Below are 121896 nucleotides of genomic sequence, written 5' to 3'. Positions count from 1 at the left end.
GGCTGTGTACCTTTAACAATGTTATTATGGAGTTTCTCTGGATTATGGTAGTCCCATGAGCTGGTCCCAGTGTTTTAATCAAGTTTTCTGTAAACACAAAGCAGCCTGAGTCAAGTTTCCTGCTCCATCTCCACCTCATTTCTATTAACTTGGCTTAAAGTTTGGTTCAACCTGCTTCTCCAGCTTCATGTGCCACCTCTTTCACGATTTCCCTGCACACTGTGGCTCAGTCACATTTTGTTCTATTTGTCCACCACATACACAGTCTCTGTTCATGAATGAGATGTCATTGTACAAAAGTTAATTTCCCTCAAATTAATTCATAAATTCAACAAAGTTCCAATTAACATTTGTCATGAGGAACTTGAAAAATATCCTGAAAACTTATATGGGGCAATAAAGATTCATGAATAGCCAGTGCAATTTTGACAGAGCAGGGAGGCGTGTTCTGTCTTTTAACTATGATGACTGGCTACAAAATCATAGTAATAAAACATTGTGGTGCTGACACAGGAATAAACTGGAGAGTTCAGAACAGACCCATCTATATTTGGGGAAGATGCTGAAAAATGGACTCATTCCATTGAGGAAAATAAAACTGGATCCTTATCTCACACCATATATGGATGGATTAAAGAACTAAATGTGTAAAAGGAAAATTACTAAGCTAATTGGGCTTCCCTGATAGCTCAGCTGGTAAAGAATTTACCTGCAATGCAGAAGACCCTGGTTTGATCCCTGGGTCGGGAAGGTCCACTGGAGAAGGGATAGACTACCCACTCCAGTATTCTTGGGTTTTCCTTGTGACTCAGCTAGTAAAGAATGCACCTGCAATGTAGGAGACCCTGGTTTGATCCCTGGGTTGGGAAGGTCCACTGGAGAAGGGATAGGCTACCCACTCCAGTATTCTTGGGTTTTCCTTGTGACTCAGCTGGCAAAGAATCCGCCTGCAATGTAGGAGACCTGGGTTTGATCCCTGGGTTGGGAAAATCCCCTGGAGAAGGGAAAGGCTCCAGATGGATTAAACTAGACATGTAAAAGTAAAATTAGTAAGCTAATAGAAGAGTATGATAGAGAATATATTTATAACCTTGGGATTGAGAAGGACTTATTAAATTATACTAAAAAGCATAAAGAGGATGAAGGGCTATAAAATTAAAGATTATTCTTCTACAAAGGATATCACAAGCAACATGGCCAGTCTTTGAAAGTAGATTAATGTCTAGATATTACAAAGACCTCTTGGAAATCAAAAAGAGCAATAGAAAAATAGGCAAAGGCTATAAATAGGCAATTCACAGAAGGGGACCCCAAGTGGCTTATAAATGTACGAAGAACTGCTCAATTTCACTCATAGAGAAATGCAAATTAAAACAATGTGCTGACATGAATTCCATGATACTGACACAAATTAGGAAACTGGCTAATTAGATGAATCAGTATTTGTAAGGCCCTGAGAATAGTATCTGACACTTAGTAAACACTATATGACTATTTATGAATAAATAAACCACTGCATGCTGGTAAGGGTGGGAGTAGGGGACACCCTGGAATGTGGCATAGGGCAGCAGTTCTGGTGTGCCATCTAGCAGTACTTGGTGAAGTCAAGTACCCAGGGCTTCTGCCAGGCTACTAGGCACCTTTGTGCCTTTGGAAAATACTGTCCACCACAGTATGAATTTGAAGAGGGCATACCCTCTGGATAATCATAGCCTGTAGGTTCACGGCTTGACTAAGGAACAAAACTTTGGTGGAAAGGAAAGGACATATCTTCCTCCAGCAGAGCATGGGCATGACATGGGCAAGAAGGAGGGGTCTGTTTTTCAGCCCCCACTGGCTGTCTGGCTGGATGCATCTGTGCAGGACAAGTTGAACATGATGGCCTCGTGTATCCCCTTTGGTTTTAACAATTTCATTCCTAGGCATATATTTCAGAGGAGTTTGTTCATAGGTCCATAAAAGACCACTGACAAGGATGACCATAGCTGCATTGTTTATGATATTGGAGAGGTGGAGCCAGCCTTGGTATCCAGCACTGTGGGGCTGAAAGTAAAAGGTAAGGATGTCTAACACAGAAAGCAGTGCCACAATAAGAAGCAATGAACTGGGACTACAACACCTACAAAACAGGAACAGAACCTTAAAAAGATTGCTGAGTGAAAACTAGAAAACAGGATGATCATTAAAGTCCAATACCACTGTTACAATTAAAAACGTGCAGTAATGAAAATGCTATACATTTTTTCAAAAATATATACCCAGGCATGTGTGTGCCGGCTGTCCCTTCAGTCCTGTCCCAACTCTTTGTGACCCTATGGACTGTAGCCTGCTGGGCTCCTCTGTCCATGGGATTCTCCAGGCAAAAATACTGGAGTGGGTTGCCATGGTCTTACCCAGGTGATCTTTCCCACCCAGGGATCCAACCAGCGTCTCCTAGGTCTCCTGGATTGCAGGTGGGAGCCCCCGGGGAAGCCCATATACCCAAGCACAGTAGCATGAATTCCTATGGAGGCTGAAGTTGAGGTGTGGGGAAAATGAGAAAAAGGAAACAAGAGAGAGGTCTTTAATTAAAGAGTTTTAAGACTCCAACCCTGCACCTGAAGTCTAAAGGAGTGGAGGAGGAGGGACAGGGAGGAAGAGAGAAATCAGATACTAGGCAGATTTTCAGGACGTGGCTCCACGTATTTTTTCAAGGTGCCTCCACCTCTGCACCCTATTTTCCTCACCACTAGTGACTACAGCCTTTGGGGGCAGGGTCTGTGTTTCCTCTACCTTGGTTCTCTTCCCCCCCACCCCCTCCACCCTATGTCCTGCACACAGCAGCTGCTTCACAAGGGCTGGAATTGACGCGAACCGAGAATATTTCCTGCTCCCGTGACCGAGTCACTTTGTGACAGACGGTAGAGAGAGACTGCCGGGCTTTCCTTCATTCAAACCCTCTGAGCCACATCTAAGCGTCAGTCCTTGGTTCTCCATTACCGGCTCCCAGGTCTAATCCCGGGTCTCAACCCGAGTGTCCTTGGCCTTGGGTACTGCTCACTTCCGCACACGCCGGGACTCCTCCCAGCCGCTCCGAGACTCCGCGGCTCCTTGCCCGGGTCCCGCCCCATTCAGGATGCCCCCGCGGCTCTGCGGGGCACGGCCCAGGCGCCCGCCTCGGAGGCGCCGCCCCTTGCGAACCTTCGCTAGCGCCCCCAGCGGGCGAGGCGGTTGCCAGGAGACCGGGGGACGCGCGGAGCGCCGGGTTTCGGCCCCCCTTCTCAGCCTGCGGCCCAGTTTCCGCGATCTCCACAGCTGCCTCTGAGGCCACCCGCAGAGCGCGCCAGGATGGCCGAGGTCAGAAGTCAGCGCCCCCTTCTCTGTCGCCTCTCCCTCAACCCCTCCCCGTCGTCTCTCTTCTGCTATCCCGTGTCACATCCACCGATTCCGAATAGTCCCTCAGTCAGCATCCTATCCCCACCCACAACCTCACTCCCTACCGCCTCCCCTCCGGTTCCCGTTGGCGCTGGGTCCATTATTCCTTGCCCCTCCTTCCATTGGGTGGACACCCTCCCCCACGCCATCCCACCCTGTTAGACTGGCGTGGTGCAAGGTGCGGTAGGACTTTCATAAGTTCCCCCCTCACACACGACAGGCCTCCACTCCTAGATTTTGAGTCGAAAGGTGAAACCACAGGAGAGATACACACAGAAATATTGATGTCTTGCTGAATGGGGAAACCTGGAAGAAGGCCTCATAAATATACAGTGTCACCCTTGTTTACTGACCAGGTCACACCATGATTCCCTATCAACTGATCACCCATGACTCATTTCAGCCCATCGCTACGGCCCTGTGCTGTCACTGACCACTGTGTTAATATCTTATGGCCTCCTTTCACTCCCCCACTTTGTAACACACTCCAACTTCAGCCTCACTGATGTGAGGTTATTTCTGCAACTGTTTAGTGACCCCTTGCCTGTCCATTGTTGTTGTTCAGTAGCTAAGTCGTGCCGGACTCTTTATGGCCCTATGGGCTGCAGCACACCCTGCTCCCCTATCCATCGGCCTGTTATTTAGCACCCTCATTTATAACCTGGACAACCTCAGATCCCTGTCCTCACTTGCCAGTCACAGTCCTCATCCATTATGGCCCTAATTCAAATCCTTCATCACTCCATCAGAGACCTTTCCAATCTCTCTCATCGCATGGTCAGTCCCAGCCAGGATCAGTTACATAGTCTGTGGGGTTCAAGGAAAAATGAAAATGCAGAGTCTCATGTTAAAAAAAGAAAATTAACAGGTTTGAGCAGAACAGTAAACCAAGGGTGGAGCACATCTTAGTAAGGAGGCTCCTGCAACTGAATAGTTGACATACCCATGAAGCCAGGCCTGGTCCCAGCTTCTCTCACTACCATCATACCCCTGTTCTAATTCCTTCTTTGGTCTCCTTTACACCTTTCACATCCCCTCATCATGCCATCTCCTCCACACCTAGTCTGCCCTTGCAAATTCCATCTTCCTGTGGTCAATAGCTCTCTCTCCTTATCATACAATCCCTCTCATACGCTCCATCTGCTTCCCTCTCTAGTCTCCATCACTCTCATCCATCCTGCCAAATGTCTTTCTTTTTTTAAAAATTTACTTTTAATTGGAGGATAATTGCTTTTCAGTGTTGTGTTGGTTTCTGCTGTACACCAATGTGAATCAATCAGAAGTATACATGTATCCCCTCCGTCTAGAGCCTCCCTCCCTCCCACCCCCTGCCCCTATCGTCACAGAGCACTGGGCTGAGCTCCCTGTGTTATACGGCAACTTCCCACTAGCTGTCTGTTTTACACATGGTAGTGTATATGTGACATTGATACTCTCTCAATTTGTCCCACCCTCTTCTTTTCCTCTGCTGTGTCTATAAGTCCATTCTCTACATCTGTGTCTCTATTTTTGCCCTGCAAATAGGTTCATCAGTACCATTTTCCTAGATTCCATGTTTATGCGTTAATACACAATACTTGTTTTTCTCTTTCTGACTTACTTTACTCTGTATAACAGGCTCTATGTTCATCTGCCTCAGTTCAGTTGACTCAAATTTGCTCCTTTTTTGTGGTTGAGTAATATTCCATTGTATATGTGTACCACAGCTTCTTTATTCATCTGTTAATGGACATCTAGGTTGCTTCCATGTCCTAGCTATTGTAAATAGTGCTGCAATGAACATAGAGGAACATGGATCTTTTTGAGTTATGGTTTTCCAGAGTATATGCCCAGTCATGGGATTGCTGGGTCATATGGTAGTTTTATTCCTAGTTTTTTAAGGAATTTCTATACTGTTCTCCACAGTAGCTCTCTCAATTTACATTCCTACTAACAGTGTGAGAGGGCTCCCTTTTCTCCACATCCTTTCAGCATTTGTTGTTTGTAGATTTCTTGATGATGGCCATTTTGACTGGTGTGAGGTAATACCTCACTGTATTAGATTTGCATTTCTCTAATAATGAGTGATGTTGAGCTTTTTTTCATGTGTTTGTTGTCCATCCAAGGCCAAATTTCTTACCTTCAGTACCCACACTCATTCATACCTCTTTTCTTCTCATTTCCTCCTCCTGTTCTTTCTAGTTCTTTAATTTTTTCTTTATTTCCTTTTCTCCCCCCAGTAGTCCTCTTGGTTTATTTCATTCTTCTTCATTTTCACTAGGTAAGCCCCAGATATCAATACTATAAACTGATTATTTTCCAGTCTCTCTTTCCTTTCATAATCTACTGTCATTTTTTTCATCTATTTTTCTTTTCACCTGACCTCAGTCAAATTTTCCTCACCTTTGCTTTTATACCCTGGAGAAGGAAATGGAAACCCACTCCAGTACCCTTGCCTGGAAAATCCCATGGACAGAGGAGCCTGGTAGGCTACAGTCTACAGGGTCGCAGAGTCCGACACGACTGAGCAACTTCACTTTTTGCTTTCATAAGTCTTCATGTCCATGCAGCCTCATTTTTCACTGCAATCTTTTCTTCTTTTCCCTTTTCCCCACTACTCTCAGCACCTGGAACAGTGCCTGGCTAATAATACACACCCAAATCAGTGTTGTGTGAAGGAACATCACAGCTCCTTTCTGATCAGTTCATGTTGAAATCCTGCTTCTGAAGTGGATACCATTATATGCTAAAACAGTGTAGATACCAACTGGTTATTGGTCACAGCTAAAAGATTACTTTCACTTTGCTTTGAATTGCAATATATTTTAAAATGACAATACAAACAAATTTCTTTTGTTCATAAAAGTTTCTTTTCTTTTCTTTTTTTTTTAAAGTTTCTTTACAACTTTTCTTCTTTGATATTTTTCCATGCCTGTGCTAAGTGCCAGGTACACAGGGAAAACCTTTCTTATGAACAAATCTTTAGGCTAGTGATCAAGTGTTGATGTTAATACTGTTTCAGTTCAGTTCAGTTGCTCAATCGTGTCCAACTCTTTGTGACCCCATGGACTGCAGCATGCCAGGCTTCCCCTATCTGTTACCAACTCCCGGAGCTTGCTCAAACTCATGTCTATCGAGTCGGTGATGCTATCCAACCATCTCATTCTCTGTCATCCCCTTCTCCTCCTACCTTCAATCTTTCCCAGCATTAGGGTCTTTTCAAATGAGTCAGTTCTTCGCATCAGGTGGTCAAAGTATTGGAGTTTCAATATCAATCCTTCCAATGAATATTCACGACTGATTTCCTTTAGGACTGACTGATTTGATCTCCTTGCAGTCCAAGGGACTCTCAAGAGTCTTCTCCAACAACACAGTTCAAAAGCATCAATTCTTTGGTGCTCAACTTTCTTTATAGTCCAATTCTCACATCCATACATGACTACTGGAAAAACCATAGCTTTGACTAGATGGACCTTTGTTGGCAAAGTAATGTCTCTGTTTTTAATATACTGTCTAGGTTGGTCATAGCTTTTCTTCTAAGGAGCAAGCGCCTTTTAATTTCATGGTGGCACTCACCATCTGCAGTGATTTTTGGAGTTCAAAGCAATAAAGTCTGTCATTGTTTCCATTGTTTCTCGATCTATTTGCCATGAAGTGATGGGACCAGATGCCATGATCTTCGTTTTTTGAATGCTGAGTTTTAAGCCAGCTTTTTCACTCTCCTCTGTAACCTTCATCAAGAGGCTCTTTAGTTCTTCACTTTCTGCCATAAGGGTGGTGTGTCATCTGCATATCTGAGGTTATTGATATTTCTCTTGGCAATCTTGATTCCAGCTTGTGCTTCATGCAGTCCAGCATTTCGCATGATGTACTCTGCAGATAAGTTAAATAAGCAGGGTGACAATATACAGCCTTGATGTAGTCCCTTCCCAGTTTGGAACCAGTCTGTTGTTCCATGTCTGGTAAATACCATTTACAGGGAGGAAACGAAGAACATTGATGGGATAAATGTTTGTTGTGTGTTCATGTTTAGCATCAACAAGGGGAAAGCATCGAGCAGCAGCAGCACCATTCCTTGGAGAAGGAAATGACAACCCACTCCAGTATTTTTGCCTAGAGAATCTTGTGGACAGAGGAGCCTGGTGGGCTGCTGTCTATGGGGTCGCACAGAGTTGGACATGACTGAAGCGACTTAGCAGCAGTAGCAGCAGTAACACCATTCCTTAAGACGAGTTTTTCGTCTTTGTGGAACTGCTGTATTGTGATCTTTGCAATAATCTGCTTTTTAAGTCAGGAAGAAAACCTCTGCTGAGTTTAATGTTAGTATTAATACTAATGTTATACAAAATGTTCTATAAATATGCTTGTGACTCCATATCTGGTTTAAGATATAGACTCTGTTTTGCTTGCATGTCATATTTAGAAGTGTAGTCAACAGTACAGGTGTTTTTGAAGACTTTTTCTTTGTTGGAAAAGACAGGTTTGTCAGGGCAGAAGGTAAACTAGACAACTTACCCAAAGTCTGCAGGGTGAATTTGAATTTTACTTTATTTTTGGGATTAGAGATTGTGTCAGTTAATTTCTTTGACTGGCAATAGAGGTTTTTGTTAAAAAAAAGTATTGGAATACAGTTGATTTACAATGTTGTGTTATTTTTGGGTGTACAGCAGAGTGAATCAGGTAAACATTTACATATAACCACTATTTTTAAGATTCTTTTCCCATTTAGGTCATTACACTGTGTACTGAACACAGTTCCCTGTGCTGTACAATAGAGGGTTATTAGTTATCTCTTTTGTATATGGTAGTATGTATATGTCAATCCTAATCTCCCAATTTATCCCTCCCCTGCATCTTTTCCCCCTGATAACCATAAGTTTGTTTTCAAACTTATGTAGTTCTATTTCTGTTTTATAAATAGGTTCATTTGTACCTTTTTTTTAGATTCCACATATAAGAGATAACATATGATATTTGTCTTTCTCTGTCTGACTGACTTCACTCAGTACAGCAGTCTCTAGGTACATCCATGTTGCTGCACATGGCATTATTTCATTCTTTTTATGGCTGAGTAATATTCCATTGTATATATGTACCACATCTTTTTAGAATTTTTATTATTGGAGTTTAATTGCTTTGCAGTGTTAGTTTCTGGTGTACAACAAAGTGAAATAGCGGTATGTATGTATACATATATCCTCTCCCTCTTGAGTCTCCCTTCCCCCCAAGTCTCTCTTCCCCCATCCCACCTTGTACCACATCTTCTTTATCCATTTCTCTGTTGATGGACATTTAGGTTGCTTCCATATCCTAGCTATTGTTAACAGTGCTGCAATGAACTTTGGGATACATGAATCTATTTGAATGAGTTATGGTTTTCTCCAGATATATGCCCAGGAGTAGGATTGCTGGGTCATATGGTAGCTCTATTTGTAGTTTTTTTAAGAAGCCCCTGTACTGTTCTCCATAGTGACTGTAGCAATTTACATTCCCATCAACAGTGTTAGCAATAGTTTTGATTTTAAAGCCTGTTTTAGTGGAGATATCAAAGCTTAATGTTACAAACATAAATAAGGCCTTTCAAAACTTATCAGCTCTTTGCTCAAAAGGTTAAGTGGTCACCTGTGGCTTCCAGAATAATTTGCTCTATATTCCTTAGAATGCTCTTCAAGGTGTCCAGTCTGTCCCTAACTCCCTGTCTAGTCTCCGTCCCTCTCCACATCATACTTCTTTAGCTAACTTGAGCTTCTTAACCAATTTCAAATCACGGATACCTGCTTGGCCCTGAGTCTTTGATCAAGTTTTGCCATGGGCCAGGAATGCCCTTTGTCTTCACCTCTACCTGTGAAAACTCCAATCTCCCTTTTATGCCTGCTCAAATGCCACTTCCTTTATGAAATTGGCTTTAATTCTTGCTGCTGGGAGCAATTCCATCTTCCTATAGGTCCTCATAGAATTTTGAATCCATTTTATGGCAGGTATCAAACTCCATGCTTCTATTTTCTGCATACCGCATACATACTGCATCAGCTCTTAATGTACACATTTTCTACGGGAAGGCTGTTTCTTCCTTACTTTGGTATCTCCTCTAGCCTCTTCATTCCAACTTATATACCAAAGATGTTCAATCAATATTTTCTGAATAAATATGCTAACCATACTCATTCTTTTTTTTTTTATTATTATGCCATTTGTAGTAAGGAATATGTGTATTCGTTGGCTAGGGCATCTGTAACATAGTACCACAAACTGGGTAGTTTACAGCAGAAATTTATTATTTCACAGTTCTGGAGACTAAAAAGTCTGAAATCAAGATGTCTTCAGAGCCATGCTCCCTCTGAGACTATGAATAAAATACTTCCTTGCCTTTTCCTAGCTTTTGGTGGTGGCCAGCCATCCTGAGTTTTCCTTGGCATGCAGCTTTATCAGTCTAATCTCTGCCTCCATCTGTCACATGGGTTCTTGTGTGTATGTGTATATCTGTGTCCAAATCCCCCCCTTACTTTTTTACTGAGATATGATTGACATGTAGCATTGTATTAGTTTTAGGTGTATAACATAATGATTTGATATATGTGTGTGTGTGCTAAGTCGCTTCAGTCGTGTCCGACTCTTTTTGATCCCATGGACTGTGGCCCACCAGGCTCTTCTCTCCATGGGATTCTCCAGGAAACAATACTAGAGTGAGTTGCCATGCCCTCCTCCAAGGGAACTTCCCAATCCAGAGATCGAACCCCTGTCTCCTGCGCTCCTGCGTTACTGGTGATTCTTTACCCCTGAGCTACCAGGGAAGTCCAAGAATACTGGAATGGGTTGATATTCCCTTCTCCAGGGAATCTTCCTAACCCAGGTGTTGAATCTGGGTCTCCCACATTGTAGACAGATTCTTTACCCTCTGTGCCACCAGAGAAGCCCCCTTGATTTATGTATACAGTTTGAAGTCATTACCACAATAAGTTTAGTTAACATCGATCACCCCACATAATTATAAAAATTCCTCCCTTATTATAAGGACACTGGTCGTATGGTATTAGGACCCACCCTACTCCAGTATGACCTCAACCTAATTGTATATGCAATTTCCAAATAAAGTCACATTCACAGTTACTGGGGGTTAGAACTTCATCATACCTTTCTCTGCTGCTGCTGCTGCTAAGTCGCTTCAGTCGTGTCCTTTCTCTACGGTACACAATTATGCCCATAACACTAGGGAAATATGAATTCTTATATAACTAAATCCTGGTTCTCATCTGAGTCAGACTTGCTTGAGTTACATCTATATGCTTTCATTTTAAATAATTTGCTGCCCAGCTAATCATGGAAAGCAAATGTGGAGAAAGCCCATGACCGTTGCCCAGGGGGCATTTCAAAATTGTTGTGGAGATGAACTAGGCTAATTTTTGAAGGGGTAAAAATGATGGAGTATTTTAAAATAGAATACTCTACATTCTGGACAGGTTTCATTGTAAGTGTGATTTCATGGTATCTATGTTATGTCTGACCTCAGCATGCTGTGGCTTCTCTCTGCAGTCCTGGGGATGGTAAGAAGCAGGCTTGGAATAATCATCAATAGCTCTGAAATTTTTGAGTATCTACCATTTGCCAGGCACTTGGTTAAGTGTTTAACGTGAATTATCCCATCGAATCTAATCCTTAACACTATGTGGGAGGAAATATTAAGAAATATTATTATCCTTATGCTTATGTGTACATATATGCAGAATGCTTATGCTCATTCAGTCGTGTCCGACTCTTTGCAACCCTATGGACTGTAGCCTGCCAGGCTCCTCCATCCATGGGATTCTCCAGGCAAGAATACTGAAGTGGGTTTCCATGTCCTCCGCCAGGTTATCTTCCCGACCCAGGGAACAAACCAGTGTCTCCTGAGTCTCCTGCTTTGGCAGGTGGATTCTTTACCACTGGAGAAGCCCACGTATATGCAGACCTTCATATAAATCACCTGCTTATCAGTACCTTTTATTTTGCTTGTTCGAAGGTCTTATTCATAGGTAATAACAGTCATTCCTGAATAGTGATGAGGTAAATATTGCAATCTTCATTCTCATCTTTGACTTTTTGAACAGGAAAAGGCTGAAAAGCTAGTGCTGGAGGAAACTGCATATGAAGAAATCGAAAGGGATTTTCAGGAGGTTCTCAATGAACTCTCAGGGGACAAAAGTTTGGAGAAATTTAAGGTTGAATATGAGAAGCTTCATGCTGTCATGAAAAAGTCTTATGACAATGAAAAGCGTCTGATGGCCAAGTGCAGAGAGCTGAACGCGGAGATCGTGGTTAATTCCGCTAAGGTCGCCACTGCCCTGAAGCTCTCTCAGGATGATCAGACCACCATCGCATCCCTGAAGAAGGTCAGTCATCTTCTAGAAAAGGAACCATGGCGAGCTGCCATAAATGCATCTTTAAATCCCATCTTTAAAACATCATCCTTTCATTATATTGGCAGCTCTGGGCTGTAGTAAAAGAGTTATTAAGTAAAAATTTACATGATTTATGTATTCATTAAACCTAGGGAATAATGAAAAATTTGAAAATTTTATGAAATATTATGAAAAAAAATGCAAATTTTCATTTTCGAAGGAAATAGCTTGCTTGAGTGAATTTCACTCTGTAGAAAATAATGTAGAGCCTTACTGACTTGGTTCTAGAAAATACTGGGTTAGCAGAAGCATTTGGCCGTAAGTAAGTGCAATATTAGGAATGTCAGTATCTCTTGTTTGAAGAAAGATAAGTATTTAAATACCTTATGATGATAGCTTGTTAAAGATATTTTCATATTCTTATTTTTTCCAATATTTTGGGAGAGATTACCTTGAGAATTTCCATATGGTAGTTTTTATGATTTTTTCTCTTATTACCCTTTTGCTTATGCAATGATTGTCCCAGTTTCTCATAATGGGAGAATAGGGACTCAGTCTGGAGGAGTGGTTATTGAGGAAGTATGGCTTTATTTTACACTTTATTTTTTCATCCTTAAGTATGTTACATTGTTTTGAAGGTGAAACGCAAACGTTCCTTGTAGATTGTAGGGTGATAAGAAGTTAAGATATTTTATTTTATAATTGAAACCCTAGTGCTGAAAAATAATCACAAAATGTTTAGATAATTCCCTTGATATCATACAGTTAAACGTACCCCAATTTTTTCAGTGTCTTTCTCTCTCTATTGTTATTTTCTTCTAATCTTTGCAGGAATACCAATATAAGAAGGCTTTAAATCATTTTATGATGAGAATTCCCTTCCACTCTTTAGTGTAAATTAAAAAACTGGAAATTAAAGTCATGAATTGACTAAAATATAATTGGTGAAATTGCTTCAGACAGAACTTCATAAATCATATTTTCATTTAAATATCTTTCTTTTGTTTTGCTGAAAATAGTACATATGGTTGCTACAGAAAAAAATATCCCATGAACTGACATTTTGTTTTGAATCACTTAAATTATGTGCTGCAGTTACCCAAGAATCATCTCTTTTCAATGTAATGGGATGAATTTATTTAATTAAATACTTTCTTCCACTCATTTTATTCCTTGTCACATAAAAGTAAAATATCTTCGCCTTAAACAGATAGATTCTTATTTGTGTGAAAGGGCTCATATTCCACTTGATGAAATTTGCAAGAAAATTAAGTGGCAGGGCAAAACTCAAGTCTGTTGCAACATTTAATGTCCTTCATCCATGTACTCTAAAGCCTGTGATTCTCTTTTAAGTATTTCTGTTAGTATTCCACAATGCATTCAGAATAGTATTGCTTTTCCCCTATAAGCATTTGACGAGAAGGCCTAGGCTTGGGTTTCTGGAAATGGGAATTATCAAGGCTGTTGTGTACAATTAGGTGACAGTCAGGGCCTCATTTCTACAGATGGCTCTAAAGTTCACTTTGCCATCACTTAGGGCCTGAGGGCAAAACATATTCTTAATATGGAATCTATGAAGAGCTTCACATTTAGGAGTTGGATCCAAGACCGTTCCTTTTTTTCTATAAAATATCTGGACTTGGAAAGCACATAAACTTTCATTTTAGATTTTGTAAACATCTCTTAACATCTTTATTAGAAATAATCCCACTAATTCTAGCAACTCTTGCAGTATGTGAACCCTGTAACTACATTCACCTACACAAGAGAAAATATCCTTTGCCAGTTTCCATCTTTAAAACAGCTTCTCAGTATTGACTAACTCATGCCAAACAATGCAGTAAGTCAATATACATTTAATACATAGTGTATAAGGTATAATCTTCTGTTCTTATAAATAACTTATATATTGTACTTATTATTCTAAATACTCAATTTATGTTGCATCTGGAACCTAGTTTGTTTTTTCTCACTGATATCCCGTGGCTCATCTAGGAAATTGAAAAGGCCTGGAAGATGGTTGATTCAGCCTATGATAAAGAGCAGAAGGCAAAGGAGACGATTCTTGCCCTGAAAGAGGAAATAGTGAACCTAACCAAACTAGTCGAGCAAGGGTCTGGACTGTCCATGGACCAAGATAGCAAGTAGGTCATTTTACTTTTGCAGAGGCCCCCTTCTTCAACAGGCAGCCTGGGGTTTGCTGGTTCTTTGTGAACATAAGACACTTGCTTGTTGGGTTCCCAGAGATAGTTTCTTGTTTATTACTGCATTTTTTTTTCTTTTTAATACTCCCTTCTTCCACACCTAAGAACTTCATTTTTTTCTTTTTTAAATAAAAATATTCTTTTTTAAAAACATTTATTTATTTATTTGGCTGCTCTGGGTCTTAGTTGCAACATGTGAACTCTTTAGCTGTGGCATGTGGGAATTAGTTCACTGACCAGGGATCAAACCTGGACTCCCTGCATTGGGAGTGCAGAGTCTTAGCTATTGGACCACCAGGGAAGTCCCCTCAGGACTAATTTGTGGTTATATCAAACTTCTGGCTCTATCAAATCAGCGATACAGTTTGAAAATGAGTAAAGATTTTAAGTTTATTTCCATGAAACTTGTATGGAATGGAAATGGCTGACTTTCTACTCAGATTCCCAGCCCCTCCAAAACATCCTTTGACCCATGACTAGCCGTATCACCATCCTTCCTACTTCCTCAGGGTCTAGGCCAGAAAACAGTTTGCTCTTCACACCTGTTACCCCTCCATCCCTTAAAGTTTTGTCTTTTTGACTCAGTCTTCTAAGCATCACTTCATTCTTCCCCTCCTCACCATCACCACTGGGTCCCCCATTCTCTGCAGGATTTGGCAGCAGACTCCTAACTGTTCTCTCTGCCTTCAAGGAGACATCTCCCCTCTTTACCATCTTTCATACTAGACTTATGCTTCTCAAACATGTACTACTACATGCTTCTATTGCCAACACGTTGCACCCTCGACAACCACCCATTTCCAAAGGATAAAGACCAAAGTCTTGAATATACAAAGCCCTTCGTAGATCTGCCCCAGTCAGCCTTGTAGACTTGCATCCAGCAGCACCATGCTTGCCCACATCTCTGTGCATTTGGCCGTAGTGTTTTCCATGCCACGGATCTCTTTTCTTCGCTTCTCCACACAGTAAACAACTATTCATCCTTCAAGACCCATCTTAAACAGCATCTTAACTTTATCACCATCAGCTTCTCTATTCCAGCCTCGTCCCTAGCCCCAGACCTAATGACCAGGCAGAGGAATCATTGTGTTCCCTGTTTTCCATCGGACCCAATAGTTCATGTTTTGTGCTCAGTCATGCCTGACTCTTTGTGACCCCATGGACTGTAGCCTGTCAGGCTCCTCTGTCCATGGGTTTATCCTGGCAAGAATACTAGAGTGGGCTGCCATTTCCTCCTCCAGGGGATCTTCCCGATCCAGGAATTGAATCCATGTCTCCTGTGGCTCCTGCATGGGCAGGCAGATTCTTTACCACCTGAGCCAGGTGGGAACCCTGTCGTAGGACCCAGTGTTTCCCTCAAAGATGGCACTTATCATGTTGTACTTAAATGATTTGCACTTCTCTTTCCATTAAGCTGTAAACTCCGTGAAGGAAAAAAGCTATCTTGACCTTCCCTCTATGAACCTAACACTCTGCAGGGCATGCAAAACCTTGCATTAATTAATGAACGAGGAGTGAGCATGCACTTCCTTAGGCATCCTTGACAATGTTTACCTGCTGCCGAGGTTTCCTATGCTTTCTAGATACATTTATCCTATGTTGATAGATCTAAATGCAGGAGGGACTAGGAAAAATAAACAGAAGATGTGGTGTTCATAATGACTCCGTTTTCTTGGTAAAGAAGTCACATACAATCAGAGTAGCTATTGAAGAGCAACATGAAGGAGCTGATTTCGTTAGGAGGATTTTTAATGAAAATTAGAACATGATGAGTAGGAGGGCTGATGAAAGAATTCAGCTTGCATTTTATCTTCCACAGTGTACTTAGATGTAGCGGTCTATCTTTGCAGTAACCTTAGAATTCCAGATCGTCTTTTTGGAGAAGAGTTTGTGATTTTGAGGGTTCCTTATTAAACAATCATATCAAAGGATGGTCAATACATATTATCCAGTCACTGTGCTTCCAATAGTCATTTGATGACTGTCAGCTACAAGCATCTTAAATGCAAGTTCTCTGGTTCCTTAGCTCTAAAGTAGCTGCCTTGTTCTAGATGAATTCTGCTGTAGAGGTCTTATCAGACACAGTTTTTCTACTTTCAAAATGCTAATTCTGAAGAAAGTCATGCCAAATCATATGTAATTGTTTTTGAAATGCTGAGGTAACTGGTTTACAATTTATATCAACGAATGTTACCGCGTACCCTCCCAAAGGGTTTCCCAGGTGGTAAAGAACCTGCCTGCCAGTGCAGGAGACATAAGAGACGCTGGTTCAATCTCTGGGTCGGGAAGATCCCCTGGAGGAGGGCATGGCAGTCCACTCCAGTATTCTTGCCTGGAGAATCCCATGAACAGAGGAACCTGGCAGGCTGCAGTCCATGGCGTTGCACAGAGTCGGACACAACTCTAGTGACCTAGCAGGCATGCACGCACCCTCCCAAAGCTGGCATCACTAGTCATTTCCCAAATTTTGTTCTTGGGAATGTTTTATTTGGTGTGTCCCTTCGGGAGAAATGAATCTCATGAGTGAATGAATAAAAAACTGACAATGTGTATTGTTTGCTTAAGTTTTTGCTTCATTTTAGACTTTATAGCTGTGGTTATAGCTTTCCAGTGAATATATTAAGCAAATAATTTCCTAAATTGACATCTCCTTAGGGTTAATTACAAGAGCTAACAATAGCTCTTGTTAACTATAGTTTTATTGTAACAAATTCAAATACAACAGGAATATGGGAAGTCAGAAGTAAAAATCAGCCTGTCAACTCTTCCACTTTAAACTTCATCCCTCAGAGATAACTGGTTATCAGTTCGGTGCCTAATCTTGATTTCTATAAAAATGCCTATAGCACACACACATGGACTGAAATTGCTTAAAAAACAAGAAAAGGAATCATATTATGCATATTATTACTGGAACGTCTTCTTTTTCCAGTTAACAACTGACAAATAGCTCCCATGTCAGAGATAAAGATCTCTCTTTCACACTTGAATAGTGTTGATCCTTGACCGGAAGTCTTTCCCGTGAAAAGGAGTTCAGAGGATGATAAACAGGAGCTCTGAGCAGATGGCTGTGGCTGGTAAGTCTGACTCCCATGTTCTTCTCTCGTAGTATCCGGGACTTGCTGAAGTTCAAAGAAGAGGTGACAAAGGAGCGAGACCAGCTGTTGTCAGAAGTGGTGAAGTTACGAGAGTGCTTAGCTCAGACCATTGAGCAGCAGCAGGAAACGGAGCGGTCCAGGGAAGAGGCGGAGCAGACCCTCAGTCAGGTCTGCTCTGAACACAGGGAGAAAGATGAAGAAACATCACCTTCCAGAAGGAGCTTTTGTCCTTCCCCAGTCTCCCTTCCCGTCTTGTTCCTCTCTCTGACTTACCCCGCTGTGCCCCAGATGAAGCATCCATGGTTCTGCTTGTTTCTCTGGTTTGTTTTTGCAAGAGCAGTTTTAATTTGAGTCATTCTCCTCAATAGTCTTTGCCTGAGAAGTCACCAAGACAGGGCACTGCTTACATTTCTGGCCCAAGAAGATGTCCCCTGTGACAGCCAGGATGCCCTGCCTCTGGGGATGGTGGAAGCAGTTCCCCTGGCCTTTCTCCTTTGTGAGGAAGCCATCTAGCTGAATCTTTCTGTACACTTTGCTATAAAGCCAGGGGTCAAATAGATAGTACACAAATGCAAGCTTCAGGAGAATAACAGGAGACTCCTCCTGTTATAATCCTCCTGAGATAAGATCATGACTTTTCATAGAACGTGGCCATCATGATAAAACTATACAGTACTGTGTTTAGCAATATTCAGGACTCATGGAAAACACATTTTCATATTTAGGGTAGCTGGCTACATTTTATTTTGTTTTGATGGAGAGTTGGATGAATTCTTTCCATGTTTGACCTCCCTAGAACTCTGGGCTTCCATGTTTAACTGGACTTTATACCTTTCTTTGTGGATTTATTCCCACCATCAGGGTATACATTTGGTCCCGAGGCTCTGAAAAACAATACAGAATATTCTTGAAAACTTTGACCATTGGGGTTCAAAGATGACTCTCCTCCAGGAGAAATACTACTAAAAAAATCACTGCCCTGAAAATATCCGAGAGAGGGAGAAGCTCAGCTTGTTGACACTCATCCTGGAGAGGGGCTCATCTCTTCCCCGCCTGTCCTTTCTGTGCCCATAGTTCCAACAAGAAATCCAGCAACGTCAGAATGAAGCTTCACGGGAGACCCGGAAGAAAGAAAAACTAGAGAAGGAGCTCAGGCAGATTCAGACGGACATGGACAGCAGGCAGACGGAAATCAAGGCGCTGCAGCAGTACGTGCAGAAGAGCAAGGAGGAGCTTCAGAGGCTGGAGCAGCAGCTGAAAGAGCAGAAGGTGGGCTGGGCAGGGCTGCCCCGTGGGGCCTGGCCAAAGGTGATGCTTGAATTTCCTCTGGAAAGCAGCAAGTCCCTTCTCTATGGATGTTGATGGATGTTGGTAACACAACACGCCGCACTGTGTTTGGTCTTTGAATGAGTCTGATGGTAGATATGTCCTCCCCTGTCCTCTGCCCTCTCCCCGCCCGCCCCCCACCCCCACCCCCGTACTCCAACAGGTTAATCTCTGTTTACCATTTTATTGATGTATGACATAACACATAGAAAAGTGTATAAGTCACAGGTGTACAGCTTGATGAATTTTCTGCCCTTGAACACATCTTGGACACCGGTATCCAGCCTGGGAGAAACAGCATTGCAGGAGCCTCCTCGTTTTGTGCCCCCTCCCAGTACAAAGGTCAGCTCTCTTCCGAGTTCTGAGCAGGCGTTAGTTTTGCCTGCTTCTGTACTTTACAGAAAGGAGATCATACAGGACGTACCCTTTGGTGTCTGATGTCTTTCTCCTCATATCGTGTTTGTGAGATTCATTTATGTTATTGCCACAGTTTTAGAACCACACTGTCTAATGTGGTAGCTAACCTCATACAGCTATTTACATGTCAATTATTTAAAATCAAGTAAAATAAAAAATTCGGTTCCTCAGTCGCACCATTTCAAGTGCTCATAGCCACATGGGACTAGTAGATACGCAGAATAGAGAACATTTAGTTCATTGCAGAAAGTTCTATTGGACAGAGCATTCCAGCTTGTAAATATAACATGATCTATTTTTAACATGCTTATTTTTAAGTTTCAAGTTTGGAAAACCACACACAGTCTTTATGCTAAATATGATACACTCTAACATTTCCTCTCTAATAATAGTTTAAGGTAACACAAATACTAATCTGGCTTTTCTAATTTCTTAAAGAACCAATTCATGTAATTGAAAAAAATCATTTCTTGAAAGTATGTTCTTTTCAGAAGTTTCCAAACTATTTTTCAAGCCATCCAGCATTTTTCTACTTAAAAAATTAGATATTAGAGCACATTCATTTGTCAGTTGCTTTATTAATTTTACATAAAGCCAGATATCAAGTAGATAATATGTGATGTGCAATATCCATGAGAACAACATGAGGCTTTCTTTGATTATGAAAACCTTTCTTTGAGAGGTTTTCGGTCACCATAAAACAATAGTCAGGACCCACAGAAAAGCTTATTTAGTCCTTATTGATGGGAAATTGGATGGATTCTTTCTGTGTTTTAACTTTTGCTTGAATGGAAGTTATTGGAATAAGTGTTTTCTAAACTATCTCCTCCCCCCTTTCCCCCCTTTAACCTTTTTGATATCCCTTCATCTCCCCAGTATTTTCCCAATAGAAATGACCTCCCAAAATATGTGTGTTTATAAATATGTATTTATGAAACCATATCTTCTCAGGATAGTCAAGGTAAGGAAGAGGAAAATCAAACTGACTCTGAAGTCAGGCAGTTATAAATCATTCCACTACTGTTCCACAGTTTTGACTTTAAGTTGGATTAAGGAGAATCGTCTCTTGTGTTGGTGTTTAGTGAAAGGTTCTGTTCACGAAAATATCATAGGCATGTTAATGCAGGATTTGCTTCTGAAGATGTAGCTTCTGAGCCCCATAGCCGATAAAGCCTGCTTGAATCTCTAGCTCATTTGCAATGATTATAGCAATTGTTGCGTATGCGAAGCCTGCCAAATGGCAAACAGGCATTAAAATATTTATCCACCACCTGTGAACAAGACTTCCCAAGGCTCCCAGAAAAAAAAAAAAATTATGCTCTCTGTGTTATTCATTACAAGGCATCATTTCCCTCAGCCGTTCAGCAGTCATCATATTTGAATGCATTTGTGCTTTCACTGGGGAGCGAGAACCATTTCTGCAAAGATGAAAAAATGGGTGGTTACCTTGCCTGTCCCAGGAGGTCTGCATGGCCTCCTGTGTGGGTATGCAGCCCCTGTAAAAGCATTAACCAGCTTGTTCTGCATCTTTCAGATACTTAATGAGAGAGCCGCAAAGGAGCTGGAGCAGTTTCAGATGAGAAATGCTAAACTTCAGCAAGAGAACGAACAGCACAGTTTGGTTTGTGAGCAGCTATCCCAAGAAAACCAGCAGAAGGCGTTGGAGCTCAAAGTAAACTCTCAGTGACATATCTATTCCTTGGCGTGCCCTTTTTCATTCCCTATTAGTGTAAATACAGGTTGATCGCTGCTGTTGGGAGCCCTTGGTTGCATAACCTGCATTAGCCTTGGTCCATCAGAGGCAGGTGTAAACCTACAGTGATTACTTTATGCCCAGAAGCAGTTTAATATAATAGTGTCCATTCTTAAGACATTGCAAAGCTGATTCTTGGTCATATGATTATGCAGATATTTTCCAAAGCGAGCTCAGATGTTCATCTCTCTAGTTCAGCCTTGCAAGTAACCAGTTGCCCAGAGCAAGAAACCATTTACACATGTGAGTGACAAAGAAGTCAGATTATATTTCACTGCTTGTATGGAATGGGAGGGGTGGGGGATGGACTGCTACTGTTTGGTGTCTACTCTTAGGACTGCAGAATCATGATTTTCACTTCTGTCCAGAGTAAATTTCAAGAATGGTCTCTCTTTACTGAACAGTGCTTGCAAATTAAGTTTGGATAACCATTTTATACTTGGATACATATTGTCTGCCTACATGCTTAGCAAAGTGGCTTTATGTTTATCAGCAGTTCTGAAAAATCCATAAACCTTATTCTAGTATTGTTAGAATACTCGGCAATGACTAATCACAAAAAAACATTGATTCAAGTAGTAAATCTTAACAGTTTTTGTGTCACAGCCCCTTTTGGGAATCTGATAAAAGCATGTGTGTGCGTGCACACACGCATACATACATACACACCCTTACTAATATTTGTACATCTTATACATTATTTTGCATGCTGTCTTAGAAATTTACAGAATTTTTCTGAAGTATCATTATCAGGTCTAGATTAATAACTACTGAATTAGAACATTTTATTTTTTAATTGAAAGAGATCTTAGATTAACTAATTTGGACCCCGCAGGATCTGAGGCTGAGGAACATTTAAGCAGTCCAGAAAGGCTTGACTCACTGTTCTTTATGAGAATGCTCCAAGTTAAAGCAGAAATGAATGTATTAGCCCCTAAGGTGAAATCAAAGTAAAAATACTTAAGTCAATAATTCTCTCCTTTGGTAACATGCATGGGGCACCTTGAAAGATGGAATATTTTGTTATCAGATTCCAAACCTCTGGGATTCTGTTTCTAGCAGTGATCTGAGCATAATATGACCAGCTAAGTGCTGTCTCTTCATTGTCACAACTGGGGATAATTGCTACTCTTTATTTGCAGAAAATCAACTAGTTTCTAAGAATGACAAATTAAAAAAAATTCATAAAACTTGAAGTCCAGAGACAAAAATCTGGTGCTTTACTTTGCTAGAATTGTCGTTCTGATACCTTTTGATATCGTGTAGACTTGCTCATTAATGCCACCCTGTCCTCCTGTCCATATGGACAGTCATAGACTAACGTTCTCTGCAGAAGTAGATGTTTTTCTGGAATTCTCTTGATTTTTTTTATGATCCAACAGATGTTGACAATTTGATTTCTGGTTCCTCTGCCTTTTCTGAATCCAGCTTGTACATTTGGAAGTTCTCAATTCACATACTGTTGAAGCCTAACTTGAAGGATTTTGAGCATTACTTTGCTAGCAGGTGAAATGAGTGCAATTGTGTAGTAGTTTGAGCATTCTTTGGCATTGCCCCTCTTTGGGATTGGAATGAAAACTGACCTTTTCCAGTCCTGTGGCCACTGCTGAGTTTTCCAAATTTGCTGGCATATTGAGTGCAGCACTTTCACAGCATCATCTTCTAGGATTTGAAATAGCTCAACTGGAATTCCATTGCCTCCACTAGCTTTGTTTGTAGTGATGCTTCCTAATGCCCACTTGACTTCATACTCTAGGCTGTCTGGTTCTAGGTGAGTATCATACTATCGTGATTATCTGGGTCGTGAAGACTTTTTTGCATAGTTCTTCTGTGTATTCTTGCCACCTCTTCTTAATATCTTCTGCTTCTGTTAGGCCCATACCATTTGTCATTTATTGTGTCCATCTTTGCATGAAATATTCCCTTGGTATCTCTAATTTTCTTGAGGAGATCTCTAGTCTTTCCCATTCTATTGTTTTCCTCTATTCCTTTGAAATTTTTCACTTAAAAAGACCTTTTTAATCCTCCTTGCTGTTCTTTGGAATTCTATATTTAGGGTGTATCTTTCCTTTTCTCCTTTGCCTTTCATTTCTCTTCTTTTCACAGCTATTTGTAAGGCCTCCTCAGACAGCCATTTTGCCTTTCTGCATTTCTTTTTCTTGGGGATGGTTTTGATCTCTGCCTCCTGTACTGTGTTACAAACCTCTGTCCATAGTTCTACAGGCACTCTGTCTATCAGTTCTAATTCCTTGAATCTATTTGTCACTTCCACTGTACAATCATAAGGGATTTGATTTAGATCATATCTGAATGGCCTAATGGTTTTCCCTACTTTCTTCAGTAAGTCTGAATTTTGCTCTATGAAATGAATGAGCTGAGCCACAGTCAGCTCCTGGTCTTGTTTTTGCTGACTGTATAGAGCTTCTCCATCTTTGGCTACAAAGAATAAAATCAGTCTGATTTTGGTATTTACCATCTGGTGATGTCCATGTGTAGAGTTGTCTTGTGTTGTTGGAAGAGAGTGTTTGCTATGACCAGTGCATTCTCTTGGCAAAACTGTTAGCCTCTGACCTGCTTCATTCTGTACTCCAAGGCCAAACTTGCCTGTTACTCCAGGTATCTCTTGACTTCCTACTTTTGCATTCCAGTCCCCTATGATGAAAAGAACATCTTTTTATTGGTGTTAGCTCTGGAAGGTCTTGTAGGTCATCATATAATTGTTCAACTTCAGCTTCTTCAGCATTAGTGGTAAGGATATAGACTTGGGTTCCTGTGATGTTGAATGGTTTGCCTTGGAAAGGAACCGAGATTATCCTGTCGTTTTTGAGATTGCACTCAAGTACTGCATTTTGGACTCTTTTGTTGACTATAAGGGCTACTCCATTTCTTCTAAGGGATTTTTGCCTACAGTAGTAGATATAATGATCATCTGAATCATATTGCCAAAATCCACTGGATCATAGAAAAAGCACAAGAATTCCAGAAAAACATCTACTTCTGTTTCACTGATTATGCTAAAGCCTTTGACTGTATGGATCACAACAAACTGTGGAAAATTCTTAAAGACATCTTACCTGCTTCCTGAGAAACCTGTATGTAGGTCAAGAAGCAACAGTTAGAACCAGATATGGAACAATGGACTGGTTCCAATTGGAAAAGGATTACATCAAGGCTGTATATTGTCACTCTGCTTATTTAACTTATATGCAGACTACATCATACGAAATGCCAGGCTGAATGAAGCACAAGCTGGAATCAAGATTGCCAGGAGAAATACCAATAACCTCAGATATGCAGATGACACCACCCTTACGGCAGAAAGCGAAGATGAACTAAAGAGCCTCTTGATGAAGGTTGAAGAGGAGAGTGAAAAAGCTGGCTTAAAACTCAACGTTCAAAAAATGAAGATCATGACATCCAGTCCCATCACTTCATGGCAATAGATGGGGACACAATGGAAACAGTGACAAACTTTATTTTCTTGGGCTCCAAAATCACTGCAGATAGGGACTGCAGCCATGAAATTAAAAGATGCTTGCTCCTTGGAAGAAAAGCTATGATAAACCTAGATAGCGTATTAAAAAGCAGAGACATTACTTTGCTAACAAAGGTCCATCTAGTCAAAGCTATGATTTTTCCAGCAGTCATGTATGGATGTGAGAGCTGGACAATAAAAAAGCCTGAATGCTGAAGAATTGATGCTTTTAGACTGTGATGCTGAAGAGTCCTTTGGAGAGCAAGATGATCAAACCAGTGAAAATCAACCCTGAATACTCATTGGAAAGACTGATACTGAAGATGAAGCTCCAGTACTTCACCAAGTATTCATCTGATGCAAAGAGCTGACTCATTGGAAAATACCCTGATGCTGGGAAAGGGTATTGAAGGCAGGAGAAGGGGACGACGGAGGATGAGATGGTTGGATGGCATCACTGACTCAATGGACATGAGTTTGAGCAAACTCTGGGAAATAGTGAAGGACAGGGAAGCCTGGCATGCTGCAGTCCATGAGGTTGCAAAGTGTCAGACATGACTGAGCTACTGAAGAACAACAAGACTAATGTACTTTGAGGAAGGGGAGAGTGCTTTTCTATTGTGTATAGTTGTTCCACAGTGGCAATGTGGATCCAAAAGAGTGAATATTTTACAGCATGTTAATAACCTCCAAGAGAGATTACTTTATGAGTCTAAAAGTTGGTAATCAATACCACATTTGTACACAAATTTCACACATTTATGATGCATACAACTCAGCATTCTTATATTGTTTGATTCAATGATTCAGTGGTATCTTGAGACATCAGTTGTCTTTTTCATTGTTTTTAGCTCATTTAACCATATATTTTATTCAGAGACTAGAGTTTTTCAATTCTCTGAAAAACTACACAGTATGTGTTTTGATTTAACCCCACAGAATAATTCTGCACTGACCTAGAAAGAATGTTCTTCTATTGATTCTGAGTTTACCATCATCAATCACCGATCCTTTACTGACAAAGTATCCCTAGTAATCCTCTCTTACTAATTACAGGCCAAAGAAGAAGAAGTCCATCAGATGCGCCTTGACATTGGGAAGCTCAACAAAATCAGAGAACAAATCCATAAGAAATTGCACCAGATTGAAGATCAAAAGGGAGAAGTGGAGCAGCACAAGGAAACCCTGAAAAATCAGATCTTGGGACTAGAGAGAGGTAAACCAAGAATTATTTTGTGTTTTGTTTTTATTAGATTATAAGCATTTCATTGGTGACTTATGTCTTTTGACAACTCCATGCGTGTAAGCACAAACCATGCGAAATGAATTCAGTGAAACAACATTGAAACTAATAAGTAAATAATATGGAGGAGACAGCATTTTGTATACCTTGAACTTTCTTACCTTAAGAAACTCTTCAACAGATTATGTTGAGCCCAAAGTATTGCTCAGTATTTGTCAATGAAGTAAGTAACAGCAGGAGACGTAAGAGATGCTGGTTTGATCCCTGGGTTGGGAAGATCCCCTGCACGAGCCAGTGGCAACACACTTCAGTATTCTTCCCTGGAGAATCCCATGGACAGAGGAGCCTGGCCGGCTATGGTCCATAGGGTCACAAAGAGTCAGACACCACTGAAGTGACTTGGCACGCACGTATACTCTTAAGTCTGGGTTCTACATGATCTTTCCTTCAGTTTTCTTTTTCACAGAAGATACAGGAGAAATGAAACTTGAATATTCCCCATGAGCAGTATATGACACAATAGTGTACCCAGAATCAGCAAGACAAAAATAAATGGCTTCCAACTCCTTTCCTCTTACCATATGGCAAATCCCTATTCTACCGAACTATGACTTTGACCTGTGGAGGGAAAATTTAAGTGCCACAGGAGGCCAGGTAGTATAGAAACATCATTAAGGATACAGACTCTGAAGTCAGATGTGCCTCGGTTCAGATCCCACCTTCTCATTTAGCTTTTGGGGATGAAATGGCTAATATCTAGAAAGGACAGGGCCTAGCACGTAGTAAGTGCTTACTAAATGTCATCTATTATTATCCAGATATATTACTGCTTATAAAAGTAAGGAGAGAATGCTATCCCCTTCTGGAAAAGAATATATTAAAAATATGGTATATACTAGTTAAATATGGTATGGTAGAAATAGCTCAGAGACTTGGAGACAGAGGGATTGGGACTTGAATTCTGACTGCCCCAGAAAATGTGAGGCAGGAACACCTCACTGAACTCAGCCATAACTCACTGACTGAGATGACATACCCAGAAGCATAAACATATACATTGCCTCCCTAAAAGTTAAGTAAAATCTAGATCTCTAGATAAGATTATTAGAAATATTTGTCACTAAAGTCTCTGAGAAGTGCCAACATATTTCCTTCTAAGACATCGGAAACAATCTTTTACTGAGGCACGGTTGCAGTTGATATTGATCATTTCTCCACTTATGTACTCATTCAATAAATTGAGTCCATACTGTGTGCAGGCATTATGTTAGGCATTGGGTGCATGGAGGTTCCTGCCCTCAGGATGCTTAAAGTGTAGCATGAGTCTACAATCTAGTACCTTCAATGACAGATACACACACACACACACACACACACACACACACACACAAAGGTAGAACTGGTAGAGCACATTTTGTAATTGGCTTCAGTCAGTCAGTCAGTTCAGTCGCTCAGTCGTGTCCAACTCTTTGTGACCCCATGAATCGCAGCACGCCAGGCCTCCCTGTCCATCACCAACTCCCAGAGTTTACTCAAACTCATGTCCATCGAGTTGGTGATTCCATCCAGCCATCTCATCCTCTGTTGTCCCCGTCTCCTCCTGCCCCCAATCCCTCCCAGCATCAAGGTCTTGTCCAATGAGCCAACTCTTTGCATGAGGTGGCCAAAGTATTTCAGCTTCAGCATCAGTCCTTCCAATGAACACCCAGGACTGAGCTCCTTTAGGATGGACTGGTTGGATCTCCTTGCAGTCCAAGGGACTCTCAAGAGTCTTCTCCAACACCACAGTTCAAAAGCATCAATTCTTCGGCACTCAGCTTTCTTCACAGTCCAACTCTCACATCCATACATGACCACTGGAAAAACCATAGCCTTGCCTAGACAGACCTTTGTTGGCAAAGTAATGTCTCTGCTTTTTAAAATGCTATCTAGGTTGGTCATAACTTTCCTCCCAAGGAGTAAGCGTCTTTTAATTTCATGGCTGCAATCACCATCTGCAGTGATTTTGGAGCCCAAAAAAATAAAGTCTGACACTGTTTCCACTGTTTCCCCATCTATTTCCCATGAAGTGATGGCACCAGATGCCATGATCTTAGTTTTCTGAATGTTGAGCTTTAATTGGCTTAGTGAATTTCAAAAGCACTCCTATATTAAAATTTCTGTATTTTTGCAGGCAGTAGTTCTAAGCTGTGCAGAAAAAATTTCTCCATTAAGTATTGACCCCAATTCTTCATTCTTAAATCATGTTTAAAGAAGTCATCGTGCTTTCTCTTCTGGTTATTTTGTAGATCTCGTTAGCATCGTCATTTCTTCTTAGGGAGCACTTCCTTTTGATGTGCCCTATCAGACAGTGGCATTGCACATAATGGTTAGGAGCACGAGGCCCCCATATGTTATGATTTCCTGCCACAAAATCCAAGAAGCGAACTGAAAAATTGCCAGAACTAACAGGAGTTCAACAGGGTGGCAGGTTATAAAAGAAATATATAGATATCAATGGCTTTCTTTCCTACAAAGAATCAGTTACAATGTATGATGGAAGACCCCCCTTTCACAATAGCAACTAAAGTAATAAAATATCTATGAATAAAGTTACCAAAATATCTGTAAGAACTATATATATAAAACATTACAGAATTCTTTTGAGGGGTATAAAGGAAGACTTGAAAAATGGACCAATACACCAAGTTCCTGGATGAGAAAACTCAATATGATATAAATATAAATCTGTCCAAATTAATCTGCACATTTAGTATTTCCAATAAAAATTTCAGTGAGTTATGTTGCTTGGGACTTGAAAACTGGTTCTAGGGTTCCTCCAGAAGAATAAACAGGTGACAATAGCCATAAAAATTCTGGAAAAGAAGAGTGAGAAGGGAGCATTAGCCTTACCTGGTGTTTAAATGTATTATAAAGCTTTAGTAATCAAATAGTTTAGTGAAGATGCGTGAATAAACAGATCAATGGAAAAGATTGGAAAGGCTACAAAAAGACCCGTGATTATCATCTAAGATAAAGGTGTTGTTTCATAGCAGTGTGCAGTATGGATTATTTAAAAAATGATAGTAAGACAATAAACTACTTTTTGGGAAAAAAGTTAAGGTCAAATGTAGGAATAGTAAAGCCAAGATGGAGAGATTTAATGAAATTAAAGCTATTTATTTATTTATTTTTTTAGCGACAAAAGACTCTATTGCTATTTAGTTGCTAAGTCGTGCCCAACTCTTTTGTGACTCCATGGACTGTAGCCTGCGAGGCTCCTCTGTCCATGGGATTTCTCAGGCAAGAATACTTGAGTGGGTTGCCATTTCCTTCTCCAAGGGATCCTCTTGACCCAGGGATTGAACCCGTGTCTCCTGCATTGGCGGTAGATTCTTTACCACTGAGCCACCAGAGAAGCCCCCAAAGACTCTGTATAAGAAGACAAATTGACTGAAATATTGCCAAAGAGTTAGTATCCTCATTATTAATATATATAAGGTGCTCTTTCAAATTCACAAAAAGGTAAATAATTCATGAGAAAAATGGGCGGAAGGCTAGTGTGGGCAATTGGAAAAACAGAAAACAAATAACTGATCACGAAACATGAGAAAGTAGTCAACTTCACTACCAATCAAAGGTATGTGAATTAAATATAGACATACTGGTTTAGGAAAAGCTATCAGGTTGTCAGAGATCAAGGAGAATGGTAGTAACAGTTCTAGTTTGGGTGTGGATTTAAACTGCTATTAATTTTTGGAGAGAAAATTGGCAGCTGGAGAAAAAGGTCTTTAAAAAGAAAATCACTTTTGATTCAAGGACTTCCTCTCCTAGATGACCAAATGAGCAGGAACTTTCATAAGATTATTGCTTATAATTGCAAAACAAAAAATAAAAAGCAATTTAAATGTTACGATAAGGAGTGGCTTAATAAATTAAACATTTTTATACAGTGAAATGTGAAGTCTTTAAACGTTCTGATGTAGATACACATTTATATTATAGAGAGGTATTTATTTATATTGGTTACTTATAAAAGCAAATTACAAGACTGTGTGTGTGTTATGGCTCCCTCTTGGTGTATGTGGTGTATAAATGTATTTGTATACACACATGTATTTGCATAGGAAAATGTCAGGAAAGAGACACATCAAAATCTTAAGTAGACTCTGATTTTTTAAAATAAATTTGTTCATTTTAATTGAAGGATAATTGCTTTACAGTATTGTGTTGTGTTGGTTTCTGCCAAATATTAACACGAATCAGCCATAGGTATACATATGTCCCCTCCTAGATTCTGATTTTTAAAAAAAATTTTCCCTTTAGTTTATTTTTTGGAATTGCTTATTTTCCAATTTATTCCTGTGTTTCTAATTACTTGTATAATAAAAAATATTTCAAGACAGCAAGGACTTGGGGGGCTTCCCTAGCATCATAGTGGTAAAGAATCTGCCTGCCAGTGAAGGAGACATGAGTTTGATCCCTGAGTCAGGAAGATCCCCTGGAGAAGGAAGTGGCAACCTACTCTAGTATTCTTGCCTAGGAAATCCTATGTCTGGAGGAGCCTGGAGGGCTACAGTCCATGGGATCACAAAAGAGTCGGACACAACTTAGGGACTAAATAGCTAGGACTTTTTGGAGTCAGAGAGACCCAACTCCCAACCTTAGCCCTGTCACCTCTTGACTGCAGACCCTTGGTGTATGGGTCTCTAAGCCTCAGTTTCCATCTCTTTAGTGGGATGGGAAGACTTACCTCACTGAGTTATAATGAAGATCACGTACCACTCAACAGAAAGCAGTTTTATAGCTACAGATAAATATATAAAGCAGTTTTCATGTCACTTTGGCAGATTCTTTCTTGGCAGGCTCTCTTTATATTTATTATTGTTTTTCTCTCTGGTGATTTAGAGGTGGAAGCCTCAAAGAAACAAGCAGAACTTGATAAGAAAGCAATGGATGAGCTTCTGAGAGAAAGGGACATATTGAATAAGGTGCGTTTGTTACAGTAACACTGGTGAATAAATATCTTTCTTTAGTGCTATAATATCTGCCTATAACCGGTTGCAGGGGAAAGAAAACTCTGAGCCAAACAAAAGTTGATTAGAACTAATAATAGTGCTCAATTGTGAATTGAAACCACAATATCACCTGTGAGCACAAAGGGACTTTGAAGAATTATCGTATAAACTAGCAGGAGATTTCAGAGCGCCTTGTGGTTTCTGTTCCTATTGCTGGTGTCTTATTTGGCATCTAAGCAGTTGATAAAGATTTCTGATTTTAATATCTATAATTTGCAATTTTGTGCCAATCCAGAAAATACAAGTGAGTTCTAATAAACTTTAACTTTTAGGTGTTTAAAGGATGGCCGGTTGGCCATTCCAAGAGTCTCTAACCTTTCCTCCATCTTTTCTGGAGTGTTGGAGGCCTTGGTTTCTGCTTCTGGAGCTTACTCCTCCTAGTCTTTGAGCCCAGTATGGTCCAAAGCTGGGGCAGAGGCTGGGGGGAGCTTGAGGCTTAGAAATTGTCCAGTCAAGGCAGACCCCGCCCCCACCCCTGTTTCCTCTCCTGGCCCCTTCCAGAGGGTTACCTCCATTGACAGTCACTCTGAGGAGATTGACTGCATTCAAAGATCCAGAGTACGTGTTCCTGCTCAAGAATTCCCTCCAGGGAGAATGAAGCATGAAGCGATGGGCCAGGTGTAGAGTGGGGAGGCTGCTTCCACAGCAGACAGCCTACTGGCTTTTGGTCAAGAGAGCTTCATCTTATCAAAGTAGATACAGGCTATATTCATTCATTTCAATTTTTTTATTACTTTAATATTTATTATTTTAATAGTTATTTAGGTTTCCCAGAAATGAATAAATGTTAACGAAGTAGATTATCCTGTGGCTTAGAGCAGACTATTAAGGGAATCTCAGAAAAGAGTAGAAGATTAAGTACCTTTACATGCTGAGCACTCCTTCAGAAAGTCATTAATTTTTTTTTTGCATAATCCTAGAACTGTGCCTTTATTCTATAAATTTATAAATAACATAAATATATAAATAATGTAATATAAATAATATAAATACTATTGTTAGATTTAGATTTTAAAAACTTTTTGTAACATATACACCATTTAATCCATTTGTATTTTGTATGTTCTGGTAAACCGCCTTTTGATTTTCTGCCACAATAGGACACCTAACACTTTAATTTTACACTTCTTTGTTTGATTTGACTGCATCAGCTTCGTCTTGAGGGCAGGTACTTTTTAAACTTTTTTTTCTTTCACAGCCATTGCATCCTTAGTGCCTGACAGAGCGCCTGCTCCTTTGCAGGTGCTCAGTCAACCATTATTGATAATACATCCTTTCCTCACTGACTTGAAATGCCACCTTCATTGAATGAATGAGTGACATAGTTTTGATAGGCAGCAATGTTCATATATTTGGTTCTCTCAGTGTCATGTTGAAGGGACTTTAGCTTTCATAGAGCAAATGTTTAATTCAGTACTTGAAAGTAAAGTTGACCTTTTCCATTTTTCTACGTCGTCATCCGACCAAGGTTTCATGTCTTTTTTTTTTAAACCAATTTATATTCCAGTGGTTTTCAGTCCTGACTGCAGGTCTATATTGGTTAGAGATTTGGGAAGGGATTATGAAGTGCCTCTTGGAACCCAGGGGGCTTTCCAGGTGGCTCAGTGGTAAGGAACCTGCCTGCCAGTGTAGGAGATATGGGTTTGATCCCTGGGTTGGGAGGATCCCCTGGAGAAGGAAATGGCAACCCACTCCAGCATTCTTGCCTGGAAAATCCCCTGGATAGAAGAACCTGGCAGGCTACAGTCCATGAGTTCACAAAGAGTCAGACACGACTTAGCAACTAAACAGCAACATAGAACCTAAGGATACAGGTGGGCCTCAGGAACGAGGAAAACCTGGCCTTGCATTCTTGGGATGCACAGAAAGCCCTCTCCCTCCACCACTAGACTTCCAGCTGAGTCATAGCTTCATTTCTGTCTTTCAGTGAAATCATCTCTCTTCCTCTGTGTCCCTGTCCAAATGGCAGAAAAAAGCTATCTCCAACAAACAGCTCCTGAGTTTACATCTTCTACTGAGTTACAAAAATCTAGAGGCTCTATTTCGGAAGTCGCTGGGTCCATTCAGCTGTGGCTAGAGAAGCAGATGTGCTGTGGTCCATCATGAGCATGGCTGCAGAGTTGCACTGTATTAATTCTGTGTTCCAGAGGAACAACCTGACTTCTTGCGCAGCCAAACCAAGGCACGTCCATTGTAGTAGCATCAGAAACCACCAGGGCAGCTTTCCAAAAAGAAAAAAAAATGTAGGTGCCAGAGTCTCATCCCAGATCCACAGAATCAGACTCTCTGGAGTTGGGATGTGAGCATCTGTGTTTTTTTTTTTAAGACCAGGTTATAATTCTTTTTTAATGTAGTAAAATGCACAGAAAACAAAATTTGCCATTAGTGACATTTTGTATATTCACAATGTTGTGTAAAACATCATGAATCTAGTTCTAGAACATTTTCATCACCCAAAAGGAAACCCTGTACCTGTCAGGCAGTCACACCCCACTTTCCCCTCCTCCCATCCTTGGAAGTTACTCATCTGCTTTCTGTTTCTGTGGATTTGACCCTTCCGGATATTTATATAACTGGAATCATACCATGTGTGACTTCTTATGTCTGACATCTTTCACTCAGGATAATATTTTCAAGCTTCAACCATGTCGTAGTGTCTACTTCATTCCTTTTTGTGGATGAGTAGTATTCCACTGCATGGATATAGCACATTTTGTTTATTTATGCTTCAGCTGATGAACATTTGGGTTGTTTTCCCCTTTTGGCTTTTATGAATAGTGCTGCTCTGAATGTTCATGTACAAGTTTTTGTTTGGCCACCTGTTTCAGTTCTTTTGAGTAGATGGCCAGAAGTGATGTTGTTGGATCATATGTTAATTCTGGCTATCTGCATTTTTAATAAGAAGGTTTTTATTTTGTAGTCAAAGCCTGTGATACATGATTAGGTTCAGCTGTTCTGACTTCACAAGTGAAAGGCTAGAGTTGGAATAGAGATTGGCTTTGGGGTCAGCCAGCTTGGGATTCAAATCCTAGCTCTGTCACTCCCCTGTTGTGTGAACTTGTGTGTGTGTATGTACGTGCTCAGTCATGTCTGTCTCTTCGTGAGCCTATGGTCGGTTGCCTACCAGGCTCCTCTGTTTATGGGATTCTCCAGGAAAGAACACTAGAGTGGGTTAACATGCCCTCCTCCAGGGGATGTGCCCAACCCAGGGATCGAACCTGTGTCTCCTGCTCCTCCTATAATGCAGGTAGATTCTTTACTGCTGAGCCACTGGGGAAGCCCGTGAACTTTTAGGCAAGTAGCTTATCTTCTTATTCTCAGTTTCCTACCCCTAATATGAGAGCAATATAGGCCCACTTCCTAGGGATGTTGTCTCTTAGTGCCTTTTTATGTGTGTTTATTGGAGAAGGAAATGGCAACCCACTGCAGTGTTCTTGCCTGGAGAATCCCAGGGATGGGGGAGCCTGGGCTGCCGTCTATGGGGTCGCACAGAGTCGGACACGACTGAAGTGACTTAGCGGCAGCAGCAGCAGCAGCATGTGTGTTTATAGTGCTCTGAGCAAAATTAACATAATAAGCTCTTAGTACTCTGTAGAAAATATGATTATTTTTATTCATCTCCCAAACAATGAACCTAATTATTTTAGGATTAAGGCAACAAGTAAATTTAACCAAATTCACAAACATTTTTCGGTGCTGTCCTTATTTCAGAATATGCTTAAGGCGGTCAGTGCAACCCAGAAACAGATAGACCTGGTAAAGCTCCATGAACAAGCCAAGAGGAATCTGGAGGAAGAAATCCAAAACTACAAAGAGGAGGCTCAGAAGCAGAGAAAGATCATCTTTCAACTGGAAAGGGAGCGAGATCGGTACATCAATGAAGCCAGTGACCTTACCCAAAAGGTAAGCTAGTCCTCCATGGTATGGGTCGAGCATCACTGCATTATTTCTGATTGCCACACACTGTTGCAAAGACAGATTTTTCAGATTGCCGCTTGTGGTTCACATGCAAATTTAAGATAGTGGGCAATAAGCTCTGCTATCAAATCAGCTACTGCCCATTTAGAGTAAACAAATGCTGATTAGATATTTGCAGAATGTAAGTTTGGAGGAACACAAATGCATGTGATCAGTCCATCCCTGGCAGGACATGTCTTCCTTGTAAAAGATGGCCCGTGATCCTCATACCCCTGGTTGGAAGCCATTGTAAAACAGCATATTCCTCTTGCAACTTGACCATGTAAGAAGCTCCACTAATTGATTTACTGATTCTGAGAGGACTAGTTGTCATTTCAGGCACTCATGTTCTCTAGCGTGGCTAAGCTTGTTGGCCCCTGTATCCATCAGATTAAGTTGTAGCAAATAACCCTCAGGTCTCAGTCGTTTATAGCAACAGAGATCTATGTTCTGTTCACATTAATGACCTTTGAGGGTCAGCCACAGCTCTGCTTCACGTCCTCTTCATTGCAGATCGACTCTGTTGGAATGTGTTGGCCTCTTATAGAGGGAAATCTGTGTAATAGTAAACCTTTGATATGCTCTCAGAGCTTCTGCTGGCAAAGGAAGGGTAAAGGGCCAGTCCACTCATATTTCATTGATCAAAGGAAGTTACGTGGTCAATCCTGATATCCTCGGGCAGCAGTGTGATCCTACTAAGGGAGGGGCCCTACCTGGTGAGACAGAGACTATATCTGAACATATAATCTGTTGTAACCTCCTATGTCTTCCTTCCTGGCAGTCAGTCTCCCGCCACTCCTGGCTGCCATCACACTGTCAGAGTTGTTAAAAATTCCAGTGAAATCTTATTATTACTCCCAGCCTTACAAACCCCAGTCATCTCTCAGCAACCTGGGGCAGTGCTTCCTAACATTCTTTGCATCACAGCATTGTAGAAGATAGTGTGTCTACAGTATGTGGGAATGAGGGGGATGCGCCTGTGCAGGGCTGGAGGGGCTTACCTAGGGATGCTAGCTGCCCAGGTCCCACCTGGCCCACCTATGAGTAGAGCGAATCAGTATTTTGTTACATACCTGTAACCCATGCAAGACACAGCAATTCATATATTCTGACTTATGCAACAGAGGCTAAGCTCTCTGTTTTATCTGGAAAGCCCTTTCCTCCCCCTTCTCTGAATGGAAAACTCTTATTCATGCTTCAGTACCCAGATCAAATGCTCATGTCTGGGGTCAAACCTATTTTAACTCCTTAGGCAGAGCTAGTCACTTCCTACTTAATGGGTTTGTTGATATTTCTGGAGCAGCTCTTACCATCTTCTAGTGTACTTATTTATTCATACCCTTGTTTGTAGTGAGTTCTTAGGAGCAAGGACTTTATCTCATTCTTCTCTTCATTTCCAGCACATAGTAAATGCTGGTAAATAGTAGGCGCCAAAACTGGGTTGAACAAATAGATAGATGATGGGTGATAAAAAAAGATTGCTGTCACTGATTTTAATATAGGATTGTGTATTTCTCTCTGTTCCCTTATGAAGGAGAGATACTGGTACCAAGTTTTGCTGGTAACTGTTTTTCACAATTTCTGATGTTTAACTGCACAAGGTTACATAATGTCTCACCTAAATAATTTAAGCACGAGTTCTTAAAATATTATTTATCAACTACAAATTTTCTCTCTTACTTAACTCCTGACAGCATGTATCAGTTGCTACAGCAACTTGTGTCACCTCTGGACTTATTATTAAAAACATGTATATCTTTTTGACACCATCTCGTATTTCTTTCTTTACTGTCACACACACACACACACACACACACACACACACACCCCTCATTCCCACAAACAGAAAGCTCCCTTTCATGTATCCTATTTATAGGAAGTTGAGGAATAATACCAGGGACTGGGGGAAGATGTCATGAAACTGATATTTTCATCTCCTTCTAAAGTGAGTTGTTCCAAGTTTATCCTTTTGACCCCACAATTTCTTTTGTAAAAACTGCGTGTATGAAGAATAAGAATGCAAAGATTTTTATAAAAGAGCAGTCTTCAAAATAAATTGTGCAAATTTGCCATGTGCCATTAAAATCACGTGTTTGAAAAATATTTTTTAAATGGGGAACATGGTCACAATATGAATCTGATAAGAACAAAATATGAAATTATTTATATGGTTTGACCTAAATTTTATCTGTGTGCAGATGAAAAGGATTGGGGTCATTATATCATGGGGTGGGTAGTGAAAATTAAATGAGATAATGTTGGTAAAGTATTTAGAATGATCTCTGGCACATAGTAAATGCTATGGAACATTTCATAAATAAGCAAGTAAATATATTAATTACTTTGTAGATAAACAACCCAGAATTTTTGTTCAAAGTGGCATTTGAATGTAGCTATTTTCAACTTCTTATTAAATGTCAGTAGCAGAGATGAAAAGTTTTAACGGCATAAACACTAACATTGACATAAAGGCATGCTAAAATAGAAGAAAAGAGATTGGATGAGAATTTTATATGTGCTGCCGAAGTGAGCACAGGATGAGAATTTTAAAGCCAGTAGAGGTGAACTGAGGAAAATCCACCTGGCCCTCAGTTCACAGTTCCTTGAACTTGCTTGCAGTTGGGAAGGGGAGGGGCAGTGGTGAGCAGGAAATGGGGGGAATAGGAGAAGATGAGAAGGGAGGCTGGGCTCTTCTGGGAGACAGGACCAGTTCCCAGGCAGGAATGACCGAGGAAATGCTAAGCATGGGACCTTCGATGGTCAAGTTTAAGTTCTTTACTGTGCTCTGTATCTGTAACCTTTGGTGACAGTCTGCATCAACCCTGTGGCTGGATTGTGCGTTGTGGGGCAGGAATGGGGTGAAGAGGGATGTGGGATGTGAGGTAACACACTGAGAAAAGGAACCATGTGTGCCAGAGAAAAGTGCCAATCGAGAATCTGGAATTCTATTGAAATAGGAAATCAAAGCCACAGTGAATAGGAGAAATAGAATTCCTTTAAGAATTCTTGGAGATACTAGGTGTCATGTTGGGCTTCCTAGCACACAAAATGAAGATGATAGATGTTCTGTTGTTGTGGTTAAGAACAGTGTGACCCTGGTAGGACAGAGAACTATCATCTGGGTTATAAGTCCAAGATGACATTACCTCCAAGACAAAACAAAGATGAAACAGAAAGGAAGTGATGGATAAAATAAGGAACAGTTGTAAAGAGACTAAAACAGATGCAAACCCCAAACCAACCCAAAGCAAGCAATGGTAGATTTAAAATCCACACTGAAGTTAGTAAGTTAGTAAAGAACAGAACTGATGTAGAAAATGGAATCAGTGAAGTGGAGTGCAAACTTGAGTAGTTCTCTTAGAATGTTCAGTTCAGTTCAGACACTCAGTTGTGTCCGACTCTTTGTGACCCCATGGACTGCAGCACTCCAGGCTTTCCTGTCCATCACCGACTCCTGGAGCTTGCTCAAACTCATGTCCATCAAGTTGGTAATACCATCCAACCATCTCATCCTCTGTTGTCCCCATCTCTTCCTGCCTTCAGTCTTTCCCAGCATCAGGGTCTTTTCAAATGAGTCAGTTCTTTGCATCAGGTGGCCAAAGTATTGGAGTTTCAGCTTCAGCATCAATCCTTCCAATGAACGTTCAGGACTGATTTCCTTTAGGATGGACTGGTTGGATCTCCTTGCAGTCCAAGGGACTCTCAAGAGTCATCTCCAACATCATAGTTCAAAAGTATCAGTTCTTCAGTGCTCAGCTTTCTTTATTGTCCAACTTTCACATCCATATATGACTACTGGGAAAACCATAGCTTTGACTAGATGGACCTTTGTCGGCCAAGTAATGTCTCTGCTTTTTAATATGCTGTCTAGGTTGGTCATAGCTTTTCTTCCAAGGTTTTCTTCATACTCTTAGAATAGAGGTGGAAACAAAAGACAAAAATGATCAAAGAGAGGATAAGAGATAAGGACAGGGAATAAAAAGCATCCTATAGGTTGCTGGTCTCTGATGGAGGAACTGAGCCCCAAATCAAAGATGTAACAGAAAATATTTTCTGGAGACGAAGAAAGAACTGTACATGCAGATTGAGCATGTTTCTGGCAAAATCAGTGACAGGAGAAATCTCATAGACCTGCTCTGGGAGAAAGTCGTGTGTGTGTATGTTGTTTAACCCACAATGATAAAGAAAAGTACTCTCAGAGTTAGGCAAGAAGAAAAAGCTGAAGTCTAGTTCCTTTTTTTTTTAAACAGGAAAAAGAGTAGAAGGTAATGGATCAACAGGTGAAAACTAGGTATTTCTGAGTAGTAGGGATACAGATCGTCTTCAATTTACCCCTTTATGTGCCTTTTGTGTTCTTCAAATTTTCTGAAATGAATATTTATTACTTTAGTATCCTGATCCAAAAAACCTTGCCCTTCATTCAAGGACCAATAAAACCTTACAAGAGCTTTATTTAAAATGTTTTCTAATCCATCTGTACTTGGTTCCCCTCTCTGGCAGGTGAAGAAATCTGATGTTATAACTGTATCTGCATTTCTGAGTGTGCCTCATGCCATTTAAAAGTTCCTTGAGGGCAAGTCTTCTTGAGCTCTTTCTGTTACTTATTCATTAAATAGGTATTCAAATATATTTTGAAAGGGTGATTGGAAAGCATAATTAGACAACTGAATCAACTAGTCAAAGACTTATTTTTAGGTATCTATATTAAATTCCTCTTCAGTAATCTGTTTATCCCATGAGGTCACAAAGTGGCCATGACTGAGTGACTAAACTTTCTTAAACTTATGGGTCTGCCCACCTTTAAATTCTTTTGAAATAGGTTGCCATGACGGACAATGTTATCTGAATTATTGTTCGCAGTTTTAGCTGTGAGTGACTTCTGGCCTGATCTCCTCTTCCTTCTGGGCTGCAAAAACAGTGTCAACATTTGCTTTCTGATTCTTTTTATTTAGAAGGGAAAAAAAAGGTGAAATCTAAGCTGCTGAAAGCCCTACATTACATTTTATTAATTTAACTTGGCATTTGCAAATGAGAAAGAAGATCCCTTTTTGTGCCAGAATTGGATGGCTCAGAATCCCAAGCCTTTCCGTATGTGTTTGTCTCAGTCAACATGTGCCATGATGTTACTGCATAATAAACAACCACCAGGTCTCACCGGCATGCAAAAACAAGCACTTATTTCTCACTCACACACCTGCAGTTGACAAGGGCCAGCTGATCTGGGCCGAGCTTGCCTGGGCTTGGCCTGAGGCTGTGGGTTGGCTCCAGATTTGCTGTGTGCTTCTCATCCTCTAGGATATGCACACTGTTCTCATGGAGAATGGAAGGAATGCAAAGGACAGACCCAACCACGCAAGCACAGTTCATGGGTCTCTGCTTGCCTAATGTTCTCTGACATCCCATCAGCAATGGCAAGTCACATGTCCAGGCCTAGCCTCAACAGCAAGGGCAAGTAGACTCCTCCCATAGAGGTGATGGGAGCAAAAATTCATGGAGCCATGACAAGCTACTACAGTATTTCAGCACTTATTCTTTATAGTTGGACGTTTTTTCTTTTATTATTGGAGTATAATTTCTTTGCTATGTTGTGTTAGTTTCGCTTACAGCAAAGTGAGTCAGCTATATGTGTATATATATCCCTCCTTCTTGAGCCTCCCCCTACACCATCCCATCTCTCTAGGTCATCACTAAACTGAGCTCCTTGGGCAGCTTCCCACTAGATATTTTATACAGTATATATTCAGCACTTTTTATCTTCATGGTTTTTCCTCTGCTGCAGTATACATTTTATTATTCGGCTAAATTGAGAGGCACCAAGAGTGACATTATAAGTTGTGGTGGTTTAGTTGCTAAGTCGTGTCCAATTCTTGTGACCCTATGGACTGTAGCCCACCAGCTCCTCTGTCCATAGGATTTTCCAGGCAAGAATACTGGAGTGGGTTGCCATTTTCTTCTCCGGGGGATCTTCCTGACCCAGGGGTCGAACCCGGATCTCCTGCACTGCAGGCAGATTCTTTACCAACTGAGATACTAGAGAAGCCCAATTATAAGTTATGGTCCACCATATTTACTCTTTTCTAGACTTATAAATTTTAGGTTAAGATCATTCCTAGTTAATGATTAAAACTGGGGAACATTCTGCATATTATGCCTTTGGCTCATTTTAGGACCCTCTTCTTTTTCATTCTAAATATTAAACTTCTAGCTATCCCCTCCCAGCCTTCTTATATACTGGAAAGCATTTTTTGCAATGAATTCCTACCAATAAGTTTCTTAGCTCCCTGCTTATTTGCCTTATAACAATGTCAAGCAAAGCTCTTGTAGACAGAGGTTCCAAGAAATGAATAATAATGTGCTTTCAAGGATTTAGAAGTGAGGATAGCAAAAGTTGATCAAAGAAATATCATTCAATGAATAGGTACTTCATAATAAAATGAAGTTTCTGTTTCTTCAATATTAATTTAATGTTTTTTTATACAGAACATCTTTAATAGGGTAGAACTCTGGAGAGAGCCTTCAAGGGGACATACACAAATTATAAGCTTTTCATGTTATAATGAAATAAGTGTACTATGGATTACTCTTTTCCTGGAGGAGAACAGAATTTGATCCATAGAAAAAAACCAAGTTGGTTTTTTAAGTGCTAATATTATATAATATCACATAATGTTAAACATACCATGATAGTCTATTAACATTTATTAAATGATTAAATTATGATATGCTTGGTACTTATATTATGGCATAAATATAATTTTTCTCACTTTTATCCTCACTATAGCCCTCCTAGGCAGATATTATAGCCTTCATTTGTAGCATAACATGTTATTAAAAACAGATAGAAAAATAGATATGCCTCCCTGAATTTGAGATAGAGGATAAAATAAGAAAGCAAGACAAATAGAGAAGACTTAAAATTTCACATGACTGGGCACAAAGTTTTTTTTTTTGAGAGTGAGTTTTCCAGTTTTATTATGGAAGTAAAGACATTGTCAGCATTCAAACCATTGACACCAAGTCAGAAAAACTTACTTTAAAAGTTTATTGTACTGATATTTCATCAATTGCAAGTTAAAAGATTCCAAATTCAATGACCTACTTTCTCTTCCTGTCTTAGTACATATGGTGTTTTGACTGTGGCTGCAGATTTCCTGCACACGTTATTGATTTTTATCTCACTATTATTTCTATCGGCGGGTTGTTTTAACAGAAACAGAAAAGGTAGTAGGTTATAAACTGAGACTGTACCCTCATGGTGCACTGTAAGCATTTTCTGGTCTCCTCTGAAGTAGGCCTCCACATGCTAGGCTTTCCAACCCTCTGGCTGTAATAAAACTCTATATTTGGATGTGATTTATCTCAGAGTTGGTCTGAGGTATCTAAAGTATAATCAATTAATTAAGCTCCAGACCCATAGCTGGCATTCTGCATTCTCTGCCTTTGAAACTGGGAACATTTTGCTGATGAAGGGTTTTGTGTCTACCTAATACTCTGCACATTTTATGAATTTTCAGGATTTGAACCTCTATGTGACATTGGTTTGAATGATTTCCCTCAAAACAAGTTGAGTCCCAACACTTAGAACTATATTGCTTTGTGAATTGTCTTTTCCCTTTGCTTCTATACTTTTAAAATTTTTGCTGTCATTTAAACAAAATAACCTTTGATCTCTTTGGTATCATGATGGGTTCCTGCTACTCCCAGCTTCAAGAATCTGGAAACAAGTTAGACTTTGTGTACTGTTGTTTGCAAAAAGATGAACCCGGCTAACTGGGTGCCCCAAAAAGAAATGCCCTTGGTTACGTCTTTTCTCTGGAGCATTATTCTGTCTGTGCAAAGGATTATTCTTGCTGTAATATTTCTCAAAGTGATTGAACAAGCAATTTTTTTCTTTTTCTCTGATGTGCTGCTTGATATTCTGAATGCTGATGATGCTGTTCAAAGTAGTCTCAATCTATTCATTTCACTGACCCCAACGAAGGTGGTCATGTCCATAGAAAGGCTACATTTGGGGCTAAGATAGTGTCTTTCTTTAAAAAAATCAAACAAGTAACAGATCCAGGAATGGATACCTTATTTAGGTTTCCCATTTGTTCCTAACTTAAACATTTTAGTTGCTAGTGCTGGTACCTTAAAAGGCCACCTGCTACTCATTTTCAAGGATTCTAAAGGGATAGATCAAAGAGACGATGGAAGAAGAAGTGAAATGTCTTCATTTCAGATCTACCTGCATGCCTCTTCTTCCTTCAAGCCCCTTAACCAACAATGCAAGCCATTCATCACTGAGTCTGTATATATTCTTACCTTGGGCCATTTTCTTTCTATACAAAGTGGGTGATGGAAATTAATAAAAATAAAACAGTAAAATAATATAAAATACTTTGTACAAGGACCTCCCTAGTGTCCAGTGGCTTAGACTCCATGCTCCCAATGCAGGGGACCTGGGTTTGATCCCTAGCCAAGGAACTAGATCCCACATGCTGCACATAAAAGATCTTGCATGCTACAACTAAAGAACCCACATGCTGCCTTCAACATTGAGGATCCCACGTGCTGCAACTAAGACCTGGTGCAGCATTCATTCACAAATGAATGAATGAATATAAAAAAATACTTTGTGCAACTCTGGTTGCATAATTGTAAAAGATTGGTTGAAATAGATATTTTTCTTGAAAATATGTACACACATCAAGGCTTGACTCAAGGAGAAGTGGAAACCATAGAAAGATTAATAACCATGGAAGCCACCAAAACATCTGAGACAGCAATAGCTCCAGTGTTGTCACTGGGGGCCTAATTATTTTAGAATTGAGTTCCTTCAAACTTTTAAGAATCAGATAATTCCCAGGCTATATAAATTTTTTTTTCTGTGTATGAATTTAGAAAAATGTATTATGTATTCTTGGGGGTAATTTTTTTTTCTGTTGGAATTTCTTTATTTCATTTTTTATTAATTTATTTTTTATTGGAGGATAATTGCTTTACAGTGTTGTGTTGGTCTTGGGGGCAATATTGATTGGCATTACTTTACCGACCTAACCCATGCCTTCTGCTGTGATAATGAACAAAAACTCCAGGCCTTGGAGAAAGCTTGGGGATGAATGAGTCCTTGGGTGGGATGATCTAGGAACAAGAAGGAAGAGGTAGTTCTCACAAATTATGTAAATACCAAATATTAACTTCTTAGATATGTGTATGGCCACCCTATTACCCTCCCAGGGTTTAATTCTCTCATAACACCCTGTGCATATCTCAGATTATTGGTTGTATCCATTCCTTGATTATCATTTTACAGTGGAGTTACTCACTAGAAGTGAATTTGAGGGTAGGGAATGCATCTTATTTTTCTCTACATCACTGGTGCTTTTATAGTGCCTGCCATAGATGGGTTCTCAATGCATGTTCAATGAGTGAATGAATGAGTAGGCGAGTGGTTGAATGAATTAACAAAAGGGTACTCAGCTCACTTTATGAAACTAGCAGAAATCTTGATATTAAAATAGAACCAAAAAGAAAACTATAGACTTAAGTCACTTATGAATATGCATGTAGCATCCTAAATGAAATTCTAGCAAACCAAATTCAACAGTACATTAAAAGGAATCATCCAGTATGACCAAAGAGGGTTTAATCCTGAAACCACAAGGATAGTTTTCTATTAAGAAAACTGTTGCTAGTGGTATGAAAATGTAAAATGTACAGCCATTTTTGAAAGCAATCTAGCAGTGTCTATTAAAGTTAAAAATATATATGTCTTTTGAGCCACATACTCCTCTTCTGGGAATCCATCCCAACAGAAGTAAAAGAACAAGTACATAAGAACACATGTATAAAATGTTTATTGTAGCGTGGTTCAGACTGGCAAAAAAATGGAAGCCAAGCGAATGCCCGTCAGAGGGGAGGGGTTCACCTACACTGTAGGACATTATGTCCCTTTTAAAGAGAATGAATTAGAGCTACTCTACCAGATTCCCACAAAGTATAAAAAGCAAGGTGCATAAAAATATATAAGAGGATCCCACTTTGCTGAAAAGTAAAGACCAAGTTCAGAAAGCAAAAGGAAAACAAACCTCTGTACCTGTATATTCACTCGTTGGCTAGCTGTGAACTACATTACTTATTTTGACTTCAGTTTCCTTATTTGTAAAATTGGGATATGATAATGCACATCTATGAGGATTTTTGTGAAGATTAAAGAAATTAATACCTATAAAATCCTCGGCATATAGAAAGTACCTGAGAAATATTAGCTATTATTATGATAAAGACCTTAGTAGACCTAAATAGAACATGCAGAATTCAAAGAAAAATATGGAAGAACACATACTGGATTGTTAACCTGGTTTCTTTCTATGTCAATGAGGGACTGATGTGGGTGGAAGGGAGAAGAAGGTTCAAGTAAATAAGGAAGAGAAAATGTTTATTTCCGATTTATGCACTTATTCAGAATTACGGCATATGGGACTATGAATAAAGAAATAAAATCAGAATACTTGTAAAAGAAGACGTTTGTTACTAAGTATATCAGATCAACAGAACTGATGGGGCAGTGCAAAATAATATATGCTAAAAAGACATTTATTAAGATTTGATTCCATCCTTCCTTAAATATAAATCTAAGAAAACTTTGAAAGATATTGGATTTCACTAGTGGCTCAAATGGTAAAGAATCTGCCTGCAATGCAGGAGACCTGGGTTCAGTCCCTGAATTGGGAAGATCCCTCTGGAGAAGAGAATGGCAACCCAGTCCAGTAACATTGCCTGGAGAATTCCATGGACAGAGGAGCCTGGTCCATGGGGTCGCAAAGAGTTGGACACGACTGAGCGACTAACACTTCTTCACTATGTAAAGATATAAAGGGAAATATATTAAACACCAGCCATCATTAACTCTGTTGGGGAAACTTTAGAAGAGGATTTCTTAGAATATATTTTCTGGAATACTAATTCTATAAGTAGAGTAAAAGGATTCGCTACTGCAATGACTGGGGCGGGGGCGGGGGGGGGGTGGGTTGGGAACATGATGCTCACAGGTATCCGAAACCTGAATCATAATATCAGCATGACAAAGAGCTAAGTTCTTTTTGACCTTTAGGTTCTAGGTAAATCTCTTCTTTCTAGGAAGCTTCCCTGGCCGTGTTACTTCAAGTGCATTCCCTTCCTTCTTTCTCTGTCGTGTTTCTCTGTTTAGTTCCTTCAACTGCAGTCATTAATTAAGAGAATTCTACTGAAATGCAATGAAATATTCTTAAGAATTTTCTCCTTGTGTGTTCTAGCTGTTGTTAAAGCATAAGCTCCATTCATTCAACCAGTTTTCCTTGCAAAATTTTTTTTCTTAAGGAATTTTAGAAGAAGTTTGTCCTTAGAAAATCAATGTCCATGGTCATTGCAGCTAAGAGTCATGATGATGTCATTTCTACTGTGTGGATTGCTTGTCGAGAAGCATTGGCTCATGGTGGAATTTTGGGCCTCGGTTTTCCATACTTGCAAAAAAGAGGCAGCTACTTCTGCATCTCATCTTGCCTCAAAGTGTTTTCCACACAGTAGAACACATATTTTTATGAAGTCTTTTGGGTTTCCCTGATGGGAGTGAGTTTGACATTGGTAGACAGAGTTATGATTGCTATCAATGTCAGAGGTCACTTTTCTTTCTTGTGGTTAACCTTATAAAGCCACAACTGTGGCCAAACAGCTAATCTATCTCTTACCCTTCGTGGTGCTTTGTGTTAAGATCTGTTTAAGCTTGTGCTTTTTTTTATTCCTTTCCTTTTTTGGTGGTTGGGGTGGGCAAGAGAGGTTTTCAGAATTGAAAGAATTTCTTTGTTTTCTTTTCTGTTTTGTGATCACAGAATAACTGTGCTAAGCCTTCATGCTTGAGCAGAACGGTGCTGTGGATAAAGTATATGTTTGCCCCTAATCAGCTCGGCTGAACTTCTGTGTTGTACCGCAGTGATTATAGCCACAGTCAGATTTTCTGATTGCTGGCATTTCTGCTCACTACCCTGAGATAACAAAATCTGTTTGTCCTGAACCAATAACCACAGATGGGCTATTTAACCATCTTTATTACTTCTTTCTCCTCCAGGTCCTCATGAACATGGAAGACATAAAAGTTCGTGAAATGCAGATTTTTGACTATAGGAAAAAAATTGCTGAATCAGAGACTAAATTAAAACAGCAACAGAACCTATATGAAGCTGTGAGGTCAGACAGGAATCTGTATAGTAAAAATCTGGTTGAGGCTCAGGTAAAGAATATATTTATGTCTTTACATTTTGCTCCCTTCCCATGCTGGGTTTAAAGCAGTTTCTGTTCTTCTAATAGCAGAACTTTTGAGAAAGAAATCGGGGAATTCTCCTGAAAGAGAAGATCAGTTTATGCAGAACTGTCAGATTGTTTGAAATGGAAATGACACAACTTGATCAGATGTGAAGATCGTGGCCCTGGTTTTAATTATTATATAGAATTGCCATTCTCTGTTTCTCATTTTTAAAACTGCTAATAGCTATCATGACTCAGAGGGGAGCAGCATACTCTTGTCATTTAAGTGCAGAGTTTTGCTTTGTAATTTTTTAGTTAAAAATGTTTGTTGTGATTCCAATTTGTCTCTTACACAGTGAGGAGTAAAGTGTGTGCATGTGTGTATGTGTATGGCATGTTCATTATGTATTTTTACATCTATCTCATGAAAATATTTGGAGAGTTAATGCTATGAAATACTTTGAGGTCTGTGGGCACAAGATACAAAGATACCCAGTTGTAATCCGTCAGGAAATCATTGTTTTAAATGAATCTCCCTTAAAAGCTCTTGACTGTGTCTTGAGCTTCCATAGTGGATGATGTCTATTTAATTCACTTTCAAACATATCTCCTTTCATTTTGTTAGGATGAAATAACAGAAATGAAGAGAAAATTAAAGATTATGACCCATCAGGTAGATCAATTGAAAGAAGAAATCTCAGCTAAGGAGTCGGCACTTGTGAAACTACATCTGGAACAGCAGCGCATAGAAAAGGAGAAGGAAACCCTGAAGGTACAGACCTTATAATAAAGGCGATGAACCGGTTGTCAATCCATTAGACCCACTGGGGCCAGGCTCCGTGCTCAGTGAGGATAGCCGGGGGGCAGGGAGAACAACCAAAGCACCAGGAGGGTGAACTCCACCACCTCGAGGTCTGTCTTCCCTACAGGGAGTGCTCCCAGCTAGAATGGGAAGGGGGCAGTGGAGATGCTGAGCTCCTCGATTACCTGTGCTGGTTATCATGGCATCAGTGGAAGAGAACCTAGCAGGTCAGCAGTGCCCAGGAAGTCCTGGCACTTTCAGGCTCACTACGATCTCCTTGCATTTACAACACAAGTCCAGCCCTTTGTTTGCACTCAACCCTCCCAGACTCCTCCCTAGGGCTTCTGTGAGACAATGCTGGCAGAATCCTTTGTGCCACTGCCCTGATACTTATTTACTTCATGTGCACGTGCCTTTTCTGCCTGCGACATCATTGTCTACCAGGTGTCAGACTTTGTCCTTACTTGTTTGGCCCTCAACTGGGTTCATGGATCACCTTACTTCTGTGAGTCTAAGAACTTCGCAGCCTTTCCTCTAGGGAACCACCTTTGTCTTCACATATTGCTAAGATATATCCTTTTAAGTCTACACATTTAGAACATTCTAGGTCTACTAATATAACATAAAGACTCGTCCCCCAGATATATGCCAAATAATTATACCATATCAAAACTTTGAATTAAATACATTTTACTATACATATTCACTAAACCTAATGTTTTTACCTTTTCCTAGCCAATCCAGTAAATTTCCCTTCTAATCCATTTGACCAAAGAATTAAAAATGAAACTTCTAAGAGAATAGTGCCACTTTTATTTTCTTAAATGTGTATGTTTATGGGCCATCTGCAGAAACTTCTACAGCTGGTGAAAGACTGAATTTCTGCACATGATTATCTTCAAAGATAGTTCCTATCTTGAAAATGAATATGTAGCATTGGACAGATTTAATGTCAAATTTCCTTGATTCTATGATGCTGTAGATTGAAATATGCACTCTCAGTTTAACAATAGGTTTTATCAATTATATGTCTTCATGGAACTAGAACTACTACATTAAGTTAAGGCACATGAGGATAGAGAAAAATTAAAATGTAGTGAAAGTGCCTTTACAATAAAAATATGGTAATTGATATATTTACCTAAGACTTTCATCTCCTCACTCCAGCTCATGATAGAAAAAAACAGAAAATTCTGTACTAAAAGTTATTTAAATGTAAAGAAATTTGAAAATACCTTGCATCTTTGCCCTTATTCTCCTTGTTTGAAAGCATATTAATAGTTTTATAGGAGTTTGTTTGTTCCATCCTGGAAGTCTATGGTGGGATGGTGTTTAACATTGGCTGAATCAGACTAATCTTGTTGCAAACAGTGCTTCACTCACAGGCCTCATGGACCCATGTTAGCAAGGCTTCAATGTAACTGGATTTGGTACATCATCTCTACCTTTCAGAGGGTGACATTGATCCTCATCTCTTACTTTCCAAGGAATGCTCTTTTCAAAAGATTAATTATTGCTGCATAATGGGGTCCAAGGAAGACAAAGTCCTGCTTTAGAATAAGCAATGTCCTATGCAAAAAAAGAATTATTCCTGATTCCTTAGTTTGACTTTGGTTAATATTTGTTTCAATTACACCCTCCATCATTAGATGTCTATACATATAGCTCCAAAGAAGCATCATAATAAAATAAAGGAATAAAGTTTATAATAAAATAAAGTTTAAATCATAAACTTTATATTATTTTAATCATAATAAAATAAAGTTCTGTTTCTTTGGTCCTGTGCCAGCAGAGTTGGCAGCTGGTGACTAAGGGAGATGATTAAAGGGCTTCTGTTCTAGAAAGTCTGCTCCAAATGGTGAATCCTAGGTCTGGATAGCTTTGTGTCATTGATTATAGGAAGATGATTGCTTTGGACTTACTGTGAAACTAGGATGCCTTTTCCTCAGCTTTTTCCATTAAGGCAGGAATTAGGGACAGAAAAAAGGCTGCCTCCTTGATTTATTATTTGAGGTTATCCAACAGTGGCTTGCAATGGTGCTTCGACTGGATAATTTTGGCCTATCATTAAGCCCATTTGACATCCTTTAGAAAAATATGACAGCTCAAATGTTGAGTTTCAGCCTCTTGACTTTTTTAGCCTCAAAGATGAATCACGTTTACAGAGGTCTCTGAATTTCATGCATCTGAGCTTTACAAACCAAAACCCTGGAGGAAAGGGCAGATTGTTTTTTTTTTTAGTAACTTTGCTCCATGAGAGACATGTAGCTTATTATAGTGAGTTATACAAAGCTACGTTGGTACATAATCCCTCCCGGAAGGGCAAGCCCTAGCCTGTTTGTAGACCGTGAGATGCTTTTTGACAGCACAACCCAATTTATCGCTTCTCCAAGCTCACGACAAACAATTGTCCGTAAGAGATCATCCCCATCCTCATTCATCCCCCCCTCTGCCAATAGAAAAGTCTTGCTTCTTCCATGTTTCCTTTTCAGTTGCTGCCAGGCTCTACGGACTCCTCAGGATTCTAGACATTCTCAGCACATGATGGTTATGACAGAATGTCAATAGTTCTTTGTAGATGTTGCTGCATCTGTGTTCATCTGCCCATTCTGTCCCTGTCTTGTTTCATCAGCACTAAAGGGGCCATCTTATGTGGAGTGTCTGCCTTCCAGTCCTAACAAGCTCTCGATTCTGTTCATCACCACCCCATCATCCCACATCAATCTGACAGCATTTTGATTCTTGGTGAATAATTCAGCAGCAAATCCTCTGTGTCCAGAGTTCAGCGTCACATTAGCAACTGGCTTCAGGGCACCATATCCTTGTCCTCAGTGGACTCTCTAGAGCAACATGGATGGGAACTGTTGGAGGGAGAGAGAAAGCCTAATTATTCTCGTGGTTAGAAGACTTCAAGTGGTCCTATTTATTTTGCAGAATATAAACAGATGGTTTCTGTGAAACCCAGTGAGTGTTGGGATCCCGTATGAAGGGGTCAAACTCCCTCAAGTATGCTTCTTTTTATTTATTTATTTTTTTTTTAAGTATGCTTCTTTTTAAAAAAAAATTTATTCATTTATTTTTGGCTGTGCTGGGTCTTCTTGCTGACAGGGCTTTGTCTAGTTGTGGCGAGCAGGGGCTACCCTCTAGTTGCTGTGCGTGGGGCTACTCTTCATTGTGGTGCAAAGGCTTCTTACAGCAGTGGCTTCTCTTATTGAACGTAGTCTCTGGCGTGTGCGGGCTTCCATAGCTATGGCTCCTGGGCTCTAGAACACGTCCTCAATAGTTGCTGCCCTTAGGCTTAGTTGCCCTGCAGCATGTAGAATCTTCCCAGACTAGGGATCAAACCTGTGTCCCCTGTGCTGGCAGACTGATTCTTAACCACTGGACCACCAGAGAAGTTCCCAAGTATGGTTCTTGAGATGTGATTTATGCCCGCAGCTAGATTGGGTGATACATACGCCATGAATACCTATCACAAAACTGTATAATTGTAGAAGTAGTGACTAAACAGCTTGTCCTGCCATCATATTACAGCTTTATGCCTCGGGTCCCATCTAGAATGTTTCTTGATGAGCTTTGGGTGCACAGTAGTTTTTACCATCTTTCCTGGATAAGACAGCTCAGATTTACAACTGTTAAATGCTTTAGACCTAAGGTATTTTGTTGATGTTAACATTTGCTGCCAACGTCTAATGCCACATCTTGTTTACAGCCCATAAATTTATGACATAAGGAGACCACTCAGAATTTTGATATATTAGGAAAAAAGCACCAAGCAATGCCAAACACACGAACGGTTTTACATTTCAGACAGATACTTTTACACACCATTGATTGCATTTTAATATAACAGCGGTTTCATTTTGTTCTGCTGATAGATTCTGATCAGCTCTCGGCACTTAGGAATAGGGAAGTGAATGTTGCACATCTGGGAAAATAAAAGTTTTATTAAAGAAAGCATGAGCCAAACAGGTATTTTATTGCTGTCTTCGCCGTCACCTTAAATGATTATAGAAATAGAAAGGCTGGTTCTTGACTCTCTTTCCTAACAGGCAATCCCCCAAAGTGGTAAATACAATACCAGACCAGATCTTTTTTCATTAACTGTTTCCCTTTGCTTATCCATGGACCAAAATACATTTCATGAATGAGCAAACAAAATATCATAAAGGAAACCCTGTGTTTTATAGTAGCTAGCTGTGTTTAGTTTGTGACATTACAGGTCTATTGCTAGGTGTGCGGCATCTTGTACTGTTTGGATAAATTTGAGCTATGGGATTAATGACTCTTGGTCTTCATGGATTAGAGGCAGGTGGCAACTAGAGTTGGATTGGTTCAGAGGCACTCACTTGCAAGTATTTGGTTTTCTGTCATCCCTTTTGTGACATTTCTGGGTGGGTGGAGGTGGGGGAACCCAATTCTTCCTTGAAGGAAAAAGTTACTAGTTTTTCATTTTCACATGTTGACCTGCAGGCCATTGAAAAGTTGGAGGCTTAATATTGTCTTGCCCTCTCCCTTGTGGTTTTAGGTGTGGGTGAAAGCAGAGTTCTTCCTCCCTCTTTCCTTCTTGTGCTGACCTGGCTGTGATACCACCTGTCCTTACATGGGCATGGAACCTCGAAGCTGTATTCTTCTTTCCTCTATTATGATTAACTCTCTGGCTGCCCACTGCATACTCTCCATGGCGTACAAGGCCCTTCTCAGGTTGTCTCAGCTGTTTTACCAGGCTTACTTCCTGCTGTTCCCTACCCAGTACTCCAGCTCAGCCATGTTGGATGTTTTGCCATCTGGTAAACACACCAGGTGCTTTATCGTTTGCATGCCTCTGTTCACGTGAGCCTGACCACTGACTGCTCGCCCCCAGCACATACATCTCCCTTTTAGAAATAACTGTCAACTGCCAAAGCCCAGACTTGCTATTCTCTCTAAACCCCAGGAAGAAATAGGAACTCTGTCCTGTACTCCCATGTTCTTCTTCACAGTAGAGAGCATCTCCACACTGTGGGGTGGTTGGTTATATTTGTCATCTCCTGTGGGTGGTGAATCCCTCACGTCTTACTCATCTTCTGTATTTGACTTGGAACTATTGTATGGTGATAGCAAAGGGAACAGAAACTCTGGAATGAAAAATTCTAGGTTGGAATCTCAACTCTGCTTCTTATTAGCTGTGTGACCTTGAGCAGGTTGATTTGCTCTTCTTTGTCTCTAATTGCATTTGTGAAATTGGGACAAGAATAGCTAGGCACAATACTTAATATCATGCCAGAGGTGTTGTAAGCCACAAATATACTTATGGATTTGGAGCAAATGTGTCCTGTGATGAGAGGAATTTTCCTTCTGAAATTTACCAGTCAAAGCAGCCTTTCCTTGCTTCTCTTAGGATTTCCATGTAGCCTCAAGATCTGAGTTCTTCCAGGAAGCCTTCCTAACAGATGCAGTCCTCTGACCTCCTGTGGCATCAATTCACTGTGTGACAACAAAGATTCTGAAACATTATTGTCTGGACTTGTTAATATTTGCATAATACTTGTATATCTCATCTTCTCATTTAGATTGGAATTGTCTTAGGAGTAGGATCTATATATGGTATATAGATCCTACTCCTAAGACAATCTCTTCTATTCCATCAGGATGTTTGATAAGACAGTCGTTTGGTTGTTATCTTTATTAATTTACATTTTGCTTATAATAGACTTTATCTCTGCAATTGATATGCTGATGATATTAGGATTGTTATAGGAGCTGATACATACAGATATATCTCCACCCAGTCCCTCCCCCACCATGCTCACCCCCCACATCCTTCTCTGTACTATTTGTGGGTTCTCCTCATGTTTAGCTGGTATGAGAACTGCTGTTGAATACCAATGAGGTTCCTGCTATACTGATATAGAAAAATGATGGAAATCCCTCAAGGGCACAACTCAGAATAAACATGATCACTGTAATATGCATTGTTGTTTCTTTACAGGCCTTGTGTGTGTGTGTGTGTATGTATGTGTGTGTGTGTGTGTTAAGCTTTCTTTGCTTATGAGGGTGATCAAACCATGCTAAACGAGACATCACAGGGAAGTATCAGAAGCACACTATCCATCTAAATCTGGGCCCTGCCGGCCTGGTTTGTGCTGTTACAGAGTGAAATCGGTCTGTATCTTTCACTCGTTGTCAGGCCGAGCTGCAGAAGCTGAGACAACAAGCCCTGGAGACCAAACACTTCATTGAAAAGCAGGAAGCCGAGGAGAGAAAACTCCTGCGAATTATAGCAGAGGCTGATGGGGAGAGGCTGAGACAGAAGAAGGAGTTGGACCAGGTAGGAAGAGACCACACCTCCCCAGACCTGCAGACTCTATCAGCAGACACAATTGTTTGATTCAGCTCCTCACAAAACCTCATGCTTTTCTGAGCTCTTCCACTGAGTCTCTCAGAGCAGCCCCAGAGGCCCACTTCCTGTTGATTAATTATGAAATACCCATTCATTTATTCTGCTCCTATTTACAAGCACTTCCTGTGTGTCACCTGCTCCTTTAGGCTCTGGGGATATACTGACCAACAAGAAAATAAGTTACCCTGCCCTCAAGGGGTTTACATTCTAGCATAATATCATTGTTGCATATAAGTACAATGAGTAATTACATAATTTGGGAGCTTAGAAACTTAAATGCTTTCAAAGATCTAGCAGGTTAAAAAAAAGAGACTTTGGCTTGTGCAAGACAGTGAAAGTGAAAGTGTTAGTCACTCAGTCATGTCTGACTCTTTTCGACTCCATGGACTGTAGCCTGCCAGAGCTCTCCCCATGGAATTCTCCAGGCAAGAGTACTAGAGTGGGTAGTCAGTCACTTCTCTAGGGGATCTTCCTGACCCAGGAGTCAAACCCAGGTCTCCTGCATGGCAGGCAGATTCTTTACCATCTGCGCCACCAGGGAAGCATGTGGTACAAGACAGTAAGGAGTGGTAGAACTTGGCAAGAGCTTGCTCACCCTAAAGACGTTCAGATTTAAACACATACAATAACATGTTGGAAAAAGCCCATGGGCCATGGACTATTATTATTAATAATATAATTTGTTGTACTCTTTTCAACAAGACTGCCAACTCTTGTGGGAGGAGTCCAGTATTGGCTGCCTAGCAGGTTATTTTCAGTGCCTCACCTACTGAGTGCCTAGCACATGCAGACATTGGATGGGCATTCGTTGATTCTCTGAATGCTGCTGCTGTAATGAAACATGGGACATTTTGTCCCCCAGTGGCCATGCCCTGCCCTACCTTTCTAGGTCATCAGCGAGAGAGATATCCTTGGGTCGCAGCTAGTTCGTCGCAATGATGAGTTGGCTTTGCTCTATGAGAAGATCAAGATCCAGCAGTCTGTGCTGAATAAAGGCGAGAGCCAGTATAACCAGAGGTTGGAGGACATGAGAATCCTCAAACTTGAGATCAAGAAGCTTCGCCGGGAGAAAGGGATTCTTGCCAGGAGTGTGGCCAATGTTGATGAACTCAGGTAATAGAAGACCCCCTCGGAGGTGAGCGCTTAGCAGCCTATGGGGACTTCCTAAGGACCTTATGTTCCTCCTATTGGTCACTGAAGGTCTTTTTTTTTTTTTTTTTAAGATATTTATTTGGCTTCGACAGGTCTTAGTTATAGCACGTGGGATCTAGTCCCTTGACCAGTGATCAAACCTGGGTCCCCTGCGTTGGTCCCCTGAGTTTTAACCACTGGACCATCAGGGTAGTCCCAGCCATTGAAAGTCTTTTTCTGGTTGCATAAAATAAATTTTTTATGTTGAAATAATGAACAAATAGTGAGAAAAACTTTTCCATAACCCATAATCTACATCGTGTCCATTCTATGTCACAAAAAATGAATTCATTTCCTTTCAGGGGAACGTAGGCAAGTGCAAAAGTGTTTTTTGAAAACTTTAGTCTGGATTTAGTGAAAGAAAGTTCAGTTAAATCATAACCACAAAGTAGTTACAATTCAGAAAAAAATCCCCCCAATGAGCTCTTTAGAATTTCTTTAATAAGGCACTGTGCAAGAGACGGAACATCAATATTTAAATTGAATCCTGGTAACATTTGCACATCTTTTTCTTGGAATTACACACAGAATGGAAAGAGGGGGAAATTTTAATTTTATCACTATTTGAAAACTCTGTTTCCTTAGAAGGCAGCCAAATTTTACATCTCACTCTTGATTTATCTTCCGCAGCTTTCACTTGAGCTTAGTGTGCCTTCTTCTTGCTTTAAATCTTACATTATACAAGATCTACTTTCCCTTTGGGAAAACATCACCATGTTTTATATGGGCAATTGCAGGAAACCAAATAATAGGTCTGGTGTTTTCTCAGTAACTATCTTATTCTCCACAGACTTGTAGATGAACAGTATCCTTGGCTACCTTGGGACAAGGACACAGTCTGGATCTGCTTCTTAAATTAATTGAATTAGATAGTTTTGATATTTAGATGCAGTGAATACGTTTGGGAATAGCAAGGGAAGTTGCACCATCAAGGATCGATCAATACTCTCTTTTTTAAAGAGTTGTTCATATTTCAGACGATGAAAGTAATACAAATTCATTGTAGAAAATAAGGGGCATGCAGAAAAAATGTAAAGAAGGGATTAGAAAATCGCTCATAAGTCTCCTATCCAGAGATATCACCATTGACATTTTGGAGGCAATTGGATTTACTCTAAGACACTATTGAATGGTCTCCAGGACCATCACTAAACTTGCCTGGCGGCTTAGTTGGTAAAGAATCTGCCTGCAATGCAAGAGACCTGGGTTCGATCTCTGGGTCTGGAATATCCCCTGGAGAAATGAATAGCAACCCACTCCAGTATTCTTGCCTGGAGAATTCCATGGACAGGAGAGCCTGGTGAGCTACTGTCCATGGGGTCCCAAAGAGTTGGACATGACTGAGTGATTAACACAAACTTGCCAGCCATGTGTTATTTTTATTACATATGCAAAGCACCACATTCTACCCATTCTCAGTTTGTTGATACTAGATTTTATCTTTATAGTGGGAGGTGCATGTTCAGTCACTCAGTCGTGTTCGATTCTTTGCAACCCTGTGGATTGTAGACTGCCATGCTCCTCTGTCCATGGGATTTTCCAGGCAAGAATACTAAAGTGGGCTGCCATTTCCTCCTCCAGGGGATCTTTCCGACCCAGAGATAGAACCCAAATTTTCTGCCTCTCCTGCATTGGCAGGCAGATTCTTTACCCCTGAACCACCTATGAATTCCTTATAAAGGAGTTTAATAAACTTAATAAAGATATTGGAGGCAAGCTGGCATGAATTCCAATCTCAGACTTGCCACCTACAAGCTGTGTGACCTTGGGCAAATCACAACTTATTTGAGCTTTAAATTTGTTGAAATTAAACATGAAAATGTAACATGCCTAGCATAGAGTCTGGTGCAAAAGAAATCATCAATCACAGTACCCAATACCCTTGCCCTTCTTTGAGGATGACACTCTAGAAAATAGTGTTAAAAATATGCTTTTAATTCTGAGCAGCTTGTTCTGAGCTCCCTGTTGAGTGAGCATCATGCAGTTAATTCTAATGGTTTGTCTTGCTAATGAGGGGAAGTTGTATTATTGGTTTAAATGAAGCAATTGAGTAAAAGAGATGGCTTGGTTTTAGTAATGCACTGCACACTCGCAGCAGACGAGGACAGATAATAATATCCTTCTTGCCCGTGTCAACCTGAGTGCTTGCCTCTGCTCGGCCTCCCAACAGAACTTCTCGTTCAATAGACTGGCAGCCAGTCGATGGTTGTAGACTCTGGTTACCTGTTAACTAGAGATTTGAGAAGTGTATTTGAGCCAGAGCTAGTTCTTCCGGACTTTTTCAGTCACCTGTGCAGTTGTGGAACATGAGACAAATGATCACTCCTAAATCAGTATTTTTCAGTACTGGCTGCACATTAGAATTACCAGCTGCTGCTGCTGCTGCTGCTAAGTCGCTTCAGTTGTGTCCGACTCTGTGCGACCCTATAGACGGCAGCCCACCAGGCTTCCCTGTCCCTGGGATTCCCCAGGCAAGACCATTGGAGTGGGTTGCCGTTTCCTTCTCCAATAGAATTACCAGCAGAACTTTAAAAGTCTATGAAACCCAAGCCTCATGCTAGACCAATTAAAGCAGAACTCCTTTGGGGGTTGGTCCAGGCAAAGGCATGTTGTCATAGTTCCCCAGGTGATTCCAGTATGTTGCCAGGATGGTAATACACTGTCTTAATGATGTCAGGTTTCACCTGAGCCTCAGTCGCTTGCATCGAAGGGCCGTGGTAGAACATAGCTTGTTATCTCGCTGCTACTGTAGAAGACATTTAGAAACGTGGAATAATATATTGAAATCCTCATGATTTACCCCTTCCCTGTTCTTTCCATACACTTCTAAAATTCCCTGGGTATCAATAATCAGTTCCTGGTACTTTTTCCTTTCCCTTAAAGCTAAAGCTGAAGTTTGCCCTCTGCAAGAATTGGTATCACCTGTGTCTTGCCTTAGGCAGCTGGTCTCAGTGTTTCCAAAGTCTCCCTAATCCATCTTTTTCTATAAGATGTAGCATGCAGGAAACCATGTAAAGAAAGGATACTCAAATGCTGGGCAGAGAATTTGTTTGCTAAAGAAAGTTTGACTTATTTAGGCAGGAGCTTTTTCACACGCAAAGAGAGTTCCTGAAGGAGAGGACGAGATGCCGAGCCTTGGAGGAGGAACTGGAGAACCCCATGAACGTGCACAGATGGAGGAAGCTTGAGGTAACATTCCGGAGAGCCTTCCTCCCACCCCCCAAATCTCTCTCCACCCGACTTGTCTTCTTACCTAAAGCTCAGTAACAAGCACAGTTTTATTTAATCTGTGCCAGTCACCCATAATGTAAAAGACTGGATCAAATGTAAATTAGATTGTTCCAGATTTGAGTTTTGTTTTTAAAAACCTTTGCATCCTTTTATTTCCCAAAAGGAAGTGCAGTTTTAAAACTTGCCCTCTTTTCAAAGAGCTAGTATTGTGTTCGTCAGACTCCTCCTTTTAGGATCTGGGGACACAGCCAAAGTCCCTTTGGAAGATGATGGATAATAAACCTCTTATTTTATTTTATGACCTCCCGAGATTCATTTCCACCAGCAGATAACAGTAACAGAGAAGCTCTGTTTATTCAATAAAAAGATGCCCATCTCCTCTAGTAGTACCCAGTAATGTGGGTGCAAGAAGGGGCTTTGACTAAGTTAACAGTTGGAATGTTGGGAGAATAGGCATATGTGATATAAGAAAGAGCAAGGAAAAGGAGAAAAATCAGCCAAGTAGGTTTTTGTTTCTCATTTTTATTTTTTCCTTTAAATGAAGAAAGCATTAAGGATAATGCATTATAAATTGTTATGTAAACATGAGGCCTGAATTTTAACAGTGTCCAGTCTTTGCCAAGTGAATGTGTATGCCAAATCTACTTCCAGAATATGGATATCAGTTGTCACTGCTTAGTATTTCTTAAGCAAAGTCATAGTCAGTGGAATATCTCCGCCTTTTGGACCCTCATTTATTCCTCTTCAAATGCCAAGAGTGGGGTAGTTTACTAAACTAACAATAACATGAATGTGTCTGGGGAAGAGAGATGAAAACTGTAAATTCATTTACTGTCACATTAGTTTATTCCATGTGTTTTCAAGCAGATCTCTTAAAGTTTCCAATTCCATGTCAATTTCTATTAAAAAAATTGGAAAACAGACTCTGGGAGGCAGTTGAAAATATTTAGCTGCTAGATTAATTCCAAAATGTCAGTATAGTTGAAAGTGAACCTTTGGCTCAATGTCTAGAGGGCAAATTATCAATGTATAATAGTAGATCTTGTTTGAATTGTACACAGATAGTTACTAAAGGTGCCTCAGAGCTTTATGGATTGATAATGCCGTTTGAAAGCTAAATGCCATGGTCATGTCCTGTTGCTAATAATTAGCAGACTTCCACATCCTGGGAACTTGCCCCATCATAGGCTGTAATGAATCTTCTTGTTGACAATTATGAAAGGAGAACTCTGAGACCGAATGAGTTAGGGAACCCTGTCTCATTCCAATGTAAACAAATGATGGTAGGGAAAACCTCAGAGCATAGTAATTAAGAAGCCCGGGCTTTAGAACCAGGCATATCTGGGCTTGAATCCAGCTCTGACCTTTATCAGCATGGGTAAATGACCTCCTCTGAGCCTCAGTTGCCTTATCTGTAAAAGGGGAAGGTAATACTGTCTAACAGGACTGTTGAGTGACTAAAATTTGATAATGTGTGAAAAGCACTTAACATAGTGTTCAGATGGGGCAAAGAATCAGGTTATTAGGCCCAGGAGCTGCCATCATTGCTGCTGTTATTATTTGCCCTGGTGGAATAAACATACTCACTTTCCACTTATAGGCTCACTAGGGACAACAGAGACGATACTAGCCAAACATCAGTCTGTTTTGATGACTGTCTCATCTGTCGTGCAATGCATTTTGATTTGTTTTGTCTTGTTTCTGATTCTTGTCTATATTGGGTCTATAACTTTGCAATAAATTTTAATAGACCAATAATTTTGTAGGGACCTCAGTGCTCTGGACCTGGTAATCTCAGCTGCTTTTTTTTTTCCCCTTGAATAGGCCAGTGACCCCAGTACCTTTGAGCTGATACAGAAAATACATACACTGCAGAAGCGCCTCATCAGCAAGACAGAAGAGGTGGTTGAAAAAGAGCTGCTCCTCCAGGTACCATTTCCATTTTCTGTGCCCATCAAACAAGCCTATTTCCTTAGCACCATCATCTCCAGTACTATGTTTTTAGAGCTAGATATTTGGCAGCGTTGCATGCCCCATTTTTAACTGTAGATGGCAACAGGGACTCACACACAGAGAACAAACAACCTGATTAATTGGTCTTTTATACTGCCATCACTAATATTTCAAGAATTCTAGAAAATTAAGTTCAAAGCTACATCTACTGCATTGAGTAATGTGAGCTTCCCTCCCCCCAACTTCTCTACAGTTTTGTTAGATTCTTTTAAATGCTTTTCTTCATATCTTCATATAATGTGAAATGCCATGACTTTGATTTTGAAAACTAGCCTTCACATAGAGCACAAATGTCCTCTTGAAGGTTTGTGAGAGTGAAATGGAAGAAAAGGTATCTTTTTGAAGATTTTATGTAGTAAGTTATTCTGAAGCAATCCATAGTGGTAACATCTTTGTGTATCTGTATCTTTGCAAGTACCAGTTGTCACTACTATCACCATAATCATCATTGTGCCAGATACTGTGCTGGTGGCTTTGTCCCCTCATCCTCCATTCCTCTGCACAGTTCTGGGGAGATGGTGGGGTTTGCCATTCCCAATCAGTGAACGAGAAAGTTGGACCCCAGGAGTTTGATGTGGTTAAAAGAATACAAGCTCTGGTGTTAAGTGGCCTGGCTTGTAATCCTGCTTCTGCAAATCTGTAGCTGTGTGAAATTAACTTCTGCAAATCTGTAGCTGTGTGAAGTTCTTGATCTGTATTATGGGACAATACTAGAACCTGCAAAAAGGATGCTATTGGGACATTAAGGGTGCGTAAGACTGATGGCTCAGAGATGCATTTGTGGTCACTGCAGCTCCTTCCGGGACCTGAGCACTCGTGATGGTGGTTTGCTCAGTTGCTGTGAGCCTCGGCTCCAGTGTTTGATGGTGTAAAGCCACCCGAGCTGTTGGTCTGGCGTTCTCGGCAGGATTTCATTTCTTTCCTAAGATGGACGGCACCAAGTAGTATTATTCCTTAAGCACAGCCAGCTCTGCAGCTGCATAGATCTTACCCAACACCCTCAGCCTCACACCCCTGGGACTCTGTCTCTTCTCCCAAGATATAAGGGTGTGTTTCTTGCTGGCATTACATTCCTTGATTCAATTTAATAACATGCCCAGGTACTCTTCTATCTAAAGATATTGTACTGGACAAGGAGACAAAATGCACATCATCCTGGAGCTTGTACCCTAGTGAAGAGGAAGAAGGGAGTGGTTAGACTTTTTTGCTTCTTGTGGTTAGACAGAATCCTGAGATATTAATAGTTTTGAGCAGCGGGTTGTGAGCAGGTATCTCACTTCCTAGTTGAAGCATTTATTTGTTGGTACAGGACTCTAGTGCTATCTTTTCCCACCTCCTAAGCACATACAGAGAGAGGAGCCACAAGATCAGAACAGTCTGGAATGTCAAGCCCCTTATACTGGAGAGGGAAACCTGTTCTAGAGAGACCCCAACCCTGTGATGGACTTTGTAGGAATGAGAAATAAACTTTTACTGTGTTAAATCACACATGGAAAGACTGATGGCTCAGGAACCCCCTCCCTGACATTGTACCTTGCCCTGTCTCTTGCCCTCACAGCAATGCTCCCAGCCCCTATCTCTGATTCCCAAGGGCAGCCCAGTATGGGGGAAGTCTGTGGTTCTCCCCTGAAATAAAATTAAGCTGCACTTGGTAGATAATGCTAGGGTATAAGGCTACTTGTTCCCAGGAGTTTAACCATTGAACTTCAACAGCTCCCTGCAAAACTGAGTAATCCAATGTGAGAAAGAGCATCGCTTCATTCTGTGGGCAGCACAGAACCCAGCATGTAATTGTGTCAACAGAATTAATTTATTTCCCTTCACTTCACCTGCCCTCAGTCATCATCTCAGGTTTCATCACTCTCATCGGGCCCCCATGTGGGGAAAGTGTGGCACTTCGATGTCCTGGGTCACCATTTACCACCGACCAGCCACAGTAGCTCCCTCCTTCCCCTGGGCCCTCCGTTAAGCTGGCCTTGTGCAAGGTGTGTGTCTCTGCCCACTGTTTTCTCCGCAGTCAATGAAATCTGAACGTGGGATACATGTTGGATGATATTAAAAAATTAGTGTTGATTATATAAGGTGTAATAAGAGTATTATGGTTATGTTTTGTAAAAAAAAAAAGAAGCCTTTTTCATATGAGAGATGTACTGAAATATTTACAAATGAAATGATACATAGTCCAGGGTTTATTCTAGAATTTTCCAGTAAAGAAATGAAGGAAAGGGGTGTTCTGCCCGTAGTCTGAGTCCCCAGTCGGGAAAGAAGACTCCTCGAAACAATGCAACTTGCAATAGGGGAATTTATTACTGACTCGAGCCAGGGCCTCCCGCCCTCACCAAGGGTGTGAGGACGAAAAGGCCCCGAGCCCCAGTTCTCTCCGGTATTTATTAGGTCAAAAAAAGCAGCAGGTAGTTGGCGCAAGCGGATTGATTACACAGTTGCAAGGCAATTTTTGTTGGCCCACCCGTGGGGCTTTCAGCTTTCCCCTGATAGGTTCCCTTTTTCTTGCTAGGCATATGTTGATTGGCTAGCTCCAGGAGGCCTGATAACTATGTTACCCCTGGAAACCAGGCCTACTCCTAATCTAGGCTGCCTGTCATGGTGTTAGCCGTGACAGCCTCACAGAGGGAAGCGATGGGAGACACATGGATGTGGAGATGGAGGATCGATGAAATAAAATTGGCAAAATGTAAAATATAAAAGGGATGTTGAAAGGAGGATTGAAAGAGTTTAACATTATGCTTGACATAAAAATTGCCAATTATTATTTATCATTCCAAAGCCCATAGTCTTAACCACTGGGTTATCATTACTAAAAGCAGGAGCTTGTCTATATGAGCAATGGGTACTTGGCCCTCTTCTTTCACATTTTGCATTAGAAAAGACATTTTCCCTGAAGCTGAGTGCACAATGAGCGGCCAACAGGGATCTTCCTCCTTTTACAGATGAGCACAGGTAGTTAAGAGGACAGATTTGGAGTCAGAAAAATCTGGTCTTGGATCAGTTCTAACAGTTTGTATTTCATGACTTAAGGAGAATTACTTACATTCCCCAAATTTTGGTTTCTCTATTTGTTTATTGTTGTACTTCAATTGCTCAGTTGTGTCTGACGCCAGGGCCTGCATCATACCAGGCTCCTCTGTCCTCCACTGCTGCTCAAATTCATGTCCACTGAGTCAGTGATGCTATTCAGCCATCTCATCCTCTGCCACCCTCTTCTCCTCTTGGATTTAATATTTCCCAGCATCAGAGTCTTTACAAATGAGTTGGTTCTTCCCATCAGGCAGCCAAATTATTGGAGCTTCAGCTTCAGCAACAGTCCTTCCAATGAATATGCAGGGTTGATTTCCTTTGGATTGATTAAATGGAGATAATAATGCCCAGTTTCATTATGGGAGGAAGATACTCCTGTCTGAATACACAACTCAGAGGTGCTATTGTAAGGATAATGAGTTAGTGCATGGGCACCAGGGTCCATGGTCCAGGGTTTGTCCTGTGGCTTCACCAGTGCCAGCCACAAGTCACATGCCTGAGGCCACGTAGCTGGTCAGTGATAGAGTAGGGACTCAAACAAGGCCATCAGCTCCAGCGTCCATGCTTCCTGTCACTTTATTACCCGGCCTCTCCTGTTCTCATCACTTTGTCAGCTTTAAAAGGAACCAAATTTTGTGTTTTGCCAGACCTCTCTATTGGAAGCTTGTTTCATACTTCATCGACTGCTCTAACTTTTTAACTTCCATCTACGTACTTTGGGTTCATTCTGTTCTTTTTCTACCTTGTTGAGGTTGGTGTTCAGCTCATTAATGTTCAGCCTGTGCTTCTAATATAAATAAGCATTGACAGCTGCAAAATGTCCTTTAAAAACTTTAGTTTCTTCCCACAGGTTTTGAAAAGTGGCATTTTCATTTTCATTCAGTCCTAAATAGTTTCTCCTTTGAGAGTAAGTCTTAAAATATCCCCTATTTCTGTGGAAGGCAGAAAATATCCACTATTTAAAACATCTACTATTTCTTCTATGGTAATTAGAGTACAAATTTAAATTTCCAATATATGCATTTAAGCTGCATGCACGCTATATCACTTCAGTCGTGTCCGACTCTTTGTGATCCTATGAACTGTAGCCTGCCAGGCTCCTCTGTCCATGGGATTTTCTTACCTATTTACTGTGACTGGTGACTTTCATTCATGGTGTTCATGGTGGACTTTTTCTTTTTGTGTTGGATTTTGGATTATGAACTCATTTTCAGAAAGACTTTACTTATAGAACTTGGGAATGATCCAGGTTAAGGGGGTGTCCTTTCATTTGTTTCTGTTGGGTGCCCTAGGAAATATCACTTACTTGGGATAATTTTTTGTATTAGATTCTCATTTTGGGTAACCTAGTTAATATATATTAGAACTCTGAACTCATGATTGAAGACCCATGGATACAAATTCTTAGGGTAGCCATTTTTTCCCACCCATAACCTGGGAGAGATAGTTAGATTTCACTGTGGTCTTCCTGTCCCAGTGGATGAATTTCTGTTGTCTTTTTTCACTGAGGGTGTAACTCTTTTAAGTCCCTAACTTCATGTGGAGGAGTCTCTGTACCAACTGCCCACTTCATGCAGGCTCAGCACCTCATCTTTTATCCTCTTATGGCCATTCAAATCCAAGCCCCTCGCTCAGTAAGTCTGGCCACTTGTCCCAGTCAGCCCCCCGCAGGAGAGCTGCAGTATCTATTTACTGTTCTAATGTGCGGTTCACCCTCTGATTTTGACACTTAAAGATCAAACTACTTGCAACTGCCATTTTGTGATTGGAAGGATGTGTTGTTTTGTTGAGCAAGTCTAATGCTTTGTGGACTTTCGTTTTTGCATTATTTAGTATGCCATAATGCCATAAACAGAAATGTCTCATTTATTCTAATCCCTAGTTTTCTCATCCACGAACTGAGACCCACCCACAGAACTGAGTGTAAATACTCATACAGGGTGATCAGAGTGTTTAGTTACTGTTATCATTATGGTGATGATTATTAATATTATTAACCAACAAGCATTTTTTCCAGGTCTCCAAAGTTTAATAGTCTGCCTCGCTCCCCTCTGTCCAGTTCTTCATTTCACTTTCTTTTTTTTTGGATGGTTGGGCTGCCCTGGGCCTGCTGTGAATTTTCTTCCAGAGCTTGAGCATCTGCAGAAAACAAGCCTTGTTATCTTGGTGAAACCCCAGGTGTTCCACAGGGTTTGACAGTTTCTCAATTTCTTCTGTTTTATTAAATTATTAGAGAGGTTCTCTGAATACACAACAGAACATTTTGCAATTAGGAGGATTTTTGGTTGAATTCTTCTGAGTATCAGAACATTTTTTAAATGACTTTAATTTGTTCCAGGTTGCTGAAGAGCCCCTATCATGTCCCGGCAGCAGATGTAAAGGAAGTCTATTTGCCCCCAGTAGACTGTGAGTTCTTTGAGAAAGGCACATGTTAATTCATCTTTCTAACCCCAGTATCTGTTAGTACCAAGAACATAATAGGTGCTCAATAAAGATGGACAGGCTCTTTGCCCGGGCAACTCCTATTCACCTTTTAGCATGTATGTGTGTGCTAAGTTGCTTCAGTCATGTCTGACTCTTGGTAACCCTGTAGACCATTGTCTTCCAGGCTCCTCTATCCATGGGATTCTTGAGGCAAGAATACTGGAGTGGGTTGCCATGGAGTGGGTTGCGATGCCCTCCTCCAGGGGATCATCCCGCCCCAGGGATCAAACCCACGTCTCTTGTCTCCTGCACTGGCAGGCAAGTTCTTTACCACTAGTGCCACGTGGGAGGCCCAGCTCTGAGCTTGAATGCTCATTCCTCAGGGGTCCCTCTCACATCTCTGGGTTAGGTTCCTTGGTACTTGACTTCGCTTTCTTACCACTGCCACACTTGTAACTAATGAGATAGTTGTAACTGTGCGCTTCATGACTTTCATGCTTGACCATAAGCTTTGCAAAGCAGTTCCTGTATCTGTTGTAATGATTATCTCATCCCTCACAAATATGTGTTTAGTGACTGATTAAATACTATAAGAACAGTGGTTCTTTAGTAAGTAGTGTGTGGACAGTCATTTGAGTTCTGTCTTTGAGCTACGAGAGGTTACGGGAATTATTCTTCCTGTTGCCTTTGCATTTTTGTTATTAACGTCGAACTTTGCAGGAGCCTGGGATATACTGTGGTTTATGAATCAATAAACTTGATGAGAACTGCTCTTGCGTGCTGAGGCAGGCTAATTCATGCGGTGCGTCAGATTTCTCCCTTTGTTCAGAGTGAACGTGGACATGGTTCTTGAACTTGGCTTTACAGCGTCAGTGGTAAGAAGTCTGTATTCTTGCCAGAACTGGAATCTAAAGCATGGATGGGAAGGATTGTTTTTTCTTTTCCCACCAGGCCACCCTCCCATTCAAGGAAGTGAGGGCAATGCAAGCATCGCTGAGATAGGCCTTCTGCTGCCCTCTCCTTTCTGTTTTTGCTCCATTTGTTTCTCATCTCCAGATCCCTCGGTAGTAATGATTTCTTTCTTTCTTTCTTTTTTTAAAAGCATCTGCAGGATTAGGCGGGCATATGTGCCATGAGTAACTGCTGTCTGTTACTGGGGTGTCATTACATCATCATCATCGTCATCATCACATCAAAAAGGGATTCTAAATAATGGCATAAGGCCTGCTAGCATTGGAATAGGAGGCTCTGATCCCTTGCCAGAGGCACTTAGAAACACAAGGAACATGTATAGCAGCTGGGACTCATTTTCTCCAAGTGTTTAGCTCAGATACCCTCACTTTCAGGGCCAGACAGGTAACAGGAAAGAGCAAGGTGAACTTTGTGTATCGTGATCATAAGTGGGAACTGACAAGAGGCCTGAGAATTAGAGTCAGAAGGGAGTGGTGGGGTCTGCAGCACACAGGGGTCTTTGGGTCCCCTCTCCAGGAAGCAGCTAACCTCACCCCAGCTGATTGCAGGCCCAAGTCATCAAATCGTTAATTTTTTTCAAGAATAGTTAGATATATGGATTTTTATGTTCAGTGTATTGAGTTTAAAATATTGACAATCTTAAGAACATTGCCAAGGCCTCCCAGAAATATATTAACCAACCACCCTTGACCCATAGGAGCCTAGTTTGCAGCCTCTAGCTTCAAGGCCTGGGGGAGAAAGAGATTTAAAGGAGCACCAGCAGCACGATCAGCTTTACTTATTTCAATTTCTTGGATCTAGTCCATTGATAAGATTTCTTGACCGAAGTACACAGCGTGAGAATCAAAAGGGAAAGAGAAGCCGGGGAGGGAGGAGATGGGGGAGGCTGCAGGTTGTGCGGTAATGGACGGTCAGGGGTGAGTGAGGGTGGGCTCCTCGGAGGAGGTGAGCCCAGAGACAGAGAAGGCAGGCTGTGTTTTGTGGGGGGCAGCTGCAGGTGGGCTTAACAGAAGATGTCTTCTTAAGATGTCGTTTCCCCTGCTGCTAATGACTGTACCTTAATTTCATTTTATAAGCTTTTCTAAAACAGAAAAGCGTTTTCCGAATCGAAGAAGCCAAGGGCTGCCTCCTGCCCCTCTTGATGCTTGGGCTACAGATGGGTGGCAGGCGTCTGCTCAGCTAACATGCCAAGGCCCTGGGGTACCAGGGTAAATGAGACAGATGTGGTCCTGGCCTTGATGGCCCTCCTGGTTCTGTAACCACAGGGCAGTGTGACAAGTCCTGTGATTCTGCACAGGACTCAGTGAGACTCTGAACAAGGCTATAGAGTGGCCAGGGGTCACAATTTGGGCTCACCTAATTGGAGACTGAGATGAGGGCTGGGGTTCAGGGGGTTTTGGGGGGTGATCCCAGGAAGTTGGAGGGAGGGAGCTGGAGCATGAGGGAGGAGAGGAGGAAGAGCCAGTGTAGGGGGGAGAGAGTTGGTCACCGCTGTGGACATCCAAGGTCTGGTGACACTGGTGTTCCTCTGAGGAACCTCACTGGAACTGCTGCAGAACCGTCCCATCAGAGGAAGGGAGGCGGGCGCTGTCCATTCTCTCCCATCCCCCACTGGTTGAAGGTTGCCCTGGCAATACCGGGTAGAATGCATGTTGGATTATTGTGTGACATGTAAAAATGATGCAAAATTAAAATTTCAGTGTCCACAAATCCAGCTTTCTTGGCCTGTAGCCATGCTCATCCACTCACTTCTTGTCCATGACTCCCTTTATGCTACCACAGCAGAGCAGAGTAGTTGTGACACAGACTATATGGCCCACAAAGTTCACAGCACTTACTCTCCAGTCCTTGACGGTAAGGATTTCCTGCCTCCTCCTAGAAACTTCCATCACTGGACTCGAGAACAGAGCCTCTCAACACTGTTCTATGGCACCCCCTCCTAAAGCCACTAAACATCCCTTTTCTGTGACTGCTCCCTCTCCCTGATTCCAAAGGAATCATTAAATTAGTAATGAGCTGCCTTAAGATGTGGAAGGTGGATTCTGACATCATGTCCCAGTCGGTAGTGGTGTTTCTTGCCCACTCTGTGAGTGGATAGCTAAGTGAGCCCCCTTCCCAAACAGAGCTGAAATTGTTGAAGGTACTCCCTGCCTAGGGAGACCGATGCACATAAAAGCACAGTGTGAGCTGAAGCTACTGACTAGAAGCCCATCTGTAGGCTTTTTGCTCTGGTCTAACATCAAAGGGAAGATGAATGAAGTGAGGGGGAAATACCTCCTGCAGAGCCTCACCATCCTCACCAGAGAATATCTAACATGTTGGGAATGGTGGCAGGGGCTTCTTTCCCAGTGAGTTCCTGGGGGGCTGCTGCTTCCCGGGTACCTCTTCCTGGAACTTCCCAGGGAAAGCGTGCTGTCTGGCACATGCTGCCTAACGTCAGGGAGGGTGGAAGGAGCAATCAGAGGTAGATTGTTCAGAACACAGGAGGCTAATGCTGTGCACACATCTGTGTGGGTGGCCTGCCGGGCACCACATACCTCTGCCCACTTGGTTTGTCTGAGACAGCCTCAGTGTGAGCGCTTGGAGAGGGTGGTCCCACGGAAACCTTTCAGAGCACTGCAGCAGCCACTAGTGCCTGGTGGGCACGTTATCAGAGTGCCTTCCATATATCTGTCTCAGTCATTCCCAAATGTTCCTGAGGATTGGGAAAATCTGCATGTTTCCAAACATTCTTTGGTCTGTAATGCAATGAGCACAGTTCAGTTCTGTTGCTCAGTCGTGTCTGACTCTTTGTGACCCCATGGACTGCAACACTCCAGGCTTCCCTGTCCATCACCATCTCCTGGAGCTTACTCAGACTCATGTCCATCAAGTCATTGATGCCATCCAACCATCTCATCCTCTGTCATCCCCTTCTCCTCCTGCCTTCAACCTTTCCCAGCATCAGGGTCTTTTCAAGTGAGTCAGTTCTTTGCATCAGGTGGCCAAAGTATTGGAGTTTCAGCTTCAGCATCAGTCATTTCAATGAATATTCAGGACTGATTTCCTTTAGGATGGACTGGTTGGATCTCTTCGCTGTCCAAGGGACTTTCAAGAGCCTTCTCCAACACCACAGTTCAAAAGAATTAATTCTTCAGTGCTCAGCTTTCTTTATAGTCCAACTCTCACACCCACACATGACTACTGGAAAAACTATAGCTTTGACTAGACAGACCTTTGTTAACCGAGTAATGTCTCTGCTTTTTAATATGTGTCAATGAGCACAATATCTAGCATAAAGTCAGTTTTATTTTTCAGTTTTGGGGACCTCTGTTTTTCCCATGTCCTTCTTTCTTGCCTTTGGAGATGTAAGATGTTGTTTTTTGGAATGATAGTCTTTGTATTTATTTATTTTTGTGCATTCCTTTCCTTTATGAAGTGACTGGTAAGAGCTGCTGACAGTGTCCTGGTTGTCGAGCCTGTGGGTCCTGGAGCTGGATAACTGGAGTTTGAATCTTAGCTCTGCCGCCAGCTCGTGCGAGTGTGCTTAGTCGCTCAGTTGTGTCCTACTCTTTGTGACTCTTTTGGACGGTAGCCCACCAGGTTCCTCTGTCTATGGGATTTTTCAGGCAAGAATACTGCGGTGGGTTGCCATTTCCTCCTCCAGGGCATCATCCCGATCCAAGGATCAAGCCTGTGTCTCCTGCATTGCAGGCAAATTCTTTACCCACAAGCCTGCCACCAGCTCAGAAACACTAATTCAGTTTCTGCATTTGTTAAGTGGGGATAGTCATGCCTATCTCACAGCATTGCTGGGAAGATTATGTTCATATATGTAAAACATTTAGAACAATCCAAGACACAGAGCAGATACTTCATTACCTATTAGTCTTTCTCTTTTTCATGTCAAAACTTAGCAAAAGAAGATGCAAAATGATGCTTTCACGATCTGGGGAGGGGACTTATTCAGATACAGGAAATCTAAAATCAGAAACTACTTCTCTATCTCTTAAACTTTGCAATGACCCCATTTAACAGGTCAAGAAACTAAAGGTCAGAGAGCTTTATGGGTCCTCAGAAAATGCCTCTGCCATTATTGGCAGCCCTGAGAAAGGGCAATCATGCTGGTTGTCTAGGACCCACTGGTCTCCTTTATGGGAGGAGGATTTTAATATGCAGATGTTTTGGTCTTTTCTGAAAATTGTGTTCGGCTTCATTTAAGGTAAATAAGTTTCTCACCCTGTGTCTCTTCACACTCGCCTAGGTATACTTAATGTTCCCAATTATCATAACCCTTTCCATATTCCTTCTCACTAGTTCTCTATAAATGTGCCAGCAATAACTTGCTCCAGCATTAGAGTCCTGCAAGCTTTAGGAGTTTCTTAAAATGAGATTGGCTCTGGTAGGCTCCATTAGGCAGATGGAGGTTAAAAATCAGTTTATACCTTCAACCATAAGTACCTTAAACACTTGTGATTTCAGCCAGCCCAAGGAAATACACAGCTGACTGTTGGGCTGGACCTTTGATTGGGTTAGGAAGGGTTTTGTTCATGTTATGTGATTTGAAACAAGTAATTTTCAAAAGGGGCTGTCTTGATCGATTTCCTTCTCCTCACCCCTGTTTCATCTCAGTATTGAGTTAGGATTGAGGCATTTAAAAAAAATGTCAGAAATCCAGAGCAAAGCAAGCCTGATTACAGAGATTTCATTAGCAAAGAACGGACAAGACAGTAAGTCTGTGGTACATACTGAGGCTCTTCTCTCTCCTCATGGGAATACCTTCTACACCCACAAGAAGAAAGGGACTTCTGCCCAACTTCCCACCCATTTCTCCAACCCCTGCCAAGACTCCTTTTCCTTCTCACCCTCATCCCCCTAAGACTGGAAAGGGGGGCATTGCTCATCTTATTGGTCATAGCCTGAGACTTGGGCCGCTTGTTGCTGATGGGCCAGGGTGTCATATGTTAGATAGCTCCTGCCCCTCTGCTGAAGCTCTCTTGTCTTCTAGTTTCTGTGTCAGAGGTCAGCAGGCCAGAGCAAGACCCACCATGTCCACCATCCATCTCACTGTATCTTCAATTGGGTGGCTAGGCTTCTTGTGTCTGCTCTGCCTGATCACTTAAGATTCAAGAGAATATCACAGCCCCAACAATTCTCCAGCCCAATGGACAAGAGAAGCCTTTCATAGCAGATGGTATAGGTGGTATCAGACAGAAAAGCATAGTGATTAAGAGCTCAGATTCTTGAGCAAATCAAATGTGTTAATCCAAGCTTACTCATAATACCATGTAACCCCAACCAACTTACTTTCTAAGCCTCAGTTCTTGATTTGTAAAATGTAGGTTATAATAATACCTTTCATATGAAGTTTTTGTATAGATTAATCAAGGTCATTTTTATCATCAAGTACATAGCCTCATGCTTGCAGTGAATGAATGATACCTGCTAGATATCATAGATTACACATGGGATGTAGATTTTAGAAGGATTCCCAAACCCAAACTACTAGCTTATAAATGGCTTACTATAACTCAATATTTCATAGGCAAACTCACTTTGGGAAATAAAACAAAGTCATTTATTAGGTTTTTATTTCTTCAGTTGGCAATTTAGGCTGGGCTCAGCCAGCCAGTTCTTCTGTTGGGTTTGCCAGGACTCACATGTGTTTCTACAGGCAACTGGCATGTTGCTAGGAGCTGGTTAACTTAGATGGCCTAATTCACATGTATGGTGCTTGGTGCTGGCAGCTGGCTGGAGTGATGGAAGTAACAGACCACATGTGTCCACTAGGCTAGTCTAGGTTTATTCTCCTGAATAAACTGATATCAATTTCAGGGTTACCAAGAGCAGCAAGAAAATATAAGCCCCAACATGCAAGTGTTTTTTGAGCCTCCATTTATGTCATGCTTGCTAATGTTTCATTGACCAAAACTAGTCACAAGACCAAGCCCAGAGTAAATGTGGGAGAGGACTAAGATAATGAGACATGCAACCATTCTTGCAACAGTATACCACAGTCTCCTTTCTTTGGTATATCTAAAGGGGAAATACTTTGCATTTAAGCACTCAAGTGGTATGATTTCTTTTTTTAAATCCTTTGTCAGATGTGGTATTTTAATATGCTTGGCATCTGGTTGCTATCCTTGGATTTGAGAAATCCATTGCTGACATGTTTTTCTTTTCTTTAATCTTTTATTCCCTTTATTTGGGAAATTATAGTTTGCTGCAGGACATAGTTCTTTTTATAGGAAAAACAGCTGTGATGTCATAATGGAGCACGTTTCCTCAGGGATATGCATTTATCCCTATGCATTTGGAAACATTATCTGTAATCCATTTGTTCATTTCTATTTTGGTCTCTAACTTCATATTGAATAAGAGCAAGTATGTGAACCAAAAACATATAATTGATAAGTTAATCTTTTAAAAATGTTTATAGTTTTCTTTTGATTTCTAGTTGTTGAGTTCTGATAAGGAAATGTTTTTAAAAAATTCAAAAAGAATTGCAGTAATATGGCTAGTAACTGAAAATGGAAACAGATTACTTAGAGTTAAAACAAAACATTTTCAATAAAGAATTTCTCAATGGAACATTTAAGTTCTTATTGAATCTGTACATAATTATATCTTACTCCCCAAACAAAACAGATTTCCAGTGATAAATGTTTCTGGACAGCAGCAATATTCAATTCAGTGCATTTCAAGATGCAAATTTATTTGTGAAATTAGAAGAAAATAGTCACCAGCGAGAACCTGGGGGAGTTCTATCTATCTTTAGCTGTTATATTGGTGTTTCACCCAGAAATATCTCGGAGATAGAGGTGCTTCTTGCAAAGATGAGAAAAAAAACTGCAACTAGAGGAGAAATTAATTTGTATTTATAGTCCAAATGCCTACATGAATCCTTAATCTGCTTTTTTATGATTTTAGGGGAATTTATAGAATCGTTTAGATTGGAAGAAATCTCCAGTGGGTCATCAAGTTCCCCCTCCTTATTATGGCAGCACTGATTTTATTATCCTTAAAGCAGCTCTGATAGATGGGTGTCAAGTCTGGCTCATGTTTCATGCATTTAAAAATGTATATTCCCTACCCTGAGTGTATTTAATGTGGAAGAAACAGACCAGGAGCTGCCTATATGCCCAGGTGACTTTTTCTGAGTTCCTGACTCACAGTCTTCTCTGGAATCGATGCCAAATATGTAGTATATTAAGCATTATATTGATGTCATCAGACCCAGTTTGCTTCAGGCTTATGACAACTGGAAACATTTTCCCCACTGTTTATAGGGACCCAGCTGTGCTCTCTCTTCTGAGAAGATAACAGAAGATCATTCATTCCCTCTTTCTCCTTTTGTCCTGCATACCTCCAGGGACCTGCAGTCCCTCTCCCCATCCCCTAGTTAAGAAAGCCTGCTTAGACCAACTATCAGCCAAAAGATGTTTTGGGGATATCTCTAATATCTGTAGAAGTTTGTGAGACACAAAGAAACATAAGATGTGGTCCTTACCTGCAAGAAATTTGTATTCTATTGGAGAAGATTCCTGAGATATATCTGGGAAGAAATGAGACTGGTCTCTACGAACAGTGTGTGTTCTTCATGGTTCCACTTAGTGAAGGATACCCAATTGTGCACAATCACATTATAACGGATCCCAACAAAAGTGAGTGCCCAATTATCCAGTTCAGACATGGTATAGGACAGTGTACAGTATGTGTGTTCTTTAAAATCACTGTAAGTGCCAAAGAGGCAAGAGCAGGGGAAAGTAATAGGAACTAGCTTCCTCAAGGTTAAAGAAGATGTGATTGGGTTGGACTTTGAAGGCAACGGCACCCCACTCCAGTACTCTTGCCGGGAAAATCCCATGGATGGAGGAGCCTGGTGTAGGGTGCAGTCCATGGGGTCGCCAAGAGTCAGACATGACTGAGCGACTTCACTTTCACTTTTCACTTTTATGCATTGGAGAAGGAAATGGCAACCCACTCCAGTGTTCTTGCCTAGAGAATCCCAGGGATGGGGTCGCACAGAGTCGGACACAACTGAAGTGACTTAGCAGTAGCAGTTGACATGTTAAGGTGACTCATCCAGCCATTGCCTAAAAATATGTGTTGAGGAAGGTTGGGGTAGCAGTTGAGAGTTCAGACCTAGTTTTTGAGTTCTGATTTTGCCAGTGGCTGACTTTGTGACCTTGGGCAAGCAACTCACCCTCTCAGAGCCCCAGTGACTCCAGCTCTAAAGTGACAAGAATAATAGTCCTTGGTTTTTAGGGCTGCTGTGAGGATGAAACGAGAGAACGCATTCAAACTGCCCAGGACAGAGCTGGACACACAGGGTGGTAAGAGCTAACTGTGTGTGATGGTGGTGGTGGTGGGGTGAAAGAGGCACTGTGGAAACACAAGGCAGGGAGGTGATGGAAAGAGTCCTTGAAGTAGGCATGTTTGGAAACATGTGAAAAGGGCACATTAGCCTGAAAGAAGATGAAGAGTCAAAGTTCTGGGATAGGGGTGAGGATGTTTGGGTTCTTGAGATGGGGCTGAGTAGCATGGACCCAGAGCTGATTGTTTTGTGTTGGGGAGTGCCTTGGATAAGTTGGGTGGGGACAAATTATATGGTCTTAGACACAAGCATAGGCATTAAACTTGCTCCAGCAGACAACTGTAGACTCTAATTGTGATAATGACCACAACTCTCATGGCAGAAATTATGGGTTTTGAATGCCTGTTGAATTGTTGTGTGTCCAATCCCTAGATGGATCCTATATTTTATGTATTATTTGTAATACTCACAATAATTTTTATCACATATGCATTAGGCCAATTTTACAAATGAGGAAACTGAGGCTCAGAGTGATCAAGTAATATGATCAAGGTCACAGAGCTAACCAGAGGAAGACTTGGGGCTCACACCCACTCAGTCTGGAGTGAGAGATGAACCTTGTATTCTAGCCCAGATTGGTTGGCCTGCCAGGCATACATACATTCTGTAGGATATTAACCAGTCAAGAGTGTGACACAGTAAAGTGATGAGAAAGAAAAACAGAAAGGGACATGGATTAGGGACTGCAGCTGTTGATTTTTGCATGCTTATTTGTATGCAGTCTACCACACTGCATAGCTTCTCAGTAAAATTTCTAGGGTTTTTAGGTCTGCTTCTAAGAAGTGATAATTTTCTTCTTCCTTTTCAATAATTATTCAATTTGTTTTAATTTCATGACTCACCACTTTATGATATCAGTTATTTAAAAAAATTAGTTGGAATAGGAAAAACAGTGTTGATTTTTTGAGCATCCGTAGGAAGGATGGATTATAAATCATAGAGGCTAAAGATAGAGTGAATGGTCAGGAGGCTACTGCAATAGAATCACAATGCTATGATGCCCAAGGCAATTGAAATGAAGGAAATAGTCACAAGAGAAAATGGGCTGGCCTTGTTATTGTGGCCTGGGCACAAAAGTTGACTTTTAGGCCTCAAATCCAAAATCTGGTAATTAAGAGTCACCAGGAACTTGACTCTGTTGTTAATAGAGTTTGAAGTTTATTGCAATCAATTGATTTGAAAAGAGGTGAGAAGATGGAAATTAGTTAGAATTCTCAGTTTATAAACTGCTCCACGAATGTGGATTTAAAAGAAATTAGCAGGTATTTTAATTTTCTTCAATATTGCCATGGTCTGACTTTTAATCTACCTAGAGGCAAAACATCACATAATATAATTTATAAAGTTTTTTTCCAGTTGACAAAGCCATTTTCCATATATTGTCTCATTTTGTCTCCAACAACTCTGAGATAGATGATGCGAGAAAATCTAACATTTGCTCAGCAAGTTACAGTTTGCAAAATTCTCCCACCTAAACGACCTCATTGAATGCTCACCCTCACTGATTGCTAATGTGCACCTAAAACGCTTATATAATTGTAGTTTTCTACATGCAGACTTTCTGTCTTTGGAAGTGAAATTCCCCATGGAGAATGTCCAATCTTGCCTTGTCCATACACCAAACCCCTCTTCATTTCTCAAAATCTTGTTCAAGGAAGACATTATCTTTGCCTCTTCCTCACAGGAGAGAGATGGAGTGGCGGGAAGCTGAGCAAAGTAGCTCAGAAAAGAACTCCACCCTGTGGCCCTGGAAGGGGGTGTATGTAGAGGACAGCTGACAAGAAGTCCCCTTGGCAATGCTGAGGGTTATGGACACTTTGATGTGGCCTTATCACCTTTTCTTTCCCCTGAAGTGGAGCCAGTGGAGATAGTGTGAGAGTGTGTAGTGTGCAGTTTAGAGGATGATGTTTCCTAAGCACACGTATGTGCATGTAGAGGCTCCCGTTCTGCAGCTCCTCTCGCTTCCTTTGATTTTAGGAGAAGGAAAGGGAAAGCTCATTTGATCATTTGCAGGATCTTTCAGTGAAGTGTGTCTGGTTTTATAATGGAACTCAGAGCTTGTCTTGTAGAGGCCAAGGGAGGAGAGAGTTTCAAAGAGGGGATAGGTCATCATTGTTGGTGTTTTTAAGAGTAGGACAGAGGGAAGGATGTGGCCACAAGATGTTGCCCAGATGTTGCCCACTGCTGCCCTTTAAGAGTCCAGTTCTGGAGGCTGCTGGGCATGGAAGCCTGGCCAACAGGGGCTCAGAAGGGAAGAGATGTGAGAATGGAGGAAATAGACTTGGGTTACTTGTGTGAGACCTTTAGTTATGAAGGATTGGGGGAAATTTTTTAAAAAATATACATATAAACTGTTATGAAAAATTTAAAAACATTCATACAAACTGTTATAAAACATTCAAAGAACTTAGAAACAGAGAATAAACCATGCAACACTTCTGACCTTTTTTGTTGCATCTCCAAGTGTAATGGAGTGAGATGTTCTTTCAATCCTTGGTAAACATTTTAGAGAGAAAGGGTGAGATTCATTTGCATGTCAGGCCAGGAGAGCAGAGAGTGAGCCCAGAAGGCAGAGAGGAGACGATTCAAGGAAGGCATGATGTATGTGTGTGTGTGTGCTGGGTGTGTGTGTAATGTGTGTGGTTTTTGTGTCCCCACCATTGCAAGGGACATACTTATACTAAAAAATAATCATTTGCTATTTGTCTGAAATTCAGATAGAGCTAGAAGTCAGATTTTTGTTTTCTACATCTGGCAACGCTGCATAGATCCTAATTTATTATCCACTGTCATAAACAGTGACTCTCAAAGAAAATTCCTCAGTGATGAAGGTTTTTTGGGATGAAGATGGAGGAGATCTCAGTCCAGCCCTTCCATATAATAAAAACAAATGTTCTATTTGAACAAAGTCTGAAAACGGAGCAGTAATAGATCGCCTCTATTGCACTTCTGATTGAACCTGGGCCAATACCTTTTTCCTCCTCGTGTGTGTGTGCTAAGTTGCTTCAGTCATGTCTGACTCTTTGCGACCCCACGGACTGTAGCCCGCCAGGCTCCTCTGTCCCTGGGATTCTCCAGGCAGGAATACTGAAGCAGGTTGCCATTTCCTTCTCCAGGGGACCTTCCCGACCCAGGGATCGAATCCACATCTCTTATGTCTCCTGCATTGTAGGTGGGTTCTTTGCTACCTGGGTGTCACATACATCCATTTCCTCATATTTTCTCTTTTTGCTATTCGTTTCTGTGTCATGTAGGTGGACCTGGGGTATATGTCTAGGAAGCCTTTTCCTCTCTTCCTGCTCTTCCTCACATCCCTTCCCCCACATGTGAGTGCCCACATCCAGCTCTTCAAAGCCTGGTATAGTTGGCACCCCTTTCGTGGAGGCTTCCTGGACATCTCAGCTGCATCTTGCTTCCTGATTTAGCTCTGGTTGCTCTTCAAGATATTATTCTTTCCTTCACTAGATTTTGTAATCCTTGAGGGCAGAGTCAACTTTAATTTCAGGAAGGAACATCATGACAGTTGCGAGGAAATTTACACTTGGAAAAGCTTTCTTTCCTTCCTTCCTTCCTTCTGTGACGGCTGCTTCTAATTGAGTACTGGGTCTTTCCACAAGCCATCTCCTTGAATTTTCTCAGCTAGTCTAGGGGTGAAGTACTATGTCCTCCATTGTGTACATTAGAAAGGCCCCGCCTTTGTTGAAAGGCAGAGCTTGAACTGTCCTTAATTCACATGGAACATTGAAATGCTGTTGGCTGTTATCCAACATGACCTACCAACACGCCACTCTGAAGAGGAGAAGACAAATCTCCAGTGGGTGTGTGATGATCAGCCTCTACTCTTAGGGGAGGAGTCTGGCTGACTCGGCAGTTGTTTCTTTGTTTTGGAAATAAACCTGTTTAATATTCTTAATTCATAGTTGTGCATACATAAATTAGAAAAAAGTAGACCTGTTAAAAATGACCAGTCAAATAGAATGGATAAACACCAGTCCTACTGTATAGCCCAGGGAACTATATTCAATCTCCTCTAATAAACCATAATGGAAAAGAATATTTTTTTAATGGCAATAGCTATGAACAAATAATCCTCAAAGTAAAAGAAGAAAATAACTGAAAAAATATGAAACAGTTCAACCTCAGTGACAAATAAATGCACATTGAAATGACAAAGAAATATATGTTTTTTTCTTTACCAACGGGCATATATTTTTATAGGGCTTTTTCTTTATAATATTTGTCTACTGAGTTGTCATCCTGCCACGGCCTGGTCATTGCTGAATGGATGGGGAACAGTCCTAGTTCAGATCCAGAAAGGCAGGAGGCACCTCTGCACACCCTCCACTCTTCACCTGCCTCCATCAGTCCAGGGTGGCCACAGAAAGCTGTGTCTCCTCTTGTTGACTCAACTGGCCATGCTGGGTGACCAGAAATAGCAACAGGGAAAGACAGAACCAGTTCCCGGAGTTGTTGGCAGCCCTCTCACAGCGGTGGCGCTTGGGTGACGATCAGTGCTAATTTCACAGAGAATGGAAAGCCTGTATAGAATAATGAATGCATCATTTGTGTGAATTTTAAACAATGGCAATAATGCTCACGTCCCAGGTGGCACTAGTGACAAAGAACCCATCTGCCAATGCAGGAAACTTAAGAGACGCGGATTCGATCCCTGGGTTGGAAAGATCCACTGGAGAAGGAAATGGCAATCCGCTCCAGTATTCTTGCCTGGAGAATCCTGTGGACAGAGGAGCCTGGCGGGCTACAGTCCACAGGGTCACAAAGATTCGGATGCAACTGAAGTGACTTCACATGCCATGACGCTCAGTACATCTGCTCTCATAAGAAACTTGATGGCCAGCAAAGGATGGGTGAGTTCTCTCACCTGTGAGATTATATCAGAATAAACCTGGGTATTGTTGAGAGGAAATTGTTGAAAGGTTCCTCAACTGAACAGTTTTCTTTACTTCTTTGGCTTTACCTGTGTGAGGTGAAGTATGGACTTAAAGACAGATAAACACGTTGTTTAGTTTCGAGAACTGAGAGTAGAAGTATTTTTAATCAAAATTATTAAATGCCATTCTGATTCATTCTAGATGCCTAGCCAATATTTGTCAAATCACATAGAACTGAAACTTTCTGGAATGCAAGACTTCAATCCTATGTCATAATCATTTGGGGTCGGACACGACTGAGCTACTGAAATGAACTGATAACTATTTAAATTAGGGACCTCCCAAATTCAATGGACAGAGTCAACAATGAGAAAATTAAAGTCATAGAAATCAGCAGCTGCGTTCAGACAGCCACACTTGCCCCTTGGTCCTTAGGACTTAGGCAGGTGCTGTCTAACTTATCAACCCCGTCCTCACCCTCCTTCCAGCCCAGGCCTCCCTATCTCACCCTGCTCCTCCCTCCCCTGCTCCCCCCACCCCATACATTCTGGCTTGAGTCACAGAATCCACACAGTTGAATTTCCAGCAGGTGGAGAAATGAAGAGGAGACAGGGGATGTGGTCCTCAGTGTTGCATTTTGGAATTCAGAATATATTTTCTCATAAACACACGTGGGATTTAGGTCTAGAAACTCTTCCCTGAGTGACAACTTAGAGCATGGTTTTCATAAAGAAAATGAAGTGTTTCTAAAGGATGGTATGAGAGTCAAGCAAGTTATAATTTCACAAGTGTTGGTGAGCCCGCCTTCGAGAACTCAGCGAGTCTGTAGAAAATGCACTCAAGTTCAAATAATCAGCCTGTGCTCAAGACCCTCGGTGGGCAGCTGCCCTCGCTGGGATTCAGCGCTCCCTTGGTTAGCACGGCAGGTACACACTCTTGAGTAGATAAGGAAATATTGGGCTTCCATGATGACAATTTCTGTTCTCGTCCTTCAGTTCTCTGTTCTGATCTTAATTTGGCTTTTCAAGGGAGGTTTCCTGCTGGGGAGAAAATGAACCCAGTGCTTTAGATGCAGATTCTGGCTGACTTGCCAGTTCTTTTCCATTACAAGTAAGTTGAAATTCTGGCTTATAAAGAAGGCTTGCGTGGATTTGGGTCTATGCATAAACCTGTGAGGAGCCAGATGATGCTGGGCGAGCTAAAACTCAGTCACCCATCAGAGCCTCTGAGATGAGAACCACACCCCCGGACCCACCCTGCCGTCAGTATGATCCCAAGGTCGTGAGAACTTGTTATTCGTTTGGTCATAACTCATTAGCCAAATACTTGTCTGAGTATGAAGATAGAACACTGAATTTGATAAATAAGGCCCTTGTGTGCTTAGCCGCTCAATTGGGTCTGACTCTTTGCGATCCCACAGATGGTAGCCCATCAGGCTCCTCTGTTCATGGGGATTCTCCAGGCAAGAATACTGGGGTGGGTTGCCATGCCCTCCTCCTGGGGATCTTCCTCACCCAGGGATCTAACCCAAGTCTCCCGCATTGCAGGCAGATTCTTTACCAATTGAGCCATTCAACAAGGCCCCTACCACTTGCCATTTTAGACTTGGGAGTGGGATAGTGGAAACAAAATGATAAAACGAGTTTGGATGCTTGTAAGTACCATTAAAAGAACAGAATAGGATGATGGGCTGGAGAGAAATGTGGGGTAGAAGGAAGGCTCTGAGGTCAGGCAACCCCTCTGAGGTGCTAACATTTGAGCTGAGATGTAAGTAATGAGATTTGAGGGCCAGCAGAGGTTTGAAAGTAGGGTATTCTCAGCAGAAGGAACAGCAAACACCAAGGACACAAAGTCAGACATAGTTGGACATATGATGGGTCAGAGGGGTGGTCAGTGTGGTCACAGCAGAGCTGGCAAGATGGAACTCTCAGGGGTTGGGGTTCCAGAACTTGTAGGACTCGGGAAGGAATCTGAATTTTGTGCCAAGTGTTTCCTGGACAGAGTGATGTTTGTTTATCACATGGTGTGGCTGGAGCATAGATCCTAGTACTTGGCTGTCTGGGTGGGCTGTCTGGGTGGCTTCATAGTTTTTTGGACCACAGGCAAATTTCTTAACTTCTCTGTGCCTCAGCTTTTTCATCTACTAAATGACGATAAACATCCAAGGGTCATTATGAAGTTTAAACAGGTGAAACTTAGAATGGGGTTTGGTGCACAACACTTAATTCATTGGGACTTCCCCGGTGTGTCAGTGGTAAAGAATCCACCTGCCAATGCAGGAGATGCAGGTTTGATCCCTCGGTCGGGAAGATTCCCTGGAGAAGGAAATGGCAATCCACTCCAGTATTCTTGCCTGGGAAATCGCATGGACAGAGGAGCCTGGTGGGCTATTGTCCGTGGGGTCGCAAAAGAGACATAACTTACCAACTAAACAACAACAGCTTGTTTAATTAGTGTTCATTGTTGTCATCTAGAAATGTTTATTAATTATGGGATCTATGCTCAGCATTGCATTTTGCCCCATGAATAGTTCTTATGTATGCATTCTTCTCCAGTCTTCACACACTGTATCCTCCAGCAGAGAATTTTTCCAAAATGAATCAGATTTACTCTACATAAAATCCTATGATGCCTTTCTACTGCCCTCCAAATGAAACCCAAATGCTATCTTGGAAAGCCCAGCATGATCTAGGCCTTGTCTACCCTCTATACTTCAGCTCACACCTCTGTCCATGCCATTTCTTACTTCATTTTAGCCATACTGACCCTTTCTGCTCTAGAACACGCTAAGCTCTCTCCTGCATTAAGGCCTTTGTGTTCACACTCTCTTGAAGGAGAACCCTGCCATAGACTTTTGCTCTTGTCAAATGTATCCTGTCCTTTGAGATTGGAGTAGAGGGAGCTTCAGGTGATGAGGCTACCAAGAAGGATTCAGCTAGAAAGTAGGAGAGTTTTGAGAAAACAGAAGAAAACGAAAAGCATAAAATACCCAGCCAGAGTTGTTGAATGTGAGTGATTAAAAAAAAAAAAAACGACATGTTAAAGATGTTGCCCAGCCATGTGATGTAGGAAATGGTGAATGGTGGTGCCTCTGGCAAGACATGTATGATGGACAATGTTTTTTTTCTGACTGGGGGATGGAATGAAGCCTTTGGTTTTTAAACATGCTGAGTTTGAGATGATGATGGTGACAAAACATTGAAATTAGTGTCCGGTAGATATTGTATTACAAACTGCACTTGGGTGAACTGGCCAGATGGAAAAATACTGATTTGGGCAACATCAATTTAAAAATTAATGAGTTCTCTCAGGAACAGTAAGAGGAGGGTGGGAATATGTCCAAGAGCTGAGACTTGGGGGACGTTCAAGTCCCCCAAGGGAGGCGGGAGAAAGGAATATGAGTGGAGAAGGCAAGATCTGGCTGGAGAAGTAGAAGAAAACCAGAGCCCCCAAGTGCTGCCAAGTTGGGGGTGTGTTTCAGCAGAAAGGGGCTTCCCTGCTGGCTCAGATGGTAAGGAATCTGCCTGCAGTGCAGGAGACCTGAGTTCGATTCCTGGATTGGGAACATTCTCTGGAGAAGGGAATGGCTGCCCACTCCAGTATTCTTGCCTGGAGAATCTCATGGACAGAGGAGCCTGGCAGGCTACAGTCCCTGGGGTTGCAAAGAGTTGGACACGACTGACCGACTTTCTGCAGAAGGTGGCCCCATGATGACAATGATACAGCAAGGATGTTAGCGCCATTAGAAAGTCCATGGTCTTTAGTGTAGATGCCAAATGGCTGCTCAATCATCATTGTTTAATTCCATCTAATACTTTTAATTCCATCTAATACTTCCCTACACAGTAGTGAAGGGAACAAATACGTTTCTGTTCCTATCTTTTTGTTCTCCACTTCCACAAGTTGCTCCTGTGGTAAGATATTAATAATTGATTCCGTTTTCCCTTACATCATTGTTTGAAAATTCTGACCCCCATCCTCCACCATCCAAAGTATTACAAATAAATTCCTGCAGCATCTCTTTGTCCCTGTGTTGAAGGACAAAGTGAATGAATGCATATGAAATGCAGAGGGCTTGGGTTTTGTTATTAATTCTGCCATTTATTATTGGGAAATATTAGAAATAACCAGTATAAATTCTTAGCTCATTCTTGCCATTTATGAAATAGAACTTGCACTAGTTTACAATGACCAGCAAAGGAGTCTAAAATATAAGTTAATGTTGTAAATGGTTTTGCAGATAGGAGACACTTTAGGCATGAAAAGTTATTTTTATGTGTAGTAGAGACAACTTGCGCTTGGGGTATGAATCCATTTGAAACATTTATGGGAAGCAATAACGAGCTTTCTTTGAATTTTGAAATGACGTATAAAACATCTTTTCAAAATTGTAATTGTTTCATAGTACTTGATTGCTTTAATTTTCAAACGGGCTATCCCCTCTAGCGTACCCAAGGCAGTGAATCTGCAATGCCAGGAAAGCTGGTAAGAAAGTAAAACATCATAAATCAGTTGGTTTGTCATCATGAGTTCAAATGATTGATTTTTAAATTTTTTTGTCCATCATAGAAGTAATGTGTCTGTTTGTAGAAAAATCAGAGATACGTACAAACATGAAGAAGAAACACACTGAACTCACAGCCCTAACACTCAGAGAAAAAAAACTTACAAAAGCATTTCAGTGTATTTCTTTCCAAAGATTGGTTAAAACAAAGCAAAAGCAAAAAACTACGCTAAATGACACCCACCTACCCTTTGCACCCATGATGTCTGTTGACCCTCTCGCCAGCCTTCAGCAGTGGACAATGGTCCATAGTCTTCCTGGACACCTAGAGGATTTCTGTATCAGGCAGGGCAAGAGACTAGCCCCAGAGCATCCATGTAGTCTCTGGGGGGGTGGGGGTGGGGGCGCGGTGCACAAAATACTGACTCTTCTGACTGAAAATACTGCAGCTGCTTCCATTCCGTCAGGCTGTATCTTGATAATTTAGCCTTCCAGTGTGGATAGCTCCAACCATAGGCTCTGAGCAAACCTGGTTCTGTTTCAACATCCTTTCATCAAAGTATCTATGTGACTGTCACTTGGTGTAACCTCCCTAAACCAACTTTTCACTTCTGTCCTATTTCAGAGTCTTGTAGCCGATAACCAGAAAAAAGGTGACGTTTTTATAGCAACTTGTTTCTGTGTTCTGAAGACTTCTCAGGGTGTATTTCAAGGGGCCTTTCCACTGCTTAAGGGTCAACTGCTTTTGCATACTCTGCCTTTTTATACTCTAGGAAACCTTGTCAGTTAACTGCTTTATGCCTTTCACGTGACCACAGTTACTGCATCTTTCCTCCATCTGAACAACCAGCAATGTTAGAAGGGAGATGAAGGTAGAGACTCCACTTGGCTGGAATTGGAGCCATCAGTGATAACAGCCATCCATCTCTGAGCCCTTTGATACTGAATTGCTCTAGAATGATGTGCAAGAAGCAAGATGCAGACTAAGTCCTCAAATGATGATTAATAGACTTTATTTGAAAGGACTGTTTCATATTTATAAGAAGATGGGGAAGAGAGTACAGAGAGTTCCCCTAGACCCCATAGGCTTCTGTGGTGGCAGGTAAAGAAACCGCCTGCAGTGCAAGAGCTGCAGTAGACCCGGGTTCGATCCCTGGGTCGGGAAGATCCCCTGGAGAAGGAAATGGCAACCCACTCCAGTATTCTGGCCTGGGAAATCCCATGGACAGAGGAGCATGGTGGGCTATATATAGTTCATAGGGTTGCAAACAGTCAGACGCAACTGAAGAAGCAACTTGGCGTGCGTACACCTACACCCTGTAACTAGTTCCCCCTCTTATTATCTTACCTGAGAACTATAAAATTGTTAAAATTAGTGAGCCAATATTGACATAATGTCTTTGACTCCAGTTCATACTTTATTCCAATCTCCTTACTTTTGACCCAACATTCCTTTTCCGTTCCTCAATCCCAGGCAGGAGTCCTCAACACATTTAGTCGCTATGTCTCCTTCGCCTCCTTTTCGCTGTGACAGTTTCTCAGACTGTCCTTGTTTTTGATGACCGTGACAGTTTTGAGGTGTGCTGGCCAAATATAATACAGGATGACCTGAGTTGGCATTTGTCTCAGGATTAGATCGATCAGAGGTAAAGTGTCATTTTCGTAATATCCGATGAAGAGTAGCTACCAACAACAGGACTGTGGCTGTTGACGCCGACCTTGATCATCTGGCTCACACAGTGTTTTTTCACTGTAAAGTTACTCTTTTTAAGATAAAGTTTTGCCATGGTTCTTTTGAACATCCTTGAGCTATACCATTTAAAAATAATCACACCCCTAATTATCACCCTTGGAGCTTGCAGACGAGATGAGAGAGTGATGTTGTTATTTGACTAAGACTGTAGATAGGAATCTGAACCAAGGAAATACATTTGTCCTTTATGGGAACATTGCCATCATAGACCCCTGGACCAAGACCCTGCTCAATCAAACCTATGAGATTTTCTTTAGCTCTCTGGGATTATAAAAAATGCTTTGTGAGTTTCCAGGGCCTTGTCCTCAGACTCTTTTGCAGTTCATAATGGTGGTCTCAATTTTTGCCCCCACCTAGATTTTCTGAGGACTGTTTATCTTAATTTTCTTTTTGGTACCTCACATTATTTTATCTTAATTCTCTTTTTGGTATACCTCAGATTAATCCTCTACTCTTAGGTTCATGTTGGCATTGATAGTGACTTTGCTTTAAAGCCAGAACTCTAGGTCAGTGTTTTAAGTTTCATCTTGACTAGTAGCCTTATCAGAGGTTGTTTTCCCACTGGCTCACTGGGCAACTTGAATGGATACCTCCCAAGCACCTTAACCCCCGCATATTCTAATGACAGGCATGGAGCTGTCATCTTTACACTGTTAGCATGTTTGGTTGGAGAAACACTGCCTACAAGTCTGTAAACTTGGATTCGGACATCCTAGACTGATTTTATGCATTAAGCTTTTCAGAAGCCCTTTGACTGTTCTGACTTGGTTGAGCTTCCTTAACCCTATGAGAATCAGGCCTTCCCAGGTGGCGCTAGTGGTAAAGAACCCACCTGCCAATTCAGGAGATGAGATGTGAGATCGATCCCTGGGTCAGGAAGATCCCCTGGAGGAGGGCATGGCAGTTCTCTGCAGTATTCTTGCCTGGGAAATCCCAAGGACAGAGGAGCCTGGCGGGCTACAGTCCATAGGGTCGCAGAGAGCTGGACACGACTGAAGTGACTTAGCAAGCCAGCATGCAACCCTATGGGAATTATGAGGGGAGAGAATGTTATTCCCTATTTTGTAGAGGGTAGCACCTTAGATGCAGTCTTTGATCGAGGGCGGTAAATCAAAGAGGAGTCAAGACCAGGGCCAGGTCTTGTGGCTTGAAGATGTTTATTGTTCAGTATCTCAAAACCCTGTCAATCTCTGCCGCAAGGAAGCGGAAGCCCTTAGGTGGGCAGCAGGGTGATCTGGATGACCCTTAGTAAGCCAGGCCAGGGAGGCTTGGCCAGACGGAACAGGAAGGAGGCAAGGCTTCCGTGGGTAGCCAGGCTCTGGGTGACTCACATGGGGAGGATCTGAAGGTACTATAGGGGATGTCTTTATTGCTGGCTTTTCCAAGACCTTAAAAGCCGTTGCTGCAAAGATTCTTGCTTAAGGAACTAGGTCTATAACTTCCCTCTTCACCAGCCATAATCAAGTCTGAAGATGACAATCTCAGACAAGCGTAGTAGGCACATGCATGTCTCATGGGAAAGCAGCACTGATTGTCACAGAAGATAATTGTGGTAGAAACCTAAATATCTGATATACTTCTTTCTGCTGTGAGACTGAAGCAAATGGCCATTTTATCAAAAGGACAGTCCGTGTGTCTGGTTACTCAGCAGAAAGAAAGCTAGAAGTTCCTCCCCAAGATAAGCTAGTCACATTTTTTTATTTAGTCAACTGAGTTTTGTTGATGCCCAAATATTGGCAAAAACAAAATGTATGCAAAACTATATGTTTTCTAAGGTCATATTTTTTTCTCTGGGTTTCTAGGGCTTGAATGTGCAGCCTGCTTTTATGGTTTGTCAACAAGATCATCCATAAAATACATTCTGATATCTCACAGCTGTGTATAATTTATTCTGTCTATCCATGCAGCACAAATAAAAATTTTATTTGCATCGTCTAAAAGAAATACCAGTGTATAAATACTTAAGCAAAGCTCATAAGAAACCATCCTCTGACTGCATATACTGCTGGGGGGATGTTGTGCAACCAATTAAAAAGCTGAGAGATGGCTTCATTATCCATGTATATAGATAGTAAATACTGTCCTCAGCAAATAATGTTGTTATTCAATTTCTTTAAAAGGTTGCACAACATTCTACAAGTACTGGCACAGTCTGCCTTTCAGTCTCTTTGGAATATTTAGAAATAAAGCCTCTTAGAGGGGAAAAAATCAGTCCCAAAGGACTTCTTTTGGAATAAGATGTTGGAATATGTAGGTGAAAAGGGAAGTGTTCAGTGGTTGGAACATTTTGCCTTCAGGAGAGTAAATAACTGTCGCTCTCTTCTCCTTAGCGCCTGGGAGGAAAAAGGTCCAGGGGACTAATACGTTCTTTATATTTGGTTCATGCAGCTTCAGTTTGATTATTGAAGAGGAAACCTCCACAAAGGCCTCCCTTCTCCCCCCAAAATCAAGGATGCAGGCTTACTGCCTCTCCTGGTCCCCCACAGGCTAAGGAGACCTGGATTTCATGGCACTTCTCCTTTCTTCTAAGACAGTCCCCAACACGTTTGGCACCAGGGACGAGTTTTATGGAAGACAGTTTTTCCATGGCCTAGGGTGTGGCGGAGGTTTCAGGATGACTCAAGCACGTTACATTTATTGTGCACTTTGCCATGCGCTTAGTCGCTCAGTCGTGTCCAACTCTTTGCGACTCCATGGGCCGTAGCCCACCAGGCTCCTCTGTCCGTGGAATTCTCCAGGCAAGAATACTGGAGTGGGTTGCCATTTCCTTCTCCCGGGGATCTTTTCCACCCAGGGATCGAACCTGCATCTCCTGCATTGTCAGATGGATTCTTTACCTGCTGAGCCATCAGGGAAGCCCCATTATGCACTTTCTTTCTATTCTAATGCCGCTGCGGTCTATGGCCCAGAGGTTGGACCCCTGTTCTAAGACAGGAAGCTTCTCAGTGAGTCCTATTATATTCAAAGAGTTTAAGTCTCTGAGGCCTGGAGGATAACCTTCCAGGCCTGTGAGCATCACGGCTGGGATACCTATGGAAACCATCCCTTCTTCCCTAGGGCGGCTGGGTGGTGAGCAGGACTCCAGGTTTAGATTTATCCAGCCTTGGGGCATTTGAATTTGTGATTAAGTACTCAATTTAACAATTCACTTGTGTTGGAAACTTAACTGACAGAACTTCCAAGAGTAGTTTATAATCAACTTGGTTTGTTTATGTAGAGGAAATTTTAAAATGCTTGCACTCACTCTCTGAACAGTTTAACTTGACTTTCCAGAGGATTAAAATGTTGGCCTGGGTAATTCTTTGGCACGTGGCATGGTTTTCAATGGTTGAGGGGCAAGTTCAGGCGCATCTGCCGTGTTCACTCTGTAATTGTGGGTATTTCAAATCCTTCTTAATCCACTTCAGACAACACACCAGCGCTCTTTCAAGATGTGTTCTGTTAGTTGCACTCTTAGTCCACCTCGGCAGAAACTGTGTAACTGGATCAGAACTCACTTTGTTTCAGGAACTTCTAACTCAGTGGAAATCCCACTGAGGGTCCTGAGCGTGAGACCTGGGGCTTGGCAAAGCTTAGAGAAGGATCTTGATGAAACCAGGTGGTGGTCTTCATGCTTCCTGTGTATCATCCACCTTGCACCTCCCTGCCCTCTGCCTCATTTTATGGAAAAGAAAAACCCTTGATGACCCACTGCCGATGTGTTCTTCCCGCAGCTCTGGGTAGGGCTGGAAGTTTCTCATCTTCCATGCTTCCCATCCCAACAATGCAGGCTCTTGTCCCTGTCCATTGAAGTAGCCTTCCCCACCAACTACCACCACCTTGTTTTTCTCATTACATTTTTATTTTGAAATCGTTTTAGATTAATAGAAGAGTTACAAGGACATCACGAGATGTCCCCCTAGCCTTGTTGTTTCAGGGCCCTGGTTACTGTGTGCGATAATCTTATTTGTCCAGGCATCTCTCACCCAATGTAAGAGTATAGGTCACGAGGGCAGCTTGATCTGTGACCCTCTCTTAGATGCACAGGATGGGGAGAACCGAGTGTTCTGGGGTGGGGGGAGCTGTATTTAAGAGATGAGGGTCCCAACAGTGTAGGCAGAGGGGGCTCGCTCCAGGTAACATGAGGGCTGAAGCAGAAAGAGCGGGCTATTTAAGTGGAAGACATCAGATCTAGAAGGCCCGTCATAAGGCAGGCAGTTAACAGATAGTTGGTGAATGAATGAGTGAATGAATGAGCTAGTAAGTGGGTCAACAGCCGGGCCAGGACCAAAGCTAATACGTAGTCAGGATGCTACTGATGTTGGGGATGTCTTACTCCAAAGCCCCGGGCTTGGAGTGAAATCATGAAGTCAAGCCGGTGGATGAAGCTCATTTATTCAAGGTCTCTGAGCCATCATGGACTGCCTCCTCTTCAGCGAGGAAAGACTTCTGATGAATTTCATGCTGATAACCACTCTTTGCTCATATCCCGCCCTCCACCAGATGTCCGCAGATGTCATCACCTGGAGCTGGCCCCCTCCGCCTGCACAGCTGGAACCCTCATCTCCCAGACATGGGCTCATCCCGGCCCTGAGACCACAAGCCCATGTCTCCTTGCTCCCTTGGTCTTCTCTCTCCCTCTCCCGCCCCAAGTGGCCAAGGGGCCCAGCTCACCCCCTTTGCCACTGGCCATAGTCCCAATGTGCAGGTCATCCCTGGTCCCTTGGCACTCAACGATTGGGAGTTTTAAATGCTCTGTGACCAGCTTGAGAATTTTCCAGGGAGGCTGTGTCAGACAGTTAATACTCAAGTACAATAGTAATCCTTTTGTAACTTGAATATAACTGCAGACTTCCACACTGAGAATGATAAAATGGTGTGGATTGAAAGGTATTTGGAGAACTGTAAAATGTCTAGGATTAAAATTTCAATACCATTTGTGCCCAATAAATGTGAACTCTTTAGTAACTTGAAACTGTGCTATTATGACTCAGGTCTGAAAATTATGAGTCCTGGTTGAAGAAATGGGAATAACATGTGAGGGAATCAACTCCCATCCTTTACCTTGAGGGGCAGACTGTGGTTGCACCAAATAGCAGGAGTGTGACCTCATAGGGGAACTGGCCTGGAGAAATTACCGTATTTGTTAAGAAAGTGATATACTCTCCAGAAGAGAAAAATGTTATACTTTCCATTAGGATTGTTTATGGAAATGGGGCTGCATTGAACCTGTGTCAGTATATTAACTGGTTCGACAGGACCCCAGGAAACAAGATCACATAATAGTTGACTGAATGATTGACTTTTTTTTTTTACATGAACCAGTCTAGTCAGTCCAAACTGACAAATTAATTTTGTCTATAGAATCATTCCCTGAAGCCCATAAAATTAGCCCCCATAAGTACAGAGAGCAGAGTTGGCTTTGTATTTAACTGATTCGCTGGGACTTAAGTAAATGGATTTAATCTTAACACAGCTAAAGCCTTGAGACTTTTAATAGAGCTGATCTTAAGCAAAGGATTAATTCATCATTTAAAAAGTCACGGCTCGTGGATTTTTGTTGCTTGTCGAAGGACAGAATTATATACTTTGATGATGGTAATCACCCAGCACATGCCACAGGGCTTGCAGGGGGGGAAAATTAGCTCTTATTTGCTTTAAGTTACAAAAATTTTTGGTCCGATTGACAGTGAATTAATCAGTTTTAACACTCAATTATGATATACTAGATGATGGTATTTGCCTGGCCTTATTCAACTTGCAAGTATTTTCATTGAGATGTTGGTGTCATACTTCTGATGCCAAACTCTTCCAAGCTGGAATAAGCATAGGGTTTTTCTTTGTGTTACAGGGGTGAACTTGGGACGCCAATTTGTGCCTTCCATGCAACAGGCTGGGATGAGAGACAGGGGAGGAGCCTATGAAGTGGCCAGTGTCTCTCTTTTAAATGGAGATCCATGGAACCCAATGAAGAATGCAGACTCAGAGGTCAGTTTTTCACTCTTTCCTCCTTGACTTTTCAGTGATTGGAGTTTAAAACTCACAGTACTGCATTCGTATTCTTTTATTCAAGTTTTGTCTTTAACTACTTTAATCCCAACTTTATCCTTCCTTACAAAGTGAAATCTTCATTATTAAGAAGATGAAATACAAATTGATTTTGACGTGACGGTTCTGATGAGGGTCTCAGCTCTGTTTGCATCCATGGAAAGTTATTTTTTTCAAACACACACCAAGGATAACATTTCCAGATATGCAACTTCCAGCTCATTTTACTTGAGTGCTGGATATTTTTCTATATTCACATCTACTTATCAATATTTTGGTTTTATCAGTCAATTATTGGTAGAAACATTTTAATGCAACTTTTTTTAAGTTTGTAATGAGTTTTAATGTACTTTGATGCTGCAATTACTTCAATACGTGTTTGATTTGAGTCTTCTGTGATGTAAAAGAATACTATAAAATAATCAAAATATTAGTGGTTAAATTTAATATTTTGATGAGTTTTGTCTGACAAATCTACATGACTTTCTTAAATTTCAGAACTTGTTGGAATAGTTGGAAAGCGATAAAATCTATAGAAATATGAGCTCTTTGGAGAGATCATACAGATGGCTTTGTCCTTGTGTTATGTGGAACTATTTTTAGATTATTTTTTATAATAGAAAACAGATTTTTTTTTTTTTTTTTAAAGAGCAGTTGAGACTGTGAAAATCCTCTGTAGTGTTCTGGAAGTGCTGCAGTGGGCCACCTTTATGTCTGTAATGATAATATGATTTATGATTTATTATCGCCAACCTTTTTGGCACCAGGGCCCAATTTTGTGGAAGGCAATTTGGTGGGAGGGGTGGGGACAGGGATGGTTTTGAGGTGATTCAAATGCATTTACTGTGTGCTTTATTTCTAGTATTATTATCTCAGCTCCACTTCAGATCATCAGGCACTAGCTTTAGAGGCTGGGGGCCCCTGATTCACCTCATTATTTCATTTTCTAAGGAGACTTTCAGCTGAACGTGAACATTCAGAAAGGTTGGGTTAAAGGATCCAAAGGCCAGATCTAAACTTTTTCAGTATTTCTATTTCATGGGGACTGTCACAGACTGAATCTACAAAGTGCAAGCCAATCACAGTGTCTCTAATGCTGTTTCCTGGAAGAAAAACCTAGGATGTTAAAGAAAATCTCATCATGCTACTAATTTGCAAAATTAGAAATGATCTGATAGGTTCAGAAAAAGAGAAGTGTACTATTTTTGTAAAGTATGTATTTAAAATGTTGATAGGCACTAATTAATGATATAAGAATATGAAACCATCTAAAGTTACTTGGTGGTGGAAGCTTTTATGGGAGATCTCCCTGGTGGTATGGTTGCCAGACTTAGCAACTAAAAGTACAGAATGCCCCATTGAACTTGGACTTAGACAGACAATGGATGTTTTTTCGGCACAAGTCTGTCCCATGCAAGATTTGGGGTATTGTTGTTTATCAAAATCCAGATTTAACTGGTGTCCTGTGTTTTATCTGGCAACCTTCCTTCGAGGGTATCAGAGCAATGCGCTGATGAGGGTTCTCAGCAGGCCTCTGGAAGGGACCAGTGCAGGTTGGCTCTAGTTTCTGACCTCCAGCTTCATCCTTCCTGCCAGCCAGCCACCTGGCAGACCTCAAGAGACATGCTGGAGGGGGTATTGGCTGCCCCCCCACCCCACCTTGGCCAAGCTTACAACCTGAGGACCGGGGGCCACCTGCACCATCTTTGTAGAACAATAGGAGAGACCACTGTTGTTGCCTCACTGTCCCAACTCCTCCAGGACGAGAATCATGTGGGTAGTAGGTATATGTGTTGTTGTTCAGTTGCTGTCGTGTCTGACTCTTTTGTGACCCCATGGACTGTAGCCCATGAGGCTCCTCTGCCCACGGGATTTCCCAGGCAAGAAGACTGGAGTGGGTTGCCATTTCCTTCTCCAAGGGGTCTTCCTGACCCAGGGAAGTAGGCACATACCTACTGCCTAAAATAGCTCCAGGTTACTGACATTGTTTAAAGGGAACAGGGACCTAGGTGATTTGGGGGACAGCATCTTGTCGTAATGCCGTGAAGTTCGCTTCAATGTATGGCTCGTGGAGTCAGCATCGTGGCTCTGTAATGACCACATGTGCCTTTATTTGGTGGTTAACCATCAAGGCCCTGCAGGAAAAGGGGTTTGTGTATGAGCGTGCCCTCATTCTCCACAGGGTGGATGTGTGTGTTTGTTGTGGGGATAGGGAGTCTGCCAAATGGTGTATATGTGTACATCTTTCCTTGTTATCAAAACAGCCATCCACGTTGACATTTTAAACTGCATTCACAGAGTGCATCTTCAAGTGTGCAGAATATCACTCACTTCACGTATATAGTTTGCTGTGGGACTCTGCCTGCTGCATCTTAGAATGCAGGCGTTTGGATTTGCATCCTTGCTTTCCTGCTCCCCATCTTATTCCTTGCTCCCTTGCTTCCTTCTCTTCAGCCAGCCTTTGACCATTTGACTTAACTGATTTGAGGAAAGGCCCAGGCATTTTGACTTCCCCGTTGTGTGACACAGCTGAAGATTCTGTGGGACCAGGCACAAATAAATAAATGAAAAAAAATATTAAAAAATAATGAGCACACAGGTTTAGAATCACAGTATTCGTGAAAACTGCCGCTGCGTCCAGCACTGGAGAGCCGGTGAACTTGATTCAACTGATTTCAAGTTGCTTCAGCTTGATTCAGGAAAGGTACTCAGGTTCTCTCTCTCTCTCCTTCTTTCTGTCTCTTTCTCATCTGTGATGAACATATAGATGAATGGGATATTATTGCGTCCTTTACAAATCAAGTGCCAAGCCAGCACCGCCACTGCTCCTGTAGCTGAAGGACCGGAGGAGTGGGGAGGCACCTGACCTCGTGTGCCTTGTAGGCGCCCAGCATTTGGTTGGTTTGCTTGCTGCTGTTTTGGTCTGTAACATGAGTACAAGCTTATCTGCTTTTCCTCCCTGTTAGGGTCATGGTAAGAATGAAATTAAACGATGTCTGTGAAAATACGCTGGAAACTAAAAACGACCACCCCGACGTAAGGTGATACTGAGAGTTTAAAGTATCTGTAGGGACCAATCTCCAATTTCACGTCTTGAAAAAAATGAACTCTGGGTCCAGGCAAGACGTATCAAGATGCGGTTGCTCCTGAATTGACCTCAGTGGAGCTCAGCCTTTGAATGCTCCAGGAAATTTCCAATTTCTAGCTTTCTCGAATGAGAATGGAATGATGGAAATAGTACGTGAAATGGAAAATAAAAAGGCAAGGGGATTAGAACGTGAAACCGAAGCTTCCCGTAGCATATTGAGAGTCTGAAATATCAAATAGCAGCTAATTAAAACAGCAGAGGTAAATGTCTGCTGCATAGACTTCCGTTTGCTTTGTTTCATGGCTGAGAAAACCAAGTCCTGGTTTTTTTTTTTTTTTTGCTCAAATAACCATCCCCTTTCACCCTGAGGCAGTCAGACCTCTTCTGGGAGGGGTGGTCACACCCCTCCCACCGGTCCTCTGAGTCCCTTGGTAGCAGCTTTCGCTCCCAACACTTCATCACGACGGCTCTTGCCAAGGTCCCAGGTGGCCTCCCGGCCTCTGCAGGCGGTGCGTGCTTCTCACTGTTTATCTGATCTCGACGCTGGTTCCCTCTGCTTTGAAATGCTCGCTTCCTTTGGCTCCCGAGACCCTGTGTGCCCTTGTTCACTCTCATGTGTTTTTAATTCTTGCTCATGACTCCTCTTCTTGGCTTTGTCCCTCAGCTGTCGGTTTCCGCTGAGTCTCTTCCTCGGCACATTTCTAACTAAGGACTCCCGCTGGCCTTGTCATTCCCTCCAGTGGCCTCACTGTCCACCTGTGGCAGGAGGGGCCAGTGAAAGTGCAGGTCGCTCAGTCGTGTCCGACTCTTTGTGACCGCATGGACTATACAGTCCATGGAATTCTCCAGGGCAGAATACTGGAGTGGGTAAGCCTTTCCCTTCTCCGACGGATCTTCCCGACCCAGGAATCAGACCGGGGTCTCCCTCATTGCAGGCCGATTCTTTACCAACTGAGCTATCAGGGAAGCCTGGAGGGGCCATCGGAATCAGTGACCCAACCACAGGCATCAGAGCAGGGTGGACTATTGGATTTTCAGTCCATGAACATTGGAGGATGATGGTGGGGGATGAGACCCAGGCCACCGGTCGTAGGAGCCCACGTATGGTGGTGATGTGAATGGTGGCAGCCGTCGCTCCGATGAGCTGTGACCTGGGTCTGATCCCCTCTCCATCATCCTCCAGTGTTCATGGACTGCAGATCCAATAGTCCGCCTGCTCTGACGCCTGTGATTGGGTCACTGGCTTCCAACGGATTTTAGGCAGCTCCAGCCAGAAGCTCCCAGTTACCTCAGTGCATTATTATGTCCTGATATGGACACAGCCTCCCATCCATGTTCCCCACTTTAGTAGCCCAGGGAAGATAAGATTGTCATCCCCCACCCCCTCAAGTCTCGAGACTGGAGACCCCCCTCGGAAGCTTCTCTCAGCATCTGCCTCAGGTTCCCTCCCTTGATACTCAGGATGATGTACAGACTGGGCCAGCCTGACTCTGGAGGCTCACCTCCCACCTCCGAGCCATCCTGCTCGTCTGCAGCAGCCCGTGGCCTAAATGTCCATGCTCTTTCCTGCCGTGCTTGGCATTTGCTCTGTCCCCGCCACCTGTGTCTTACTCATTCCTGAGGCCCCAGCTGGGCCCGCACCTTCTCTGCGCAGCCCCTTCTGACCTCCCCAGCCGCGTTTGTTCCCCCCCGGGTCTTGGTCCTCACCTGTCGTCTCTGTGATGTGCAGACACTCCATGCACACTGAACCTGGGGACGTGGTGGAGACCGATGCTGCAGACCCATCACTTTATACCACACATCCATCCTCTGATTTGCCGAGGAGCCGGGGACCAGGGCAGGGGCCATGAGGGGTGAGCACTGAATGCTGTTTCCTCCTTCCCTCCACCTGAAACAGGGCAAGTCTCTTACTGTTTGGAACTGAGTCTGGTTCTTCAGTTGGATGCCTTTAAAGAACAGGGACCCCAAAATAATCAACTTAACGCTGCGTTAAGTCAACCCAGCAGCGTTCAGGAGAGAAGAAATGGCCCCATTGAACTTGCACAAATGCATGAAAACCATAAGGTATTTGCAAGATTAATGTTGACCCTGACTGGGGTACCACCTCACCTTCATGCTGGTTTTAGACCCTAACTCTGTGCGACTTGGGACTCAGCTCTTTGGCACGGCTCATACTGTGTTGTCATCACTAGTTTATAGTTTTGCTTCTCCCGCCAGCCTGTACCCTCTCTGAGGGTGATGTTCTCAGCTTTTGTCCTTCCTTGCCCCTTGGTGCTGCGCTTGGCACCCAGTGAGGATACGGAATGTTTGTTGAGGGCTCTGAGCCTTCCTCTGTGCCTGGGAACCAGGTCACTCACTGGCGTGGAGGTGCCTCCTGCTACAGAAGGTAGAAGGGACAGAAGTCAACTTTTGCATTTTATTCAAATGCCCAGAGGTTCCTGGGGCCCCTTTCCACTTCTGCAGAGGGTTTGCAAACCACTCTTGGAAAACCTGGACTTTTGAGACATTGCTGACCTGTTTCAGCAAGTTTGCTCTTCAGTCACCCAGTCGTGTCCGACTCTGTGACCCCACGGACTGCAGCATGCCAGGCCTCCCTGTCCCTCACTGTCCCGAAGTTTGCCCAGGTTGATGTTCATTGCATCAGTGATGCCATCCAGCCTTCTCATCCTCTGACGCCCTCTTCTCCTGCTCTCAATCTTTCCCAGCACCAGGGACTTTTCTGATGCATTGGCTGTTTGCATTAGCAAGTTTAGGTGCTTATAAATCATCTGGAGGTCTTACATAGCTTGGAAGAATGTGAAATTTTCCACTTTTGTGGCTGCTTATGTCTTATCTTAACAACTCCCCCCATGCGCCATTCTGTTCCAGGGTTCACACTGCCAGCCTTGTAGACAATGAGTTTCCTCTGCTCGAAGGGGGCATTCTGGTCATTACAGGAGTTGCTGCAGGCCGGCCTGTGGCGCCCAAGCTTGACTGTGTAAGCTCAATGGTTAGCCTTCTGACTTATGGAACATGGAGCTTCCTTTAGCTTATAAGCCAGCTGACAGTGCTTCCTCTTAGGAATGTGAAAGTGAAAGTGAAGTTGCTCAGTTGTGTCTGACTCTTTGAGACCCCATGGACTGTAGCCTACCGGGGTCCTCCGTTCATGGAATTTTCCAGGCAAGAGTACTGGAATGGATTGCCATATCCTTCTCCAGGGGACCTTCCCGATGCAGGGATGGAACCCCGGTCTCCCGCATTGCAGGCTGACGCTTTACCATCTGAGCCACCAGGGAAGCCCCTTTAGGAATGTAATTTTTAATAAAATACCTACTGTGAAACCCCTCAAAAGAAATGTATACTAGGGCTTCCTTAGTGGCTCAGTGGCAAAGAATGCACCTACCAGTGCAGGGGACACAGGTTCAACCCCTGGCCTGGGAAGATCTTACCTGCCATAGGACAACGAGCCAGAGAGCCAGGGCCCTAGAGTCCACGACCCGCAACCCCTGAGCCCACACGCCTGGAGCCTGAGCTCCACAACGAGAGAAACCACTGCAGTGAGAAGCGTGTGCACCACAACGAGAAGGCCCGTGCCCCGCAATGAAGACCCAGTGTGGCCATGAATGTAAAAATATATAGAGAAACGTATACCCAGTGGCTCCAAAGCTGGAACTTTGTTTCCAGACTGTATGGTCTCCTGGGATGGTTTATTCTCCACCTTCCTCTACCCTCATCCCTCTCTCTCTCTCTTTTTTTAATTTTTAAAAAAATCTCTTTTTTTTAAACCTGGCTGTGCCATTTGGGATCTTAGTTCCCCAACCATTGAACCCCTGCCCTCACCACGTTGGGAGCTCCGAGTCCTAACCACTGGACCGTCGGGAAAGTCCCATCCCCATCTCTTATCTCCCACTGGCCTCCCCACAGCCCCACCCCTTGCCTGGCAGTCCCCAGGAGCCGTGTCTGGCACACAGGGAGGCCGCTCTTCCGGCCGCGCGTGACCTACCCAGCCAAGACTGCACCCACCTTCTGGGAGAGACGTTAGTGGGGTACCAGCGGGCACCCTTTTATCTTTGGGAACTCAGCTGTTTTTTAGACTTGATAGCATGTGGAGTGGAAAAACCAGAAGCTTTGGAACGTACAGAGACGGCTTCAGACCCCCGCAGAGCCTCTGCCTTGCTGTGGGACGCCGGACCCGTGGCTGGCCCTAGCTGAGTCTGTCTCGCCATTCGTAAAGGGGGTGACGATGGTGACCCTGCTGCCTGACAGCACCCTCGTTGTGCCCAGGAGAGCTCAGCCCCGCGCCTTTCCCCTCCTTCCTGCCAGCCTTTCTGCTCACACTGGGGCCGGGCCCCTCCTGCTCAGCCCCGCTGCCACGGGGGCTGGTTGTGCATTAGTCCTCTGTTGCGTGTGTAGGGAAAGCAGCCGCCGCTGTGTGTTATAGGGTGTTCCGCAGCTGCTCTGGTCTTTACCCAGGAGATGTCAGTAGCTCCCTCCTTCCCAGCCAAGTCAACTCAAAACGGCTGGGGCGTGGGGAGGGTGCGTAATTATGACCCCTGCCCTTGGGGACAGCTGAGAAGGGTGAGGATACAGTTACTGAGAACCTTCGCTTTGGATGGAGCCAGACCAAAACTTGGCAAACGTTTTTTTTTTGATAGTTATAATAGAGAATATTTAAATTTTTTTGATCGTTGTAATAATCATTATTTTTTTGAACTGGGGTAGAGTTGGTTTACAGTGTTGTGTTAGTTTATTCTGCTCAACAAAGTGAAGCATCTATATGTGTACAGATATGCCCTCCCTCTTGGGTCCCTGTTTTAATGAAGAGTAACTATTCAGCTGTGTGGGTCCCCCAATCTCCTTCACAGATAAGGCAACTTTACTTCTATAGCTTAAAGGGTAGAAGCAGCCGTGGGTATTCAGTGAACCAGGGTTTGCGGTTGTGTTCCAATAAAACTTATTTGTGGATATGCCCTGGTGACTCGGCAGTAAAGAATCGTCCTGCCAATACAAGGAGACACAAGAGATGAAGGTTTGGTCCCTAGATCGGGACGATCCCCTGGCGGAGGGCATGGCAACCCACTTCAGTATTGTTGCCTGGAGAATCCCGTGGACAGAGGAGCCTGGCGGGCTGCAGTCCATGGGGTCGCAAAGAGTCGGACACGACTGCAGTGACTTAGCATGTAGCACTCACGCACATGGACATTGTAATTTGAATTTTATAATGTTCATGTGTCATGAAATATTCTTCTCTTATTCATATATTTTTAGTCATTAAGAAATGTGTATTTTTGAGATTAATCCTTTGTTGCTTCGTTTGCTATTATTTTCTCCCAATCTGAGGGCTGTCTTTTCACCTTGCTTATAGTTTCCTTTGTTGTGCAAAAGCTTTTAAGTTTCATTAGGTCCCATTTGTTTATTTTTGCTTTTATTTCCAATATTCTGGGAGGTGGGTCATAGAGGATCCTGCTGTGATTTATGTCGGAGAGTGTTTTGCCTATGTTCTCCTCTAGGAGTTTTATAGTTTCTGGTCTTACATTTAGATCTTTAATCCATTTTGAGTTTATTTTTGTGTATGGTGTTAGAAAGTGTTCCAGTTTCATTCTTTTACAAGTGGTTGACCAGTTTTCCCAGCACCACTTGTTAAAGAGGTTGTCTTTTTTCCATTGTATATCCTTGCCTCCTTTGTCGAAGATAAGGTGATAAAAATTAATTAAAAAAAAAAAAAAGAAATGTGAAACCCGTTCTTAGCTCACAGGCAGTGGGCTGGATGTGGTCCTCAGACTGTAGTTGGCGACCCCCGGGCTAGACGTACCCCAGACAGCATCACGTCAAGCGCCCCCGGTGCACTTTGTAGGCGAAGAAGCGGGGACTCACAGTAAGAACGTGAAGTGACAGGGCTGACAGCTAGACTCTGACGTCTAGTCTTCCCATGGCTCTCGGCTGCCTCCCGGAAAATCTGCAGCTTTCTTTCCCTTGCGCACTGTCAGGACGGGTTCATAAATCTGGACTCCAGAGGCGAAGTCTCGGCTCAGAGGGACGGCGTGGGGAGGTCTGGCCAGCGCTTCCCCCAGCCATCAACCCTGCCCTCCAGGGAGCTCTGGCTTCCCTCATCCGCATGTGAGGGCTCCAGCCCCGATCTCCGAGGCCTTTCCTACTCACCCGTCCTCTTTGGTCAGCAAGCAAAGAGGAGGAGGCAAGCCAGCATCCTGCTCTCCGCTCCACCGTGTCCCTCCTGTTGGATTCGCGCCACGCGTCAAGGAGGGCTCTGGGCTTCATCTCCACCCTGCTCTCCACAAACGTAGTTATTTCTCATGACCTCTTAGCAAGGCCTTACTAGCATTTCCCAAAAAGTTGTCTATTGAATCAGGTCTCCCTGCAGTCTCTGCAACTTTTTTTTCTTTTCCTCAAACATGTAGTGTCATCAGAGAATGGGGTCTTAAAAATTATATTTTCAAATGAAGTTAGATAATGCTAGGAGATAGGGTGTTTTGTTTAAAAAGACAGAGGTTATTATATACATATATATATATTTATAATCCTTGGGTAAGACTCTTCATGTTTGACTGATGTGTTGGGCATATTTGAAATTAAGAAAAAAAGGAGTGGGATGAATTCTGTTTTCAGTTTTTTATCCATTCATCCAAGGATGTGTGAGTTCCTACTGTGTCCCAGGTTCAAGGTCAAGTTCCCATGACACAAGCATGGATGAGACTCTGTTCTGCCCCTGAGGAGCCCAGAGTTTACTGAAATAAGGTTGTAGTAAATTTAAATAAGTATTTAATAAGAGACATGTAATTTTTAAAGTAAGCAATTTTAGAATAGCTGTATTTTTTTTCAGGAAGTTGCTTGATGCTTATTTTAAAAATCTTCTAATTGAAGTAGAGCTGACTTAGAATGTTGCGTTAGTTTCAGGTGTATAGCAGACTGGTTCCGTTACACATACGTGTATGTGTACCTAGCCTTTCTTCAGAAAAAAATAGAATGACTTTAGATTTACTGAAAAATTGCAAAGATAGTATGGGACGGTCCCATATCCCCCATACCAAATTTAGCTATTAGTCACATTTACATGTACATGATACATTTGTAGCAATTAATGATACATGGGTTTTGTATTTTAACTTGAACTCTTTGAATAAGAGACAAGGGCTCTAGAGATCAAGGGCATTTGGAAGAACATATAGTTTCTAGAATGGATGATAATTTATAAATCAGAGTTTAGACGAAAAAGGCTATCTTCCCAAGAGAGACTTTGTGTGTGTTGATGTTAAATTTAACAGTTTGGTATCATGTGAAGGCTGGGGCTTCCCTGCTGGCTCAGCGGTGAAGAATCTGCCTGCCAGTGCAGGAGATGCGGGTTCCATCCCTGGGTTGGGAAGGTCCCCTGGAGAAGGGAATGCTAACCCACTCCAGTGTTCTTGCCTGGGAAATATCATGGACAGAGGAGCCTGGCGAGCTACAGTCCATGGGGTCGCAAAGAATTGGACACGACTGAGCACACTTGGAACGTGCTCAGGGCACCTCCATCTCGCACACGCATTCCTGTGAGCAGAAGGTGTGTGTTTGTGAGTGGCATGCACCAGTATTTTACAACCGTAATTTCATGATTGCCTGCCTAAAGAGACAAATTAAGTAAAATTTAAATTAAATCAAATTTCTCCTTAAAGAGGGAAATTAAATTCTAAGGAATAAGATTTTGTTGGGGAGTTTTAAGCTTTGGAATGAAATGTACCATGGTAATACCTAAGAATTTTCATCTTCTCCCTGAGTACCAATTATTGCTCCCTGGAGGGCAAATGTCCACCCATTGACAATGCATGATGGGCACATCACACACGTGAGCAAAAGAAGGTGCATGTCTCCCAGGATTCTGTGTATTTATAGAAATCTGCCCGCTGGAGATTTGGGGCAGGTTAGAATGAAGTTGAATTATGGCTTCCCCAGAGTATATGCCCAGTAGTGCGATTGCTGGCTCATGTGGTTGTTTTAATTTTAGCTTTTTAAGGAACCTCTGTACTGTTCTTCGACGTGGCTGTATCAATGTACATTCCCACCAACAGTGTAGGAGGGTTCCCTTTTCTCCACACCCTCTCCAGCATTTACTGTTTGTAGATTTCTTGATAGCCATTCTGACCAGTGTGAGGTGATACCTCGCTGTAGTTTTGATTTGCATTTCTCTAATAATTAGCGATGCGGAGCATCTTTTCATGTGCCCCTTGGGCATCCACGTGTCCTCTTTGTTGTACGGAAGAAACAGGCGCAATACTGTAAAGCAGTTATACTCAAATAGAAGAAAGAATAAAAGTTGATTTCTCCTTCTTTCAAAGGCTGCTCTTGCTAGATTTTTTAAAAATAAGTGTTTTATATGAGAATAGTTTTAGATTTACCAAAAAATTGTAAAGATGATACAGAGACCCCGTATACTCACAGCCAGTTTCCCCTATTATTAGCATCTTACATTATTATAGAGCATTCATCACAAGCAACATTGATTCATTATTAACTGGAAAAAAGTCCACACTTTATTCAGGTTTTATTCAGGCATCACATTACATTTATTCATCACATATCCTCAAGCTGTACTTGGTTGTGGCAATTTCCCATGCTTTCTGTTTTTGATGATATTGGCAGTGTGAGGAGTGAGTTAAGGATTTTGTAGAATATCCGTTGACTGGGATTTGTCTGCTGTGTTTCTCATGATTGAACTGGGGTGATCTGTTTTGAAGAGAAGTCCACAGAGGTGGAGTACTGTTCCTATTACACCGTATGGAGGGCACCTACTGTCAACAGGACTTGTCACTGTTGGTGTCAGCCTTGATCAGCTGCCCGAGGGCCTATTTGCCAACTTTCTCCACGATGAAGTTCCCCTTTTTTCCTTCCTTTCTATACTGAATTCTTTAGAAGGAGGTCACTGTCCACAGCCACACTTCAGGATGTATGTTCCACCTCCTTGAAGGCTGAAGTAGCTACATAAGTTATTTTGAAGTTTTCTGCTTGTGAGATTTGTCTACTTCCCCTATTCATTTATACATGCAGTCATTTATTTATCAGCTTGGACTCGGGGATATTTATTTTATGTTTGGGGAGGTAATCTAGCACTGTTCTGTGTTGTTCAAACTGTTCCTGTTTTGGCCAATGAGGATTCTTCCCATCCGCTCCTGTGTCCCTTTGATGTAAGGTGTTGGTTGTTCTCACTGCTTCTGTAGTGTTATCGCTTCTTGGTCTCCTCAGCTGACAAAACAAGGAAGTATATGTATGTGCTTTGCTGGATTAAAAGGAAAAACAAATCTCGAATGCTGGATCATGACTGAGTCACACTTTATAATGTATTTAATTTTTAAAATTATATAACGGGAAATAGGAAATTTGGCTTTTTAAATGTAGGTATACCTGTACTGGGCTTCCCTGGTGACTTGGAAGCTAAAGAATCTGCCTGCAATGCGGGAGACCTTTGTTTGCTCCCTGGGTCAGGAAGATCCCCTGGAGAAGAGACTGGCTACCCACTTCAGTGTTCTTGTCTGGAGAATTCCATGGAACGAGAAGTCTGGCAGGCTACAGTTCATGGGGTTGCAAAGAGTCAGATGTGACTGAGTGACTGGCACACACCTTTACAGGTCAAAAAAGAAGAATGGCTCTTTTTAATAAACTACATCAATTCTTAAAATCAAGCCCAATCATTTGTTCTTTTCCCTAAAACGTTATTTAAAAATTTTAAGTCTCTAGCATTTGGACCTAACTCTCACTTTTAACACTCTTTGAGTTGGTCCATGTCTTAAGACTGCCTTTCTGCTAATTACTTGAAATTAATTTGGTCTTTTCTTAAAAGTCAAAGAAAAAAGGGGCTTCCTTGATAGCTCAGTTGATCTTTTCTTAAAAGTCAAAGAAAAAAGGGCTTCTCTGATAGCTCAGTTGGTAAAGAATCTGCCTGCAATGCAGGAAACCCCAGTTTTATTCCTGGGTCAGGAAGATCCACTGGAGAAGGGATAGCTACTACCCAACCAGTATTCTTGGGCTTCCCTGGCAGCTCAGCTGGAAGAATCCACCTGCAATGTGAAAGACCTGGATTCCATCTCTGTGTTGGGAAGATCCCCTGGAGAAGGAAAAGGCTACCCACTCCAGTATTCTGGCCTGGAGAATTCCATGGACTATATAGTCCTTGGGGTCACAAAGAATCAGACACGACTGAGCGATTTTCACTTTCACTTTACTTTTCTTAAAGTAGCAACAAAAAGATTTTATTTAGTTGGCATAACCATTTTTCTTGGCAATTGTTACTCAGCAAAGGTACTGAGGGGTCTTCCTTTTTTTTGAACCTACTAATTTGCTGAGCATATGATTTAAAGACCTGGTCATAAACCCAGAACAAAGTTGGTGAGACCAGGACCAGGGTTATGGGTCATGTGTCTGTTAGGATTCCTGATTCCTCTGGGAGCTATTAGCCTGGCTCAGTTCCTTGGCCTTCCCCGCATGTCTTACCCCAGCAGGCATCTCACATAGGACACTGCTGAAGACATGTGGACAAATTCAGAAACCATCACTGATGGATTAGCAGAGTTATTGGTTTGGTCAGAAAGTTAGTTTGGGTTTTTCTGTTACATTGTATAGAAAAACGTGCATGAACTTTTTGACCAACCCAATATATTTGTATAGATAGGTGACATATTTTATATACTTTTCCCAAATGTTGGTCACACATGACCCACATGCAAGATTTTAGCCTAATTACAGAAGCAGTCACACTGAATAGTTTATATATGCTTGCTGTACATTTTTATTTTTTCCCTCAAACACAGAAAAAGAATGTCAATGATTAAAGTGACATTTGTCATTGCAGAAACACATTATGCCATTTGAAAACTATACCCTAAAGTGTCAACAAATTCTCTATTATTCATTTATTTATTTTTTCATTCAGTAAGTGCCCTGTACCACTATGCAAATTAAATCCTGCATCGATTTAGGGGCAGGGTCCCTTTGGTCTTTAGATTCAATGGAGTTCTATCTAAGAGTTCTGAGGGGGGAAATTTTGCCAATTAAAGATGGTCCTGCTTTTCTTGAGTTCTTTCTGTATATTAGTTTAATCAACAAATAGTTATTGTGAATTCACGATATCCCAGGCCCCATGCTAGGTACTAGAGGTATTTTGTACCTTTTAAAGCATGCATGAAAGCTGGCAATTTCATTGCAGAACTGCTTTGAAGCTTGCTCAAACAGAACGCTAGGAAATGTCAACCCCTCCTGCAGGACAAACATCAGGAAGAGTTAGGAGCCCACCAGGGGTACAGGATTTTATCAGAGCTCCTTTGAAATCTAGCCTCTTCTTTTACAGTTCAAAACAAGACCACTGGGGCATATCATCTTTGGCCAAGCCTACTCAGCTAATAGGAATGTGTTTGCCTTGCCAAAAGTTACTGCTGGTTTAGTGTCTTCAGGAGACGACGTGGGAAAGCCTGAGATCCCCAGGAGCCCTGGGCTGGCCTCCTCTGATGTGTCTCCGCCCGTCAGGAGTGCTGACTGCAGACGATCGCAGTCTTCCCGTTTCCATGTCTGGACTGTCTTGGAAGAGTTGAGGATTCCGGTTCTGTAGACCCCCTTGCCTCATGGCCTGAAGGAAGGGGAGAAGGGAGCTTTTTAAGGTTCGTCTCCGGAACAGTCTCGGTGGAGTCCCAGAGCGGAGTTTTTCCAGCCTGCTGCTTCGTTGGCAGGTAGCGCGCCTCGTCCGGTTCAGTCTGGACGCGTTTCTGGGAAGGCGGCGGCCACGGGACACGCCTGTCGTGGACATCGCTCACACCGGTCTTCCTCCAGATTCTGAGGCCTAAGCCGAGGCTCTCATCTTCCCACCAGAGCCTTCAGCCTCCCAGACAGGGTTCGAAGGAGCTATCAGGGCAGAAGGAGCGAAACGGCGTTCTGAGGTCAAGTACAAAACATTCAGTGCATTTTTGTTGGTTCTAACAGACAGCCTCGTGGAGACGTTCTTTTGGCACCGGCAGGCATTACGAGCATGGAGCTGGCAGGTGGGGAAATGAATTGGAGACGCTTTAAAGATCCTTTCCCATAAAGCCAATGCCCAGAAGCTGTGGAAACGTACGTCTCTAGTTAAGTAAATACCCTTAAAGACGACACATATACGTTTTGCAGTGAAACCTTACCAGTTCCAACTGCCCTGTCTCCAGATTCCAAGAATTTCAGCACACACAGAATTGGCCTCTTCTACTCATTAACCTCAGAGGCAACTCCTTTCAAGAAATTCCTGCAGCCATGACGGCAAATTAATTTAACTCTTTTATTTGAAGCAGCTGGAATGGCAGCAGCCAGCCTTAGAATTTCCTTGCCTAGATTTTTGGATGAAATGGGAAGAAACATGAATTAAGGGACAAGTCTTAGCTTTTTGTACCAACAGAAGTAGCCTATGGAAAACTCCCTGGCTCTGTCTCTTGTTGTATTGGGTTGGCCAAAAATTTCATTCGGGTTTTTCCGCCCGCTGTTTCAGGAAAAGGCCAGCGAACTTTTTGGCTAACCCCATAGAAAGGCTTAGAGTGGAGATTTGGCACCAAGCTCTGCATCACCTGGTCACTGAGTGGCCAGTTGCAGTTTTCCCTGGATATTTCCCCAAAAGACTCTTAAGCACTTATTAAATAAGATGTTTCCCAGGTGGCACTGTTAGTAACAAATCTGGCTTCCAGTGCAGGAGATGTAAGAGATGTGGGTTCAATCCCTGGGTCGGGAAGATCTTCTAGAGAAGGAAATGGCAACCCATTCCAGTATTCTTGCCTGGCGGATCCCATGGACAGAGGAGCCTGGTGGTCACAGTCCATGGGGTCGCAAAGAGTTGGGCATGACTGAACATGCACAAACCCAGATAAGATACTGTCAGGGCTGGGGTTTGGGGTGAGGAGTTTTCAGATGAAGCAGGGACTTGGGCATCCTGCTAAGAAGTTAGAAGTCCACTTGGAAGGCCGTGGAAAGCGGTGGAAGGTTTGTGAGCCATCAGGTCATTTGGGGCTGCAGTTTCAGAAGAGGTTTGACACAGAGCATCTGTTCTGAGAGCCAAAGAATTAATCCTTTTGAATTGTGGTGCTGGAGAAGACTCTTGCATGTCCCTTGAACTTTAAGGAGATCAAAGTGTCCATCCTAAAGGAAATCAACACTGAATATTCATTGGAAGGACGGATGCTGAAGCTGAAGCTCCAATACTTTGGCCACCTGATGCAAAGGGCTGACTCATTGGAAAAGGCCCTGACACTTGGAAAGATGGAGGGCAGGAGGAGAAGAGGGCAACAGAGGTTGAGATGGTTGGATGGCATCACTGACTCAATGGACATGAGTTTGAGCAAATTCTGGGAGATGAAGAACAGGGAAGCCTGGTGTGCTGCAGCGCATGGGGTTGCAACAAGTCAAACACAGCAGAGCCACTGAACAACAACAACCTGTTTTAGGAGGGACGGTGGTGGCAAGGCAGGAGGTAGGTTTTGTTGGGGACAGAAAGTGGCTCCAGGCCTACGAGGCGACCAGAGCAGACAGAGAGCTGACATCGCCTTGGTGAACATCAACCAGGATGGCAGTGTGACCTGTGGGCCTAATTCCCCTGCTGGGGAAGGAGGAAAGACCAGGGGCCTTGCTGTCATGGATCTTTCTCTCCAGAACCTCATGCTTCTGGCTGAGGCATTTCCACTGCTAGATAAATACATCTGAACAAAAATGGCTTTATTCATACCCCTTGTATCCATCTGGGGCGACGAAGTGGAGTTGACCTTTTTGAGGGATCAAACCAATCAGTCCTAAAGGAAATCAACTCTGAATATTCATTAGGAAGACTGATGCTGAAGCCCTAATACTTTGTCCACCTGATACGAAGAGATGACTCATTGGGAAAGACCCTAAAGTTGGGAAAGATCGAAGGCAAAAGAAGGGGAAGACAGAGGATGAGATGATTGGATGGCATCACTGACTCAATGCACATGAGTTTGAGAAACACTGGGAAATAGTGAAGAAGAGGGAAGCCAGGTGTGCTGCAGGCCATGGGGTCGCAAAGAGTTAGACACGACTTAGCAACTGAACAACAACAACACAGGCAAAATACACTGCCCCCACATCATTTCCCAAATCACTGCGCGCCTACTGTGTGTGCAGACTCACGGCCCCGCAGTGGTTCGGGGGCAGGGCGATGGGACAGCCCACAGGCTCCCGGGAGGCCACTCTCAGGAGTGTCGCCCTAGCAGAGTCTCCTTGGCTCGGGGACTGTCAAGCAGCGTGACAGGCCATGGAGTGGCATAGACTCCCCCTCCCTGACCCAGCCCTCCCCAGTGCTGAGGCCATCAGGGCTGACTGTTCATAGGATGGCATGGTCACAAGGAGGAGGACCTCGGGGGGTCAACCCGGCCCAGCCACTTCCTGGGCTCTTTGTGACCTTTGAGAAGTTACATGACCTCTCGGAGCCTCAAGTGAAAGTGAAAGTTGCTCCATCGTGTCCGACTCTTTGCAACCCCATGGACTGTATAGTTGTGGAATTCTCCAGGCCAAAATACTGGAGTGGGTAGCCTTTCCCTTCTCCAGGGTATTTTCCCAACCCAGGGATCAAACCCAGGTCTCCTGCAATGCAGGCAGATTCTTTACCAGCTGAGCCACCAGGCAAGCCCAAAAATACTGGAGTGTATAACCTATCCCTTCTCCAGGGGATCTTCCTACACCAGGAATAGAATCGGGATCTCCTGCATTGCAGGTGGATTCTTTACCAACTGAGCTATCAGGGAAGCCTCTATTTCCTCATTAAAAACAGGAATCCCAAACAGCACCTATTTCAGAGGGTTCTTACTAAGATTGATAAGATGATGTCTAAGTGTCTAGCACATGCCAGGATTCACTGTGTTTATTATGATTATCATTTATTATTATCATTAATAACTGTGCCTTCAAACTGCATAAAATCCACCAGTGACTCCCCATTTCTTTCAGAATAAGACTCAAACCTTTAATGTTTTGAGGCCCACGCCCCTATGGTACCCCTCTGTCTTCCTCATGCTGTGTGTCACCTACAACAACTTACTTCCAGTCCCCAGAGACTCATGCCTGCCTCTGTGCTCTGCACAGTTTTTCATTTTCTAAAAAGTATTTGGCTGCATTGGGTGTTAGTTGCACCATGCAGGATCTTCACTGCAGCAGGCGGACTCCTAGTTGCCATGTATGGGCTCTAGTTCCCTGACCCGGGATTGAACCCGGTCCCCCTGCTCTGGGGCTTGGAGTCTTAGCCACTGGACCACCAGGGAAATACCTGCACAGGTCTTCTACACACTCTTTCCTTCTTTGCCGTAAGACCCTCCCTCATGTCTTTATTTTCCTGGACTCACCTCAGAAGTTACCTTTTTGGTTGGTCTTACTGACCCAATGGGCTTCCCTGGTAGCTCAGCTGGTAAAGAATCCGCCTGTAATGCAGGAGACCCTGAGTTGATTCCTGGGTCAGGAAGATCCCCTGGAGAAGGGATAGGCTACCCACTGTCCGGTATTCTTACCTGGACAATCCCATGGACAGAGGAGCCTGCTGAGCTACAGTCCATGGGGTCACAGAGATTCAGACACAGCTGAGTGAGTAAGCCCAGCACGCTGGCCAAACGTTTGTGCCCCCCTCTCCCGGTTTACACACTGAAGCCTTTAGCCCCCCTGTGATGGATATAGGAGCCTTTGGGAGGTGATTAGCATTAGATGAGGTCATGAAGGTGGAGTCCCCACGATGGAATTAGCACCCTTGTAAGAAGAGGAAGAGACCAGAGCTTTCTCTCCATCACATGAGGACACACTGATAAGGTGATCGTCTGTAAGCCAGGAGGAGGATCGTCACCAAGCCCCCCACCCCGCCCTGACCCATGCTAGCACCCTGACATAGGCCTTCCCAGCTTCCAGAACTGTGAGAAATGAATGTCTATTGTGTAAGCCATCCAGTTTATGGCATTTTGTTAGAGCGTCTCACACAGACTAAGAGAAAGGTTTTCCTGAACTCCTGACATCCACACTCGTTCTCAACGTCTGTTTGGCTGCCAGACCCCCAGTCATTGCCTCCGTCGTGATGTAGGGTATCCACACGTAACAGCTGACTTGCTTATTGGTTTCCCAGGGGAAACTGCGAAATGTCTAAAGGCAGATACTGTGTGCGCTCATTTCAGGACTCTCAGGGTCCAGCAGTGCTTGACACACAGTAGATCCCCAAAGACATTTGAGTTAATACTTACATTTACTTTGAGAGCCCTTAATTTTTCATTTACTTTTCTTTTGATTGTATTCTGGTCTAGTGCTTTTCTACTTAGGGTTGATGAATGTCACAGAAAATAAGAAATCATTTTCATAAATAGTTTAGCAATCAAGCCTTTCCCTTAGACACTTGTTGTAAGTGTTACTATAAACAATGGGCTTTAAAGCAAATCTTTCCCCCTAGAAATATACAGGTTATATCCCTTGATTGGCTCAGGTGCATCCCCATGGATAAGTGGATGGTGCTCCCAAAGTTTGTCCAAAATGAGACGCGGCGCTCGGTAATGGGTGACCCCACGGAGATGCTGCTTTGCCAGCAGTCAGACATTGGTCTGCGGCCCTGTGCCCACTCCTGATTCATGCTCCCTGTATTAAAACTCCCTTCTGAGCCCCCACCTCCTGCCATTTCCTGCCCCTATACCACCCGCAGCTGGTTTCTGCTTTGCCTCACCTGGGCCATCTGGTCTCCTCTCCGTCACACGGGCTTCTCTTCCCGTGTTCTAGGGACTTCTGTTCACACCCCTCTGTCCAGTTTTGACCCCCTCTCCCCCTGCAGCCCCTCGAGAGGCCCCATGGCTGTAGCACACATGCTAAGCTCCTCTATTTAAGGCCGTTCGGGACAAAGTTGGTGGCCTCACCTTCCATGCCCAGTGTCTCGTCTTGTTCCTGACCTGGTTTCTCCTCTGGGCTTCTATCCAGAAGAGGCCCAGGAAGCCTCCTGTGAACTGACACCTCTTCTGACCTCGGTCTGTGAGTCCCTCCAGCTGTCTTGTCACGTGGTGGGGGAGCCTCTTCTCTGCCTCCAGACCACCTTTCCCAGGGCAGCCTTCTGATGGTCTCCCTTAAGCAGGCATCTGTTCTATAATTGTTCTCTGTGTCTTGCACATTAGACCTTGCCATTTTGTTTCCATATATCCTTGCTTAATGTCTTCCTCCCCAAATGGATTTACTGTTCCAAGAGGATGGAGACATATTTATTTTGTCACTGCTAGTCCCCAGAGTTCACTGCAGAAACTTTTGTGATAAATACCATTGATACGGGGGTGGGTGGGTGGGCAGGGGATGAAGGATAATGGATAGGTGGGGAATGTATGGATGATGGATGGGTGGGGGGTGGACAGGTGATGGGTGGATGGGGCCATCACCAGGAAGTAGGTGGTGTTAATGAAGCCTTTGTGTTCTCTTCCTCCTTTTATGTGGGCTCTTTGGGCCTCTAGCCATTTGCTTATAAGATCTCAAAATGTCCTTTTATATCCGGGGGGGAGGCTTTGCCCGCAGTGAGCATATTTTGAATTTTCTGAGCTAGCTTTGTGATAGCCAGCCTCCTAGACCACCCCCGCCCTTCTGACACCCCCTCCCACATCGAGTCGGGGTTGGTCTGTGTCCCAGCAGAATAGGGCAGAGGTGACATCATAGGACCTTATACTTTCACCCTGGATTTCTCCTTTGAGGGGATCCAGCTGCTGAGCCACAGATACTTGAGCATCCTTCTGGAGAGACCAAGTGGATTGCCAAGTCCTCCAGCCAACAGGCTGCACCAACCTGCCATCTTGCAGTGGACACTGCGGTGCCAGCCAAGTCCTCAGGGGACCCCAGCCCCCACTGACATCTGGCCACACCCCACAAAGACCCAAAGATAGAAACTTTCCGCTTAAATTCCGACGTTTTGCCCCACGGAAACTATCAGCATGTTTAATGCTTTCTTCATCTGAACCAAAATAGTCAACTCTCACATAAGAAGGAGACAAGTAAGAAGATGTCAGTTAAAGTTAAATAACAGAAGAAAATACGAAGTCTGAGAACTTGACTGCAGATTCTGTTGACCTGGCAATGCTTCTCCACCAACTTTGTGTGTGTGTGTGTCTGTGTGTGCATGCACGCATGGCCTGCAGTGAGAGGGCTGCAGTCACATTTTGTCAGAAACAAAATTGTGCTGATCCCAACAGGGCTCGTGGGACTGTTATCTCCTGGGAGAATGAAATCATTTATTACTCAAGTAGGGAAAAGGCTAAAACAATAAACAAACTGCGTGTTTGAGGAAGCCAGCCACAGTCTTGGTCTCACGTTTGGCTTCTTTCTTAATTACCAAGAATTCAGAGATAGAACCTAAGAAGAGGTTTCCGACTATTTGTTTTCCTGCTCCTCCTCGAAGGCCCCACCACAGGCCCACCTCCTCCTTGAAGCCTTCCCTGACCACCCACGCTCCGCGGACCCCACAGGCTCTGAATCCCTTCCCGCTGTGGGCAGGACCACCCAGGTACACACAGTGTCCCTTCTTTTGTACTTGGGTTGAGGAAATAGAGCACCTAAATTCAGCGGCATATTCAGAGGTACAGCGGGTTCTGACACCAGGCGCTGTGATCCTGGGGACAGGAGAGGCTAGACCCAGCTGTGGGAGTGGAGGGGCCGCCTCCTTCTCCAGCTGGTGTTCCTGCTGTGGGATTTTTCTCATCTCTTCTTTTATGGTCTTAACTGTACTGCCAAGGTATTGCCTTAAGCATTCTACTATTTATGCAACTTATTATTTTTGGAGAATGGGTTCAGCAGGAATGATTCTTCCCCCCACCCCCCGCAGGTCTCTCTCTCCTCATCCCACCCCAGTTACCCTTCTGCATTCATTCTTCAAACATGGGTGGATGTAGGGTTGCCAGAGAAAACACAGGATGCCCAGGGAGATTCGAGTTTCAGACCATTTCTAACAGCAAATAGCTTTTGTGTAAAAGTATGTCCCATCCCGTATTTGAATTCCAGATTTAACTAGGTATCATTTATATTTTTTTCTTTTTTCTCTCACTCTCATAACCCTAATTAACTGTCTGCCCTCTGCTATGAGATGGTTGGATGGCATAACTGACCCAATGGACGTGAATTTGAGTAAGCTCCAGGAGTTGGTGATGGACAGGGAGGCCTGGCATGCTGCAGTCCATGGGATCTCAGAGTTGGACACGACTGAGCAACTGAACTGAACCCTCTGCTATGAAAATGAATAAACTATAATCCAGGCCTTCTTGGAGTCTTCAGCCCAGGAGAAGAGATAAACCCCCAACTTCATCTTTAAAAATAAAAACAAACCAAAAAATTGATTTATTTGCAGCACAGCCCAGCTAACTTCAATACAGCAGAGGAGTAGAAAGAGCCACAGAATGAGCTTCATTTAGTCCAACGCAGAAGGCCATGCCTCCCAGTACAGCAAGCCTGTCTCCCAGCCAGAGTCCCAGCCCAAAGCCCAGCTGAACACAAGCAGGCAAGTCTAGGACTCCTAAGAGAAAACACCATTCATAAGCAGTCCTAGGGCCACATCCAGCATCGAAAGAAGCCACAGGGCCCCAAACACTTTGTCCAGTTCATAGAAGGCTTCCTGGAGGGTTTACCCCGCTTTGAACCTCACTGTAGACGTGCGCCCCCAAGGGCAGAAACTTCTCCTTCTTTCTAGGATCCATACATCACCTTACCTGGTGGATGTCACCCCAAAATCTGCTATTCCCTTTATGGTGCACGGTTTCCTATTTTGGTCCCTTCTTGCCAAACAGATATCATTAGGGTCTTGGTAGTTTTCTTGAACATGTTCTACTCTGCTTGTTAGCCTCACACCTGCGAAAATTTTAAAGCAATTTTGTTAGAGTATAATTGACTTGCCATGTTGTTTTAATTTCAAGTGGACAGCAAAGTGAATCAGTTATACATGTACATAGGGACACTCTTTTTTAGATTCTTTATCCTATGTAGGTCGCTCAGTCGTGTCCGACTCTTCGCGACCCCATGGGCTACATAGTCCACGGACTTGTCCGGGCCAGAATACTGGAGTGGGTAGCCTTTCCCTTCTCCAGGGAAGCCATTAGAGAGTGTTGAGTAGAGTTTTCTTTTTATTTTTTTTAAATCATCTGCTTTAATTTTTCGGCCCTGCTACGTCTTTGTTGCGGCCCAGCTTTCTCTGATTGCGATGAGCGGGGTTACGCTTCAGTGGTGGTGCAGGGGCTTCCCACTGCGGTGGATTCTTTTGTGGTGGATCACGGGCTCTAGGGCATGCGGGTTTCAGTAGCTGTGGCGCACGGGCTTTGTTGCCCCATAGCATTTGGAATCTTCCCAGAGCAAGGGTTGAATCCCCATCCCCTGCATTGGCAGGGGGATTCTCGACTACTGGCCCACCAGGGGAGTCCAAGTAGACTTTTCTATGCTATACAGTGGGTCCTTATTAGTTATCTGTTCTATATGTAGCAGTGCGTATATGTCAGTTCCAATCTTCCAATTTATCCTCCCCCGTTACCCGCAGGTAACCATAAGATGGTTTTCTGTGTCTGTAATTCTGTCTGGTGTGTAGGTTAGTTCATTTGTACCCTTTCTTAGATTCCACATAGAAGTGATATCACATGGTATTTGACTGTCTGACTTACTTCACTCTGAATGACAGTCTAGTCTAGGTCCACCCACATCTCTACAAATGGCACTATTTCATTGCTTTTTATGGCTGAGTAATATTCCACTGTGTGGGCTTCCCAGGTGGCATAATGATAAAGAACCCGCCTGCCAATGCAGGAGACATGAGAAACGTGGGTTTGATCCCTGGGTCGGGAAGATCCCCTGGAGGAGGGCATGGCAACCCTCTCTGGTACTCTTGCCTGGAGAATCCCATGGACAGAGGAGCCTGGTGGGCCATAGTCTGCAGAGTCGCATGGAGTTGAACACAACTGGGTGACTTAGCACGCTCACACATAATATTCCACTGTTTATATGTATCATATCTTCTTTATCAACTTCTCTGTGGATGAACATTTGGGTTGCTTGCATGCCCTGGTTATTGTGAACAGTGAGGCAATGAACATTGGGATGCATGTATCTTTTTGGATTATGGTTTTCTTCAGATATGTGCCCAGGAGTAGTTTTTTTTGTTTTGTTGTTGTTGTTGTTGTTTTTTTTATACCATCGTGATGAAAATGAGTCTAGCATCCTAAGCAGTGATTTGCAGTCAGAGATAACATCAGGGTGTTGATGTTTTGTGGCATCTGGCTTCCAGTTTCTCTGTGCCTGTCTCTCTGCCCCTGTCTAAGCCCCCAGGGATCTCAGAGGCTGCTGGTTTTTTGTGGGGTCTTCTTTTTCACCCTGAATTTGCTGTATAACTGTTGCAGCCTGATTCTACCCTACCACTTGCCTGGAATACCTTTTGGCCAGGTCAGCAATGACCTTGGTGAGTTCCTTGCTCTTCTCAGCCTCTGGGGTCTTCAACTTTTTGGTATTTGTAGTTGGTGATCTCTTTTATCTTCCAACTGCTGTCCCTAGATTTCTTGGTCCCAGGTTTTTTCCTTCTCTTCCTCCTATTTCCCTGAGTGATCCACTAGCCTCTTCCCCTGTTCTATTCTCTTCCTCCAGGTTTCTAAAACTATGCAACACCAAAGGTTCATGGCCTTCTCTCTGGACACCTTCAACATACTCCAAGACATCCTCTCGCATCTCTGTTGTTATGACAAATTCTTTATCTCCAGCCCTGATCTTTTGCAAGATCCAGGCCCGTAATTCCACCTTAGATCTTCCCGATCTGGATATTGTGCCATTTTCTCCAGCTGCTGTTCCCCCAGAGTGAGTTTGTCTGCTTTCCCTTGAAAGCTGAGTTGCTCACTGGCACCCACATTTGGGTTGTGACCCAGCCAGGTCCTAAGAATGGCTCCCACTCAGTGTAATGCAGACCAGAGCGCATTAATTGTATCTCCACCCCTGGACCCAGCTCACCATTCTAGCCTTTGTTTTGGAATGGACTCTGGAGTCTGAAATGATGATCCTTGTTGAAAACTGCCTGAATAAACCAGCTCTTGATTATGAGTGACAGAGAAGTAACTAAAGCCTGCCTGTATTAAATAGGGATTTCTTTTTTTCTGTTCACAAAACTGAAAACTCCTGGGGTATTTCCTGGCTTCAGACATGACAGGCTCCAGTGACTCGACCAGTGTCCTCAAAACTGATCTTCAGTCTCTCATTTCTTAGCTCAGCTCCTCTCGACTAGTTGTGTTCTCAGAGAGGTCCTGTCCTCTTGGTGTCAAGGTGGCTGCCAGAAGCTACAGTCTCATAACTCCTCCTCTTCCACCCTAGATGAGGACATCCTCTTCCTCCACATTGTAAACAAGAATCCTCAAATTGAGCCTCTGAGAACTAGTGTGGGTCATGGTTCAACATGTGAAATGATCAGTGTGGTCAGAGGTATGGAGTATATAATTGACCAAGCTTGGGCCATATGTCCACCTTCGGCGCTGAGAGGAGGAAACCAACAGCCATAATCATAAGGACCAAGTGGGAGAGTAGGGATTCTCCCGAAGAACCCTGGGTTCTAGAATGCTGTTGTTGTTGTTTTCAGTTGCTCAGTCGTGTCTGACTGTTTGCAACCCCTTGAACTGCAGCTGGGTGTTCATTAGAAGGACTGATGCTGAAGCTGAAACTCCAGTACTTTGGCCACCTCATGTGAAGAGTTGACTCATTGGAAAAGACCCTGATGCTGGGAGGGATTGAAGGCAGGAGGAGAAGGGGCCGACAGAGGATGAGATGGCTGGATGGCATCAGCGACTCGATGGACATGAGTTTGAGTAAACTCTGGGAGTTGGTGATGGACAGGGAGGCCTGGCGTGCTCCGATTCATGGGGTCACAAAGAGTTGGACACAATTGAGTGACTGAACTGAACTGAACTGATCTGAACTGCAGCACACCAGGCTTCCCCGTCCGTCACCATCTCCCAGAGTTTTCTCAGACTGTGTGGACAATGGACACTGACTCAGTGTCCATTGAGTCAGTGATGCCATCCAACCATCTCATCCTCTGTTGTTCCCTTCTCCTCCTGCCTTCTGGAATGTTATAAAGGAAAAATGGAAGGCAAGAAGGCAAAATGGCAGATGTCTACTCAACAGTACAAATTCATCTCTTATTTTATCCCAGAAGAGGCTTTATGACAGCTGACACATGCATCATTCTTGGGCTGGTACATGATAAGATCTGACCTTCAGCCATGGACATGATATTAAAAGGACTTCAACATTTCACAGCTGTTATTTGCAGTTGCTAACTAAGGGATGATAATGCTTCTTATCTGAGATGAGATGTTCAGATGTCCTTCACTACAAAGCACATCAGGCATCAGTCAATTTGCAGGGAGTATTTTTAAACTTCTAGGATATAGGTTGAGGGCACTGCCTCAAATAGCAAAGCAAGTTTTGAAAAAATGTAGTTAAAATACCACTTTCTTAAAACCTGAATTTTTAAACAGTGTCTGTGTGGACGTTCACTTTTATATTATCTATTTAAAAATGCACAGTAAGTTAGTAGCAAAAGCAAGATTTTTATGAGGATGCTTAAAGTAGTAAAGAAAAGATTTGTGCTGTTGAAACTTTCCTTGGCTTTGGGAGTATAAATTTGCATGTGAGTTCTGGTGTAGTTTAGGAAATCAGTATGCTGGGTGGGAAAGGCAGAGTAAAATCTTCTACACTGTTATGGTGGTTGGGAGACCTGATCCAGCTAGAGAGGTCGGGCTTGCAGCAGTCACATGAATGGTTTCCCCCGCGTGCCAGATTTTAAGCTTGCATAAAGAAAGCTGAGCACTGAAGAACTGATGCTTTCAAACTGTGGTGCTGGGGAAGACTCTTGAGAGTCCCTTGGACTGCAAGGAGATCAAACCAGTCAATCCTAAAGGAGATCAATCCTGAGTATTCTTTGGAAGGACTGATGCTGCAGCTGAAGCTCCAAGACTTTGGCCACCTGATGTGAAGAACTCTCTCATTTGAAAAGCCCCTGATGCTGGGAAAGATTGAGGGCAGGAGACGAAGGGGACGACGAAGGATGAGATGGTTGGATGGCTGACTGACTCGATGGACATGAGTTTGAGCAAGCTCCAGGAGACAGTGAAAGACAGGGAAGCTTGACGTGCTGCAGTCCATGGAGTCACAAAGAGTTGGACACGACTTAGTGATTGAACAGCAAAAGGAAACTTCAGACCTCTAAAAGATAAAACTGAACCTCTTTTGCAGTCTTTTGGGGATGAGAGGATAGAAATCCTGCAGACTTTCAGAAGCCTAGGAGTGTCGCCTTTAAGGCATAGGATCTAAACAGAGGTGGTCTGAGTCAGCGCAGCCCAGCTCTGACCCAGTTCCGCTCCTGACAGGTGAGGGACCTATCACATTGCTTCTATATGCCCACAAGGGGAAAGGCTTCCCTCTCTCTGATGGGGAATATCATCTGGAGCCTCTACACAACATCTGCTACAAAATGAAAAGTAACTGGACATGCTGGATAAAGAAGGGCAGGAATGCAGGAGACATGGGTTTGATCCCTGATCTGGGAAGATCCCACATACCACGGAGCAACTAAGCCCATGAGCCACAGCTATTGGGCCTGTAGCCTCTGCTCTAGAGCCTGGGAACTGCAGTCACTGAGCCCTCCAGCCACAAGCCCCGAAGCCTGTGTGCCCCGGGATCCATGCTCCACAACAAGAGAGGTCACCTCAGTGAGAAACCCACGCACCACAGCTAGAGAGTAGACCCTGCTCACTGCAACTCGAGAAAAGCTTGCCCAGCAACGAAGACCCAGCACAGCCCAAACAAATAAATACAATTATTAAAAAAAAAAAGAGAGAACAGGTAATTGTGACGTCAGGAGACAAAGCAGGTCATTAAAGCAGATTCACAGATGGTCCAGATAACTGGAGTTAGTTGAGAAGGGCTTAAAATTAACTAGGGTGTGTGGTTAAAAATAGTTCAAAATGGAAAAAAAAAATGTAGATTTTTCAACAGTGGCTTGGAATCTACAATATAAACCCAATGAACACTTTATAACTGAAAAATACAATATCCAAAGTTAAGTATTCATTGGAAAGTTTAACAGCAGAACATAAACAAAAGAAGTTAGAAACAGTGAACTTGTAGTTAGAGCAATAGAAGAAAATGAAACACATATAGAAGAACAAATGGAAAGAATATAACAGAGCATATGAAACAGTCAAAGCCTAACTTACATGTAACTGAATTCCACAAGGAAAAAGAGAAACAAATTGTGGCAGAAGCATTTTCTAGAAAGAAAATGGCTGAAAATTGTTTTAAGTCATGAGAAGAAGTCAACTCATACTTTGAAGAAGCTAAGTGAATCCCAATTAGGATAAATACAAAGCAAACCCTTCAAATCAAAGTCCAACAGAGTCTTTAAAACATCCAGAAGAAGAAAGACCTTCAAGAGAGTAAAATTAAAGCCTAGAGTTGACTTTTCAACAGAAATATGCTGACCAGAAGAAACTGGGAAGATATTTTGAAAGAGCATAAAGTAAGAAAAACTGACAACCTAGAATTTAAACCCAGTGAGAATATTTTTCAAAAATGAATGAGAACTAAAGATGTTTGGGGCCATTTAAAGAGGTGATAAAATTCATCCCTAAAAGATTCAAACTCTAAGAACTAATAAAAGGATGATCTTCAAGTTGAAGGCAGATGAAAGAATAGAAATACAGAAACAGAAAGTAAATACAATGGTAAATATGAGTGTTGACTGTTAAAAACAACAGTAGAAAGATGTTTAAGGATTTAGAACATACGTGAAGTGAAATATATGATGTTAGTAGCACAAAGGGTGGGATAAATCAAGTTAAACTGTCATAATATTTTTGCATTGTTCTGAAAGCAGAAAAGACACTAATTTAAGATATACTGTAATAAATCTGTAATAAGGGTGAACATTTTAATCTCTAAAGTAATCACTAAAATAATCATACAAAAATATTTAAGAAGGTACTTGACAAGAAAAATAAAAGTACAAGATTCATTCTTAAAAAAAGGAACAGAGAATAAACAGACAAACTATAAATGGGGCAAGAAAATAAATAGGCTGGTAGGCTGAATTCAGCCGTAACAGTAATTACATTAAAATTAAGCAGGCAAATTGAAAAACAAAGGTTATCAGATGGAATTAAGAAATCATATATGATTTATATGATTTACCAGAGATATACTTTAAATATCAGCACATATAGAAATATGGGAATTTCAAATGAAATAAAGAATGGCAAAATATAATGCCATGCAAATACTAATCAATAAAGCTGAACAGCTATAACAATATCAAATATAGTAGATTTAAGATAAGGGTAATTGGAAATAAAGAATTATGTTTCATAATGAAAATTCTATTTGGCATCCTTTCCCTTCAAACTGAAAAACTTCTTTTAGAATTTATGTAAAATATATACTACAAAAATCAAAAGTAGAGATACACAAAGCATATCATAATGTAGATTTTTTGAGAATAATATTTGAAATAAAACAGTAAAAAATAAAATGCATCATTTAAGTGTAAAGTTCAATGAATTTTGACAAGTGTGTACACTTGTGAAACCACCACCAAAATTAAGATAGGGAATACTTCCATCCTCCTCCAGATTTCCTTTTCAGTCTGTTGCTAACACTGACCCTGGACCCAATGTTTGTCACTAGAG

The 121896-nt window shown here is 42.5% G+C and overlaps 1 protein-coding gene across 1 annotated transcript; it reads left to right on the top strand.

The window, feature by feature from the left end:
* Positions 1-3229: 3229 nt before the first annotated feature.
* Positions 3230-60208, top strand: CFAP58 (cilia and flagella associated protein 58). Its single transcript, XM_043477271.1, has 15 exons — positions 3230-3336; positions 11478-11759; positions 13764-13912; positions 17082-17238; positions 18145-18339; positions 20348-20485; positions 25098-25257; positions 30172-30254; positions 34053-34244; positions 46384-46545; positions 47185-47331; positions 53531-53671; positions 54633-54856; positions 58012-58123; positions 59990-60208. Exons 1-15 carry the CDS (start codon positions 3328-3330, stop codon positions 60206-60208), a joined length of 2370 nt encoding a protein of 789 aa, XP_043333206.1. The 5' UTR covers positions 3230-3327.
* Positions 60209-121896: the final 61688 nt, after the last annotated feature.

This window comes from Cervus canadensis, chromosome 8 (assembly GCF_019320065.1).
Source record: "Cervus canadensis isolate Bull #8, Minnesota chromosome 8, ASM1932006v1, whole genome shotgun sequence".
Classification (NCBI taxonomy): Eukaryota; Metazoa; Chordata; class Mammalia; order Artiodactyla; family Cervidae; genus Cervus; species Cervus canadensis.
The sequence above is the reverse complement of the archived record's forward strand: the minus strand, read 5'-3'. Positions and strand labels throughout refer to the sequence as shown.

What these genes read in the sequence shown, in the direction of transcription:
- CFAP58 (XM_043477271.1), top strand. An exon ending in GATCTTGGGACTAGAGAGAG is followed by an intron (nt 25,258 to 30,171) that starts GTAAACCAAGAA and finishes CTGGTGATTTAG; the next exon opens with AGGTGGAAGCCTCAAAGAAA. An exon ending in ACAGATGGAGGAAGCTTGAG is followed by an intron (nt 58,124 to 59,989) that starts GTAACATTCCGG and finishes CCCCTTGAATAG; the next exon opens with GCCAGTGACCCCAGTACCTT.